The 144,179-nt window shown below is 42.5% G+C and overlaps 1 protein-coding gene across 4 annotated transcripts; it reads left to right on the top strand.

Moving 5' to 3' along the window:
- The first annotated feature begins 27,480 nt into the window (after positions 1–27,480).
- nlgn4xa (neuroligin 4 X-linked a) lies at positions 27,481–112,776 on the top strand. 4 transcript variants are annotated; one of them, XM_041966023.1, is made up of 7 exons: positions 27,589–27,931; positions 31,839–31,841; positions 42,388–42,450; positions 52,666–52,818; positions 99,826–100,011; positions 102,291–103,080; positions 111,882–112,776. In XM_041966023.1, exons 1-7 carry the CDS (start codon positions 27,742–27,744, stop codon positions 112,774–112,776), a joined length of 2,280 nt encoding a protein of 759 aa, XP_041821957.1. In that variant the 5' UTR covers positions 27,589–27,741. The 4 variants fall into 4 exon arrangements, with proteins under 4 accessions (XP_041821955.1, XP_041821954.1, XP_041821956.1 ...); XM_041966021.1 differs by lacking the exon at positions 31,839–31,841 and having other exon boundaries at positions 27,481–27,931; positions 42,388–42,441; XM_041966020.1 differs by lacking the exon at positions 31,839–31,841 and having other exon boundaries at positions 27,481–27,931.
- Positions 112,777–144,179: the final 31,403 nt, after the last annotated feature.

Raw genomic sequence — 144,179 nt, 5'->3', positions numbered from 1 at the left:
ATCAACACGGAGACTACTGGATGTCAATGCTAAGAAGCGCTGAAGAGGCCTTGTCCTCATCTTCTCGCTGCTCCTGAAGAATCCCATCGTCATGCCTCAGCGGCCCTTTTACTGCCTTTATGTATCTGTTTGCTACCCTGAGGCGACAGGAATTGTCTGCGCTTAAACACAGAGGAAGAGAGGAATCCTCGCCGTCTCAGATCCCCCCCCCCCCTGCCATTTCTGGCTCCCTGCATGCGGTTACTGCCACTGTTTATCTAAATCATCAGAGGCGAGCTTGTCCTCTGTGAAGTATTAAGCACCACACTTCTTGCCCTCATCTCGCGGTGCTGCTGTAAGTCTGCGGGTCTGACAGTCTCTTCATTCTGCAAGGCGGCACACGCGGCGACACACTCCATCCATCCACGCTCACTCGATCCGCGGGTGGATTTACACCGGGCAGAGGTCTGATGGAGCTGCATGCACCGACGACTGGCTGGAAAATGCATGCAGGCCTACCCATGCCTTAGATGCTCTACCAAGTCTAAATAATCCTGATGATGTCATTGTGATGTCATCAGGGTTATGTCAGTGAAAATAACAGAGTGGAAGGCATCAGGCATTTCAAGGTCTAAGGATAAGATGTTTGATTGCATTGCAGTAAATGCAGGATCCAGTGTTTGATTTTTGCCACACATTTAGTTACAGAAAAATAAAAAAACTATTTAAATTTTTGCATTCACGACAGTAGCATCAAACATGTCTTTAGTTTAGTAAAATAGCAAACTGAGTCAACTTCAGAAAATACACAAATTTAGGAGATTACCATTGTGATTTCAGGTTCAGGTCTCAAGCACCACACTACCTGAGTTTTAGCAGTGCTCTTAGCAAAATTTGCAAATTTCTCCTTGGAGATAAATAAAGTATCTATCTATCTATCTTTAGCAGACACATGCAAACAAGGACCAGTGTTATTCCAGTAATATGAAATCTTTGGCTTCTGTGCATTATGTAGAAGTAGTACCTCTCTTTATAATGGGTCGCTTGGTTTGAATTTGGATAAGAGAGGCAACCTGGTGACTCTTGACATGACTAAAAAGACACATACACAACAAATGAAGTCTTTCTAGAGGATTAGAGACCAAATGCAATTCATGCTAAATGCAAGGCTGCGATCAATATTTCAAAACAACAGAATTTGAGCATTAAAGTGAACACTCCTTTCTATCAGTTCATCATTTCACAGTTTTTCTCAGTCGCTTTGGTGCATTTCTCAGATCAGAAGGAAAAGTCTCATAACTATTAATTCAACCTCCACAACATTTAGTCAGTTGTGCAGATCATAGTACCAATTTCTCCTCCCTTTGAAGCAATTGCAAATGTTTCTGGACATGTCATGTTTGGACATGGACATTATCATTTGTTCATGTCATGTCAGTCAAAATGAACTGATGGATGCTGAATAGTCATTCCCAATAAAACTAATAGCCTTCTTTTTATTGCTTGAGTCATGACATACAAAATTGTTGAACAAGTTATCAAATTCTGTCAAGCAAATTATACCTTTATCAGTTTTTCCTGGAAATGTCTCCTAAATTAACAATTATGTGGCCAGACAGACAGGAACGTCTGGTTGTGCCAGAATTATTTACCTTTGTTCAGTTACAATATGTTCTGTTATATTGTTCACATTGTGCACAGCTCTACCAAAGGCTGTTTCTTATGGTTGTTCTAAATAAGTGACTGCAGTGTATTTTACATATACACATATACAGTAAAAATGTGAAACGCACGTGCTCAGCGTCTTGTGCTCACTTTACTGTTGTTTTCAAATGGTTGTACATGTAGTTTATAGTGCCGTCTTGAGCATTTTCAGGTAGTGTCACCGAGTTCTGACCCCTTTTGGCATTGAAAAACACTGAGAGAATAAACTGTCATAATAAAAACATGACAAAGCCATTTGACTATCTTGTTCATACATGATGGTGTCAAGACTTCTCATTTTGATGACACTGGCAGTCTCATCTACATAAATACTTGCTTTTGAGGGATGGACTGTCCATTTTTAGCAAGTGATGTGCTTTTGCAGGTTATCCATGAGGTTTTGCAGTTTGCACTAATTGTTCTGAGAAATGCACTAACTGTTGTGAAAATTTTAAGAGAGATGTGAGAAAAGCACCAAAGCCATTGAGAAAAACTGGAATAACAAGACTTTCTCGTAGGTACTGAAAGGATTCTGATTGTGATAAGTAGACTATTAATTTTGATTGTTTGATTGTTTGATTCTTACACTGAATTTAAATGAAAATGAGATTTTACATTGCATTTTATCATATTATTATACAGCTTTTGACAGATTTGCGACACGTCTTCCAAAACCTCCACTGTGGCTGTACTCTGAGTGATGAAATCGTCGGCGACCGTCCCATCGCGCAGCATGCATGCTAATGCATGCTGGTGGTGAAAGGTCATATGTGTCATATTCAGAGTTCCACTGCCACAGGTTGCAGGTGGATTTGCTATCCCGCTTGAACATTTGATTTGCCTTCACCCAGGCACCATGACATCCCCTCATCAGTCATGAAAGTCACCCAGTCATTCTGGGCCAAGCTGCTGACAGAAGCTGATATACACTTCAGAGGCGTGGAGGATACCCCCGACTGCTGAGGGTTATGATGTTGGGAGAGGGAATAAATGATGACGATATCAAAGGGAGGACTGCCTTCTGTGCAGCTCTCAGCCTGCCTCGTCCTCCGGCTCTGACTCCACTGTTCCGTCCTGCTGTAGGCCTGTTCTCGCTGACGTGGTGATGAGAAGCATGTTGATTTGAAACGAGCTTGACCTTGATATCACAGGGAATCCTATTGAAACTTTAAAAGACTGAGCATCAATTTCCAGTCTTTTAATCGCGATCTAAATTTAGATGTAGACTGTTGAAGGGAGAGGATATCATCTGTGGATTATCAGTATGCTTGTCATTGCTTTCTTGAGATCAAATAAAGCTTGCATCTGAAATGCATACACAGGCCCTACATCTGTCAGTTTACATTTACACTAATAAAAAGCAGAAGTCGTGAAAGTCGTTTTGAAAGATGAAGAATATCTGGTGAAAATGTTACATTTATAACATTCGATGTTGAGCCTTGTGATGCGAAATAGATGTCAATTTGTGGTGCTTTATAACTAGCAATATACGTGTGGATGATGCACCTGTATGTTAGAAAGGCGCCTTGTCGTCCTGCAAATAACGGCTGTCGTGTTGCAGAATCAAAGGAGGAAGTAGCCTAACAGTGTTACAGGGCCCCAAAAGCTCAGAGGGAGGAGGTCAGGGCGGATGGTCGACCACATAAAGAATCCGACTTTGACGGACCAACAAGTCCTCCGAGCTAAACAGTAAAATATGCTGTTTCTCATTGCCTTCTGAAGTGATGTATATAGCTATAGAAGGATTTTCTGATCTGCAATTATTATAATTACGGATTGGTTAGACTTAGGTGCAAACCCCCCACAAGTGCACAATATCTGTGATTAGCTGATTAGTGTTGAGAGAACTTTTTTTTTTACAGCATTGCATGTGAGAATCAACAGGAAAGTCTCTCTCTCTCTTTTCACAGACACAAACTTGCAGATTCAGACACATGTGATAACAATGAGAATAATAAGAATAACTATTATTATTATTATGCAACTGTTAAGAAAACACAAGAGTTAAAATCATGATGGGTGATTGTCGGGCCCCTATTGGATTGAGTCAGTCCTGACATGACAGCTTCTGTTGTGACATGACACAGAGCTCCATGCTGTATATTAACCACAACTAGAACATCATCTCAGAGTAAAGCATCCCTCACGTTTCTGTGCCCTGTGCCAGTGTTCTACAGACCCCAGGATCCCAGTTTGGAGAGCAGCCGGTGCCATGCTCCATGCTCCATGCTCCACGCCAGAGCTGCCACAACACAGCGGCTGGTTAAGGGTGATGGAGAGAATGCGGCAATCCATTGGCTGCAGGCTTAGTAAATTTCAGTCGTTGTAGTCCAATGGCAAGCTAGAGAGAGAGAGAGAGAGAGGCAGAGAGAGAGAGAGAGAGAGAGAGAGAGAGAGAGAGAGACAGAGAGAGAGACCTGGATTCTCTATCACTAATCTTGTCCTCGCAATACACTTGCTCTGTGAGAGCAATTAGATTCAGCACCGTTTCCAGTGCCTCTGCAATGACTCATTGAAACATCTTGTGTGCTGATAAAGCCGCATCTCTATTCTCACCCACCTCTCTCTCTCTCCCTCTCTCTCTCTCTCTCTCTCTCTCTCTCTCTCTCTATCACACACACACACACAAACACACACACGCACGCACGCACAGAGGACGCATAGGGCTGCCTTCAGTACATTGCGCGTCTTACTTTGGATTTGCAGAGCAGCGGGCTGGACGCGGACTTTTCTATTGCGTTTTTCCAATGTGGTGTGGATTTCGCCTGAAGTCGGGACTTACGTAAAAGACTCAGACTCGGCGGAGGTGCGGGCTGAGGTAAGTGTGCCGCCGGCTCGACGTGATGCTCAGCTTCCCAGCTTCTCCTCCAGCGGGGAAACATACTATATGTGTAGATAGCTGCTGAATTTGCGTGCGTTTTCAGGCACTGGCTCCCCTCTCCCTCCCCCCCTCCTCCTCTGACGGCTTGTCCGGACGCGCATCAGTCTCACAGAGGAGCATAATCCACAGGGAATTCATCCAGAGACGTTTACTGTTAACCTCAACTGGAGCACGGTCATTTTTTACAATCAGAACTTCCTTGAAAAATAAAAAAAAATTAGGAAACAAGCACAACATGGAGGATTTTTTTTTTATCTAAAAACCCCACAGCAGCAGCGCCTCATTCTTGCGCACTTTCATCCGACTCCAGTTGAGGTTTTGTTCGCTTGTAAATGTTATTTAAAGGTCTGCAACAGCACAGCCCGCAGTGAATGTGCTAAAGACAAGCGGCCAGATCCCACACCACGCTGTTTATTATTTGCGTAAATCAGTGTTGAGCGTTATTCCTGCGCAGCCAGTGATGGTGCTTCGACCAAAACTCAGTGCCAGAGCAACAGCTCGGTCAACTTTGATGCGACGGGACGACAAGAGAGGAGGCTGTGGTCTAACAGCACGAAGCGCTTTTCCTCAGGACGCCAAAAAAAAAAAGCGTTTTAAATCCATTTCACACCTGCGTTTCCCACAACTCTTTTGTGTCTGAGCGAGGCGCAGCAGAGACGGGCATCTTCCAGCAGCCCCCTCTGCGCGCATCTCTATCCAAGCAGCCACAAGATGGTGGTGTGGATATCTGGATGTGGATTTTTAGGGAAAAGGGGGAGAAAAAAAAGTAGGGGGTGGAGGGTTGAGTGGGGTTTGTGCCTAACATGCCTTCTTCACAGCTACTCCGCTGCTAATGCTGTGATTTTCAGCTCGTGTTCACACCGGGTGGCGTCCAGACTGGCTCTGCACGGGAGGTGCACGGGCTGCAGCTGGTGGAACACGGGATGACCTTGTGCGTGTTGTCATGCACATACCTGCCCCCAAGGCGCGGTGGGGGTGTTCAGAGTGGGCTGCAGGTCCTAAACAGGAGAGGGCTCATGAGGACACAGAGGCATCAAGTCTTCCAGCAGAAAACACAAGATCTGTCCATGTCTTTATACTGATGAGGGGGTTGTGGATGGGTGGGTGTTAAAAGGTGGAGGTGCAACCTCTTTTGCATTCCAAACCTCCTCTGCACCGCTAATGTATGAGGGGTATTAACCGATAATAAATTCATGTCTAAAGGGAGATATATTGCTGAAAAGTTTAATGTCTTCCTCCAGTGCGGCTAAGCCTCAACTCATCCTGGAATAAAGCAAAGGCTGCCTTCCTTCGCCATCTTTAGTGCGGGGGGTGGGGGGGGGGGGCTGTATTGTATAAAATTCACTCTAGTGTGACAACATTTGAAGATTATTGGAATGATTGTTGTTTGACAGTGATTGAGGCATGCAGAAATAGTAGGAAATGTTCAATTTGGCCGGGGAGGCTTGGGGCTTGGCCCAGGCAAACCAGTGTGGAATAAAGCAGGTCTAAAGGAGAAAAGAAAGCTTGTAGTGGAACAGGTGCGTAGGCAGGAGGAGTTGTTAAGAGGGGCAAAAGCAGTTGGTCAAGCCAAACAGGGACAATGGTTGAATTGGGAAGGTGTTGAGAAGAGGAAACTTAGTTGGAGGGACCTATGGAATATGGAGGAAGGCCGTATTAAATTTCTGATAGGGGCGACATACGATGTGTTGCCAACCCCGCAGAACCTAAGTCTCTGGGTACAGGGCGATCAATCGTGCCCACTCTGCTCAGGTACAGCAAGTTTAAAGCACATTTTGTCAGGTTGTAGAATTAGCTTATCACAAGGCCGGTATACATGGCGGCATAATCAGGTGCTGAGAAGCTTAGCCGCAGGCATTGAGGAGAGAAGGAAGCAGGTGAATTCTGGAAGTTCTAGAAAGGAGAGGTTAGATGTGCAGTTTGTTCGAGAGGGGGAGAAAAATAAGGCTGCTAAGTCAGGGAGAAAGCAGGGAGGTGGCTGCCTGGTAGGGGCTGATGATTGGCAAATGCAGGTCGACTTGGGAGGACAGCTAGTTGTGCCCCAGGAAATAGTTTATAGTAATCTGAGGCCAGACATTGTCTTATGGTCCATGAGTAAAAAGACTGTGTATTTTATTGAGTTAACAGTCCCTTGGGAAAATTCAGTGGAGGCAGCTTATGAAAGGAAGAAGACTAAGTATGCAGATTTAAAGATAGAATCTGAGCAGAGGGGATGGAAGACCAGGGTCTGTCCGGTTGAAGTGGGGTGTAGAGGTTTTGTTGCAGGGTCAGCTGTTTCACTGTTGAGGGAGCTGGGAGTGCATGGGCAAAATTTAAGAAAGACAGTGAGGGAGATGTCAGATGAGGCTGCTAGGTCTAGTCAGTGGATATGGATCAGGAGAAATAATAGTAGTTGGGGGGTGAAATAGGGACAGTGGGGGGGCAGGCAGAGGACATGCATGCCTAACCCGGCAAGAGAAGAGGTTAAAGTCTGAACAAGACACCTCTCCTCTGCTCTGCTTTCCCCGCCCCATCTTCTCGCTCTGCCAATAGGAAGAGAACCAGGAAGTTTAGATAAGGTGGGGGGTGTGGCCAGCTAGAGTCTCTCTTTGGGACCATGCGGCCTGTTCAGGTGAGTTTGCGTGGTAAGACACAGAGTTGGCTTGTTTTTTGATCTTTTTGGTTGTTTTCCTGTTTTGTCTGTTTCTTGAAGGAAATGTTAGGGTTTGTTTTCCTGCTCTGTTTGCTTTTTGAAGGAAATGGTAGGGTTTGCTGCTTCTTGAAGGAAATGTTAGAAGAGGCTGTTAAATCTAGTCTGTGGTTTAGGCCTCCTCCTTCAGCACCTTCTAAATTTTCCACCCCCTACCCGAACAAGGGTCTGTATCCAATCCCTACTTTCATCTTTTGACTCTACCTCTTTATTTTCTATCCCCTACCCGAACCAGGGTTTGTATTCCCACCCCGCTTTTTTCTTGGTGCAGTTGGTGAGAGGCAGGGGTAGATGATGGTAGTGTGGCAATCGGCAGTTACATGTGGCATCTAGGCCTGTGGTAGCATTGTAGCAGCTAACAATAGCTAAAGCGGTCATAGTATGATAGTATCTTAGCAGTTAGTATTGGTAGCTAGCAATTAACATTAACAGTATAGGTGAATCTAGCGTTATTGTCTTCTTCTGTTCCTCTTAGCAGGTAGCGGTTAGCACATAACATTAGCTAAATGGTAGCATCGGAACTGTATTGTCTTCTTCTGTTCTTCCTAGCGGTTAGCAGTAGCATTAGCAATAGTTAAATGGTAGCATCGGTACTGGCCACTACCTGGAGCATCTCTGGGTCAGTTGAACGTGGCGGTGCTGTTTGGATTGTGTAGGAGCAGTGTGAACTGGCACTAGGGGGGGTGACTCTGGGACGCCGGAGTTCACTGCCTAACCTCCTGGAGGTGTAGTGGGACTAAGTAGGCGAAACACTGTTGAAGGGAGGTTTCCACCTGATGACCCCCAGAGACGTGTTAGGAATCACTGCTCTTTGGCAGGTATAGAGGCAGATTAGAGCTCCAAGGTTCTTCACTGAGAATGAATCCTCTTTTTGAGCACAAGTATCTTGTGTTTAAATTAACTCACAACTAGCTTGGCTAGTGACTGTTGTGAATAGAGCAGCTGACAACATGGGAAAGACCATGTGACTGCTTGGAAAGACAGCTGACAGGAGGGAAAAGACCCCACAGGTGCTGGTATGGGCTAGCAACCCATGGCAGCAGTGGCAAGCCTTAACCTTGCTACAACCAGACTTAGCTACAACCAATATAAGGAAAATACCCCAAGAGTCAGCGAGAGCAGGGGTGGAAGATGACTCACAGGTGGATTGCATGGTAACGAACAGGATAACGGATATGACTATGCCTTGGATACATGACTCAGTGAGGGATGGGGGCACGGACCCATCTCTTAGGGCCAGAGGTAGCAGTACTCAGGTGACAGGGAAGGCAACTAAGGAGAGCAAAAGTTGTGCAGCAGAGGATAAGAAGCTTCAAGTTTGCCCATGTGGCTGGCAGAAAATAACATCAATCCGAGGCCTTAGAACTCATCAGGGAAGGAGGAAGTGTTTAGCGGTGGAAGGGCAGAGTGGCCGCATCGACCAGTATTTCTTGAGAAGTCAGTCGAATCAGTCGGATGAAGTCCAGCGACAGGTAGAAAACCACAGTTCGCAGGATATCAGTAACACTTTCCCTGGAGAGGAGGAGGTACGGAGAGGGGATGCAGTTGGTGTTGAGGGCAACAGGCCAGCCAAGGAGAGAAGCATGGAGCAGAAAGCTAGAGTTAAGTGGCCGAGGGCTAATGATAGCAAAGAGTGGGAGGCAGTTGATAGAGATTTATCAGTCATATTAAGCAGGCTTAGAGGAGATGTAGTGGAGAAATTGGATAAAATTGGAGATGTGATCTACTCCTATGGTCGAGAGAGATTTGGGGTGCTTGTCAAAAGGAAAGGCGAGAGGGTGCAGGTCGGCAAGTCTAGGCGGCAAAGAGAAATAGAGAAGTTAGTAAAGGAAAGGAGGCAGTTAAGAAAGCAGTGGAGGAAGGCGACAGAAGAAGAAAGGGAGGGAATTAAGGTGTTGCAGGAGGAACTGAGAAGCAGGTTAGCAGTACTCAGAAGGGCAGAACACCTTAGGGAGAAGAGAAAGAAGAAGGAACGTGCAAGGTCAGCATTTTTTAGGAACCCCTTTAATTTTGTGAAAGGCTTGTTTAATCAAGAAAAAGGAGGGCAACTTAAGGCAACGAAATCAGAGATTGAACAGTATTTGAAGTCGACGTATTCAGATTCAAAGGAGAATAGGAACATAGGTCTTCCACCTGACATGCCACCATTAGGGGAAGTGGAGCAGGAGATGGATGTGAGCCCACCTAGGTGGAGAGAAGTGGTGGAGGTGGTTAGGCGTGCAAAGGCTTCTTCGGCCCCAGGGCCTAATGGAGTCCCCTACCGTGTCTATAAGAGTGCACCTGGCATCTTAAGGACACTATGGAGATACCTGAGAATAGTTTGGGAGAAACAAAGTATTCCAAGAGCATGGCGCAGGGCAGGAGGTGTCTTCATCCCTAAGGAGAAGGAGTCATCGGACCTTAGCCAGTTTCGGATGATTTCTCTCCTAAATGTTGAGGGAAAGATTTTCTTTAGTATCGTAGCACAGAGGCTGGCTAAATACTTAGAAAGGAATGGTATGATAGATACGACAGTGCAAAAAGCAGGGATACCAGGATTTGCGGGATGCTTAGAGCATACTAGCATGATTTGGCATCAGATTCAGACAGCTAAGAGGGAGAAAAGAGACTTGAATGTTGTATTTTTAGATCTGGCTAATGCGTTTGGGTCAGTGCCACATAACCTTATTTGGAGTTCCTTTGACTACTTTAAAGTGCCGGAGATAGTTGTTAACTTGGTGAAAGCATATTTCCAAGACATCAGACTGTGTGCAAGTATCGCAGAGCTCACAACAGGCTGGCAAAGATTGGAGGTTGGTATTATGGCAGGATGTACAGTGTCCCCGCTAGCTTTCACAATGGCTATGGAGGTAATTATTAGGGCTTCCAAGTGGGTCGTAGGTGGAGAGAGACGGCAGAATGGAATGCGTCTTCCACCAATTAGGGCTTATATGGATGATATGACACTGCTAACTTCAACAGTGCCATGTACAAGGAGGTTGTTAGATAAAGTCAATCAGAATCTCAAGTGGGCTAGTATGAAGATTAAGCCTAGTAAGTCAAGGAGTATTTCAATATACAGAGGGAAAGTAAGTGATAGAAAGTTTGCTATAGATGGTGAGGAAATCCCAACAATTAGGGAGAAAGCAGTTAAGAGTCTAGGACGGTGGTACAATGTGGACCTGAATGATGTTGAACAGGTTGTGCAATTTAGAAAGGATGTTGCAGAAGGGCTGGAGAGAATAGATAAATCAGGGCTCCCAGGAAAACTGAGGTTGTGGTGCTTGCAGTTTGGCTTGTATCCTAGGTTAATGTGGCCAATGTCAGTATATGAAGTCCCATTATCTGTAGCAGAGAGAATGGAAAGGCTAGTTAGCTCTTATATTAGAAAATGGTTGGGTGCTCCCAGGTGCTTAAGCAATGTAGCTTTGTATGGGAAAGGAATGCTTCAGCTGCCAGTATCCAGTCTAACAGAGGAGTTTAAATGCACTAAGGTTAGGACAGAACTTTTATTATCTGGGAGTAAGGACATGTTAGTTAGCAATGTGGTTCCGAATCCTTCTGGGGGGAGGAAATGGAACCCAAGGGCAGCAGTGCAGGAGGCAGAGGCAGCTCTTAGGCATGCAGAAATAGTAGGAAATGTTCAATTTGGCCGGGGAGGCTTGGGGCTTGGCCCAGGCAAACCAGTGTGGAATAAAGCAGGTCTAAAGGAGAAAAGAAAGCTTGTAGTGGAACAGGTGCGTAGGCAGGAGGAGTTGTTAAGAGGGGCAAAAGCAGTTGGTCAAGCCAAACAGGGACAATGGTTGAATTGGGAAGGTGTTGAGAAGAGGAAACTTAGTTGGAGGGACCTATGGAATATGGAGGAAGGCCGTATTAAATTTCTGATAGGGGCGACATACGATGTGTTGCCAACCCCGCAGAACCTAAGTCTCTGGGTACAGGGCGATCAATCGTGCCCACTCTGCTCAGGTACAGCAAGTTTAAAGCACATTTTGTCAGGTTGTAGAATTAGCTTATCACAAGGCCGGTATACATGGCGGCATAATCAGGTGCTGAGAAGCTTAGCCGCAGGCATTGAGGAGAGAAGGAAGCAGGTGAATTCTGGAAGTTCTAGAAAGGAGAGGTTAGATGTGCAGTTTGTTCGAGAGGGGGAGAAAAATAAGGCTGCTAAGTCAGGGAGAAAGCAGGGAGGTGGCTGCCTGGTAGGGGCTGATGATTGGCAAATGCAGGTCGACTTGGGAGGACAGCTAGTTGTGCCCCAGGAAATAGTTTATAGTAATCTGAGGCCAGACATTGTCTTATGGTCCATGAGTAAAAAGACTGTGTATTTTATTGAGTTAACAGTCCCTTGGGAAAATTCAGTGGAGGCAGCTTATGAAAGGAAGAAGACTAAGTATGCAGATTTAAAGATAGAATCTGAGCAGAGGGGATGGAAGACCAGGGTCTGTCCGGTTGAAGTGGGGTGTAGAGGTTTTGTTGCAGGGTCAGCTGTTTCACTGTTGAGGGAGCTGGGAGTGCATGGGCAAAATTTAAGAAAGACAGTGAGGGAGATGTCAGATGAGGCTGCTAGGTCTAGTCAGTGGATATGGATCAGGAGAAATAATAGTAGTTGGGGGGTGAAATAGGGACAGTGGGGGGGCAGGCAGAGGACATGCATGCCTAACCCGGCAAGAGAAGAGGTTAAAGTCTGAACAAGACACCTCTCCTCTGCTCTGCTTTCCCCGCCCCATCTTCTCGCTCTGCCAATAGGAAGAGAACCAGGAAGTTTAGATAAGGTGGGGGGTGTGGCCAGCTAGAGTCTCTCTTTGGGACCATGCGGCCTGTTCAGGTGAGTTTGCGTGGTAAGACACAGAGTTGGCTTGTTTTTTGATCTTTTTGGTTGTTTTCCTGTTTTGTCTGTTTCTTGAAGGAAATGTTAGGGTTTGTTTTCCTGCTCTGTTTGCTTTTTGAAGGAAATGGTAGGGTTTGCTGCTTCTTGAAGGAAATGTTAGAAGAGGCTGTTAAATCTAGTCTGTGGTTTAGGCCTCCTCCTTCAGCACCTTCTAAATTTTCCACCCCCTACCCGAACAAGGGTCTGTATCCAATCCCTACTTTCATCTTTTGACTCTACCTCTTTATTTTCTATCCCCTACCCGAACCAGGGTTTGTATTCCCACCCCGCTTTTTTCTTGGTGCAGTTGGTGAGAGGCAGGGGTAGATGATGGTAGTGTGGCAATCGGCAGTTACATGTGGCATCTAGGCCTGTGGTAGCATTGTAGCAGCTAACAATAGCTAAAGCGGTCATAGTATGATAGTATCTTAGCAGTTAGTATTGGTAGCTAGCAATTAACATTAACAGTATAGGTGAATCTAGCGTTATTGTCTTCTTCTGTTCCTCTTAGCAGGTAGCGGTTAGCACATAACATTAGCTAAATGGTAGCATCGGAACTGTATTGTCTTCTTCTGTTCTTCCTAGCGGTTAGCAGTAGCATTAGCAATAGTTAAATGGTAGCATCGGTACTGGCCACTACCTGGAGCATCTCTGGGTCAGTTGAACGTGGCGGTGCTGTTTGGATTGTGTAGGAGCAGTGTGAACTGGCACTAGGGGGGGTGACTCTGGGACGCCGGAGTTCACTGCCTAACCTCCTGGAGGTGTAGTGGGACTAAGTAGGCGAAACACTGTTGAAGGGAGGTTTCCACCTGATGACCCCCAGAGACGTGTTAGGAATCACTGCTCTTTGGCAGGTATAGAGGCAGATTAGAGCTCCAAGGTTCTTCACTGAGAATGAATCCTCTTTTTGAGCACAAGTATCTTGTGTTTAAATTAACTCACAACTAGCTTGGCTAGTGACTGTTGTGAATAGAGCAGCTGACAACATGGGAAAGACCATGTGACTGCTTGGAAAGACAGCTGACAGGAGGGAAAAGACCCCACAGGTGCTGGTATGGGCTAGCAACCCATGGCAGCAGTGGCAAGCCTTAACCTTGCTACAACCAGACTTAGCTACAACCAATATAAGGAAAATACCCCAAGAGTCAGCGAGAGCAGGGGTGGAAGATGACTCACAGGTGGATTGCATGGTAACGAACAGGATAACGGATATGACTATGCCTTGGATACATGACTCAGTGAGGGATGGGGGCACGGACCCATCTCTTAGGGCCAGAGGTAGCAGTACTCAGGTGACAGGGAAGGCAACTAAGGAGAGCAAAAGTTGTGCAGCAGAGGATAAGAAGCTTCAAGTTTGCCCATGTGGCTGGCAGAAAATAACATCAATCCGAGGCCTTAGAACTCATCAGGGAAGGAGGAAGTGTTTAGCGGTGGAAGGGCAGAGTGGCCGCATCGACCAGTATTTCTTGAGAAGTCAGTCGAATCAGTCGGATGAAGTCCAGCGACAGGTAGAAAACCACAGTTCGCAGGATATCAGTAACACTTTCCCTGGAGAGGAGGAGGTACGGAGAGGGGATGCAGTTGGTGTTGAGGGCAACAGGCCAGCCAAGGAGAGAAGCATGGAGCAGAAAGCTAGAGTTAAGTGGCCGAGGGCTAATGATAGCAAAGAGTGGGAGGCAGTTGATAGAGATTTATCAGTCATATTAAGCAGGCTTAGAGGAGATGTAGTGGAGAAATTGGATAAAATTGGAGATGTGATCTACTCCTATGGTCGAGAGAGATTTGGGGTGCTTGTCAAAAGGAAAGGCGAGAGGGTGCAGGTCGGCAAGTCTAGGCGGCAAAGAGAAATAGAGAAGTTAGTAAAGGAAAGGAGGCAGTTAAGAAAGCAGTGGAGGAAGGCGACAGAAGAAGAAAGGGAGGGAATTAAGGTGTTGCAGGAGGAACTGAGAAGCAGGTTAGCAGTACTCAGAAGGGCAGAACACCTTAGGGAGAAGAGAAAGAAGAAGGAACGTGCAAGGTCAGCATTTTTTAGGAACCCCTTTAATTTTGTGAAAGGCTTGTTTAATCAAGAAAAAGGAGGGCAACTTAAGGCAACGAAATCAGAGATTGAACAGTATTTGAAGTCGACGTATTCAGATTCAAAGGAGAATAGGAACATAGGTCTTCCACCTGACATGCCACCATTAGGGGAAGTGGAGCAGGAGATGGATGTGAGCCCACCTAGGTGGAGAGAAGTGGTGGAGGTGGTTAGGCGTGCAAAGGCTTCTTCGGCCCCAGGGCCTAATGGAGTCCCCTACCGTGTCTATAAGAGTGCACCTGGCATCTTAAGGACACTATGGAGATACCTGAGAATAGTTTGGGAGAAACAAAGTATTCCAAGAGCATGGCGCAGGGCAGGAGGTGTCTTCATCCCTAAGGAGAAGGAGTCATCGGACCTTAGCCAGTTTCGGATGATTTCTCTCCTAAATGTTGAGGGAAAGATTTTCTTTAGTATCGTAGCACAGAGGCTGGCTAAATACTTAGAAAGGAATGGTATGATAGATACGACAGTGCAAAAAGCAGGGATACCAGGATTTGCGGGATGCTTAGAGCATACTAGCATGATTTGGCATCAGATTCAGACAGCTAAGAGGGAGAAAAGAGACTTGAATGTTGTATTTTTAGATCTGGCTAATGCGTTTGGGTCAGTGCCACATAACCTTATTTGGAGTTCCTTTGACTACTTTAAAGTGCCGGAGATAGTTGTTAACTTGGTGAAAGCATATTTCCAAGACATCAGACTGTGTGCAAGTATCGCAGAGCTCACAACAGGCTGGCAAAGATTGGAGGTTGGTATTATGGCAGGATGTACAGTGTCCCCGCTAGCTTTCACAATGGCTATGGAGGTAATTATTAGGGCTTCCAAGTGGGTCGTAGGTGGAGAGAGACGGCAGAATGGAATGCGTCTTCCACCAATTAGGGCTTATATGGATGATATGACACTGCTAACTTCAACAGTGCCATGTACAAGGAGGTTGTTAGATAAAGTCAATCAGAATCTCAAGTGGGCTAGTATGAAGATTAAGCCTAGTAAGTCAAGGAGTATTTCAATATACAGAGGGAAAGTAAGTGATAGAAAGTTTGCTATAGATGGTGAGGAAATCCCAACAATTAGGGAGAAAGCAGTTAAGAGTCTAGGACGGTGGTACAATGTGGACCTGAATGATGTTGAACAGGTTGTGCAATTTAGAAAGGATGTTGCAGAAGGGCTGGAGAGAATAGATAAATCAGGGCTCCCAGGAAAACTGAGGTTGTGGTGCTTGCAGTTTGGCTTGTATCCTAGGTTAATGTGGCCAATGTCAGTATATGAAGTCCCATTATCTGTAGCAGAGAGAATGGAAAGGCTAGTTAGCTCTTATATTAGAAAATGGTTGGGTGCTCCCAGGTGCTTAAGCAATGTAGCTTTGTATGGGAAAGGAATGCTTCAGCTGCCAGTATCCAGTCTAACAGAGGAGTTTAAATGCACTAAGGTTAGGACAGAACTTTTATTATCTGGGAGTAAGGACATGTTAGTTAGCAATGTGGTTCCGAATCCTTCTGGGGGGAGGAAATGGAACCCAAGGGCAGCAGTGCAGGAGGCAGAGGCAGCTCTTAGGCATGCAGAAATAGTAGGAAATGTTCAATTTGGCCGGGGAGGCTTGGGGCTTGGCCCAGGCAAACCAGTGTGGAATAAAGCAGGTCTAAAGGAGAAAAGAAAGCTTGTAGTGGAACAGGTGCGTAGGCAGGAGGAGTTGTTAAGAGGGGCAAAAGCAGTTGGTCAAGCCAAACAGGGACAATGGTTGAATTGGGAAGGTGTTGAGAAGAGGAAACTTAGTTGGAGGGACCTATGGAATATGGAGGAAGGCCGTATTAAATTTCTGATAGGGGCGACATACGATGTGTTGCCAACCCCGCAGAACCTAAGTCTCTGGGTACAGGGCGATCAATCGTGCCCACTCTGCTCAGGTACAGCAAGTTTAAAGCACATTTTGTCAGGTTGTAGAATTAGCTTATCACAAGGCCGGTATACATGGCGGCATAATCAGGTGCTGAGAAGCTTAGCCGCAGGCATTGAGGAGAGAAGGAAGCAGGTGAATTCTGGAAGTTCTAGAAAGGAGAGGTTAGATGTGCAGTTTGTTCGAGAGGGGGAGAAAAATAAGGCTGCTAAGTCAGGGAGAAAGCAGGGAGGTGGCTGCCTGGTAGGGGCTGATGATTGGCAAATGCAGGTCGACTTGGGAGGACAGCTAGTTGTGCCCCAGGAAATAGTTTATAGTAATCTGAGGCCAGACATTGTCTTATGGTCCATGAGTAAAAAGACTGTGTATTTTATTGAGTTAACAGTCCCTTGGGAAAATTCAGTGGAGGCAGCTTATGAAAGGAAGAAGACTAAGTATGCAGATTTAAAGATAGAATCTGAGCAGAGGGGATGGAAGACCAGGGTCTGTCCGGTTGAAGTGGGGTGTAGAGGTTTTGTTGCAGGGTCAGCTGTTTCACTGTTGAGGGAGCTGGGAGTGCATGGGCAAAATTTAAGAAAGACAGTGAGGGAGATGTCAGATGAGGCTGCTAGGTCTAGTCAGTGGATATGGATCAGGAGAAATAATAGTAGTTGGGGGGTGAAATAGGGACAGTGGGGGGGCAGGCAGAGGACATGCATGCCTAACCCGGCAAGAGAAGAGGTTAAAGTCTGAACAAGACACCTCTCCTCTGCTCTGCTTTCCCCGCCCCATCTTCTCGCTCTGCCAATAGGAAGAGAACCAGGAAGTTTAGATAAGGTGGGGGGTGTGGCCAGCTAGAGTCTCTCTTTGGGACCATGCGGCCTGTTCAGGTGAGTTTGCGTGGTAAGACACAGAGTTGGCTTGTTTTTTGATCTTTTTGGTTGTTTTCCTGTTTTGTCTGTTTCTTGAAGGAAATGTTAGGGTTTGTTTTCCTGCTCTGTTTGCTTTTTGAAGGAAATGGTAGGGTTTGCTGCTTCTTGAAGGAAATGTTAGAAGAGGCTGTTAAATCTAGTCTGTGGTTTAGGCCTCCTCCTTCAGCACCTTCTAAATTTTCCACCCCCTACCCGAACAAGGGTCTGTATCCAATCCCTACTTTCATCTTTTGACTCTACCTCTTTATTTTCTATCCCCTACCCGAACCAGGGTTTGTATTCCCACCCCGCTTTTTTCTTGGTGCAGTTGGTGAGAGGCAGGGGTAGATGATGGTAGTGTGGCAATCGGCAGTTACATGTGGCATCTAGGCCTGTGGTAGCATTGTAGCAGCTAACAATAGCTAAAGCGGTCATAGTATGATAGTATCTTAGCAGTTAGTATTGGTAGCTAGCAATTAACATTAACAGTATAGGTGAATCTAGCGTTATTGTCTTCTTCTGTTCCTCTTAGCAGGTAGCGGTTAGCACATAACATTAGCTAAATGGTAGCATCGGAACTGTATTGTCTTCTTCTGTTCTTCCTAGCGGTTAGCAGTAGCATTAGCAATAGTTAAATGGTAGCATCGGTACTGGCCACTACCTGGAGCATCTCTGGGTCAGTTGAACGTGGCGGTGCTGTTTGGATTGTGTAGGAGCAGTGTGAACTGGCACTAGGGGGGGTGACTCTGGGACGCCGGAGTTCACTGCCTAACCTCCTGGAGGTGTAGTGGGACTAAGTAGGCGAAACACTGTTGAAGGGAGGTTTCCACCTGATGACCCCCAGAGACGTGTTAGGAATCACTGCTCTTTGGCAGGTATAGAGGCAGATTAGAGCTCCAAGGTTCTTCACTGAGAATGAATCCTCTTTTTGAGCACAAGTATCTTGTGTTTAAATTAACTAAAGAGAGATGGACATATCTAACTTTTTGGAATCTGCAAGTTGTTGTTGTAAAAAAAAAAATGTTCATGTACCACGGTTATGTATCCAATCAAACAGACACAATAATCATTTTCCTCTCATGGCTCGTGATTGATTTTTGTCCAATCTCAACAAACTACACAGACACAGTCATGTCATTTTCAATGAAAGTCAAATATTTACACACACGTCGCTCCGTAATCCACTCCAACTGCATGTCCCAAATCATTTCAAGGATGCCTGGAAACATGTCGTCGGACAAATGCCGGAAATTGGTTTTAGTCTTTTGTGTGAGAATAATCTTTGGTGAGTGCAGGTGCCTTTAAAGCATTCACTCAGTCTTGCTTTGAGTCATTTTTGATTTCGTGTTGAATTCAAGGGAACACTGACCCCGGCCTCGCCTCCTGTCCGTTTTAGAATGCACAAAGGGAAGTTATTTGTGGAGAAATGCTAAACTGAAGCTGAAATGTTACAGTTTCCATGCATCACAATCAGAAACATCTATCCATTTTTGTGTGACTTCCGCCTGCTTCCGTAATGGCGCCATTTCCGCTGCATCAACATATTCATCCGGCAGGTCAGAGATGACGTGCAGATGCTGAGTAAGCAGCTGTTTGCTGATCCACCCAAACCATATGCACTCAAACACGAGAGTGGCGGGTTGAGAGCAGGAGCTGTGTCTGATATTGATACATTTTGTTGAGTACAAGGGGACCCACTGGTGGAGGGATTATTGCACAGTAAGATGTCCTGTTGTGTATCAATCCCACTCATTACTCCACCAATCTCTCGCATATGAAATGTTTGCTGCCTAACCTAAGACTGAGAAAATGTCGGTGAAATTAATCTGACAGATCTGTTAACTAATCTTTAACCATTTGTGCTGCATTTGGAAGAGTGAGGGGTGTTTGCCGTGCGTCATGTAATGAGTTACGTGTGAATGGCATGAGCAGCATGAGCATCCACTGCAGGCCGGTGTCTGTTTGATTGGCTTGTGGTCAAACCAGAGAAACTAAAGCCACGATTCCGCTGAGCAGTGCAGTTCAGTTGAGTTCATTACACATTAATGTTTCCATCCTCAAAAGTTAGAGATGGTACCAACAGGACCAATCCATTCCATCAACTCTTGTTGAGGTATCGAGCACGCTGATCTGGTACTTAAAGGTGGAGGCGCTGCAGTCTGTTGATTGGCCAGAGAGAACTTGCCTCCAGCCTTTTCTTAAACAAAGCTTGTCTGCTTGTTGTAATGAACAAGCAGACACTGAGAAGAAAGAAAAAAGCAAGTTGGCAATCGGGCAATAAATGTACATTATAGATTAAGGATGAGTCAGTAGATAAATGCTAAGCGTGTGTTCGGCATGGGCTCCAAGGGTATTGTACCGAGAGCCTTTGGTGGAACGCAACTTATAGGTTGCACTCATTGTTTCCAGGTTGGAAAAATAACCAAGAGCCACCAGAGCGTGTCGGTGGGATTAAGAATCAGGAGGTCATCTTCCTGTGCCAGAGCCAGAAAAATAGCGACAGAAAAATGGGCAGGAAAAACTGTGTACACATTTCTGGACACATTGTAAGTCGACTTAAAGGGATAACTCTTAAATCAACATATTTCCTCAATTTCCTTCACACCCACACACAACATACTGGAAGTTGCCAGGGTTGTGGACTGTCTGTTGGAAATCCCAATGTTGAAACGGTGTGTGTGTGTGTGTGTGTGTGTGTGTGAGTGTGTGTGTGTGTGTCTGGGGGGGGGGGGGGGGGGGGGGGGGGCCAGATACTGCTCAGCGGTCTGACAAGCACGTCGAAGAGTGATGATGCCATCAATCGCTCACCACTTTTGGATTTGTCAGAGGAAAATGTGAGAACGTTCTATAAGCTTCCAACTCACGTAAAAATCTTATTAGAATATTTTAATTAAATCACTCAGCTAGTGTATGTCCTCATTCGTTTTTCCAGGAAGAATCCATTATTCTCTTTCTTTTGTATTCTGTTGCTTTCCAGACATATACAACATGCATCTTAAACAGCCTAGCAGCAGGTCTTACTCTAATGCCTAAAACAGGAGTGCATTTAAACTCATTCAGCCAAGGCTGAACCCATTTAGTGTCAGGATACAGTATATTCTGAAGATCCCAAAAGATCTGCTGATACAAAGTTTTGTGGTGCTGACAGTAATTTGCAGTAAGTTTTATGAATCTGACCCCCATCGTGGTCCATATTGTGCTTCAGAAAACACACATACAGTGCACACAAGTGCAAAAACATATCCACACAGATACATCATCATATATATGCATATGTAGCTACTTATTGCCTCCAAAGGTTCAAAGTGTGGTGATATTTTATTGTCAGGAGGACAGAATCATTTTTTAATGACTGAATACAAATGACAGCAATCACCTTCATTGATATTCATAATACTTATCTCCTGTAATCATTTCGAATGAGAACAATGTTCGCAATCTCCAGTGCAGCCTCTGCCAAGGAGAGCCACAGAGCGTGCTTGGTATTCAGCCCGAGCCATCTGAAGGACAGTTTACCATTAAATGCCACATTATTACAAATACTGTACATTGTGTTTGCACTGTGCAATGTGTCACGAAAAACATTTACAGGCACGTAACCTCAGTGAACAACGAGGAGCCGTTTCACCTCTGAAATCTGTTGCTGCATTCACCGTTTTTTCTGTTTGACGATTTCTGTGCTGCCATGCGAGGCGGCTGCAGATCCTCTTCATGTGATATTTCGTTTCATCACATATAACTGCACGTGTGGGCCAGCGATGAACAGCCTGTGGCACTCAAACACAAACAATGTCCTCAAGGCAATACATCTCCTGTTGCTAAGATTTCTAGAAAGAGGAAAGATATAGTTTAATTTCAACACATTCAAAGGTAAAGGGAGTACAAAATGTCCAATTGAGTTATCATGATAGAGTTAACATAAATGAAGCTGTTTAGTATATGTCTTTGTAAACATTCTTATGTCAGTGCATCAAGGAGAAGCTGTGGGGTAAATATGATTATCATATCTATCATTTTCTATTCTCAGTTTCCTGTATGAGTGACTCACTCATAATGACGCTGGATCGAGACATTGTTAATTTGAGTTGACTGTAGTTTCATGATGGTTGAATACCAGGGCATGCTGGGAATTTGGGAGCGTTAATCCGCCTTTCCACCAAGCAGTCTGGTCCACACTGATCCAGAACTTAAAGGTGGAGCTAGAAACACTGCAGCCCGTTGACTGGTCAGAGAGAATCAGAGCAACCGGAGTCGTCATTTTGTCTGCGCTCTGCTGCAGGATTGTCCTGTTTCTTTCTTTCTTTTTTTTTTTGCAGTCTATTGTCTTGCTGCCTGCAGCCTTTTCTCAAACGAAGCTTGTCTTCTTGTTGTAAAAAACAATCACACACTGAGAAGAAAGAACACGAAACATTCATTGTGTTCTCATTGTTGTAAAAGTAGCTTCGCTCGCGAGCTGAATGTGTGTGCTAAGGGAGCGTGTGGTTGAGTAAGTGGCAGAAAAGTGAGAGTGACTGCAAATGGAGGACAGGAAAAGGTTAGCAGTAAGCTATCAATCGGCAGTAAATGTACAGTATAGGTTACAGTGTGACAGTTAGATGCTGCAAGAAATGTCACATATTCTGCTTCCCAGCTGCTGGAAAAGTGAAGGGGCTTGACCCCAAAGCCCCACTAACACTGGTTACTTTTAAGAGTGCTGTCCGCAGAGGACATGCGAAACAGACTCTGGGTTTAGGTCCTTGTAGGTATGGATTAGGTACAGGTTTCAAGGGTACTGTACTTAAACCGTTTGGTGGAAATGTGATTGGGCCAGTTTTAATTCTACTGTTAAAGGACAAGTATGGTTTTAATCAATTTTTTTATTGTCAAAAAATCCCCAAAGAACACTGAAACCAGTAATGACTTCTCCACGCTGTCTCTGGCTTCTAGGTCAAACCCCATCCTGTAAGAATTTTATAGGCTGGTTCCAGTATATTTAAATTAGATTTACTATTTTTGTGCAGATTAAATAGATATTCAAGGATTCAGTGTGTTGCTGCAGAATGCATTTACAACATTTGTAAAATATTAATAGAATCAAACTACACGTCTTCCATACAGACTCAGAAGTTCATTCAGTTAAACTTAGATACATCATAAGTTATTATCACTCTTTCCTCACACTTTTGTTTTCCAACAAAAAAGTTTTAATACAGAAGAATTTGTGTTGTCATGTGATTTTTGTTTAATCTTCCACCACTTTTGCATTTCAACATTTCAAAAATGTCATCTTTTTTATCTGGGTAGTACTTAAATGTAATTCATGCTTCCATCTAGGGCTGGGCGATAAAACATCTCAGTACAAGACCCTGAAATTTATTTTAATATCAATGACAAACTTCTAACACTTTTGAAATGATATGGCTATATCTACCAGCCAATCACACAGCAGAAATACAGGCTGCTGCCTGTCTGTCTCTTGTCTGTGTTGCTGCCTGGTTGTGTGTGGACGAACTCAACCCTGTCCTCTTGCAGAGTGGACAGCAGCTCTGTGTCAGAGTGGAGTCAACTGCGAAACATACTTTAGGAAACATTTTACTGGAGTCAATGACGACAGTGGTCTTTGCTCAATATCCGTGGGATCAATGAAAGGAAGACAGTATGATCAACACCTCAAACATGCAGAGCACAAACTTGCTGCTCCCTCTTCATCCACACCTGGTTAAGTTCATGATGTGTTCACACCAAACATGAAGCTAATTTTCACCCTGTGTTACTTTTCGTTTACAAGCACACAAATAAAGATGGCTTACAGATGGGGAGGGGGAGGAGGAGAGAGGAGCGCAGCGTATCATGGAAAAGCAGTCTGAGCCTATAGCAGCATAGTTAGAGGCTGATCCAAGGCAAGCCTGAGCCAACCCTGACAGTAAGCTTTAACAAAATGTTTCAAGCTTACTCTTAGACATAGAGAGGGTGTCTGGCCTGGAGACTGGAAAAATGGTTCCACAGGAGAGGAGCTTGATAGCTGAAGTCTCTGGCTTCCATTCTACCTTTAGACTTAGGAACCAGGGTACTATGAGCTCTTTAAGATGTGGTGGTGCCTGACCATTTAGGGATTTGTGGGTAAGGAGATTTTAAATTGTATTGTGAATTTTATGGGGAGTCAGTGCAGAAAGGCTGATGGGGAGGAATATGATCTCTCTTCCTAGTTTTTGTCATGCCACAGCATTCTAGATCAGCTGGAGAGCCTTTGGCAACTTGTTGAGGCAGCCTGATAGTAAGGAGTTGCAGTGATCCAGCCTGGAAGGAACACACGTGTGGACTACTTCAACTGCATTGTTGTGAGACAGGATGTGTCTGATTTTTGCAATGTTACATGACAAAAACACAGTCCTTCAAATTTGCTTTATTTGGGTTAGACAACTCTCAGATTCTTTATGGTGGTGCTGGAGGCCTGGCCAGTGCCACCCAGAGGAGCTATATCATTAGATAATGAGTTTCTAAGGTGTTTATTACATGTTGTGATAAATAAAGATATTGATCAATATGGAAACAAATATTGTGATCATATTTTTTGTCATATTGCCCAGCTCTACTTCCATTACATCCTGATTTGACTACTGCAACTGCACTTGACAGAAATTGCTGAACTGTCAACAGAACAGATAAAAAAAAAAACTAAATAAAATAAACCAGCAAGGCGCTCTATTAAACCATGTTTGCTTGAGTTTCTACAACCCAGCAACCTTTATTCACAATAACACCAGGGAATCAGGAAATGCATTTACTGTATAATGTGAGAAAGGTATTTTGGGCTCTGTTGGAGTGACAACACATGATCATGTTACAGATATATATAATATAGTCTTGATAAGGTTATTGTTAACACAGGGTTATTCCTGCCTATCTAACAAAAGGAAGGCTGCCTTTGTATTACTGGCCGGCACCTTTGTTGAAAAATCAGACAAAAATGCGGAGGTTTCTTTTTTTAGCCTCTGTAATTTCCTAAAACAGCTGGTCACTGTAGTTTTTAACAAATGTTACTCAAACAGGAGGAAATAGTGCATTTGTTGGTGACTATTTTCAGGAGTGGATTAATCCACATTTGGTGCTCTAGTGAGTATTTGGGGCAGCAGGACAGCGTATGTGTGTATGTGTGTGTTCGTGGAAACGGGGGAGCATGTCGCCCAGTGCAACAGTGTGGCTCACTCATGGGTTTTTCATAGTCTCTGGACTATAATGGAACAGGGGAATAAGATATATCAGTGTTTGGATATGCACACAGTAGAATACCTTCATTGGGTCAAATGGGATTTGCTGAGAATCAGAGAAAACACACCTGTTGAATGCACTTTGCTTGTCATGAAACAAATGCAAGTTTTTAATTATGTCAAACCTGATTTGTTTACATCCATGTTTGCTTCTTTGTGTGTGTTTTCTTGCCAGAGTTACTTCCTGTCACTTTTTACAACGGACGATGGTGTTTGGCTGAATGCTGAAATGTCTTGTCGATCGTTTCTTTTTGATAGTGCAGCAAGTCTGATAAATCACTTCAACAGTTTACAACCTGGATGTCTTAGAATATGAATCTATGTTGACAAATCGGTGGAATGGCATGAAACCATCAGCCCAAATATTACAGCTTGCTTTTAGATTATATGAATCCCTGTGTGTGAGATAGTAAAAACATTGTTGCTATATTTTGTAGTGTGCTCAGCTTTTATGATGGCTGGAGAGTCAAAATGTTTTATGATATATTACATTATCATCACACCTACTGTGATGGCTTCATTCCTCCCACATACTAATACATAATAAAGCTTTATCGGCTTGTTTCTGTGATGTACACTCAGTATGCGCCTGTATGTTGCCACTGTAGTACATGACACTGTGTGAGGGTGGATTTTCAGCAGCATCTGTAAAGTCATTTTCTTGTCTGAGCTGATGTGTTCCCAGGCAGACAGGCGTACATGACAGATCCTTACAGCTGTACTCAATCCTTTCTGTACTGTTTCATAGATCCGTGTTGGAAGGCTGTTTAGTTAAAAGAAAAAATCATGCCATGTACTTAGACTCTGTTGGCAGAATTCAACTCATGTATTCATGCAGCCTTTTAATTTATATTTGATATCAGAAAGGCGTCAGTACTGGTCAGCATGAGGTTTAATAATTGATTTGGCATGACTTTGAGTGGCACACACTCTTATTTGAGTGAGAGGATAATTAATTAATATTTATCAGAAGTGAGATTTTCTTCAACCGAATGAAGTATTATATTAAATAATACATTTTAAAAAGGTGTCATGACCTGAGGGCATTGAAACAAGGCGAGGGCGCGGGAAATTGAATTAAGTGGCATCTTATTTTGACACAAATATCCTCAAGAAGCATCCAAGCCCATGGAGCAGATTTCTTTTTCCTCCTGGAACTCGCTCGCCTGAAAATGAGCCGCCACCGCAATTATTGTCGAAAGACCACAGCGGCAACCACCCCGCCCAACAAGTTTTTAAATTATGAGCATTATGTGCATGCTAATAGGTTCATAATGACAATGCTAACATGTTTAACAGGTATAATGTTTAGCATATTCCCCTGTTTAGTTTAGCATGTAAGCATGCTAATATATGCAAATTAGCATGAAACACAGAGTACAGCTGAGGCTGATGAGAATGTCATTCATTTGGAGGTGTTGCATCATAAAACCTAAAGCATTTGACAAATTCTCATCTTGATCTGATGATGGCGCTAGATGAAAAGTTAAGAAAAGTGATTACAGTTAATCATGTGGGGACAGTGCTGGCGCTAGGACTCATAACCAAGCATGAGGCTTATAGCACAGGGGGCATTAAATTACCACCAAGTGGTATCGCAGTCATGCATCGTGGAATCGAGGCCAATCAATGGCATTCTCCCCCTGAGTAACAACAAAGGCAGACATCACTTGAGAGTAAATGCAAGGACAGGGAAGTTTTAAAGGGCTCACACTCCCTGAAAGAGAGGGAGTGTGAGAATATGGGCAATGTGTTGATGTGAAGCCAAAATGGTACTCTACAATAGCCTCCAATAATAGTGACAAACAGATGTGTGCTGCTGTGTTTAGGCTTCTATCTCCTCCTTTATGAATTGTGTAGTTGCTGTGGCTTTGACATTATCGAAGGTAGGCATCTGAATGTTAGTGAAGGTCAGAGGTCCGGAACTATTGGCGATTCTAAAATAACATTTAATCAATTAATTAACGTCACAGTGAGACAGTTGGTCTGCATTTATTTCAAACTCAGACATATTCTAATGTTGCACTAGTTGTAAAAATTATGTACTATTTATTACTACTACTATTCACTATTTTTAAGCAAATAAGGTTACCTTTATCCTTTCCATCTATGATGTCAAATCTGAAATGCTTACACATATCAGATGGTTTGGTGTCAAGGTTATTCTTTCAGCATGGCTCCCTAGCATCCTTCATTTTGCACTCATGGAGAGAAAAACAATATTTGTGTCTCTGTGGTGACTGTATAGATGTTCTGTGCTACCAGGCTGATGATGTGTGTCAAACATCTACATCTTAGAATTTGTAGATTCTTTGCAGCATCCAGATTTACAGCGGTCTTCTGTCAAGGCTACAACTTGTGTTCTGTCAAAATCAGCTTCATTGGACAAGTATATAAACAACTACTAGGAATCTGACTTTTTTCATACAGCAGTCGTCCAACATAAGCTCGTTGCTTTTGCTGAGCTTCAGGTGACTGTTGTTGCACCATGTGATGTGTGGTCCTCTGTACTCATCTGTAAAAGTAGTCTCTTAGTGAAGACAAGTTTTGTCACTGGAAATTATTCATGGGAATCATACATGTCAATATAGTGATAATTCAATTTCGGCAAAAAGTACAATACAATAATAGCTTTAAATTAATTCAAAGTCTTCACTTCATATATTAGTGCAACTCAACGTCTGAACCAAATTTACACATTAAATCTGAACCTAAATGTTGATGAAAAGTGGTGGACTGACACAATTATCATCAACATTACCTTCCCTGGAACCACTGTTTTCGTCACTTAGTATAATCCAGGATTTTTAAATTGGATGATTTTTTTTTTGGTTTTTTTGGTTGGACTGAACCCTTTGGCCTCACCAGATCACTGCTGATGTGAAAAGTACCATCACTGTCTGCGGCTAAATCTGGTGTTAAACTGCTATGTTAATACGTATTGATACTACAGTGGATGAACTTGTTTTGTTTTTCTTTTTGCTTTCAGGATACCCCATCAAGCTGGAGCTCAGGTAACCAAGAAGCATCCGAGGCTCTCTCTTGTTCCGGACAGGGGAGTCGTTCAGCAGCCGCCGATCTCCATGCAGGCTCTCGGAATGGGGAGCTCTGAAAAAGCTGCTTTTTTTGACCGGGGCTCCTTTGCTCTGCTCACAGCCTGAGGAGCAGCGGGAAGTGTCTTGGTGGAGGGGCGGGGGGGGGTTACAAAGGATCCGAGGGTGGACCATAACCAAGACCTGCCAGGCTCAGGCTCAGTACAGCAGGAGCATGTCAGCGCCTGGAGGCCCTTCATGGATGTGTCGCTCCACGGCCAGGCCCAACTTTTTGCTGTGGATATGGCTGGCGTCCACCTGTGTGATCGCTGTTCAGGCCCAACAACACCCTGTGGTCACCACCAATTATGGAAAATTGCGGGGAGTGAAGGTTACATTACCCAATGAGATCCTGGGACCGGTGGAGCAGTATTTGGGGATCCCGTATGCGTTGGCCCCAACGGGGGAGCGGAGGTTCCAGCCGCCGGAGCCACCCATGTCCTGGCCTGGCATCAGGAATGCTACTCAGTTTGCTCCAGTTTGTCCTCAGTTCTTAGAGGACCGCTTTTTACTCAATGATATGCTCCCTGTGTGGTTCACCGCCAACTTGGATACAGTGGTAACCTATGTGCAGGAGCAGAGCGAGGACTGCCTTTACCTGAACATCTACGTCCCCACAGAGGATGGTAGGTCAACTGACTGTGTTGCTTGTCTTCTGTCTGTCTTCCTGCTCTTCCTGTATGCCTTTGTGTTGTTCCCAACTGTATTTCACTCATGCTTGTCCAGGTCTACCTTGAACTTCAAGGTAGTATTTCACTGAGTCTTACAGTCATGCTCTACTCACAAGAAATGATAGATTGCTTGCATCTTAAAATAAGTATCATTGCTTGGGGATAAAAATAACTGATTGTTGTTAGGGTGTCCACGAACAATCGCCCACACACTTGTGTACCTTTAATATCATCATCATTTGAAGGTTAAGTAAATCCAACTTGTTACATTTGCCCTTCTTCACAAGACAGGCCTGCCCCCATGTTCACAGTGGCAATTAGTGATAATTTGATCAGCTCCTGCATTTATATCTAATCTTAAGACCCTGTCTTGTAAATTTTCCGGTAAAAGCCAGCAATGAGTAGCTGGCATGAACAGTTAAAGGCTGGTCGTTAATAGAGGCAGAGTGATGTTTCAAATTAAAAGCCTAGCAGGAACAGGATGGGTTATGCCCTTTGGGAAGGCTTGTATTGCGAAACAGCATGACAGGAAGTGAACGGATCATTAAATAATTTAATTAGCAGCAACTTAACCAATACAAGCAATCAATATCAGGAAATAACAAGCAATAATTAGGAAGCAAGCAGTTAATCTGTTAACTAAAAAATCATGTTCAATCTTTATCAAGAAAATCAATCACAGAGAATTAGAAGTAATCAATTTTCAGTTGAATAATTAATTGTATGGTTTTGGTTTACATTTTGTTCTTAGGTTGGGTTACGTCTGTTTGTTCATCTCAGTCTCGTTAACGTGATATCTCAGGAATATCTTGAGGGAATTTCTTCAAATCTGAAGCGAACATCCTCTTGGACTGGAGGATGAACTGTTCAGATTGTGGTGGTCAAAGATCATGGTCACTGTGACCAAATGTCTGTTCCACTCTTGTGAACGTGATATCTCAGGAATACCTGGAGGGAATTTCAATTGTACTCTAGGATGAGCTGATTAGAATTTAGTGGTGAAAGGTCACTGTGACCACACAAACACATTTTTGGCCACAGCTCAAGAATTCATGGACTAATTATGAAAAAAATTAACGCAAATGTCTAATAGGATAAAGTTATGAAGGAATAACAGTTTCTATCAAAAAGGTCAAAGTTCAATTGGTGACACTGAGGTTGAAACTGTGCTGATTGTAGAGATCTTTTGTGGTGCCAGGTTGAAGATGTGTGTGAAGCACCCATGTTTGAGAATTTGCAGCTTCTTTGCAGCAGCATCGATATCTGAAGCACCGTCTGCTGTCATAGGCCGAATATGTGAACACAGGACAGGAATTTCACTCTGTTTTTTCCCCCCTAATAGACTTACACGTTAGACATACAGCAGAGCAAGAACCACACATCTTAACAAAGTCAAGTTAATTCTATTTATATATCCCTCTATGACAAATCCAAAATTTGGTCTGAACAAATATGATTATAATATGTTCTGCCTTGTCCTGACAAAATGCTGTTTTCCATCTACGTATATAAAGAACTTGTTACTCAGGGCTCAGCCTGCCAGCTCAGCTCTCAATCAACACATATTACAACACACCTCTTTAGTGGCTGAGAGAAAAGGGGACATTGCATTTCCCCAAGGAGCTTTTGTTCTTCTTTTTAATATAAGAATAAAAAATTAACATTAACAATATGATTAAAAGTCACAGATTGAACTCCTTTATTCTCAAATGTAAAAAGCTTTGACAGGATGATCGTATGCATTCTTCTTTCACTGCATTTGTGTTTTCTTTTTTCAGTGAATAATATGCCATGACCTTTGATTTTAGATTTTGCCAGCAGTCTAATCAGTGAACGATGGCTGGTCCGAAAGAGAGGAAAAACAGCCTCTTGTCAAAGTGCTGAGAGCTCCGTCAGTCCATGCTGCTTTGGACTACGACTGATAAAAGTGCCGTTGAGCAAGAGTGATGCAAGATTAGAATAAAAAGAAGCACAGGATTAAGGCTGCTCTCGGGTTGAGGGTTCATCCATAATGTTTTCCTCACTCCTCTGTTTGAGTGAGTGCCTGTGATTTGCAGCAGCCGTCGTGAGGACTCAATGCGTGCCCTATAAAAAGTGTGTTGGACATAACCTGGAGTGGCCGGGGGTGAGGAGGAGCAGAGCTGTTTTAGGAAGCAGCAGGACTGCGCAGACGGCCTCTGTAAGGATAGTGAAGCACATTGTCCGCCTGAGATCTTTGACGGCTCCACGCTAAATTTAGCCTGAGCTCTTGATTACATGGCAGGTTAAAAAGTGCATAATCTTGCGTCAGTTGGCGCCTTGTCTCAAATAATTCAGTATTCCACCCCAAAAAAGTTGTTGTACTCCAGTATGGACCGAGCACAATAAATCAGTGGAGTAGTCCCATAGGTGGAACATAATTTGTTAATGTGCCTGCTTGGTAGCCAATGACGTCCAAGGTGTGATGGCTCTTTACCCGTCTTGCACAGATGTGTGGCTGAGGTGATGACTAGACACAAAGCTCTTTGATTTATGCAAACCATTTCATGATACAATCAGGCACAATCAACACCAATAACAAACAAGCAATTATAAAAACCGACGCGACTCGCAGATGAAGCCTAATAGCAATCCAATCCCAGATAACACTCAGACAAAAAACGTCTTGTTGCATTGGCAAGGGTCCAAATTATTCAGTCCAGTAAAATATTTAGTCCAAAACACGATAATAATCCACAGAAAGCTGTTCTATCATTTTAAATCACCTGTCAGGCATACTAATCTTCCACATTTTCTCCATTATAACTCCAATCAGCTTGTATACATAGGCTCTATTTTCGTTTTAAATGGCCACTAGACTCTGACCTTTCTGTCACCTCACTTGACTGGTTAGGATCCTCCATGTCCTCTCCGCAGTCAACAAGAGTCCATGTTGAAAGGCAGCGCAAACATCAAGCCAACTGCAGCCCAATGTGTGGATGAAGGGCTCATCGTATAGAAATCCTGAAAATAAGGATGTGCTGTTTAAGTGGGCAATTTAGAGCCAATTCAAGTAACTCAGTCCAAAAGGGTCTGATATGTATATTAATAGCCTAATTTTAAAAATATATAATCTAAATATGAGTACACAAATGCTAAATATAACACAGGTGGCCTAAATATAGATATTTTTCTGGGTAAGTATTATAAATGGCCCATCTACCGTTAGGAAAACATATGTCAAATATTGATGTGATATTTTGTGGCAACTATTGCTTAAATCAATTAAAATTTTCACAGTGTTACAGTGTTTTAAAGGACACCAAAATCACCAAGTCCTCCAAATTGTTCAGGAACAGCTTTCAATTTACTTTGTGTATGACCTGAACAGACATTTTAGGCTAATTGCACAGGAATGGTAAAGAACAGGTCTGATCCACCGTGGACATACGAACACATTCTGTGGAGGAATTGCACAAGCAGAGACGGTCACAGTGAGCCGTTCAGTGCAGAGCTGCAGGCGACGGACTCTCAGTTGTCTTAAAAGAGGAGGTGTTTATGTTGATGTGAGTGAGTAATTCCATCACCTCAATGTTTTCTGTCTTGCTTTTATAATCCACGCTCCTCATTTGTTTGCTCCAGCTGTTATTTTAGACTCATTAACCAAAAACCAGCTTTGATTTGAGAATTTACGGTAGTTCTGATTGTTGCTGCAGAGTCTCTCTGAGTGCTTGTTTAAGTGAATGAATCTAATTATTGGCGTGGCGTGGTGGAGACTGAAAGCGCTCTACATTTGTGGCATTATTTGTTCTTCATTGGATAGCAGTGCTTCAGGTGTTGGCACACACAATGTTTTGCCACCTCATTTATCCACAATAGTTCCTTGCATTTAAGGTTGTTGCAGTTGGTGAGCTGTTGGTTTCTTCATCAAGACACTGTACAACTCTTCTAACTACCAGACATTTAGAGTTAATTAGATGTTCTGATGGTCTGTAAAACCTTATAAAGAAGGGGGACATGTTCAAAATTTCCCAGAGCTCCAAAAGACAAATTCAGATTCCTTGATTTGTTCAACCACAATATTCAGATTTCTACTATACAATTTATGCAAAGAAAAGCAGAAAATCATCACATTTGAGAGGCTGGAAACATGAAGGCTGAGAAAAACCACAAAAACCATAATCTAAATTCTACAGAGCAATTTTTTTGGTCGGCTAATTGATTAATCATAAGCTATGTGTAGGATATTGTTTCAGTTGCACAGCCCAAAGCTGTTGGAATGTTGGATTTTGGTGCATTTATGAATGATACAGTAATATTTGCCCATTGTAATCTTTGATTTATTGTTGTTGAGATGTGAATTCTTCACACAGTGTGTCAAAAACACCAGCAAAAACATACCACTGTTCAGCACGGCCACTATGACTTGATCCATTTATCCAACAGGGTCTTGAAAGGTTTTCATCAGACCAGGCATTGTGAAACATGATGCACTACATTAGTCCAGGCAGCACTATGTCTCTAAGCTATTTTTAATGGATTTTTGAAAGCGGCGGGATGCTGTGTGTGTGTTCGGAGGTGAGGGTGAACCTGTTGGAAACGACTTCAGACTGCATGTTGAAAATCGCCCAACCTGGCGTTATGAAGTTTTCACTCGAAAAATGTGACGCTTGCTCAATAACCTCAGCTTGGTAAATGGACCAAGCAGCATTTTTGTAGATGTAGATAACGTGCTGCATTCAGTTTTCATGCCACACTATTTCCCATTATTGCAAATAGAGAAACAAAAGGGTGAAGAGCGAGGGAGAAAAGAATCGTAATAATGTGTCTCTCCGCTCTGCTCTGCAGGGAGTAACATGTCTATCCCAGTTAGAGCTCCCCTCGCTGCCCATCATCTTTATACCCCCTGAGTTGGTCTTTTCAGAAATCCGGTGTAATGTCAAAATATCCTGCCAGCCGGGGATCAGGGAGGGATTTATAGTTTTACTGCACCTCAAGTGGGTTGACAGATTAAGCGACGCCTGTTCTTTGTCATCTGATTTGAAGTTGAAAGAGCAAAATCCACTACGGCCCGCACTGAGCATGCTCAGACGCCTGCATTGTCAGAGCCCTTTAGACTTCCTGCCGAATCCATCGGCCGGGCAGACAAGGTGCCGGCTTGTCTACGGCTGAAACCCCGAAGAGCTCTTTTCATTTGTGTGCATAAAGAGAGAAAGAGGCGATGAGGATGTGGACGAAGTGTGGAAGCAGAGAGGGGCTAGTTTGGAGTGCGAGTGTGAGTGTTAAGGCAGTAAAGCTGGCTTTATCGGCCTCTGCAGTAGCTGCAGACTGGCTGGGGAGGTGGCATGCAGCTGTATGAGTGAAGATGTTTCCTCGGGGCGGTTTTCTTAGAGGGGTAAGACAATACCATGGCCGCATCATCTCCATTCTTTAACTGTTGTGTTTCTTCTGTTTAACTGCTCAACACTCAGCTGAAAAGTGAAAGTGGTATTAAAGCTTCATACGCCCTTCCACTGCAGCAACCATGATTTTCCTCCCAGCTCACAAACCTATAGACATTTTTCAACAGTCTTTCCAGCACTTTGCGGGGCGAGAATGAAGTGAGGCAAACCAAGGTGAACAGAGGGGGAGAATGGCTGGAAGACTGCATTTTCCGAGTCACCGCAGTTCACTTTTATTTACTTGCATCTCCGTGCCAAACACATCAAGTGATTATGTAATTTTATAGGGTGTAAAGTCAGCACTTCCACCTACAGCCCAAATCTGTGCTGCACTCAGTCACAACCTGCCCACAGTGTTGTGGGAAATACAAGCAACTAACATCAACATTCACATCACAATTTCTTACTATAAAAATTCTTATCATCTACACACAAAAGCAATATGTATTTTTGTCTCCTTTCTGCTAGTTTCACACAATTACGTTAGGTGCTATGAACACTTGGATAATTTAAAACCACAGCATGGGTATGAAAGATTTTAAACGTCGATGTTATATCTTTTTCCTTTTTATACACACATTTACTGTGTTATATGTTAAAATAACATTATTAACATTATAAGGCGTTTTGTCTTTAATTACTGACTGATTTATTTGTCACTGTGATACAAGCTTTCCATTAAAAACAAACCACAGCACAGAAGTTGCAAAGTTGCTGATGTGAGCTGATGGCAGTGACGACACACAGCCTCTCTATTAGCTAATGAGGGCTAACTAGCACGTCTTAGCTGTCGACATTCTCCGCACGTTGTGCCAAGATGGTCTCACTAAGTGTCTGTTTGTACAGCTTCCTGCCCGTCCCTCCAGCTGGCTACCCGACAGGAAACCGTTTTTTGCACCACTTCATGAAAACTAATGACAGAGCTTGAATTCAGCATTAGCTGATGTGTACAGCTGTCCTCAGGATTTGATTTCAACGTGGCATTTAAAAAAATCAGTGTCAGAATGAAAACCAACTCATTCAATTATACTGGACTTAAGCAAAAAATGCACATTAATACAATGTAAAGTTATTATTATTATGGTTAAGATTAGCATTACCTCTGCAAAAGTGAGTTAAAAAACTTTATATGTACCTTAATTAATCACTGATGCACTAATATACCACCTGCTGAGCAAAGTGGCCCAAATCAAACACACTCATGACTAACAGGTGCATGCTTGGTCTTCAATAAAATACTAAATGCTAGCCTGCTCATGGTGGATCCCCCAGCGGTGACCTCGTGTTCACTGAGGCGCTTCAGTGATGTGTGTATCTGCTGTTTTTACTAATCCCTGATTTGACTGGAGAGTGGCCACTGAGCTCAGACTCTCTGAGTTAGAGGTACAGGAAGGTGAAGAAAGATGAGGAGATGGGTTATGTTTCTGCCAGGAACTAAAGCTTTGTGTCCTCACACAGAACCCAGAATAAATTCCGACAGACAAACTGAAAACTCAGTTTAAGTGCACTCTTACAGTTTCTCTCTAAATGGTGTCTTCTCTGCACAGCTGCCATTAGAGAAGCTATTATGTCAGTTGATAAAAAAGCATCCAGGTTACTTCCAGTTATTACTAGTTACATAGAACACCCCTAATTGGTTTTGTTATATAATGTATTAAAGTATTTGCCTGTAGTAGCTTTAAATAGGGTTTTTTTGCCCTGAGTTTTGCCTTTCAGGAGCACAGCTCAACAGAAAGATGATGTAATCATATGACGTAATTGTGATCTTCTCCACAAAATCTACTTGACAATTGAACATCGGTCTAAGATAAAGTAGTACACTTACAGATTTCCTGTGGTTCTTGTGTGAATGTAATCATTTGCATACACAGCCTTTAATTGGGTTTGTTGGATCAATGTGATCCGGGTCAAGTTCATTATTTTTCATTTGCACAGCTGAAATCCTCAGGCCCCCTTAAACAATACTAAAAAAAAAAAATAAAGAAAATAAAGAAACACAATATAAAGAAAACGAGATTCTAAAAAGAATTGTTGTGGAAGTGTTTGTGCAGCATTATAAGGCTGGAGGGCAACAGAACTTTTTAGCCCCCCAAAATTCTCTAAATTCACTTTGTTATCATAAACACTGAATATGACAAACATGTAATCATAAATAATTAAAACTATTAATTTGCAAACATATTCACAAGTTAAAAATACATATATTAAAATCATGGCCAGGCAGGTAGGCTCACCCCCCCAATTCCCTCCTTTGCAAAATCAAATTTGATGGTGCTGCCTGGCTGGCTATGCAAATCACTGTCTGCTGAGTGCTCCCCTCTCAGTGAAGCTAGCCTCCTAAATTTAACAAAGTGGACATAAGGAAATGGCTCAAAACCCCATCTGCACCACTCACACCAGAATCAGGATGAAAACTTTCAAACAAATCAGTTCTTCAGCTAACACACAGCAGCAGCTCCACATCTGGCCTGAAGCCTCCACCACCACCAAGTACTCTACCTGAGGATCTCAGTTGTAAAAAGTCAAATCTGATGATATGGGACAGCATTTATAATGGGGAAAAAAACACTCATATATTAACTGGTATCATGGGAAAGAGTGGCTGGAGCACTTGGTTTCCTGTGTAGGAAATTTCATTCATGCAACAATTAAAATTCCGCTTTTCCTATAAAAGGATGTGGCAACTGAAAGCATGCGATTGGATCTAACAAAGGCTTTCATAAACATGCGACTTCTAAAGTGCATCTGATGTGTGAGGCCAGCTGGAGGGAGATTAACACAGAATAACGGGTGGAAATGGATACTACATGTGGGTATTTTGGCAGTTCTTTGAATTATATAATATGATATACATTACACTAAAAATGCACAGACCGCATATATTCACTTTAACTATGACATAGTATGTATTGCATTGTGTGTATTCAACACTGGCTCATTGAACTTTCCCCTCTCCACTCTCAAGCCCCACCCCTACACACCTGTGGTTGGCCAAAAATAATGTTACCAAGGCTAGTCTATCTCTTGGTGGTCTTGATGTGGGAGCGCAGTTGCGGGAGGGCTAATTCCATACAGAATAACAGACCTTCATTATGAATCCTCACAACTGATCCTGTCTTTGTCTGGCTGAAAAACATATGGTCAAGTGCTCAAACGTCCTTTTGTGAGCGTCATGTTCAGATTCAAGATTTATTCATAAAAATTAAATTACATCCACTCTGAGTCCTTTCAAGAAAGAGAAAGCATGCTGTCACCTTTTGAAAAAATGGCTCCTTCGTGAGGCCCCCCCATCCGAGTTGTTATTTTTAAATGCAACATTTTTACTGATACCAGAGCGAAGTGCCTCTGAGAGGAGCCGCCGTTCCCTCTTGCTCACATTTTTTTGCATGGGGGCTCACGTCAGTCAGTCACACACGGAGAGAGGTGGAAGGAAAAATGACTTGAGGCTGGGTCACGACATGGCAGAGAGATGGAGAAGTGGTATCCTTGTGGTAAACTCTCAGTTCGCTCAATGCTGCATCAAAGGTGACAGATAAAACAACAGATGTGACATTTGGAGTCTGTAATCTTGTGGCATGCAGCGCTTGGTCGCCATCAGGATGTCTTCAAGTTAGACCTGCTAAAATAAAAGATGTCACATGACACTGAATGATACAGACCAACATGGAAAATAATTTGGACTCGCTGTCACACACTTCTTACAATTCTTTTTTCCTTTTGCGTGGCTTTTTTGTTCATGTACAACTCAGAAACTGTTCGATGTATACATTTTCTCGTCAGTTTTTCTCTAACACTGCATGTATTACTGTGAGTGGGTTCCCCCATGCTGTTCATGCATTGATATGAACTTATTTTTGACGATTTGGTTTCCATTTTACTTGAAATTTCTGTTTATCAGTGTGGTAGCTGTCAGTAGAAGACACATTCGTGTTCTTGTGCACAGGGATGGAAGGAGCGCTAGAACATTATATTCAGGGAAAAGTATTGTTACTGTAAAGAAACTTTACTTAAGAAAAATTTGTTGTGTAAAACGTACTGAGATAAAAGTTAAAGTAAGTAGGTCAGTTAAAATGTACTCTGAGTAAATACTACATTTTCAAAGGGGAAAGAAGACATGATGATATATGATACTGCAGTTAAATTAACAGACTACAAAAATAGTTTGCATTAAATGTGTCATGTGACTGAGCTCTTATGTCTAACGCAACACCCCCAATACTGCTTATACCATATATAACATCCATGTATCGATTAATGCATAATTTCATGTTTTTATCTTATAAGACTTTATCTAGCAGGCCTGTCAGCAGTAATCACACTCAGTTGTTACTGTACTTCTAATTTAGCTTTCTTACCTTGACAGATTAGTCTACATATTTAATGAGATACTAGAAAGACATGACTAAAAAACCCTAAAACCCCTATCAATACAATTTGTATGTCACATGGTGTGCAATTCTTTCTATATGCAATGACTTTTGGTATTTGATATTATACTTTGAGTTATTAGGTTTTAAAAAAGATCCCCATAGACATACAGTAGACATTGTGTAAAACCGAGCGCCTCTAAATAGTAAAAACACTGATCACTCAATGTATTCATAACTTTGCACCTATGTACAGTACAGACTGCATTCAGATTTCAAAATTGTCAGTATTGCACATTGATCAACTGTACTCATGTTGACTGCCTGGTGTTTGATTCACTGCCTTTGCATCTGAAGTACCCCAGCAGTCAATACAATAAGGGCAAGTTTTCATAGAAATTACAACACAGGTAATTGTAAAATCATCCAAAAATCATGAAAATCAGCATCCATGCTTGTAACAATCACATGTATTTTACTTCTCTGGGTATAAAATGCAGCATGGTTTATATACTAAAACCACTGCAAAATATGAATTTCATAAAACTGAGCTTATGTTTTATTTTTATGTAGGTATTCTGATTCATTGAGGCTTGCATGTATCATGTGTGTATATTTGTCACAGCCTGAGCAGATGTGGATGTTCACGCTCAGCCGGGTTACACTGACATGGCACTAGCCCATGTTTATGCAGCTTACTCTCTCAGCAGGCATCTTTATTGGGCAAACACGCCAACATCCCGGCTCCGCTGCCGCGTTATTTGCCTGTTGAGACCTATTCTCCACCATTTGCTGATCAGGGAATGCTACAGCACACATCATGGAGGTTGAAACACAATAAGACAAGTGGATGATACATTCTGAAGAGCTCAAGGACTATTGGGCAGCATGGATAATGAACCCCATTTTTTTTTCAAAAACTCATTTCTATCATGTCTGCTTCATTTCATTGAAGCAGCACTTAGAGCAATAAGCCCATATTACATCTCCTGTTTTAAAGATGCAGCCTTTGGCATTGTTTAAATGCCCGACGGTATCATCAACATCATGAAATTTTCTCTGAGCTCACTGCTGATGCTTTCTAATTCACCACATTTCACAGAGATTACTGAGCTACGATGGAGCTTTGGATTTGTTTGTGTTATAATACAATCAGAATGTGTCTCTAAACGAATGGTTCAACATTTTAAAATACCCTTTCCATGAGTGAGGAGAAGATTGATATCAGTATCATGTGCATCTGTTAAAGATGCTCAAGTCAAGACATAGTTAGCCTAGTTATTCCAAAATAATCAGCACCTCTAAGGATCACTGATTGCCAAATTGCCAAACCTCCCAGTTTTCATCACAGTTTCCTCCCAGGAACACAATTCTCTTTTATTTCCACAGATTTATGACAAACTTTCACACCTGTTTTTTCCCCTTTTTTGTTATCACAACCTGTTTCCTTCTCGTCACTCTCTGTCTTCTTCTGCCTGAGGCACTCTCTAAGCAGTTCATCCCAGCAGGCCATCTTCTTGATGTATTCATGGAGGATCCTTGTTTCATCCTGGATTGCGGCTTTGACACTCACTAATCCTCACCCATCCTCTCTTCGTTGCTCGTAGATTCTCAGGGTGCTGGACTGAATGTCTTGACATTAGTGGCATCTATCTCCTTCTGTGGCCCGCTTGCTATTCCAGGTGGATATCTGATGACTGGTAGGGCATACATGATGATGGCTTTGGGCTTATTCCTGCCATTGAGCTGGTTTCTCAGCACCTGTCTTACCCTCTCGAGGTATTTGACTGTGGCTGACTTCCTTTGCTTCCTCATCGTGGCTTCAATTGGCATGTGGGACAACCAGGTACTTGGAGCTCTTCTGCAATCCTTCTTTCAACTACATACTTATCTACACCGTCCCGGTTAGGTGGATCAGTGAGCCATGTGTAGAAGGTGGCTGATCATCACGCCACTTCCGAATCTGTATCCATAACCACTCTTTGCGGTGATCTGGCTAAGGGGCTTCAGGCCAATGCAGCCCTATCTCACCTATGCGGGGACAGTGCATCACTTTGGAATATGCTGCAATTGATGGTGCGATGGTCTTGGAGTTGGCTTCCAGTGTTGTTTTCCACAGCCATAATGAGTTCTCCATGGAGGTCATCAGTGCACTGTTAGCCTTGTATAGTGCCAAACACTCTAGAATCCATGTGTGGGGCATTGAGTTCTAGGCCCTCTTGTAGTCAACCCAGGCAGTGCTGAAGTTGGCCTGCCAAGTCTTGGGTGAATGCTTGATCAGTTGGTAGCTGGTGCTTTGATCCTCTAGTGTTATTGTGAATGGTCTTCTGAGCTTTGTGCCTACTCAACTTAGTTGCTATAAAACCTGAGAGGAGCTTCCATGTTGTGGAGAGGCAGGTTATCAGTCGGTAGCCTCAAGGTGTTGTACCCTTGAGTGGATCCCGCATGATCAACATTGTTCAGCCACTCTGGGTGAATGCCTGCTGTTAGCAGCTCGCTCATATTTTTTTACTAGTGTTTTTAGCTTCTTCAGCCACAAGGAGTAGATCCTTGCGCTGTCAAGCTCTTTGAAACTCGTAGTTATCTGCCTTTGTGACATTGACTGGTTCATGTTCTGGAAGGTTGCTGTGGTCTGCTCTTATGCCCACCAGCCACTTGGCATTAGTATTGTCTGAAGCCTCTTTCTCCCATATGCCCTTCCAGTATTGCTCAGTCTCAGCTCTGGGTGGGTCTGTCCTCGTGCTGTTACTCACTTGCTACTGGGAGTACACCCAGGATGAGTCTTTCGAGAACAGGCCATTATTCTCTTGGGCTCTGCTTCTCTGGTGTAACTCTTCAGGCTATCAGCCAGAGCTGTGAATCTTTGTTTGGCAGTCTCTGAGCCCTCTTGTGTACTCCTGTTCCATTCAGGACCAGTCTGTCATTACACTTTCTTGACCTTGCTTTCCATCTTTCTTTCTTGGTCTGACACCCAAGTATCTGCAGGACTACTGTTGCAGTGGCATATGTGAGTTTACTGGCTTCCATGATGGTAGTTGTGGGGATAGTGATTTGGTCTGTGTTGACATTTGCAAGTAAATTGCGGGAGTTGCATCCAGGAATTGTGGCCGGGGCACAATTTTCAACCTCAGCTCAGTGCTTGCAGATTTGGTATAAATGGGGTATCATCTAGTTCTGTTGGAGCCTCCCAGTCTTGAGCTGTGATGGTAGTCTCCTTCCACTGATGTTAGAGCACAAACATTTGTGATTAGCCGCAGCAATTGTCACCATTTCTTTTTTTAACATGATGAAACAAAATGAATGAAAAAATGATGTTATTAATCTTGTCTTGGCCCATCCTGCAGTACCGACTTTGGGAATAAATGGTCTTTTGTGATGCAGAGAAAGTAAATTGCTTTAAACAAAGAAGCTCAATTTCTTATTTGTTTTATGTATTTTTTTTGACACATTTCTGACTTTCTGCTGAAGCATATGGCATAAAACCACAACTTGTTGTTTTTACACCACAAAAAAAAAACTAAAAATAGACAGATTAAACAAACCAGACATATATTGTAATGCGGTAAGTACCCTCCACACCAAGAATTATAACTATAACAACAACCATACATATATAATTTTAAAAATTGTTGTAACTCAAGTGGATGGCAGAATCCACACCACAACTGGCGGTGTCTGTGGCGGACAACAATTTACACGGTGTCCTATTCAACATAACAGATGATAATGTAGAGAGACTCATCATGGATGTTCAAAAAAATAGTTATCGTTCTGGGTGTGGGCGGCCCTTTAATCAGTGAGCTTCAGAGGTGCTCGTTGGCAGATTTTGTTATCTTCAGACGGAGCTGGACTAAGCTATGATGCTGGTGGTCAATCTAACTGACCTTGGCGAGAAAGCAAATAAGCATTTTTTCAAAAATGTCGAACATATCTTTTAAGTGAAAGAAAATTGTGGTTTTGGGAATTTGGATGGAGTGACCCTTTAAATGTTTTTTTTTTTTTTTCTGTGAAATATATGTACAAGGTATATTTCATATAATGTACATATTAGATATATTCATATATTTTGAATTACTTTGGCAGGGAGTTGGCCAATGACTGGAAGATGCGGTTTTAATCATGCCTAATATTTTTGACCTTTATATTTAAAGGAATGATTCAGCGGTCTGTGAAAAACGATATCTTTCCGAGAATGAGATGATATAAATATAATGTTTGTGTGCTAAATAGGGAGCTGTCACGACTATGTCAAATATGATTTTACTGTCTTTCAACTCATGAAACATTGTTTGGTGATCATCACAGAAGAAGCGCTCTATGCCTGACTGATACGCCTGCTTTGACGCTGCACACAGACTGTACAGTTAATGAGGGTATGTATCGCACCAGTATGGCAGATTCGCTTCAGCTGATTGGAACTGTTTGGTCACAAATTGCTGTTTTGGCCCTGCCGGGCTGCTGTTGTGCTCCTGTTTATTCAAAGACTCTTCATCAGCCTGTTCAGCTCACTATGGGCTTTTTTTCCCACCCAACATTTTTCATGCATTTTTAATTTTTTTTTTCTTTTTTGGCCTAAATTTTTTCTTTTTTCTCTTTTTTTCTTTTTAAATGTCTCCCCTTATTCTACTTTTCTCCTCAACACTAGGGGCCAACTCAAACAAGGCGCAAGGCGCAGATTTCAACAGTAATGATGGTGGCGGTGATGAAGGTATTTTCTATCTTTTCCCCCTTTTTGACCAACAAATAAAAGCTTGACACTTGTGCATGACGCCAAAGCTGCAGACCTCTTTTTTAATCAGTTTCTTTTGACCCCCTTCCTCCCCCTTTCTTTTTTTCCATCCCTTTAAGTGCATCTGAGTGCACTCCTCTCAGCTCTTCATTTTTGTATCAACCTCTTTCCTCTTTGGAGTCATGTGAATCAGAGGACCTAGTCTGAGGTGAGATGGCACCTCTAAACAGGAAGGAGGTCCCAGTAATCCTTTTGTCACCTGTCGGTGCCAACTCAGATGTGATCTGAATCTGGCTCTGCATGTTACTTTGCCTCCTCTGATGAATTAAATTTTTAAACAATCATGTCCCCCTCTTCTCTTTTTTTTTTCTTGTCCCATTGCTCGGTGAAGCATGAGCACTAACCCGTGTTGTTTTGACAGTGCAAATTTGTTCATCAGTGGCTTGGAGAAAATCTCTGCCACGTTTTTTTCTTTCTTTCTTCTATTAACACCTCGTTCCTATGCATGACAATAACCAAATGGTGCCATATTTTTTCACTGTGTTGGGTCGTCTGTGGGGACTGACTGGAGGCGAAAAAGCCATAGGAGATATTTCCGTTAAAGGGCGCCATTTGTCTTCTGCAGCAGAGACGTGGAAGTGCCAGAAAAAGCAGTGACATTTCTGAATCACATTATTATGGCCAGTTGTTCAGTTTTTACGGATGTTGCTCCAGAGAGTGATATTTGACATAATCCTCACCATTCATTCTTCTACGCGAGTAAGCATTAGTCAGGCAACTCTGTGTGCTGTGTGTGCCGACCAGGAACCAGTCTCTAAAACTCATGTCTTTAACGTATTGTGCACACACAAGACCAATGTATGACGATGGCAGCATCAGTACACCTGATACACAGCAGCTGTAAACAAATCAAACCAAAATATATTAATTCATTGCCTCTCAACTAAGTTTTCCTCAAGATGGACATGTTTACTGTATGTAATGTATGGAATTTATTATTAGTATTGTTATGAACATGATAATCACAATAAATAAGTAATACACTATTAAAAATCAACATTAGCATTAGCGCAGGTGTTTTTTTGGCAAAATTTCAGGACTCATCTGTAATCATGAAGCCTTTACATGTTGTTTGTGGTGCTCTTTTATTTGTCAAATAGTTGCATCTGGTGTGTTTTCCCTGGTGTATGCTGCATGTCCCCATTTGGCTGCATTTCTGTCCTTACTGCATATGCACTTATGGGAGGGCAAGGGTGAAATCTTCAGTCACACATTGGAGGGGGCCTTTAAATAAATAAATTAAATTAGAAATTCCTAAAAAAATAGTTTACATTTATTCAGGTGAAGGTAATTAACATCCATTAGCATATTGAAATGAAGCACTAATGGTCAACAATGCTGAGTCTGCATGTGTACTATCTCCTTTATGTGTCCACATACATTCACACCTGGCACAAAGAACGTAGGCTTATTTCAAGATGATGTATGATGAGCTTAAGTATTTATCTTCATTTTTAGCATTAATATTTTTAACCAATAGCTACATGTTGGATGTACAGTAAAACAGAACATACACCCAGGCAGCAATAAACACCATGCGCCGAAGGTGGTGCGCACAAGCTTCAGTGCTGCCAGCCATGAGCATGATCATTTTGATCATCATCACACTTTGGTAACCTGGTCAGTTCACAGCTGTCCAGTTAAGTGACTAATCAACTACAGACCTAATTTTCAAAAGACTACTACACATGTGTTCATCAACAAGAGCAGCAATAATCTGGTTTATATTTGACATGTGCACAGGTGACGCTCTGTTTTAATTCAGTTCAATTCAATCCATTTATATACGGCCGAATCACAACCAAAGGGATGTTATGACACTTTCCATATGCAGGAGGTCTAGACCATACAGAGACCCGACAATTCCCCCATGAGGAAGCACATGGCGACGGCGGAAAAACTTCTTTTAACAGGCAGAAAGCTCAAATAGAGCAAGACTCTGTGTGGGCGGCCATCTGCCTCGACCGAGGGAGAGAGACAGAGAGTGATATGAGCAGCATATATTTTTTAGGCTTTTTTTAGCCTTTATTCGACAGAACAGTTATAGAAAGACGGGGAAGGGGGGGTGGGGGGGTGGGGGTGGACTCAGCCTCTGTACATGAGCTGTATGTAGCAGACCCTGTTAGTGATGAACTGGTGCAAAACAGTGATGGGGCAAATTTCCATATTACCAGAGGTCATTACCCCCTCTCAGTCTTGATTACAAGCTTGAAGTAATGACGGAAGATATGATAAAGTGATACAAGATCAGTGTTGGATGTTGATTTGGTGAATTTATCAAAGTTCAACCAGTTTGCAAAAAGAAGCAATAATAAACATGATATAACAGCAATCAGAGAGTGAACAGAGTTGTGGTTTTGTGTTCATTAGGCTTGAACTTTACATTCCATGAAGGATTCGTTCATAAATCAAATATGCATATCGCTGAATTTACCTCAGTATTCTACTGAGCTGTATCAATTGCATTCAGCATGCACACATGGATCTGGCTATGCTGTACAGTTCAGTGAGTAAAAGACATTTTTGTTCTCTGGTGAAGTAAATGTTTTGCTTTATAATTATGCAGCATTGGAATATCACTTTTCTGAGACTGATGAGCTCAGATACATCCTCAACTGCTGTGTCACCTGCACGTTGCTCGTATAATGAGCTGCTGTAATGGTAGATCGGATGCTAATCACATGCAAATTGAACCAGTACATATGTAAATTTAGCCCTTGATGTTTTTTTTTTTTTTTTTTATGCCAGCTCCATATTGAAAATTGATGCCAATAAAGGATCAGTCCAGGGTTATTGTATGTGACATTTTTTTTTAACAGATCCCATAAAAATACCCAAACCAACAATGTGTTAATCCAACTCTCGATACTGTCTGACTTCCCTTCCTTGTCTGTGCCCATTGATTCCTACTAAATCTTTAAAAACACCTCAGAAATATATAGTTTAGTTTTTATAAAGGGCTCAGTAATTTCCTGAAACAGGTGGTCCCTGTAGTTTTTAACAATCGCTACTCAAAAAAGGAGGAAATAGTGTATTTCATGGGGAATATTTGAATCCATATTTGGTACTCTTGTAAGTATTTCTGGCAGGAGGACATTGTTTTTAATAGTTTTTGGACAATAGTGCTCTATGGCAGGTCCATACAAACCTATGTAAGGACCAGTGTTGGTCAGGCTGCTTGGAAAGCTGAGTGAGCTGAGCTACCAGTTACTCTACATTAAATGAAGCTTCACTACACTGAAGCTACGCCCAGAGAAATTCAGCAAGGTAGCTACAGCATTATGGCAACAGTAACTTTTTTTCTTTAAATTGAACCTTTCGAAGTCGGTGCTATCTCAGTGATCAATAAAACCGCCAGTCAAACAGAAAGATGTTAAGTTGAATTGCTAAGTAAACAATATACCGCCTCTCCAAAACCAATATGGCAACGAAAACAAAGAAAGAAAGAAAAAAAAAACATGTGCTCCACATAATAACAAAAAGCAGGTGTAGAGAGTGTGTGTGTGCCTGCATGGGTACGCTCAGTGTCGACTTGGGCACATTTGCAGGACTAACTGTTGGCTCAGAATTTAATAAAAATGTAATAAAATAAAAATCCACTCTGTCCTCACCCTCTGCCATATTTCCCTTAAGTGAACTCAACCTCTCATGTCTGCATTCCCCTGCAGCAGAGGCATTGTAGACATCCAACCAGAGATTGGTTCATATGGAAGTGCTTCTGTCAGCCACACACACACACACACACACACACACAGTCGTGTGTGGCGTTGTGGTGATTTACTGATCCTTAGCAGTTTTATTTTAGGCTGCAGCAGAAAGCGCCGCTGTGCCTGAGCTTTAGGAATGCTATTTGATTTACAAAACACTACAGAGAGATATAGCTAAAGTAGTAACATTGCTACATTTAATGCAGCTGCTGCTCAACACTGGTAATGGCTCGGTATGACCAGGTTTGGGCAGGAAAGCACAACTAAGAGATCAGGCAGTCATGGGACAGAAATCCAAAAGGCAGGCAGGGGTCCAAAGAGGCCGAGATGAGGCAGGCAGAGATGAAAGGTGGGACGCTAAGTGGCAGGAACATTAGCTGGTCTGATGGAGAATAAATGACAATAAGCTGTTATATGCAGTACTGCAAGGGTACTGGGGATGAGGGAATAGGTGCGCAGATGGGCAGGGGAGATCAGGTGATGGTGAATGACGAGAGCACGGGGGTCACTGAAATGACAGGCGGGTGTACGGCAAAGGCAGAGAGCAGGTAGTAAATGTGACACAATATTTTTAGCAACTTGATTCAGGAGAACAAGCTGAAGACACAGCGTATTTTTAATTCATAAGGTCGTTATGTAGGATGTTAAAGCAAACAGTTTGCTATTTCAACATCCAGCAGTCATTTGGAGCTGTATTTGTGTCGCTCTCTTTCAGCTCTGGTTTGGTCTCCACCAGTTTCATAGAAAAATAGCTGTATTTTATATGCTCTTCTGTGTTCACCAGCTAGTCAATAACTGTGTCTGTCTGCTGTGAGGCAGGTAGTTTACAGTGGATTTATCAGCTTTTTAACTGAAAACAGCTGCCTGCTGTTGCAGCAGGAAGCCACGGTGATAAGAGCGCTGAGACTGAACAAGACCAAAACATGAGAAACAATTTAGCGCAGCTTTGCTGTTTTGCTTTATGACCTGAATTACTTTGTGACAGAAAACAAGAAGAGGGTGTAATTCTTTCCTCCTGTCCATATTATGTCATTTTCTTGGGGAAGCTGTAATTTATCTCGTCTCACGCTGCCTGGGGTTTTCTGAAGGCTTGAATTTCCTCTGGGGTTACAGGCCTGTTTGGGAATTCCAATATATGCTGGATTTGCAACCATCACGTGTTGCGTTGTTTACCTCAAATTACAAAGACAAGCTCTTTTGGAAACGATGCTGTGTTGTTAACACACAGCTGGGGTGGGAATGGAGGATATCCACCTTCGAATTTAAAGAGAAAACCAGTGGCTGTTCCTACTCAGACATTACTGGCTCAGTTTCAAGATAGAAACAAAAGAATGTTCCACGTGCCAAGCTCTTGATGATCTTAATTTCTGCTGTGCCACATTGAAAATGCAGGACAAAGACAAGCACTTGCATGCTTGGAAAAGAATTTCTAGACGACAAAAAGCGCCTTCAGGCGCTGTCTTGCCTCGGCCGTGTTTTCAGGAGGATCGATGCACTCTCGCTGCTTGAACATCTGCAGTGGCAATGAATTACTCCTGTGGATCCCCTGTGGTTCTACCTATACCTCACCGGCTGCTGCAGAGAAGCCTCACAGCACTGCAGACAGCCCATCTCAGGCACCATGTGCTGCACCCTCCCACATGATTTCCTCTGGAAGTTTACTCTTTACTGTGAAATGAGCTTTTGTCAGAGGTGCTTGCCTTGAGAGAACGACTTGAATCAAATGTGCCCTCAATTCTAATTATTCAATTATGTCCCCAGAACAAGAAGTGTTCAGGGCATTACTAGAATTGCTTTTTGAGATTTTACTGTAATTACTTTCCTCCTTTGAAAAGAGACAATGTGGAAAGAACATTATGGCAAGTTCAAATCACAGGAGCTTCATTTATATAGTAGTCAGTTATAGAAAAATGAAATACATGGCAATATATGAAACATACATATATATGTATAATACACTGTATCTCTGTGTCTTTCTCCCACCAATATTAAAAACATGCAAGTCACATATGTATCCACACAACACCATTGAAGCTGAATTCTAATTGGCTGGCAGGTGTTGATTAATTTCTAGTGAGAGAGAGGACTTCTTTGATCATGAAGCCTAATGTTACTCTCCAATGTTCATGGCTATGACCATTATATAGATATATGTTATCATGGCCATTCAAATTAATACAAAAAAACATGACAAAACATGATGCCATTAAATAGACTGACCTTCTGTCTACATTCCCAACTGTGACTGACTCCCAGCATCCCTGGAGAGAGCGTTGTGTTTCCACACTGTACGCAGCAGAATGCAGTGCTGCACTTGAGCGTATTTCTGATTTAAGAACAGTTAGTGAATTGTCTCTACATACAGTATGTATATAACCCAGCAAACAAAAATTAAAACTTAAACCTAAAACCTCGCCTAGCCTCACAAAACATGCTTCTTCCTGTTTAGGTAGATGTTGCCAAGTAGTGCAAGCATGCTACAGCAGGAACACAAAAATATAAAAAAAATATTTTATATTGTACATAGCAATACTATGTAATGTAGCACTATTTGTTTATAATAATTACATGGTACAAATGTATTGAGCATGTATTTCTTAATGTCACATATAGGCATTTGTTTGACCCAGTATATTATCCAACATGTGCAGTATTTGAAATATATGTATGCCTATAAAAGTAAAATATTCCTGCTACATGTTAGCGCTTACAAATTTTTATATTTGCAAAAAGCTGATATTGAATCAAAGTATATGTTGGTTTACTGAGGAAAAAGATATGTAGTCCGTTCTTAGTTTCCATGTTTAAGGTCGCATTCTAGATGGTCACATTTTCTTTTTTTTTTTTTGGTACTTGGTACTTTTACAAGAAAAGATAAGATAAGATAAGATAAGATGCAACTCTATTAATCCCCTGCTGGGGACATTTGGGTGTCACAGCAGGCAAGAGTAATAGTTTACTGTAGTTGTTTAGCTGTCCGTGCTGTTTTTTGGCATGTCAGTAGAACTGTGTTGAGTAGGTTGCTACCTGCAGAGAGCATGCTGGGACAGACAGTAGTGATGGCAGTGACAGTGGGTGGAGGCAGTGATGGGGGACACACTTTACTTTGCTTCCATTAACTGCCGTTTGTATTTGTCCCACTAACAGTTGAAAATGCTGAAAGCAATGGAAAATTCAGCGGACCCCCTCAAACAAGCTCCCCGCTACTCTAAACACCATCCCCTGCTGCCCCCATCCCCATCACCCATACAAATATGAGTAATGTGTGCAGCCAGTGGAGGAATATTACCCCCCCACCCCCCCCGGTCCAGGTGGCAGTGATGAATGTCTGGGATGAACTTGCTGCACAGTCACCCTGGAAGGACTGCAGGCCCATGAGAGACACACAGATAGCACACAGAGAGCGAGCAGAGCACTCGAAGCAGTTTCATTTCTTTAGTTTTAAGTGCACTCCACGCTGACAGGATTGGGACGTGGCGCCCCGAGACCACCCTCTCCTTCTCCAGCCATAAAACGTGGCCCTAAATCTGTGGGGCCTATCTCTGCTGGATCAAAGTGCCGCGAGTGGACCCCCCTCCCTCCCGACTTCTGACGCCGCCGCTGCATGACACTAAACGACATGGGTAGTAACAGTCAATTTGCCTGTTTGTTTGATGGAGAGCCACCCGAATAGTTTTGTCTTAGCCCACAGAGGCCTGCAGCAACCATCAGATGCATATCAGTTAGAGACTATGACAACTTAATGGCAGCGCTCTTGTTTTATGTGCATCTGCCACTTCAAGGTTGTTTCCACCGCCCACACTGTTCCACCGGGCCCCTCATAATGTGGAGCTGAATGACAAACAGGAACTTATTGACACCATCCTGCTGTCCTGCCTCTGTAATTAGCAGGCCTGTATTTAACCAGAGTAAATCTGTCCAGGTCAGCCCAGGATGTCCACCCCATCTCCTCCTCAGGCACACTGCTTAGAACCCACATCACCCCCACCCCCACCGCCTGCTTGCCTTCAGGTGAGGAGTTGTGAAAGAGATGCAGGCACATTAGCAAAGCCCAGGCACCCAGTCAGAGCGCGGTGAAGATTAATAACCTATCGCTGCGGGTTGCTTTCTACTCGTTTGCCTCACTGTTTTCTTTAGCAGAGGGGGAGAATAATACACTCCTCCTGCCCTGTGCCTGCCTGCCTGGCTGTGTCGCCCTCTGCCAAGACTACTGAGGTGCAACATATGCAGTGCAGCCAGCATTTCAGTTTCACAGCATTGTGTATCTCAGCCCAGCCTATGGCACCTGGAAGAGAAACCAATAATTGGTGCGGGCACTGGGCATTCTCTTTAAACCAATTACGTAGCATTAACTGCAGCCCTTTAGCTACCAAAATTAGTCTCAGGCTCTGTTTAGAATTGCAGTGGTGATTTCAAATAAAATTCATGTCAATAAGCATACACTATATGGGAAGGCATGTGTTTCATTGATGATAGCATAATAGCGATAGAGACAAAGGGCAAAATGGAAACTATTGGTGAATGAAAACAGTATAGTGACATTACTTTGTTATTGTACTGATGCATTTAGTGGTTAGTCTGCGTTCAGAGAAACTAAACAGGATCAGAAAGCAAGCATCTTGCTAATTATTAGACAACATAAAATCAGCTATAAACTTTGTCTCTAATACAAGCCTGTTTCAAATAAAGGCCCGTTCTCCGCATTTGAGTTGAACTAGGCCAGTATCATGGCTTTAAATATCTCACAATAGCAGCGTACAAGCTGGCCAGCTCCCCTCTCAGTAAGATATTTTTCCTCAGCAGATGCTCTCATCCCAAATGACATTTGAGACTTCCGAGCAGCCTGGTTGGCAGGGCCAGGGATAATGGGTTTGTTCAGCTGTTGGTTCTGGGCAGTGTGGGAGATCTGAGATGCTTGGGCCATGTGAGGACAGCGAGGATGCTTCTTTTTTAACTTGGGTTAAAAGGGGTGAAGCGGAAAAATATGTCAGAAAACACTACTTCTGAGACAAACTGCCTGTTTTTAAGTGTCAGTGGAGTGTACCCTGAGGACTTTATGATAAAATCAGCTGGAGGCTCTTGATGATGAGATGCTGCTGACTGATTTATTGTGAACCCTACTTGCTGGGTGGATTTACTTTATATCTTCTCCTTCCATCTTCTTTCGTGCAAAAGGCCCACTCTTAATTTATAATCACCACCTACACATGTACTCATCACCCCGCTTAATCACAACTGGAGAGCCTCATAAACAAGGTATTCATTTGGCCTAATTGCAGAGTCTCCTGCATATTACACAAAGAATGAATGCAGCAGGCAGGAGAGGAGACAGATGTAGAGATTGCAGGGTTAAAGCCATGGAAATGCAACCATGGAGTGTACTGGAGAGTGTCAAACCGTATCTCTAGCACCATCTATCCTTCTTAGTCGCTGTACTGTAAAAATGATCAGCGTTTAAAAATGGTCAAACTTATTTCCTTGCTGTTTAGAGACTCATTAGTGTTTGCTTGTTGATTACAGCTTCAGAAACTGATGTTGTCCATGTTTCCAGCATGTCCATGATTCACTCCAGTGTTACAGTTCCCTATATCGAAAACTTTCTTTTAATTTCATCTTTTAATGAAATTCACTTCGTACAATTTTAACATAAATGTAAAGTATTTCAAATTGTTCTGATGGATTTTTTTCTTTGCCGAGAAATGTGAAAATCCACATGCCCAACTCAGTAATTATCATCCATGGTGGATTTTACCCTTAAATGCATGGGTGTCTGGCCAAACATTTCACAGAACCGTATAGTGTGTGGACCAATATTAGGTTAGCACAGCGATTTGTATTGATGCATATGACATCAAGATACGTCAATATAGGGGTGTCAAAGTTACGTTTGAGGTCATTAGAGTCTTCATTACATAGTTTGTCTTCATAGCGCATTGTATTTTATATATTGACATATTGACATGATGCCATGACATATTGTACATTGTTATGTGCCCTCATACAGTAAATTAACATGAAAAAACTTATTCATCTTTGTGTCTGCATTTATTCATGGTGTCAATGACACAACAGTGCCACCATTAAGGCAAACAGGTAAACACATCACCAGCTATTAAATGCACACCGTTAAAAATGAAACAAAAACAGCACACGTTATCGACAGGAAGAAAAAAGCTGCTTTCCACCACTGACCTCAGATTTGTAAAAATTGGTTGAGCACATTGGTTGAGCACTTCTTGATGCCTGCAAACAATTCAGCAATTCAGTTATGACATTGGATTTAGTGTAAATAGGGCATCAAAATAATCTATAATCTATAGGATTCAGCTCCATAAAGCATGTGGTTTTCTATAAAATGCTGACTACTTACTCGATGAAAAAGCAACATTTTGATATCTTTTTTTTATTTCAACCTCCCTCTTTGCAGATATCCATGATGAGAATGGGTTAAAGCCGGTCATGGTTTACATCCACGGAGGCTCCTACATGGAGGGAACTGGCAACATGATTGACGGCAGCATCCTGGCCAGCTACGGGAATGTCATTGTCATCACAATCAACTACCGGCTCGGAGTTCTGGGTGAGTCTACCAATCCAGGCCTTTAATTCGTTTTGAGAAGGCTGATTGAGTTTGGACGTGAGTTATTGATTTCGGGATTGATTTAATGGCTAATTGGGTTCCATTGTTTCACCAACTGGCTGGTGTTTGTGTGAGGCAAATCTATGGTGGACAGTATTTATGTTACTATTTAGGTATACATGCAGGGAGGTGGACAGTGGAAACCTTCTGAAGCTCTTCTTGATTAGATTGTTCAGCCTTTGGTGCTTTTAATTAAACTGGAAATCACTCATGGTCTGTATGTTTTGATAGATTTCTGATGCCATTTGTATAAAGCAAATAAATGCTGAAGCAAATCAAGCAGGTTGCACTTGCACACACACACTGCAGAGATGTTTGCTTCACCGTTCCCGCTCTTGATTGTGTGCATGGTTTGTGGGGTTTTCTGCCTCCGGCTATTATGAGTTTTGTCTTGCCAGTGCCAATCAGCCGCTAATGGCAGTGTAGGTGGTAGTTTACAGTTTTCTGCATTCTTTATTTCGAATGGTTGTGCTCAGATGCAGCCTTGAATGACACCCACAGCACGAGATAAGTGGATGAAAACTAAACAACCACTCTGACATCTGTGTCCTTTTCAATTACATTAATCATTCCGCAGCATCGAACATCCAGCTGCCTCAAAAAAATTCCATGCTGGGAAAATTGATCTGTTGCACCACCTGCACCACACTGCTGTACATCTGATTTTGTTTTAGTCTGTAAGATGAAGACTGGCTCACATAAGGATTGTTTATCTTGCCTTTGACATAAAGGTTTGGGTTCTGAACGTCTGCTGCCCAAGAAAATGTTTGAGCCTGAGAGGAGGCTGATAATATCTTTTATTTTGAGGGAAAGAGTTGCAGCCACTCTATATTTAAATCCTTCAGGAGGGAGCTCACTGAGCACCGGCCCCTCTTCTGTTCAAGTTGAACAACTGCTTGCTGTGGAAATGGACAAAGATGCAGATCTGACACCGTCTGAAAAGTAAAAGAAATGAGAGTCTCCAACTTGAAATGCGCTTGAAATGGTGGATCGAAGAAACTAAAACATGCTTGAGAGCTGCACTCTGTCTTCTGCAAGATGGGAGGCTATTTGGGAGGAAATAGCCGTTTGATAAGAATGTCAGCTCAACATACTGCTCAGGGGTTAAATTAAAACATGATCATCACAGGAGTTTGGCATGAGCTGGGAGATGGTGGAGTGTTCTCACGTTCTCATCTGGTAGCAAAAAACAGTGATGTGTGATTTAGATTGATTTGTCAGGCCTTTCCTTTCTCACATATCCTCAACCAGGCCACCGCTTGCTCCTATGAATGAAAACAGACTTCCTGTCTACACACTAGCAGCACAGATTTTACACCTGATTCTTAAATAATAAATAGTTGCCCTTGGTACAGCCTTTTCGAAGCCAAGGTTTTTGATCACCAATCATAAAAATGCCTATTGCTAGAAATAAATCATGAAACTTTTACGAGTCCTCCAAACAATGAAAAAAATATAATTTGTCCATGCCCTCTAGAATGACACAAACAAGTGTTTTTGTGTCAGATGCCACTGTTGACTAGATGACACCATTTGTCTGTGCCTTCCAAAACATTACAAATCACTGCTGAAAAAACGGTCTATCATCTGTATATTATATTGCTATAGGTAAGTTTAGGGACAGGGTCATGATTTGGGTTAAAATGACTGCTCTGATAAAGTCAGGGCACTTTTTGTCATCATAATTCAATTGTTTAAACTTAGGGAAATATAAATAAATATATGTTTATAAAAATGTATACTAAAACGATACTTAACTACGGAATACTTGTTATAAAATAAATAATTTGGATAAAACAGAGAAGGCTAAACAGGAGCCGCAGAGCCAGAGCATGCTCTGCGCACGTGAACGTCGTCCTCTTAAAATTCTTCCCCTCCGCAAGTCCGCATCTGACCTGCTGGTATCCCCGAAATGGAGCAGCAAGAAGTGAAGGATAAACTAAAGATAGGGGAATGGAAAAGGCAAACATGCACCGGCAAGAGTGAGGTGTGGAAAAGCTTCAAATTGATTGTAGAAAATGCTACAGAAACTTGCGCTGATAAAACTTGCGTCTCTGTCTATTATCCATCCGTCATTGTTCTTCTTTGTCTCTCTGCCTCTCTCTCTCTTAAAGTGCCGCGCTAAATTCTTAAGGACGTGCTGCTGCTGTGGTTTATGGCCCAATTTTCAACCCGTCAAAATGATCGACGGCCTTAAATTTTTCCCGTCAACTCTTAAAAAAATCCGTCAATGATGGAAAATTGTCGGTTAATGTAACCTCTGCAGACACAGAAATATAAAAGATGTAAATGTTTATACAGTCTTGTTTAACTTAGATTTCGTTACCAAAGACAGGCTTTAATTTGTTATCATAAATCACCCCTCCTCCTCCCGAGTCCTCACAAATAAAATATGAAATTTCGGGTTTGCTTCGGGCTCGGGCCTGCAAATCACGTTAATTGGTCGGGCTCGGGCTGGGTCAGGCTTTAATACTTGAGGGCCTGGGTCGGGTCGGGCTGGATTTTTTGGGCCCGATCTTACCTCTTGCCAAAACGCGTGCTAAAGTGCCCCCTGTGAGCCAAAATGCGCATTAAAGTGCCCTCTTGGACGCCAAAATGCAAGTTAAAATGCCCTCTTAGACGCCGAAACGCGTGCTAAGGTGCCCTCTTCAGTGGCGAGGACATGCTATATGTGCCCGTTTTTTCCTTTTCGCCCCTGCCCTTCAAAAAGTCTGTGCACGCCACTGGAGTCATGGTTAAAAGAAACCATCACTGACTGTCTGTGGGAAATGGGAAACAAACAGTTTCTGTGAATCCATCCAGTCCGTCTTCTCTGGACTTTGTGGTTCTACAACGTCACCAGACTTCCTCCTTTGCGTAACTCCTCTGTCCACAAAGGAGGTTTGTCACTTGAATATAGATGTTTTCACTAAGATATCAATATTGCAATATCAATAACATATACCATAATAGAATACACAGTATTATCCACATCACCCACCCCTAGTAATAGTGATGATGATAGTGCACTTGGGAAGTCATGGGTGGTGGTGATGGTGATGGTGCCATACATATCCTGCACTATATATGCTGTTGCTTTTAGCAGAATCACAGAAAACAATAATTATGTATGACAAAAAGGGGATAACATACTGTTTAAGATAAAAAATAATGAAAAGATAAAGATAAAAATATTAAAGCCAACTACGCATACAGTAATGTAGTCAATCCAAAATGGCTTCCACAAATCTGTTTAGATAGACACTGACACAAACATAACATTTAAAGCAATGAAGTTGTGCATGTGTTCACCCATGCAGTGCTTGCCAGAATATACTTCTATAATTGTAGAATAATTAGTGGAAACACAGTGCATGACGTCTCTCAGATTGAAGTTTGTTACGTTTGCTGGTGTATACAGTTCAAATCTTTGCTGCTGTTTTCAGACTCTTTGTAAGGAAAATGGAGTCTTTTGCTTTCATGGTTTCTATGCTGTTTGCATGTGGCTCATTGTCTGCGAAGCCAGACTACATCCTTATGCTCATGCTGCCGCCGCCGCTGCTCTGCTCTGCTTACCATTTGTTATGAGGCCGAGCTGTCTGCACCAGTCACTATATTTAGTTGCCTGAGAGCCAGGGGGAAAAGGTGTTCTGGAAAAGTGTGCACTGCAGAGAGGAAGAAGAGCGATGGAGACAGAGGGAGAGAGAGAGAGAGAATGCAGATGAGGATACGCATGGAGACAATAGAGAAAGGTGAGTAGAGAACAGCAAGAGGGAAACAGAAAGAAAACCAGAGCCGCAATGGAGAAATGGTTGCAGGTTTTGATGTAAAATCACAAAGTGTATGTTGCTCAGGCAGAAGAAGTGGTCCATCTCCACTAATTGGCACACGGTAGATTCACCCCATGTGCTCGTACTTAATTACTGTGTCATTGCGGTCACTGGATAGAAGTCATCTGTCCACGGAAAAGTGACAAAAGTGGCTGACATGAAGCACTGTCAGTGCAAACACAGCTGGACTCATTGCTGTTTGGTGTCTTTTTAGTCCTTTTGCTATCATTAAGCATAATATCAGTGTTGTGCTAAAAGTGGTTTGACCTAGAGGTGTGTGTCTCTTGATGGTGTTTATAAATTTAGTGGATAAAATAATTGCGGTTTATTACAACTTGGGCTCTTCTTCTTAACCAAATGGAGCTGAATATGTCATTTCTTAATATATTTTGGCTATTATTTATTGAACAATTGCACAGCTTACTAAGTGCTATTAACTCTGTCACAAGTACTGCTTGACAATAAAAACCTCCCACTGGTTCCCTGGTGGAAAGCTTTTAATGTGAAGCATCAGCTGCAGAAAAAGTGTTTGCATTAGGAGCTTCAATATGACGAGGCTGTCTCAGGTACGAAAGCGGAGGTCAACGCAGTTAGCCCCTGCTATGAGGCAGTAATGGAAATGCATGTCATCACAGCATGGCAATGTGAAATGCAATTAAATCTGGCTCATTAGCGAGCAGAAAAAACACTGCACTGCCACAACGATGTCTGATGAGGCAAGAAATGTAAGCGTGTGCACACTTGGAAATCTCGTTCTAGAGAGTTTGCGCCACTACAGCACACATGGTAGGTCAAAGTTGAAGCAGGAAATGCTCTCACTCACTGATATATTCCTAAAAGCCTCCATTCATCCTGCAATTACGCTGTTGCGTCCACTGTCTGATAGCAACCACTTCGGCTTAGCTTGCCCTTACATTTTAATCTGAGGATGCCTCAGGAGCACGCTTAGATTCTTAGGTGAAAGAGCGAGAAAGGTCTGCTAAACGTAGCGGACCACAGCAGCCCCCTCGCCTCTCAAGATTTCTGGGCGCTGTGGGTCAAATGATTCAAACAGATACCTCCAGCTGCCTTGCTGGGGAAGGTGCTAATGTGCGAGTGAGCGTGAGAACGACGCGAGGCTGGGCCGAAGCAGGCGTCTCGCGCTGAGGGATGACGAGCTCCGCAGGCCGAGCAGCTTTCAGTCGGGTCTATGCCAGCGGGCTGATAGAAGAGAAGTGTGAGTGGAGCGAGAAGTCATCGCTCCTCACCACTTTAACCTCACACACCCTGCTGGACAGTCAGTGGCTGTATCGCTTACACCGTCTCTCAGCTCACTTCCCTTGGGTGATTCAAAGGTGCAGTTTTACTACTGTATCCAGTGCATGTATAGAGGCATACAGTGACAGGAAAGCCAGCTAAAGTTGGCTTCTCCTCCTGTTTAATTGCAGAAAAGCGTCTACTCAGGTGCCCTGGTAGCTCACCAGGTATAGCGAATACCATGTATCAAAGCTGTCACTATCAAAAAGAAAGCAGAGATGCCTAAGAATCATCTTAGAATAATAATCTAAACTCAAAAAAGTGCCTCATGATGGCCAGAGGTGTAGTCTTCTTTTAATTTACTGTGACATCACCACAATGGTGATGACTAAAAAAATGATGGTCTGAAGCAGTGAAGGTCATATTTTAATGTCGCGCTTGACAAACTGTTTCGTTCAAAGCAGAAACTCAGAAAAACAAGGCAACAAAATACATGCTCGCAGAAGGAAGATTGGCTCGTCCGGTTCAAATTGCCGCATGACTCAGCAGACTGTAAAGAATCAGTTTGGCACCAGACAGGGTTGTTATTTATTGCACCAACTCGAAGATGGATGCTGGAGTCACTGGCATCAGGATGGGCTGGTTGCATTAAAATGGAAATTCTACGATGGTCTCATGTTGGTGGTTATTATTGAGCAATAATAAGAATAAGAATAAGAAGAAATATAATGATGATAAGAATAATAATAATAGTAATCATCTCTTAGTATTACATTCAAATACAACAAATGTGCAACAGCAGTTACATTTGACATGACAGTGTAAAAGGGGTAAAAGAGAAGTGTCACCTGAATCTAAGCTGGCTTCATAGAGAGATTCAGCTCTTTGTTTAGCTTTGTGGTTGACAGCTTTACTGTTTTGGTTCACTCTAGCCTCATTTTCAGCTCTGTTTTCAGCAAAAAAGCTCCCGAAATCCCCTCCACTCTACCTGTTCAGCACCAATCAGTCGACAGACGCAGTTAGAGGCTCACTGGTGAATGCAGTGAAACATTTAGCAACGAAAGAGCCAGATATTTCCCTCAGGAGCTGGTGGAAACCAAAATGAGGACTAAAAGAGAGTTGTTGTTGAACTACATTGTTTCTAAAACTCAAAAGAATGATAATGTTGCTCGATAATGGCTGGATCCTTTCAAGTTAACTGTATTTACTGAAAAGGTAGTAATGTCCAAGTGTTGTGGTCACAAGTTGTTTCTGCTGCCCCAAGTGGCCAAAGACATCAGTTGATGTAACCAAAACAAAAATCTGTCACCAGGGCAATCCCAATCAAGTCTTTATATGCAAATCTTTAATTTTACAGGTCTGTTATTTTCAAATAATTTTTCCAGGATATTTGCTACAAAGGACAAAGGAGTTATATAAAATAATTCTTTCAAATTAAATTGTTACATTTGTGACATTGTATGCTTATGTGAAGACAAATTACACATTTTTCATGTTCGGTGAACATCTCTGTTGTGCTCTGACGAGAGGACTTTCTGGGTTATCCTTGCAATTATTGGAATTAATTAATTGGAAGTGAACCAATTGATTCTCTATAATTAGTACCAAATTACACAGTTATTTCCAGAAAACTTCTTGTAAATTACACAATAAAGTGTCACAAGTTGCAAGTGTTCCAGGTCTCTGAACAAACATCTGTGCTGGTGGTGATTTTTACATTGCTGAGACTAAATGTTTTCAATGCAGAGGCTGAATGCATTTGAAGATTCAAAGTGTGCGAGGCCTGCATGTCAGCGCGACTATTCTTCATTCATACTGAGGTTCAACTGGTTCAAACCTGGAAGTTGGAACAGTTTTTGATTTCAAGTCTCAATTTAAACCAACTGAAGTCTCAAGTTTTGTGACCTCGATTTGACCCAGATCTTTAGGTCTGCTGTGCTTAGACAACTGCATCTAACGTTACCCACCATTTGGGTCAAACAAATAACGAAAGATATACATTTCTCCATTCTTCACTTGTGCCAAATAACTGCAAGTCCTTCATCCTTTTTGGCCTCTCGAGCACCGGTACCATAACAGCACAACAAGTGGTGACTTGCTTGACCGGGTTTTCACAAATGATGCCTTACTGGACCACAGTTATCCATACAAGGCTCCTTATGTGGTGGCTAATAGCTTATTGAAGAGCTGGGTCTCTGGGATTGACAGCACCGTGTTAAGAACATATATAGACTAACTTATCAGTTAACGTGAACGCATCAGACAAATCTGTACAGAGGTGTAATGATACTAACCAATCGTGAACTCTGGATTGAATCTATTTAGGAACTTTTCGGCAGGGCAAGGTGGGGCTGAGTGGATCAATGCACTGTGCGCATCTCTGCAATGAAGTAAGATATTAGTCAGGAAATCAACCATGTGATTGTCCCTGTTGATTTTGTGGCAGACCTATCTGTTGCTGTGTTTCCACTACACAGTACAGCCCTACTCACCTTAACACACCGTTTATTGGTTTTCACTGTCAAAAATTGTAGATAGATTTTTTTTTGTATCATTTGTGTCAAGGTTCGAGGTGAGCTGAGATGATATTAAATGGTGAAGTGCAGACCACTGATTGGTCAGATCGTCACTTGTAGGACACAGACATCCTGCACGACTGCACATTATTCACTCAACCAGCATTTAAAACAATTGTAGCCCATAAAAGAACCCAATGGCAGGTTGATGAAGCGCATACATTGCTCTCTGTGGTCGTTGTTCCAGAGTGTTTGTGTCGCACTGAGGATAATTTCATGGCGGTTTCACCTGGTGTCACTATGATGGCCTGCTAAAGAATCCCGCCTTCATTGAGGGGACACCAGCTGCAGTGGAAAACGAAACCAGTACCTGGTACCAACAGCGTGCAGGGTTGAGCTGATGCAGTGGTAACACTTGTCAGTCAGGGTCTGCCTCTGCCTTAACAATTCAGGTTGGGGGGCCCAAGGTCTCATCATAGTTGTGATTGTGTCTCTTTTATGTTGGCTCTGGTGCATCCTGCTGGTGCCACTTGGATTTGGCACTGACACAGAGGAGTCCTTGACGAGCCAAGGTGCTCTCTCCAGATGGTTATGGTGGATAGCAAGCAAGGTAGCAACATCATACCACGTCATCAACAGGGCCATGGTCTAGGTTCTAGTCTTTTCAGCAAGATGGCCCACCGCACCACAGTTCCAGGGGGTCATCAGTGAGCACAGATTTTGGTTCCAGACGTGGGGCGCTGGAGGAGCCAGGATGAGGCCTCTTGGATAACACGAGGTGCCATCTGGCTTCAGGAAGATGTCACATGAGCCAGAGTGATGGTGAGCTTCATTACGTCGCACTGGGATCTGTCAGAGGCACATGGCATTCTCTGTTTTCCCTCCCTCTGAACCCCCACGGTCCGTTGTCACCAGATGTGAGACGACTAGTAATGGCTGCCTGATGGAGACATGTTGCTGCTTTGCTCTCAACTCAAACCAGTGAAAAAAAAAAACCCTCCAACCACTCAACTTGGCTTACTCTTTGTTTGTTAATTTGATGCAACATAATTTTAATAATTAAATAATTGGCCTTGAAAGTATTCAACCTTCAAAAGATTTGTGGATCTAGCTTAAATAGCACTCTGGTATTTTTTAAGCTGCTGATTTTTTTTTAATGTTCACCATGTTTCTTTTTATTTCCATTTTCAGACTTGAACATTGCTAAATGTCTGTGACTTCCACACAGCTTTATTCAAGTTAGGGTATAAAAACCTATGAAGCTACATTTAGACATGCTATAATAACTAATATCTGACATATGTGGTGTCTTTAGCAAACAGTTGCTTACATCTACATCCAGCAGGCACAGAGCAACATGATCATTCATTTGGAGCTGTGTTTGTGTCCACCCGATGAAGTCCAACATTGAGCCTTGCCTCCAACACAGCAAATAAACTGCATTCATTACGTTCGTTACGTTCACACCGAGCGAGAGAGAGAGCTGGAGACTGAGAGGGAGACGCCATCGCTAACCGCTAAGCCGGATAGCCAGCCGAACAGACAAGGGTGTAAACAACAGTGGGATTAGCGAGGAAGTCGCTAGAAGAGGCAGAGCTATGAGTGCTTCAGCAGAACTAATGCAAGTCTAAAGGTCGAGCGGGTAATTAGCCACTGTAATGTAGAATAAAGCCACTTTAATTCAAACTGCTAGAGCAGCAGAAGTACACCACTGCTTATACAGCATCCTGACATACATATGGCACATACTGTATCTGCTGCATTAAGATTGGACTTGAAAAATCTGAACCTTGCAAGTGAAGATTCTCATTCATCCAGGTCATGGTGCTCCAAGCACTTAGACTGAACCTTTTAATGATTTGAAATGAATGGCTGCCTGGAATCAATCTGAGAACTGATTTCCGTACATCACATTCAGCCTTCGGCGCCCATCGGACTGTCGTGAAAGATACGACATCCTGCTCCGGCACTGACACTGACGAGTTGAATAAAAAGTTACTTCCCTGCGTTATTACTTCATGGCGCAGTAAACAGCTTGCTTAGCGTGAGCCGCTGACCCTGAGAAGCAAATGTCTCACATATAAGACATTCAGTGATGAATGTCTGCGAGAGCGGCTGTCAGGCTGCTGCTCACCGATCAGCGGGAATAGCTTGAACCCTCCCTAACCTCAGGAATTATTAAAGAAAAAAAAGAAAAACATCTCGAAGAAAATTAATTAATTCTCAGCACTCTCGTCAGACTGGTTTCTAGCAGGCAGCTGTTTTCATCAAACAAGATACACTACCTGCTCAGCACTAAACAACAGGCACCAAGCAGGAGTAGAGCAACTGCAAACCTATTTGTATTAGTAGCTTTTTATTACATATTAATATCATTTTATTTGCGCACTTTTATTCATATTATTTTCCTTTATTTCATTCTGCGTCATCTATTCTAGTGTGTTAGCGGCCTCTCTAGTAGCCAGAGGGCAAGCACTCAGCCTCCTCTTCCTCCTCCTTTATGAATCCTCCTTCACAGCAAGGACAGCCGTGGCTGGAAGGAGGCCATTACCACTCCAAGCCCCCCCGCCCCGGCAGTGGAGTGACGACAGCATGTGAGGAGCGAGGGGAATATGCCGTCGCCGTCTCGCAGCGTTCGTCAGTGGCAGATATATACGCTGAGGTCGTGAGTCAGAGGATGAGGTGATGCCTTCCGACATAACACAGAAAGGTAGAGCTGCAGCTGCCGCTCAGACCCAGCTGAAAGGAAGAAACAAGCTCCCTCCAAAACAGGCTTTTCGTGACAGTCGGCACACATGACGAGGGCGAGGGGGGGGGGGGGCCGAGTCATCTGCTGCTTTGGCAAAAACAGTCATTAACATGACAAATGGTGCTCTGTGTGTGCCACTGCCGTGGTCCTGACTAATCAGTGGTGTCCATTAGCTTTCATTACATCAGCCCTTCTCCTCTGCCTACATGTGACAACAGTTTTCACATCAATTCAGGGTGGAGTTGGAGACATAGTTCAACATTTTGGGAGAAATAAGCCTATTTGCTTTGTTTCTCACAGTGGGGAGAGAAGCTCGGTGTCATGTCTGTGTGGTGAGCATGGCACTGGAATCAGGGTATGGATATTTTGCATTAAAAAGGATGCACAGAACTCTGACATATGGATGTTTTATCTTCTTCTTTTGTCTTTACATGATTTAAAATGGGGTATGGTGGTATTGCACAGAGGCACAGGGTCACAACAGGCTGGAGCCGATCCCAGGTGGCATTGGGAGGCCCTGGACAGTTCATCACACAGCCGACACACAGAAACAACCATGCAAACTAATATTTACACTTACGGGCAATTTTAGTGTCAGAGAACACAGAGGAAACCAACGTAGACATGGTTAAAGGCATCCGATGGGTTCAAACCTGGAACCTCTCTGTGAGTGCGACAATGCCGCTGAGACTGAACATGTATAAACTTGAACTCTTGTCGCTCTTTTACCATAGAGTTATGACTTTTAAACCAAATAATCACCTGGACAGCAAAAGGTTTTACTAAAATGACAGTTAGTTTGATGGTGAGCAGTTACCAGTCAGTGAGTTCTGGACTGACTGATTATGGTTCACTTGGTTTGGTTGCAGTTGGAATGTAGAGAGTGTTTTCTCACGAAGGTAAACTTGCCAAAGGGTACAGAAAATAGCCAAAACTGGAGACCCCAGAACAAATTTCTGCCCATCGAATTAATTAAAAGGCACAAGATTGTCAAGGTTGTCAGGTTGTGGTCCGTCATGCCTGTGCAGGAAGCAAAACCAAAGCCCACCAATCATATCTTGCACTTGGACTGCGCAGAAGCACCGCGTGGATTGAAGAAATAAGAAATATTTCCAACATGTTACTGCCGAAAAGTGAGTTTTTGAACTTCGGACAGAGTCAGGCTGCATGTTTCCATTGTGACTGAAGCTCCACACTAAATACACAGATGTGACATTGATGTCAGCTCTGTACTGTTGTACTGTATGCTATACTGTATATTTTTCGACCATGAAATAGTCCAAATAAAACATGTATTTTATTGTCCATATCTGACTCATCTTCAAATTTTTTCCTTTTTCCTTTAAAGAAACTGGACCATCCTTTCTAAAGGCGATAGTTTCTTATGCATACATAATGTACATATATATTGTTGATTGTTGTCTTTTACTCATTTATTCCCTGGAGTGGGATCAATAAAATTTTATCTTTTCCTATTTCATTTTATCTCAGAAAAAAAGCTAATTTCCCTAAATGTTGAGCTGCTGCTTTAAATGGCACTTCTGTGAAGCCACTGACCCTCATTTCATTCAAGGAGATTGTGGCTCTTTCTCTCTTCGGAGCAATCTCTCGCTTCACCCCGTTACCTTTCGTAACTTGTTGGAAAGTTTTTCCTTATATAACCCTTCTGTGTTTGCTAACCAATCCTGCCTCTTAAAGGTCAGTGTTGTCATTGCCCTTTGCTCAGCCTTCACTTTGATTCCAAAGAAAAACCAGAGTACATTGATATTCATGTTGAAATCGTGTATTCTCTCGCAACTCTGCTCTCTTTAAAAACTGGGAGGGAGAGAAAATGTTAGTTCACAACAAAATGTCACTTGGAGGAGTCATTTTTGGCTGAGAAAACATTACAATATCAACCATTTATTAGCTTTGGGAGCTGCTCTCCGTACAGACTGCCATCTACAGAATGCAACAGATGCACTGGGGGGATTTGAGAGGCTTGAAAAGTGCCCAGATGGTTTTTCCCTGGGAGGCAACCTGCACATGCACACGGCTGTGCCACGGATAATAACGGCTGATAAAATGGCTGATAAAATGGCCGAAAGTAGAATGAGGTTTAAAATGGGGTTTTTTGGGCAGCGGCAGAGTAAATCTCCATGATCCGAGGCAGTGTTGTTTTCAATCTCCCTGGCCGGCCCTCCAATGGCAGATGATGACTGCAGCACAAGCAACAACCATTCCACCCCCCGCCGTCCTCCCTGTTTTCTCAGAGAACGTGTTAGATGAGTGTGATATACTTTCCTTTGACTAAATGCAGTTATAAGCAAAGGACAGTCAAGATAATTGCTCCCTGCAAATGAATTTTCAGCAATTACAGTTGGTGAGATGGCGGGCTCATTTTGCCTGAGCTGAAAAGCAGCGCAGCAGGTCTGAAGGATAATGAAAGGGAGCAGCAATAGCTCATCCAAATGGATGCTTTGACAAAACAAAAACCCAAAAAAAATACCCCCAACACACTGAAATCAGTGATGGCTGAGTGGAGCAAAATGATAGCAAAGATGGTAGCTTTTAATCTCTGATAGGAGTGTGTCAGAGGGTTGATTTGTTATTGCGGAGCTCACAGAGCTGGTGTCCTCATTGGCTTAGCAGTTGCAGTCACTCGTCAAACATTTGCATGGGCCGTTTCCCCCGCGGCCTCCCGGGAGCGCATGAGTCACTTGCCGCGACCCCCAGCATATTTCAGCCCAATCATCGTCCTCAAATGGAAAATATTAAATTCATTCAAATGTCCATATGCAATTTCCTCAAAATAGCATGCTGTGTGTTTGTAAATATAATGGGCCACCTATTTTGGTTGTAGTGTTGCCAGCACACGGTGGTTAAGTGCCCTCTATTGCTGTAAGTATTTCAAATTTGCTGCTTTTGTTGGCTTCTGTATGAAATAAGCCTACGACAACATTGTCACTTAAGTGGCAACACAATTTATGACAACTCTGACCAAAAATAGATCTGCCAAATCAGAACCATGAATGAATTTAAGTCAAAATACAGATAACATGTATGCAACAATTATTTAATAATAATTAATTATATGTTCCTGCTATTTCCTATCCATACACGACCAGTAAGGCATAGTTTGAGAAGGCAACTAAAATCTTTGGTTAATGTCACTGAATGTGGTTTAAACTAGACAAGGAGTCCATGGCAGCACTTTTAGCGAAATGCTAACATCAGTGTGTTGATGTTTAGCAGATACACGTAATGTTTGCCATGTTTACAATCTTAGCTGTAGGTAGCATGCTAAAGTTACACAGCATGCTAATTAGCACATTCGTTTTAGTGCACAGCCTCAAATGGCTGTGTCAAATGGCTTTACGGAGTGACAGAAGCTGGCATTACAGCGTTAACGGCCCCGGAAGTACATTATTAAAGATCGTGAAAGATTTCTTAAGTTTCAAGTCTCCTGGTCAGGTCTGCCGTCAGTGGATTTTTCTGCTAGCATAACACGGCTTGTTTTTAGCAAAGGAACTTGCTAACATCAGCCACCACCAATAGGGAAGAAACCATGGATAACTAACCCTAACTCTCTGTCGCTTTAAGCTACTGCACCGAAGACAGTCAATATTTACCTCTATCTCGACTCCTTTCAGTGGCCATAGCTGTCTCTCTCTCCCCAGCGACAACCACCTCCAAACTGTGCCTTCACTGACCTCCAGATGTGATAACTATCTCCACCTGAGAATATCCTGTACCAGATTAGGGATGAAGAGCATAACGTTGGGCTCTACCCTGGGGCCTGTTCTGTTAACTCTCTATATTGATAACATTGCTTCTCCTGTAAATGAGTGTAATATACATCTATATGCCGACGATGCTATCTTGTACTGTATTGCAAATAATGTACACTCTGCTGTTAAGTCCCTTCAGCACTGCTTTGTTCACTTATAAGGTAGACTTAATGATCATATTTTTTTTCTTGATGCACCAAATTCATATTTTTCACCAAAGCTAAACATGTCAATTATGATAATCTCATCATGGCAAATGTAGCACCCCACCGCTCTACAGTATTCTAAGAGGCTTTAAGCATCCTGATGGGGTGACTTTGGGTTAGTTTTTGTATTAACTACCAAGGTTTATCATTCTAACTAACTGGAACCAAACATGAAAGTTTTTGCAATAACACAAATTATCTACCCTTAAACCGAACACAATGAAATACAGTCCCAAAATAACACAAATTCAAAAAAAAAATATATAAAAAAAACAGCAATCTAAATAACCCGAAAATTAAAAAATTGCATAACAAAATTAATTTCATTTGTCAAAATGTACTTATAAAAAACTGTGACTGTCTTGTAAAGCTTAATTGCCCCCACAGTTGCAGGCCTGTGTGATGCGGTGCGGCCGATAAAACTCCTCTCCTCTCGCACACAAAAGGTGAAGTAGACGAAACTCACAGCACAGCAGTTTCTTTTTGTCATGTTTAGTCTATAAGACCAGTTTGTTCAAGCAATGCTTTTGCAGTGGTTACTCAAGGATGTTCATTTATATAAAGTTCATAAGATTACAATAAATAAAATAAATCTCTTAAAAGTACAAGATCAGTAAGCAGTATCGGAAAGAGAACTACTACTGTTAAAACCTTAACAATACCCATCCCTTATTGTTACCATAGCGTGAATTAAACCCAATTCCAGGACGCTTGCCCAACCTTAACTAAGAACTTATTCCTTATACCTAAACTATGATATTTCCCTACATATCATAACACAGATTGGTTTTTCTATAATTGATTTGTAACTGTTTTGGAAGTTCCAGACAATTGTTGTCTTCCTGCTGATAGGGGTGTCCGATCAGAAAAATGCTTGGGCATGGACGAACATGTACTTTTTTGTCATTTACTTCGGAGGACTTGTTGGAATTACTCTGGGGTCACATTCTACTGAAGGCCCCCAAATTTCCTCAATCAGCTTGGCCTTAAAGTATATTTTACAGCTTCATATGATAAAATGCTTCACGATAAAAGCTCATCAGTAACTTGTATCACTGTATTTAATGTTTATGCATAATCCACATATAACAGCTAATATATCACGCTGGCATTTCATTTTCAAAAGACATCCATCTGCACAGCTTTAGATGTCAGTGAGTCCAGGCCCTGGAATCTGAATGACAACTGAGGTAAAAGCCATAATATGAAACACTAAACTGTGTTGAAGAGAGCGCAACAGCTTCGTTCCAGTTGACTCAAAAGGTGTCTGTGAATACACAGCTGTCGTTGTGATGTTTAAACTCACACTTGCTCTCTGTTACCTTCCTTCAGCTCCTGCAGACAGTTAATACATCAAAGACAGCACTTCGTTACACTTGCAAAAAGTCAAAAGCTGCCATCAGAGGATATTACGGAAGTTCTCTTATCTGCAGGCTGTCATACCCTGCATTAAGGAGGGAGAGTATGGAAATGAGAGAAACAGGAGGAAAAGAGACAAGGAGGGACGTCCCTTCTCATGGCTTAGGGATTATATGATCAGTGAACTGTGCATGTTCTGATACAATGGCATAGTGGACCCCTCCCCCAAAAATAGCTGTAGTGACATCCAGTTTCTTGGCTACTGGTGGTTGTCTTCCTGTCTACCTGCTCAATTGTTGATGTCAAAGTGAGTCAGTTCTGCTCTACATTGTTGCAGTTTGATAGCTGAAAATGTTTCAGAGATCCAAATCATAAACAACAAAAGGTCAGGTTTTGGTGTCAGAATCAAAGAGCCATGGCTTTTTCTGAGGCTGTTGTTCTGCACTAACATTCAGCTGTCACACAGAGAGGAATCCGCTATAGGGGAAGGGATAGCAATTTCTCCACCAGCCGCAGCCTTAATGACCATAATGCTCTGCAGTCACATGTCATTATACATCACGTCAGACAAAACAAAACTTCCCGTGAAGTGAGTTCATTTTTCTCCCTGAACCTCCTGACGGCTTTACCCCTCGCAGCCCCCGTGATGCCCAGCAGTGTGAATAATTTGCAGTGGGAGCCAGCGATGCCTATTTATACCACCTCTATTGGCAGGCTTTCCATCCCTGTCTCCATGACACTGTTCTATCAGATAGTGATATTTGGCTGCACGAGTGGCAGCCTGTTGCAGCAGCTCTCGCTCACCATTGAGATTTGTCCTTAGTTTCTTGAACTTAATGTGTTGTTTTAATACTTTAGACATGCAATTACTCTTTTTAGCTAAACTTAACTGCTCTTTCTACTGGTTTTGGTATTTTTTACAATCATGTGCGGGGATCCGAGGCACTGCCATGGCCTCATTGTTGATACCAGGGACCAGGTCATAGTGCTCCATGACACGGGAGTGACCCAATGGTCCCTGTAAGCTGAGGAGGAAGACACAGGGAAGCCATGCCAGACTTGTGATGTCATCCACTCAGCTGCAGCCAGGCTGCAGATGCAACACCCACATGCACGCCTTCATATTTCTGGTGACTTTAATCATGCCTCCACTCTGCCCACATTCACTCAATATGTTACATGTCACACCACTGACAATAAAATACTGGATTTATTTTATGGCAACACCAAGGAGCCATAAAACTCATCACCTCTCCCTCCCCCTGGGAAGATCTGATTACAATCCGGTGCACAATGACAGTCTCACACACATTACAATGGACTGTATCAACATCTGAGTGGAGAATGTCATACTCGCCAGGACCGTGCAGTGTTTTTGCACTCCTGTGCATAAAGGCTGTCCTCAAGGAATGAATGAGGGAATAAAGGGAGACACGGGACAAAGAGGAGCTGAAAAATTTGTTGAGGAAGTATCAGGGAGGGGAAAAAAACGCCACAGGAGGAAGATGGAGGATCAGTTGGAGCAGAACAACATCAGTGGAGTCTGGAGGGGCCATGAAACAAACCCTGGCTACAAGGAACCCAACTCGCAGCCTGCGGGGGAACGAAAAGCAGCTGAATGACCTCAAATGTTTCTTCAACAGATTTAATCAGATTTGATCACCCCACCCACAGCCTCCAGCACACACATACACCCCAATCTCTACAGTTGGCACCCGCTACGATTCGTCTACCAACCTAACAATGGGTGAACAGCCTCAACTGTCCTTCTGAGGGGGGTCCAAAATGGTTTTCTGCAAACACAAAGGCCCCTCAGGGAACAGTCCTGGCTACCTTCCTCTTCACCCTCTACACTACAGACTTCATGGACAAATCAGCAACAAGTATAATAGTGTAAAACAGCATAATTTGGTGAGTGATCTCATGTTGCAAATGGAATAATAACAAGTTTTAGGATATAAACAAATAATCCACACTCACATTGGGCGAATATTGGAAGTGAATGAGGAGCAAATTTCTCTTGCTGTGCTTTTAGAGAGAAATTGAATTTGAACCATGTTGCTTGATTGACAGGTCTCCCAGCCTATCATAATGAGCAGTGGGGGTTAGAATTAGTCTGGACAAGTAGGTCTATCTGAATGTTACAGACCACGCCTACTACATGATACACCAGCTTCCAGCTGTTGGTTAGGATGAGGGTCAGGGGGTGTGTCATGTATTACCCTTCCCTTGCTGCAAGAGCCACCATGAGGATTTCGGCATTTAGGATGTAACCTGCCCCGTCACCCAGCATGCACCTGTTGGTCACGCAGCATCTTGGGTGTGTTTGATTTGAGTAACTTAGCAAGCTTGCCAGGTGGTGCATATGTCCGGCTGCAGGGAAGGTTAGGTTGATTACAGTACTTTAATCTTGTGGCCATCCACAATGATATGAATTGATTTGAAGAAACATAATGGCCGATGCACAGACATGTGAATCATGGAGCTCACTTACTCCCCATTAATAACAAGCCACTTGTTAGAAAAAAATCTGTTTCAATTGCATTATTTGAGCTTTGTCAAATAATTGATTTTGAATCTGGAGCATTCCTAGTTGGTAGAGACCAAAAACAGAGCTAAAGAGAGTGAACATTAAAACAACTCTATAGGAATAATAATATCGCTACATAACTGCTTAATGTGTGAATAGGTAAGATTTAAAGATGATTGTATTGAAATAATTTCTTTCTGTCATGCTTCTAGGCACGCCCCCTCCTCTCTTTGTGAATTTGTTAGACTTTATTTCCATTTTTAATGTGTAATGCTCCACATAAGATTAGATACATCACCAGCGGATTCACTCTTTGAGGCCACAGACACCAGCCACCAAGACTGAATTGGAAAAACTGTGGTGAATGTATTCATAAGTAACTCATTAAGTGACCCAGGGGCACACCCACGGATGCCTCATGGGCCACATTCCAGCTCTATCTATCTGGAAGCCCAGGCAAACAGCTAGATTCACACCAGATATGAACTGAGAGTGAAGAGGTAAACTTTTTGCTCTTGTGAGACTTAGCCCAGGAGTTCTCCAGCATCAACCACAGAGCAGCAGACCACCAGAACGCATCAGGCCTCATCAGGCAGTGCTCCACCAAAGAGGAGCGGGTTCATTTGCATGATTTCTGTGGGGCAGAACATTCCCCCGATGCAAAGCTGATTAAAGAGCGATGTCGCTCAACAACTTGAGGGCAGAGACGGAGAGGAGTGCGATGGCCGACCACCGAGCGGGCCAACGCTGCTTTGATGTTCTGGAGACACAAGTGCGGAGGCGGCGGCTGGTGCTTCTATCCCTAATTAACCCATCTGAATCCTCATGAATATGCATGAATATGAGCTCCTCCACTCACATTACCCAAGTTCTTAAGTCTGTGACAGCCACATTTTTTTTTCTACCTTCACCATGACCTTTACGTGACCTTTATGCATCAGCACAGATTGTAATTTGTTCTATATATAGACAACTATTTGCCAGTCAGACACCAAATCATTCATTTTAACTGCAGTTCAGCTACTGCTGATGGCATACTCATAATTAAAAAAGTTACAAATGTGACTGTCCTTACATGAATTCTGGATGACTGCCTGCGCATTACCTGAATATCCAACATCTGTATTAGAGTCAGGAAGAATGAAATCCATCATACAAAGCAGCCGCATGGGATGACTTTAGTTAAAGCATCAGTTATGAATGGAGTTGAGTTTCAGAAACGAAAGTTTAATTTCATTCAGGCTAATTGTTCTATCTACTATCTGTGATTGAGTAGTGACTTATTGGTGCTTAATAAAAGAGATGGCATTACTCTGCTATTAGCATCCCTGCACTGGCCACCTGTTAATACAAGTGCCATATATGGGAGATAAAGCAATGTAGTTTCTTTTGGACTATGCTCTCTGTTTGTACAGTATATATATAGACATATTTAGCGAAACAATATTCATGATCCACCTTTGCTCTTTCTGTTTCACAGTATATTGCAGAATTGCATCAATCATCAGGAAAAATATCTTGACTTTGTATTTGCAGTTGATGTTAGAGGTCTCATTTATGTCGCTACATGTATCTATGTTCATGTTGATTGCTGTGTGAACTCAGTGATTTGAAAAACATTTATTAAATGATTTGTCCAATATTTTGTTTCCCATACACATACAATGGGAGCGATTTGGGCTTCAGTGTCTTGCTCAAGGACGCAGCACATGGACGTGGGAGCCAGGAAACAAAGCACCAACACTGCGACTAGTAGCCAACCCACTCTACCAGCTGAGCTGTAGCCACCCAGTGAGCTGATTCATAGGATTTAAAACAAAAGGACGGCATGGGAGTTATGAGCGTTCAGTATGTTCCTTCATCAAAACCTTAACAGTAAGTTAGCGATACATTTTGTTATCTTAAAAATAGCCTCTAACCTGATGTCCCATAATACCTGAATTCACCCCATATGACTGAGATGAGTGATGTCATGTTCTCTCCTAGCACCCAGAGGAGATCACCTGTCACGCTGCTGAACTTCACTGCAGTCATGTGTGATAATTACAAAAGCAGCCTGTAGAACTGAGTGAAAATGCTTTTCAGTCATCTCAGCCATAAAGGGCAACTTGTAATATTAGAGAAAAGCTGTGCAGTCTTCCCCATAACAGTAATTATTACTATGACAAAGCAAAGATTAGAAGTAACACCAGTGTGCTGCAGCAATTATTTCTATTTAGTTTTACAGGTTTCAATAATAGAGCATTGATTTCACACTTTGGTTTTTGGAGTATGGAGTTTGGAGCGAGGCTCTATCAAGCCATTTATGTTCCTGTCAGCCTCCCGCTAGGAACTGCTGCCTGAAGGATCCACAGTACTCTTGACAAAGAGGATTAGCAGCTGCTTTGACATGCTTGTATGTTTGCTTCGTATCGATTGCTCATGTAATTTTTCTCGGCTTTGCGACCCACTTCTGTCGACCTGGGATGACGGTTGAGGTGATGGAACGCGGCCTGAAAAAAAGCCAAGTCGGGGCGCAGACAGCAACAGTCTGTCATCAGTGGCCTCAGGAGTCAATGTGATATGTAATCACAGGTATTGATTGTTTATTATATAGAATTTCCCCTCTCACCCGCCACATGAACCTGCCCTAGCTTGAACACTTTGATGCAGTTTCATTTGGGTGTTCCAAAACTGTTCAGCCGGTGTTAAAACAGCTCTGTGGCTCGACGTGGGCAATAAACGCAGGCTAATGCTTGGTTGAACAGAATGTCTTCTAGTGCTCCGTTCCCCCTTGTTTTGCGGTCGAGGTCAGTTTTCTCATCTCCCTTGATTGATTTTCTGAAGTCAGAATGAACATCAGGACAACTGAAGCATTTTATGGCCAAGTTTGACACTAGATACTAGCTGGAAAAACACCAGCTGTGCTGAGGTTTTATCTGAAAATTCAGCTGACGTGGCTATTTCCATTCCCCCCTGATCTCTGTTGATCTTCAGACAGCCTTTATTTTCTTATTCTACAGAAAACCTTCCTGCCTCCCATGTCTCTCCTTGTCTCTGTCTCTCTGGCTGTTCTGAGACCTGTCTGCTCTCCTTTTTATGGTCACTTTCATCAGCTGGCCAATCACTTTGCCTGACAGTATTCTACAGCGGTCTGACCAAGAATGGTAAGGTTGCAATATGGAGGCATTCCCGTATGGAAGATCGTTGCGGCCAAAAAAACAAAAAAACAAAACATTAATGCTGGAGGTATTTAAGCCTTTTAGTATGAAAAGGTGAACTGCAGGAAAGATGAAAGTGCTCAGTATTATCTCATACTTATACAACTACAAAACTAGCATTTTTACTGAAACTGTTTCGTACCTTTTTACAAGCAAAACTAGATTTTTTAACAACACAGCCCATTCTAGCATGTAATCAGTGATTTTAGGTGGTGTATCTCAGTGAATCATAAATTCAATGATATAAATTCATGGAATTCGCCAAGTTGCAAACAAATATTCCAACCGTGTTTTTGAAATAAGAGCTAATGTCATTGTTTGGGATTTGGGGGAGGGGGTGAGTCAGGGGGACTGCAGGTTGGACTCAGGATAACTATGACCATCATAACTACCAGGGAAGAGGCAGGACCTGTTATGTTGTCCAGCTTTCTGAGGCATTTTAATGTCGAGGACTTCATTTCTAACATGTTTTATAATCAGTGTAGGCGTTCATGGTTAGACACACAACTGGTGCACGCACAAAACGTGAAGTTAGCAATTGGACTAAACACTTTTTAAAGCTTTGTGATTGTGTTTCTGTTCAAAAATTCCACACGTGATGAACGATAAAGACTGAGGGCTATGATGAAAACATGCAGCTTAAACTCCCTAAGCACACCATTGGCACTGCATATGGCCCAAACCTAACAACACATGGGACCTCAGGATGCAAATCCAAGTCTCTGTTGTTGGTCTGTGGCTTGTTGGCAAACAAAGTTCTTTGTGAGAATTTATGAGATATTAAGTCATTTTTTATGAAAGCTAGTTATAACATTCAAATACATATTAATGAGATGTTGTAGTGATTATCAGCTATTACACTATTGTAACTTGTGTTGATATTAAACACTATTCTTTTAAAATGTGTAATGTTCCACCTATTTCTTTATCCTGGACACTGACTGGGTAATAACACTATGTCCCTTAGTATTTGTGGATTGAAAAAGAGAGTTTTCATTTTAAATCGTCTTTGAAAAATAGTCTGGCAAAACAAAACGTACCCACTTTTTCATGCATCTTTTATGAGGCGCTGTGTGCAATCGCTACAAAACGCCCCGGTTCGAATTCACAAAGTTAAAAGTTAAGCCATCACTTCTTTAATGTCACCATCAATAACAATGATAAGAAAACTATTCTACAATATTTGGCAGTTATGTAATGTAATTACACCACGATCATAGATCTTTGAAAATGTTTTGTCTTTTCTGTTTCTGCTGTAATGTAGTTTTAATGAGTTGAACAAAGAAGCAGCTTCATCACAGAGGGATTGAAATCCGGGCTTGGGAGGTTTTTTCTTTTCTTTGCAGATAGAAAATCACCACATTTGCAAAACTATTACAGTTCTTCCTAAACAGAAAAAAAATGATACAGATAGGAAACTAAGAGACTAAAACAGACAAAGTGGAAAATTTTAAATTACAGTTGAATTAGTAGGAATTAAGACAACTAATTCAATATTAAAACACAATCAGAAAAGCATCTGATTCAAAGTACACAAACAATCTAGTGTCTTATGAGTTCTTCCCTGGGTTGTGTTGTGTGTCGTGCCGTTAGCAGAGATGTAGGCATTGTCAGCTGGCTGGTTCATGTGCATCTGGCAGCTCTGTGGAGGTTGACCTGTTAGACCCTGATGGATTTCATAGCCCAGCCTTTGGAGGACAGATGGTATGTGGTGAGGTGACAGTAGTGGGTTGCAGTGTGTGTGTGTGTGTGTGTGTGTGTGTGTGTGTGTGTGTGTAAGGGCTGCTGATGAACAAGGGGATTTAATGCCTTGTGACCCAGATCTAGCCTGAACAGTGATGTGTGTTCAGTGCTGTTGTAGGGTTTCACTGTGAGTGTGTGTGAGTGTGTGTGTGTGTGTTTACAGCCCCACATGCTGCAGTGCAGTATGTATACACACTGTATTATCAGATTTAACAGCAAAAACACTCCTGGCTTTTCAGCAGTATAGAAAGGCTGCAAGACAACAAATAATAGCACTGACTACAGGGACATGATGACAGTGTGTGTTCAATCACTATCACCCAGCTGTCCCCGACCTGGATGAGCTGTCACTCCAATGGAGATCCCCCATTTCCCTTCCATCCGCCCCTACAGCCCACCGTCACTTGCGTCCATCCCGCCTGTCCTCCCCCGCACTCCTTGCTACAGTCGGTGGATTTGCCGCACGCGGGCCTGATACCTGTGACAGCTGTCGCACATCATACACCCCCGCAATATGTGCGCCATCGCCGGCAGAAGAGTCAGAGGAGGGTCAGAGCAGAAAGCTTGTTCGGCCTCGCTGCCGGCGCCTCAAATTCCCCCCGATTTCCTTCTTTGTCGGCTGTTTCCTCAAATGACAAGTGCAAAGTGCTGAGATCACTGCAAATCTGTCCACATCTGAGGAGTACTGTTGCACAAGAAACACTCTGATCCTTAGAAGTTAACTATCACAAGTAAAAGCCTTGCAGTCAAATCTTCCTCTTTTTTTTGTTGTTTTTGGCTTTTTGCCTTTATTTGAACTGCAGCTGGGCCACTGCAGTGAAGACACAGCCTTGATACATGTGGCAGCTCTACCAGGTGAGCTACTGCGGCCCCCCCCCCCCCCCCCCCCCGCAGTCAAAACTTCACTTGAGAATGAGAAGTTAAAATGGTTAGTAAAAAAAGAGTTTGGGTCCACTGTGAAAAGGGGGCAAAGGGAATAGGACAGGAATAATAAAAAGAGAGGTTTGAAAGAAAGAAAGTAAATGAGGAAGGAGAGATGGAGGGAAGGAAGGAAGCAGCACAGGAAGAGGGAGGGATAAAATCAGGAAAGAAGGGGAGTAAAAAGGCAAAAAAAGGAGGAGTTATCAAAGGAAGGAAGAATGACATCAAGAGAAAAAAATGAAGATGGGAGAAACAAGACGGAAAGAAAAGGAGTGACAGAATAAACCAAAAATCAATAAGGGAAGAACGAAGGAAATACAGAGAGGCAATAATGACGTTCTATTATGATATTGTATCTTCAGGAAGGACAGACGGTAGAAGGAAACAAGAGACCAAAAGGGCAAACAGCATATGAAAAGGAAGAAGGAAGGAAAGATTGAAAGTACAAAGCAAGGACAGAAGAAAAGACTGAAAGATAGCAAGTAAGAAAATGATGAAGAGCGGATGGATGGAAGGAAGCGGCAAACTGGGTGCAAAAAGAAAGGGACAGAGGAAGAAGAATAGAAGGAGATCGGGTAAATAGATTGAAGTTATAAGGGAAGGACAGAAGGAAAAGAAGGAAATGAGGCGATCAAAGTATAGGAAGAAAAGAGATGATGGATATTCAGAAGCAAGAAATAGAGTAAAACAATCTTATCTCATGTTGAATGTAAAGTGTGCTTAGTGAAAGAAAGAAAAGTACCTCTTCTTCTGTTTTCTGTGCAGCTTTGACTTTGATTTGGATTCTTAGATTTGCTATTTATTCATTTGCACCCTCGTCAAAAAGGCCTCATGTATCGTTCTAGAAATAATCAAATCTTCTCGTCCTTGCATGTGTATCCTGAAGGTCGGCTTTTATCCACCGGTATGACTAAGTGACTCCTTCACCCTGTTAAAAAGCCTGTTTCCTGAGGGGGGGAGTGCTCAGAAACATCTCCATGTTCCATTTTGGAAACGTATTCCTCTCCGCGTGCCCTCATTCCGTCCTCTGCCGAATGCAGATCTGCCATGGCTGGCTAGGTTTCGGGAGCGATTTGGAAAAGGAAGAGGGGGCTGACGTCCCCGCTCAACTCTGCTGCATGACGGGCGTGTGTGTGTGCAGAGGAAAGATGGAATATTTTGGAGGGGAAGACGCCCTGTAGGCCTGTTTTTTTTTCCTGTTCCAGATCGACACGTGGGTGCCCGTTTGATTTGTCCTCGCTGGCTGTTTAGCGGAAGCTTTGTCGGATATTCTGCATCAGGCCTGTCACTCTCCCAACAGCCTGCATGTGTGTGTGTGTGTGTGTGTATTCGTGCCATCACGTGGACGCCCGCGATGATGAGGCTTTAATGATGTGGGTGTCGAAGCTGCAGTAGCCCTGCCCCGGGCCTGCCGTCACCGATGGAGGTTAAGGAGAAGGGGAGGGAAAGGAAGTGGCCCTGACTCGGACTGACACATGGTCGGAGTTTGACAAGTCTGCTGACATTTATGAAGCGACAAACACTCGCTCACAGTCACTGAGTCACATGCCTCAGGATCTTGCCATCGCACTCCACGCTGGAATGTGACAAATTGAGTTTGCAGTTTGTGTTTCAAGGTGATTCGTCTGGGTTTTATGCTTGTTTGCATACATATATATCTACATATATATGCACAAATATAACAAACAAAAATAAATGAATGTGGCACCGTCATAGGATGCAACCGTTGACAGATGTCAAATTTCTGCTCTACTTGTTGTGCCCCGGTCAACTGCAAGTGCTGTTATTGTGAAGTGGAAGCAACAGCAGCTCAGCTGCAGAGTGGTAGACTCGCAGAGTGAAGCCATAAACGCCGCAGCGCCAAGCAAATCAAGATTGTCTATTGTTGGTTGCATCGGGCACCACGAGCTTCCGACGCCAGCGACATCGGCACAGTGTGTCAGGAGCTTCGCGGAATGGGTTTCCTTGGCTGAGCAGCTGCAATCAGGCCTCGCATCAGTATCGCCTGGAGTGCTGTAACGCGTGCCACCAGTCACAACAGACAATCTATGTAAGCTTTGTGTTCTTTATGTTAATGGTTTATGCCAGCAACATATATTTTACTTTTAGTTTGAAAAACAAACAAATAAACAAAAGAGTTCAAACCAGCCGGATCCTCAGTTTCAAGATTTATTAGATTGCACTACCATAATTAAGGCAGCATCTGTAAATTATCATACATTTAGACCATGGCACTTTTTATTCGTCGATTCTGATCAAAATCAGTGTTTATTTCTTGACAGACAACTGCCATTGGCTACAGGGGAATCCCAAGCTCAATAACGAATTGGCAGCTGATTTAAGTGGCAACTTGACGTATGGCTGGAGAATGACATGTCCCCAGCAAAAGGCCGGGAAAAGTAAAGAACAATGCTGGACCGACAGGAGAAGCGATATTTAGACACAAGAGACTTGAGGACACAGAGATGGACCAGATTGAAGTGGATAGCACAGCATGAGCGATCGACCTGCTAAAAGTCTTCTTAGTGGAGACAAATCTGGAGACAGATGTTTTAATGTATGACGCTGAACGCAGAAATCAGCTGCTGCGGGACTTTTATCCATCAGTACAAAATAATAGAAACCAAACTCTGTCTCCAGCTACGTCTCTCTCAGGTCTGGGATGTCCCGTCAGTTCTCCACATTTGACATGATTTCTCTGAATAATTGTAAAGAAATAAGTTTTCCTGCCTGCCGGCCTGCGCACAGTGAGAGGCGGTTGCTAGGCAACGTACATGTTTACTTTCAGAGTAGGCTCATTTTAAATCAATAAAATATGTTTAATCACTATTTTATGTGACATTGTTAAATGCTTTAGTAGTAAGCCCTGTTCTTGGAGTGTTTGTTTTCGACCTGACGTTTCCTCAGAGCTCTAACCGGCTTTACTTTATCATTGTGAAGCTATTTTAGCTCTGGGTAGGTGGAGATAGCGTCACCTGACAGTCTTTATTTTCCAGATGATTTCCATGGATATGCATCTTCTGCTCTCCCAGCATGATTAGCTTTTTTTAAAGCATAGAATCTACACCACATACCTTGCTCATGAAGAAATCTGTAATTTTACACTTTCTTCCCAGGCTTTTCTCCTTTTTTATGTGCTCCCTCTCAGCTCTGTGCTCCGTGTTTTTTTTTTTTTTTATTTGTTGTAGCATTTTAACACTAGCGTGACACTCCAGGCCAATCAGCTTGCCAGCCGCTCCCGAAGGCCAGTTCGGGTCACAGGATATGAAGACATTTTAGCCATTTGGGTGCTTCCAACTTTGTGGCAACAGTTCGGCGAAGGCCCTGTGCCCCTCTGCACAAAGCTCCCAGTCTAGTTAGATGAGTTAAGTACAGAGGAACTCAACTGGCCGGCACAGATCCATAAACTCAACCCCATTGGTCACCTTTGGGAGGAATTACAATGTTGACTACAAGCCAGGCCTTCTCGTTCAACATCAGTGCCTGACCTCACAAATGCTCTTTTGGCTGAATGACCACGAATTCCCACAGGCAGACTCTGAAATCTCGTGGAAGGCCTTCCCAGAAGAGTGGGAACTCCATATTAAAGCCCATGATTTTACAACAGGGTATCCAACAAGCTCACATATGCTTATAGTGGTCAAGTGTCCACTGACTTTTACATAAAAAATGATCTGGAATACATAATATCACAATCATGAGATGCCAGAACACAGTTACAAGTCATAATGTTTCAAAATGTCTCAAAAGCGACGCGTTTCCAACCACCACATGTATTTTCATCACACTAATCATTAGTGGTACATTCCATGATTTTGTTGTAGCCTTCAACAGTTGCCCCTTTAGTTGGGTAACGTAATTGAATATTTACATTTGGAATAAAAACATACATATTTTCACTAACAGGCATTGCTTTAGGCCATTTTCTTTTTTTTTTTCACTTGTCAGGCCTGATTTAGCCATTCTTCAGTCCAAAGGGATGACACGAGATGAATATCAGAACACCGGCTGCTTATAAAGAGCAGCTAATGAGACATCTCAAGTCAGGCAAAGTCCCACGCTGTATTTACTCACCATACAATACCTCGCGTGCTGCAACGGCGTCTTTCCCCCCGCTTGAATCGCCTGCAGTGTGCGCGGCTGCGTTCGCAGTCCTGCAAGACGTGCAATTGTCTCCCCGTGGACGTCAAATAGATTCTAATTAGCTCGGCAGAATTTAATGAACACACACTGGGGTAGCGCCCCGGCTGAATGGATGTGTAACCAATCGTACTTTTCCACAGTCGAGAGCAACGCAATATCTCTCTGGCACATTTTCACCCCCCCTTTTTTTCCGTTCTGTCGATCGCTTTCACCCTAGCCCTGGAAGCAATCTGCTGAGAGCATCGAGGAGTGAGCAGAAACCTTGTTTATTCCCTGTTCCTCCTGTCCAGCTACATTTCTATTTCCCCTTTAATGCTATTATCCACTTATGCACCATTTCCCCTTAGACTATCTCTTCTTCCCCCATCACCTGGCTGCCCCACCCAACTACACACCTGTCCCCATTTCCCTTTTATGTGCCTAAGTTTATGTTATGAAAGACCACTAAATTGCAGCAGATCTGCCTCAGTAATCTGCATTTGGGGTCCCCTGCTACCTTAAACCCACCACCCATGGCAGTTTTTTTCAATAATGTGTCTGTAAATGTTTGGTTTCTCTTATGTTTTTCTTTCTTGCTATTGATTTTCACATTGATTTACCGCAATCAAACCCATTTTCAGCTCTTGAAGTTAATCAAATGTCACACCGTAGTGCACATAGAAACAATTTCACCACCCGCGCTGCCGCATGTCCTCGGTGACCCGATTGTAATCACATATAGATGCATCAAAGCCACATCTAGACGCTCCTGAAAGATAGTTAAGCTCTCCTCTGGAGATGCTCAGATATTTGGTCACATCGAAAACAAAAAGGCTCGCTGCTGTGCTCCACGGATGTGGATTATATTTACAACTGCGATTAAAATGCAGCTGTGGTACACATCAAGAAATCAGACTTCTCTTTGCCTGTGTTTGAAGGAACACGTTGACATTTTGGGAAATACACTTGTTTGCAGTCTTACTCGGAGTCGGATGAAGAGATCGATACCAATTCCATCTCTGAGAGTCCAGTGAAGAGGTCTATATCCATGATGTGTTAGCCTAGCTCACCTTAGCATAAAGACAGGTGGAAACAGGTGGGAGCTGATTTCGCATCTTCAAAAATGAAACAATTTTAATTCCAACAATTCCACTGAAGTTGTACGTTGTTTATTTATAGAATGTCACAAAGCATCTTCATTTGCACATTTCCTGCAGCATGCCTCTGAGGCAAATTTACATGCCAGATGCATTAGCACTAAACCTGAGTATGATTTTGAGGTATTTGTTCTTGAGTGTTTCCATCTTTAGAGTTGTGGGAAAAATGAACCCAGCCACACACATGATCCCCCAACTCGTTTTGACCAGGGTGCCCCTCCATTTAAATGGTTTATTCTTTAAATGTAGCACATAAAGGTCATCTTAGTTAGGAGTAACTACTTCATTGTTGACTTCAGCGTGAGCTTCAATACTGTAAATTCATAATGGGGTTGTGGGTGTTAAACTGGCAGGGACTGTCTAATGGAAATTGAATTGGATTATGGGTAATGTAGGAATGAGTTTTTTGCAGGTTGATCCATGCTAGGGCCTAAAATAAATGATGTCTTTACAACTGTTGACCATTCTTCATAAAGCTTTCTCTCACAAGTCCAGGCACTTTATGGGTGTACAACATTAAATCACTGGAGTACATCTTTAAAAAGAAAATAAGATTATGATTTCAGGTCTTAAAAGTAGATTTTAACATGCACTGACACACGATAAATGCAAGACACTGCCTTTGGGATCAGACAAATTTATATTCTATTGTGCTTTTATGGTGGATTTTTACCAAACTAACATGTAATTATTGTATTTACCACAAAGTTATGTGGCCTCAGTGGTTCCTGAGGCCCAGGAGCCCCTGGGGATCTAGGGCCCCCTGATGGATCTGCTATCTGGGGCCCTGCAGCTGGTAATCCAGCCTTGTTCATATTATGTTATGTTAGCCAGAGAGGTGTCACATGAAGTGAGATTAATGGGTTAGTGAGGTACCAGAGTTTTCAATGCCACGAACATGGGTCTCTTTTAACGTGGCTAGATCGTCATGGTAACTTATGCTGCACACCAAACCTGCTTTTTTGCCACAAGTACCTACATGCATTTGGTTGGTGGTGCAGGATTGCTTCAGGTAACATTAATACTGAAAATGTAACATTTTTATTTACATTTTATCATCCATGCACTAAAAGAACGAATGAAGCCACAGCATCTAGAGACCGCTTTAGATTATGTTTTTTATGCTTGGTCCTTATTTGCTGCCACACTGCTGGTATTGCAGCTAATAGAACACCGATTAGAAAATAGATTTTGTTGGTATTTTCTTCAGCCTGGTAAAAAAAACCCTGGGTAGGCAAAGAAAGTTGATACCCGCTGCTGTGATAGCTGGGGTGTCAGGCTCTGTCGAGGCAGCTCATGCAAAGAAAGCCTGGCTATGTTACACTTCCTTTGTAGTGTACCCCCCTGCTTGCACAGACAACCTATACAGATATTTTCCCGCTGAGAACGAGCTGTGTAGTTCTCAGTCACTTTGAGATTTTATGTAAGATTTATACGTACAAAACACTGCATCTACCACTGGATGTGAGTGGTGATCAGCTAAATCTAATCTGGATTTGAGATAGCTGTTAGTACCTGATATAAAGGCAGCCCTTACACCCAGACTGCAATATCGTCACACAGCCAATGCACAGACACAGAGCACACACATAGATTTATGCGTCTGTGCCCAAAGCTGGCTCGTCCTAGATCAGCTAATGAACTCGCTGTTGTTTCCTTTGATGCTGTGAAAAAGACATCTTTCATTGTCAAAGTAAACAACGAGGGTAAGACTTGTGCCTCGTTGTTGGGAGAGAAGTCGCACATCATCAAAGATCTTCTCGCTAAAAATAAGAAAAGCCCCGACAACAAACTTACATTGTTTGCCTGCCTCAAAAACATCCCCAATAATTAAGGTGGGCAACATCCGTGTGTGGCTGGCACTGCGTGTATCACTTACAGAGAGTCAATGCAGGACTATGACTGCTACTTATTGCACAGGGAGCTCGGGTAACACATATTCACCATTAACTAGTTGCTAAATAGCATGAATCTTAGCAGCATATTGGCTCCCTATGAGTCATTATTCTGCATGACCATCTAGAACCACTATCCATGCGAAGCTTGGCAGCAGCATTTTCAACCACCTGTTAGTGGCTCAGGGAGTTGCAGTAATCAAGACGAGAGGAAAGAAACACATGTATAACTATCTCCATCTTGGTACGATGATATAAAAAGCATACCAGCACAGAACACTCACTGCATGAACAGATCATTTGAGAATCTGAGAAGAGCTGTTTCTCTTGAGTGCTTTTTACAGAGACCAGACTGAAACTTGTTGAAAGTGTTGTGCTCTTTTAAGGCAGCAGTGAGCTGCCAAGCAACCACTTTTTCTAAGGCCTTAGCAATAAAGGGTCATTTAGAAATAGGCCTGTATTCTAGGGCAAAGATCCAGATTTGTTTGGCTTTTTTAGAAGTGGTTGAGCAAAAGGTGGGACATGAATAGATGTCAGCAAGGTATTGATTACCAAGAGCATACACGGACCGACAGAAACAATGACATTTATTTGTAAAAATGTCAAGGGGGCTGGATGAGGTTTTCATTGAATTGACCCGGTTTTGGAGAAAAACTCAAAGACATTTGTTGCACTCATCACTGGAATAAACAGGGACAGCAGGTGGTGCAGCAGGAACTGGATTTTGTGGTTACACTGAATCTTTGATTCAAGTCTAGAAATAAAATACTTTCAATACAAAACAATACTGTCATTCATCCATAGGGAGAAATTAATCAGCCTTTAAACTTTATCCAGGATTGAAAGGCTCATTAAATGATTGTACTTGAGAATCAAGATCACTATCTGACATCATAACAGGGCTGCAGAGATACTGCAGGATGTGAGCGTTCACCACGTGATGACAAGGTAGAATATTCAAATTAAAAGACGAGTCAAGTAGAAAACAATTATGATCTGAAATGAAAAGAAAACAGAATCAACAATCAAGCTAAGAATAAAAACGAGGTCCAAAGTTTGCCCTCTGATGTGTTCAGGGCCTGTTACATGTTGAGTGGGATTAAAAGACTCAGTGGTACAACTCTAGATATCTTGAGAAGAGTCAATAAAAAAAGAAAAATCACTGAGTTCACTGAACAAAGGAGCTCTTCGGCCTGGACAGTAAATTAAAATACTGTAAAAGGGATTAGTACGTCCAACTTTAATCATTTGCGATTCAAAAAAAGAGAAATACCCAGCGCTCACCATCTGACAAGAGGAACAGCCTGTAAAAAGAGGTCACCCCGGCCTGAAATCCTAGGTAAGATAAAAAGATAAGAGTGTAATCTTTCAGATGACCAGGATGTGGATGTTCACATTAGTACAGTCAGTGCGAGGGAGCGTTCCAGATTATGTACAAATAAACTCTCAGTTAAAGTGTGTGAGCCTCGGAGAACCCTCCGTCTAACAGTGTCTAAACTGCAAATACATTTTTTCACAGGTGGTAATGAGGATAGGAAAAACATGACACCGGTGTCATCCTCTAAAATTCCCCTCCAATGTGTCTCGTCTGTGGAGACAGGACGTAGCCTAGCCAACCACAGCTAATCTGCAGCTTAACTGAAAAAAAAAAGAGAAGTTGTGGAGGAACGTCTGCGTTTGTCTTTTCCAGTCATTATCATAATGCCACTCTTGGTGTGACTCATTGCACTGCTGTCGCCAAAAATCTGCCACGTGATGCGACCCTCGAACGCACCGGCGCGGGCTGACGCGCTCTGACAGCTGTGGCGTGTTTTGCTTCACCGCCGCGCTGTCAGTCAGGCGAGGTTGCGTTTAACACCAGGCATGCCCCGCGTGGGCTTTGATGCTTCAGCCCAATTACAGGCATCAGTGGCTGACTTCGAAAGTCTTCTTCTTCACCTTCCCTCGTCCCCGTGATTATGATCGCGCCCGGAGCTGGTCCGACCCGGAGACGGCTTCATATCTGACAAACGGGAGGTTTGAACGTGGCTGCGGCTGAGCTGAGCTGACCTTGCTGAGCTTATCCCAAACCATTCCCTTCCCATCATTCCCTTTGATAATTAACATTTAATCTGGGAGCCGCGGGAGAGATTATCTTCTGGACAGAGAACACAATTAAGTACTATTACTGTCATGTTGTCAGCGCGCCCTGCCTCTCTCTATAGGATAGGATTATTAAAGACCTCTGCTTTTTCTTTTCCGCTGTATTAGAATTATAGATGACGTGAACAGATACAGATTATATTCTGGTTTTGCTTTATTTTTATGATTACAGTCATGAGACACTAGAAAAGCAGAGGCTTTGGCAGCTCCATTCACAATTAATTTGCCACTGACTGAGTGTGGACTCGCAGGATGTTCGTTTTGTTTTCGTACTCCACGCTAATCTCAATCATCCGGATCTTGCGGCTAATTTCATAATGCTAGTGGAAATGACTCTCAGGACAGGCTGTTTACACTTCATGTGTCTCGGTCGGATTGGATTGAATTACGGACGCAACCAAGAAGCGTCAGAGATGGATGGAGTGTTGAAAAGATGTTTAGGGATCCTTGTCTTAAAATGCATAAAAGAGGAACTATGTCAGTAAGCAGCCATGTGGAAGTAGCCTGTGTGTGTCGGCTCTGTCCAGTGTAATAATGACGTGACGCTGAAATTAGTTTGCACGCGATTTCCTGGTTTCACGGTGCTCATTTTTGTGATTACAAGCGCGAGGCTGATCAGTGCAACCGCTGAGTGATCTGTGTGGGTGAGAGAGCGGCATTGTTTGACCGGACTGGAATTCAATCCATCGGTTTGGTTTGATTAGTATCAGATAGCTCTGCCGTCCGATCACAGTGCATGATGTGGCGAAGAGTAGATTGGAAGATTTGCATTGCCGCAAATGGACACAAATAGCAGGCGGATGCACTGATTCAACTTTTCCCCTCCTGATGCTGATTAAGATAATTCAATTAGGGCTATTTGCTGATACTGATCCTCAATCCAACACCCAGATTCAAAATCTTTATTGCTCACTGTGTGAAACCCATTCGGATCACTTCTATGTAACATGAAGCCAAGAAGTGCTGTGGCACTAAAGACCGGCCCCATTAGCACTGTGAATACACTTACATCACACACACCCATATGTCTCTGTTGGCCAGATCACAAATCTGCGCATCTGCATCCTCCTGGCGGACCTGGGCTGCATACAAATCAGGTCTGGCTCTACCTTTGTCCGGAGGGTGATGGTAAAGCTGACTGGTGACTGACGTGGATGACTAGAAAAGGTTTTGCACCAAAACCACCTGTGAGGAGTGTTGGATTGCAAACCACAGTTTATGATATCCGACCCATGCAAAACATACAAAATGGCTAAGTGTAAATGGAAAGTGATTTGAGATGTGGCTAAGGGGCAGGTATATATCAGTAATACACCAATTTAGCATTTTTTGTCCTTCTAGCAGTCAATACTGATTTCCAATCCCACAGCAGGGTTCTGCTTGGGTTATTAAGGTCAGCATCAGCACGATACCATTGGTGCATTCCTAAGACACGCCTGTCGCAGTGTAAAGAAAAGTGGATTAAATTACATTTTTATATGAGAGTTGAAATGACTTGAAAGAGTAAATGAACTTCATGCAGAGAAAGTGCTGATCAAACATTTCTTTCACTGACCACAACTGCTGTATTTTATGTTGTAAAAAAAACAAATCATGACATCAAGAACGCAACAAAGCCCACATCTCGGCCTTGAAACTGTGAGTTCAAAAGAGGAGGTAAAATCAGACATCTCTCCATTTCCAGCTTGAGAGATGTAATGAAATTAAACACACGCACTGAGTCATGCTGCGAACATTTCGTGCTCAAAGCTCGAGCGCTTGGCATTCTGCCGGGGCGCCGTCCGTCCGCCGAGCCGCGGTGCCATTTCGCTCCCTGTCGTTTTTGTCGCTCGCGCTTCTCTGTCGTCATCTGACGCCGCTACTTTTTAACATTGAACCGTGCACAATAACACGCTGTGGCATTTAGATAACGCTCTGATGGTATTTTCAGGACGGAGGGAAAAAATGCTTTTTAAATTTCAGCTCAGATGTTTTGGGCAGATTGCGCCGGTGGCTGTGCTTGCATTTGGCTCTGCAAACACATTCCTGTTGTCAGGTGAAAATCTCTTGTGTCTCCAAAATGCCAACATTTTATCGACTTGTTCAGTTTGACCACATGGATTTTGGACTTTTTCCAGCAGGGTTCGCAGGTTTGGAGCTCTGTCTGTACACTGATGCTGTCAATGTTTCGTTTGGCTGTTAGTATAAAACACACAATTGATGCTTTACCATTTTGTACTAAACACAATGGATTTCTGCCTCACTGCCAGTCTGTTTGGTACTTTTTCCCCATCCGTTGCACCAAAAGATGCAAGTATTGCACATTTGCCCACTGTGAGCAGCCCCTCCATTTACACTGTGTGGCACATTGTCAGAACATGTCCATCTATACCACACTCAAAAATATGAGACTCAATAACAAATACTCCAAAAGCATAATAAAAGTAAAGTTTAGGATTTTTTTCTTACACTATACAAAGAGTGAAGAAACGGATGATGATGTCATGTCAGTAAATCCTGCTTGGCTCCTGTTGTTCCAGTCCTGTCATCCATCAATTACTTTTATGTAGTACTAATTCGTTTTCCCAATTACGTGAGAGTACAAAGCATAATTCTGCCAGAATTACGTGCTGTATGTTCACAGACGTTGTTTTTTAAATTAAGCTCTACATTCATACACCCTGTTGTAGTTGTCAGCTGGTGGTCAGGATGCATAGAGCGCAAGCCTCTGACACCTGAGTCCTGTGCGTGGTCAGGTGTCGACTACCACAGAAGAAACCACACACATGCATATTGACTGTAAAGTTGACAGAACATAGACTAAACCAGGAAGTTTGTTTTTGTTGTGGTGTGCTTTTATTTTGGTGAACCCTACTGACCACTCTCTTTTACACGTGAGGGTGCAGCCACAGGACTCCAGCAGCTGTTAATTACCTTGTTGAGGCTGAGTGGAGCAATCAGAGAAGAGAGAGAGAGAGGGGGGGGGGGGTTGCCACATCTATCACAACTATCATGCATTTTCTTTCACCTGTATTGTGCATTGTGTGTAGATGTAATGCTAAATGAAAAGAGATGTTTTACAGGCAGTGAAGGGGGGGGTGTCTTGCTGCTTTCACTGGGTGATGGTGTGGGTGGAGACTGCAGGGAAGGTCAGGTGAGAAATCAGTGGAAGCTGGGCTGCTGCAATCTGTGCACCTGTGAGGGTTCTTTATTAACAAGGAGCTGCTGCTGTTCACGAGGGACAAGTGGGGATTTTGTGTACTCTGTGCTTGGACTGAGAAACTGAGAGCTCCTGAAAAAATCTGTCTGATGCTTCTCAAATTACACACCACGCTGGGTTACTTCCTGTTTGTGGAGGTTTGTGGTGTCGCTCATTGGACCTCCTGCGTCAGTGCTGTTCAAACCTTGTGGCTGTGACCACTGTGCTTTGTCATAAATGACCTACATTACGCTCCTAGCCCCTGTCAAGGCAGCATTATACAAATAGGAGCTGGGGGGGGGGGGATTAATGCCTTCCCATCAGAGGAGAGGGAGCACTGCTGATGACGAAGGGTTTCCTCTGCGCTTAGTGAGAGATCGCAGGATCACTGACAGCACAGCAAAACCCTTATCTGAAAAAATAAAAACAAAAAGAACGGTTCTCTAAAATATAACAGCTGTTGCAATAGCTTTTCAAATCTTTTTGCTCATAAATGCACCAGGCTAAATAATCATTTGTGACCTTCGCATATTATTAAAATACAACGTGTCACCATAGTGAGTCAATATTACTGGATATCAGCATGAACACTTCTCTGACTTTACAGCACTTCCCATTAGTCTAATGCACGAATGTAGGATCGATGATGTCACAAAAATGGCAGCCTCCATGTCTCTCTGATTAAATCTTTAATAATTAAATCTTTATTTGGTCTCATTGTTTTCGGCAAGTTTTTACCAATGTTTTTAGTGACTTACATTTTGCTACACGCATCACGTCCATCTATGCACCGACAGTTTGTGATCACCCTTATACCGCTGTTTTTGACCTGAGCCCTCCCTGCCAGCAGCAGTTTCTCGCCCTACCTGGCTGTTAACTTACGGTCTTGCGCGTTTAGCTTCTGTAGCGGCCTCCTTTTTCCTTTCTGTTCCCCCGCCACCTCGTCTATTTACCACGACCCCACACGCCTCTCTTTCTTGGTTGTGTCAGCTGTGCCGGGCATTGCTGATGGGATTGCCGAGCTGGAACAGAGGATCTCCTCGCTCTGCCGGATCCAGGAAGCTGAGACGCGCGTGGGCGCCGTCATCTCAGCACAAACCAGCACAACCTGTGCCTGTGAGCCGGATGCCCCCTCCTCTAGTCATTGCCCCTGACAAACCCTAGGTCAAGCTCGGGGCTAGACCTAAACTTAGCTCGACATCCCGAGTCCTGGTCCCTGGTCAGGGGTACTTTACACCAGTGTCACGAGGGACTCACGTCCCCCTCTCTGTCGACTTTTCCATCCATTCCGTCATCATTGTATGAAAAGTAAATGGAGAAAAACACATTGTTCAGATAATTTCATCCAGAAATCGAACAACCAAGATTTTATTCTGTCAGAGGTGCTTGCACACATATTTTCTGATAAGACTATAAAGGGAGTTCATCTTCTGACACCTTGGCAGCTAAATTAAGCCATTAATTAATTGTACTGTCTGATAAATAAGAGCAGGGATAAATAACCAATGCATAATGACGACTTGCTGATTTCATTTGCATATTTGTGGTGCTCACCTCCAGGGGCGGTTCTAGTGGCACATTCTAGCCTAATTGATCAAACTTGATCTGTTTTTTTCACATTAAAAGTTGCATTTTTCTGAACATTTCAATCAGTCATCAACGTGAAACTGAAGAGAAAAGTGAATGTATAAAGCGCTGCATGCATAAAAGGTGTTTTTATTGATTTTGGAGCAGTATGTGTGACACAAATCACAAGAAACCCCTGTTCTATGTGCATTGGTGTACATACCACCTAATATTAACAGTGACTTATTTCAATGTCCACCCCCTTCCAACCCCACTCCCTTGTCTGACCTATAAACTCATCCACATTGATGCATTTCTCCAACACACTTTCACTTTTCTCTGTATTATTGTATTTTTGCCTTCTATTTTTTTTTATTTTTCAATCATGCATACTTGGATTTAGGCAGATTCTAACCAATCCACTTCAACTGTAAAGCACTTTGGATCAACTCCTGTTGTTTTAAGTGTGGTATATAAACAAACTGGCATGACTTCACTATATAAACATCATGAAATATGTCCCAATATGTGTTGGATGTTTCTGATTAGGAAGAAAAAACACCTGGTAGCATTAGCATGATCACATGTTGTATAACCATCACTGGTTGAATGACTGGTAATCCTTTGCACAGTGCAGAATTGTGACAGCACTGACTGTTTAGCCATATCAAGCAAACAAAACTGGAGAAAATTTGAAAACATTATAGACAACACAAAGATGTGCATCAATTTGTAGTATTCTATATCACCAGATAGACCACTTTGGACCTCACCTTCCACTTCTGTGTCAGCTTATCTTCCCATGCTCCTTATTTCTGATGTTGCTGTCAGCTGGGACTGCCACATCTATCACAACTACTCTCTTCTTTTCTCTGGTTAGCCAGCAGCTGCTTGTCAGTCTGGAGCTTGATTTGTTGATGTCAGCCACTTCATCTATCTGCTTATGATGTATCCCATGGAGGGGCTTGGTCTCCCATTAAATATTCTCATCCTGCTCATCACCCTCTGTCTTCTGCTGCCTGAGGCGCTCTCTCTCAGTTCATCCCAAGGAACCATATTCCTGATAGATTAATGGATTCTCCTTGTTTTATCCTGGCCTGTGGCTTTGACACTGACTAATCCCTGCCCAATCTGTTTTTGTTGCTTGTAGAGTTTCAGGGTGCTGGACTTTGGGTGGAACCATCTGTGCATTGTGCAGAGTTTTTGTGTCTTGTGGCCTCCTGTGGCCTGCTTAAAATTGCTATCAGATGACTGGAAGGGCGTACATGTTCCTACCATTGAGCTGGCTTCTTAGCATCTGTCTTACCCTGCTGAGTACTTGGCTGTGGCTGACCTCCTTACATCCTCATCATGGCTGCTACTGGCCTGTGGGACACCTGCTATCCTGCCTTCTGGTTACTTCACCCCTTCAGTCCTCATCACCATCACTCTCTTTGCCAACAAGCAGCCACACTTATCCAGTCCTGATGCCCTCGCTGTAGATCGTGGTGAGGTGAATCGGTAAATCAATGTCTCGTTCACACCTGGCATCCAGCTTGATGGCATCTATGTACAGGAGGAGGCTGATGGTCAGCCCACTTCTGGATCTGAATTCATAGCCACTCCGTGCAATGATCTGGCTGAGGGGGTTCAGGGCTCTGCAGAATAGCAGTGGGGACAGTATGGTACATGCCAAACTTCATGGAGACCTATGTGATGGACTTATTTTCTACATTGAGTTCTTGATTAAGGTTATCAATGCAGGGTAGGGTTGTAAATGCCAAGCAGTATAGCATCCACATGTGGGGCATTGAGGCATAGCATGTCACTGCTCTATTGACCAGTAGCTGGTGCTTTGAACATCTGGTGCTGTTTCCAATGCCCTTCTGGGCTTTTACTCATGTATTGACTCGTGTGTCTACTCAAGTTAGCTGCTATGACGCCTGAGAGGAGCTTCCATGCTGTTGAGTGGCAGATTATCGGCTGGTAGTTTGAAGGCGTGAATTTGACGTTGTCCTTCACGATCACGATTGATTTGCCACGTGTTAGCCACTCTGGGGTTGGTGCCTGTTGTTGGCAGCTCACTCTTTTGTGCTACCATAGAGAGCTGTTATCTTCTCCAGCCTGTAGGAGTGGATCATGTCCTGGTGCTGCCCAGCTGTTAATGCCTTTATGATGTTGCCTGGTTCTTGTTCTGGAAGGCTGCTGTTGTCTGCTCTTAGATCAGGCATGTCCAAACTATTCCATAAAGGGCCATGTGGCTGCAGGTTTTCGTTCCAACCAAGGAGGAGCACACCAGGCCAACCAATCAACATCAAGGGATCCCTTAGTTATCAGCTGAAAAGGTAGATCAGCTGATTAAATGACTCCAGCCTGGTGCGCTCCTCCTTGGTTGGAACGAAAACCTGCAGCCACACGGCCCTTTATGGAATAGTTTGGACATGGCTGTCTTAGATCTAGCAGCCACTTGGCATTGGTGTTGCCTCTTTCTTCCATTATGCCCTTCCAGTATTGTTCAGTCTCAGTTCTGGGTGGGTCTGTCCCTTGCAGCTGGGAGTACACCCAAGATGGATCTTTGGAGAAACGGCCACATAAATTACACTTAGTTTCAGTTATATTTTGTTGTGTAATTGTGTTTGGAACCAGTTATTGTGTAGAATTTATAGCAAGCAGTTGCTGATTTCTGGAAGAATTAAAATCTTGTCCACATTTACCAAATTTCATGCTTGCCTGTAATTTACAGCAACCATGTTTTTTTTGTATGGTTAGTTGACCTGCTGTGCACTGACTCTAAGATTCCCTTAGTATGAATAGTATCGAACTGAATCCTTTTCAGAAGCTTTCCAAAGAGCCAAACATTTGTCCCTTCTTGTGAAATCACTGGGAAAGTGTGGGACCCTTCAAATGAAGTGTGTAATCTTTTCAGTTGGTGCCCAAAAGTCATCATTCCTCACTGCTTCCCAAGGAGAACCCGAGTACTCCCATTATATTACACTAAACAAGCACTTATCTGTGGCTGCCAAGTGAAACTGAAAATTGACACCATTTGTTTGAATTTTGTGTTAGAAATACAGTTGAAAGGAGAGACAGCAGTTTCTTCATAAAATTTACCCTGCAGAGTAAATGTGTACCATTAGAGTGTTTTTCCTTTCCAGTATTGACAGCTCTCCTCTGGCTCTTAATTCACTAGTGACTCTCTGATAGACACAGCAGGAGCAAAATGTCGACTGGATTTCCAGGCAGCCTAACTTTAAGCAATATTTCATTCTTTTCCCTCCTTACATTAAGAACACGTCAGTCTTTTTAAATCATGAACTTGTCATTGGAATGAATGGCCAATGCCAGCATGAGCCACACTGAAATATGATTGCACAAAGTATTTTCGCAATCTTATTCAATCTTGTTTCTACATGAAGAGAAACAGATAAAATAATACGTGTGGAGATCTTCCCACAGTTCTTTTATTCTGTCAGAGGAAATTCCACTTTCAAGTAAATTTACCTAATAATACTAAAATACAAAGAAAAATAATGGTGCACGGTTCTGGGGTCCCGTACAGGCTTGAGCTCCTCTGTGGCCATTATATAGGTCACACTAAAAGAAGACCAGAGGGACGGGGTATCAGTGAACTGCTATCCAGCCAGGCAAGGGAATGACTCCACTTTCAGAGTTATAATAATGACACAATAATGGTAATAAACTTTATTTGTGCAGCACCCTTCATAGAAGAAATACATCTCAAAATGCTTTACAACAGAAATTGCATGCACCAAGTGCTTCACATAAAAAAGACATACATTGAACATAAAAACAGGGATAGAAAATGAATGTAAAATAAAATGGAGAATAACACCCACTTGATGATAATTGTAAAAATTAGATAGATAATGGATTGAAAGATAAGCTTTTAGCTTTCTTTTAAAAATGAATCTCTGATATCTATAGGTAGTGTGTTCCAGAGCTTTAGGGTGTAATTGGCAAAGGCTGCATCCCTGATTTACCAACGTGCTCTCTGAAGGCTCTCAGGGTTTTTTTGTGAGAGGCCAGTAAATAGTGCATTACAGTAATCGAGTCGGTTTGAAATGAAGGCATGAAACAGTTTTTCAGCATCTTTTGGATTTATAAACATTAGCTTCAGGTGTTTCTAAGGTGGAAAAATGAAGTTTTCATCACCTTGCTGATGTGGGACTTGAAGCTTTGATCTGAATCTAGGAAAACAGCAAGATTTTTAACCTCAGATTTAATCCAAGGAGTTATTTTCCCCAGAATTTATTGCCAAAAGACAGTTAGGAATGGAGTCTATAGCTGCAGCATCATTTGGTTCAGCACAGATGTACAGTTGTGTGTCATCTGCTATGAAAAAGGACATAGTGGCAGCATATATAGTGACAATAGTAATGGGCCAAGGTAGCTCCCTTGTGCAACCCTAAAAGAGACCGATGCAAAATGTTTTCCCTTTGATGTATGTCTTAAACCTGGGACACACAATCAGTGTAAAGGCCCTGAGTTTGGATACCACAGGTGGTGTATAGAGGCAGGAGAAGCATAGTAGATATACATACAACCACAAAGCCCCAAGTCACCCAGGCACAAACGAAAAAAATGACCTCTCCACTTTCTTATTGCACATATTCCTTGAAGGTGTGGTTCATCAATCACAGTTAGATGATGATGTCTGCTGTTTTAAGATGTATCAGATTATTTTGTTTTATCAAGTTACGTTATGTTGTGTTTTTCATCACCTTTTGTCTGCTTGCAAGTACCTTGAGCTGAAGCTGAGAAATACTATGGGCTGTATGTCATCATGTTGTCATCTGATGCTTTTCTTTTCTGAGTGGTCTAATATAGGTATGCTTATACTGAGTTTAGCTCAATGCTACTTCAGCTTATTGGCTAGGGTCATTGTGCATCTAGACACCATGAGGAAGGCCAGTGTGTAGAATATTTATTTTTAGCAGTTATGCTGGATAGGACAGAGAGCCGGTGGATGGTGTTGAGCCAATAGACCCAGTTATGATTTGCATGGTTATGTTAACTTGGGCATCCGCATTGTATGTATGGGATGACCTGGACCAGACAGGGACGTGGTAACAGGTTGTTTCTGGACTTCACCTTTGCTGCCATTCCTTTCAGATGTTTGGCTCGGCTTGGTTTAAAGCATCAGATCCATGCACTTTTATTCTGTCCATGGTGAACTCCTAACCTCTGGTTAGTTAGCAGTTTTGGTTGTTGCTCTTGCCCAGGTAGGGAGTGCTGTTCCTTATTTAAGATTGCTCTCAAAGCCATTTTAATGTAGGTGGTTAGGGCCAGTACTGGTTCCCCTGTGCTGCCGAAGGAACGTGGAGTACCTTACCAGGTTTTGGTATGGCATGGATTGAGTTTTTTTGTTCAATCGTGGTGTAGAATTTGGTCAGCCATATTAGAACTTGGGGGGGCAGTAGTCCTTGATCTATCAAGCTAAGTGGAATGTTCTTTGTTTGTGGGCATGTATGAATGCAAGGTCAATTCAAAACGCCCAGTCCGAAGTGCCTTATCATCACTGTCTGCTACTGGGTATCCCTAAAATAGATGGCAGGGTGAGGTAGAGTGGGTAGGATTGGTGATCCCATTTAGCACTAGGGGGCTTGTATACAATAGCAATGTGGAAACAGCCAATGATAATGGTTTCAAAGTAATTGGTTGTTGTCAAGTGGTTTGCTTTGGCATGGTTAGTTCGCCAGGCCGGCCAGAGTACTGACCAAGGGTGAGATGTGACGTTGATCCATCGCCCTCCAGCTTCACGGACTGACTTGATGAGGAGACGTTAGCTTCACAGACTGACAGGACAAGTTAGTTGATGCCCCCAAATCCTAGAAGACCAGATTCAGAAGTAATTTATGTTGAGGTCGTAATCTTAAAGCAGCAATATTATGTGTTTGAAAATTTTACCAGGAGACCTGTTGTCTGTCTTTTACACTCAATAGCTACTGAGCTACCTGTTACAGCAAAAGTTGACTTAATTTCTCAGGATCGTATTTGAAGAATTAGACTTCCCACTACTAGTATGTATGTATGTGAGCCATGATTATGTTTGACCATCTTAGAAAAGTAATGTTAGAAAATGCAGGTGTGTAAATTGTCATTATAGCTGTTGAAATCAGTGGTTGCACACTTACACTTTCACTCTCCATGGCATCGTTCATTACATCTCAATTTTTACATAAATGTTTCTTATCATTTTACATTTAGAGGTTTTTAGAGGCACCTTTGATTTCTGAGAAGCCTATGTTTATCAGCCATTGTCCATAATATATCTCTAGGCAGTAGGCTTAGTTATGTATGCAGTCTATTTTTGGAACATGGTGCTTTGACTAATCTTCACACATATTGAGGAGCTCCTGGTAGGCATGCTTCGCTCCTCCTCCTCTTCTCCTTCGTGGCGAGGGATGACAGGGGATAGAAACGAGGGGTAGCAGGAGAGAAATGAGAGAGGCCGAGAGGGGAGGAACAGACGGGTGAAGTGGAGAGGGCAGAGCAGTGGCGAGGCCTGTGGCCATCCTACAGGGTGTATGAGGCTGCCAGAGGCCTTGTAATCCTCCCCCACCCCTGCTCTCCTTCGCTCTCCATCATCCCCTCCACCTCACCATGACAAAACGGATCTGCTCTCTATCAAACAGCCACAGGCTACCTCTCCTATTTTTCCTCCTTTCTTACCCAGCGGTCCTCATCTCATTTGTCATTTACACTGCCTCGGTCTTGGTCAGCTTGCAGCGACAGGCCGCCGCTGCCAGGCTTGGCCACCGAGCCCACGGGCCTGGCAAGGACGAGCCACCAGTTCCCCCAGCGACAGCATTTAGAAAGCCACTTAATGGGTTTAGGCACATTTTCTAATTTGTAAATAAGTTTCGGATGTGGATCTCCCTGCCAGACGGGTTTGTCTGGCACTTGACTGGAAGGGATCTCTACTGGCTGACCATTTCTGGAGATGTCATGAGTGAAATCAATTTCAAAGGCTTTTTCATACTTGACTATTTGTGCATTGGCTCTCAACACAGTGCAATTCAATGCGGAATGGTTTACAAATAGGCGGATGTGCTAACTAATTATTATTATTGTGCTGGGTTTTATTGGAGACTGATTCAGAGGACTCTCAATGCAGAAAATAAGATAGTTATGAAAGATTTTTGGCAAGATGATTAAAATCTACCAGCACATACACCTCATTTGCAGGTTTCCTGTCTCTGAGGAGCCTAACATTGTGTCTACACAGGTGGTGTAGCATGAGCAGCACATTAGCAGAGCAGCGGCGTCACTGCTTCATCTGTGTCGACACAGGATGCGTTCAGGTGCAGTATTAAAGCGTAGGTCGTCCACAGTTTGGCAGCGTTTCGACTCCAATACACAATGACCGGAGTCGCTTGTGTAATACTGAAGAAAATAGACGTGAAGCATAAAAATAAACTTTGGAATGCATTTAGCAAAGCGGTACATGGAGGCCTATCTGTTAGGTCAGCTGTGTGTGAGGTGGACGACTGAAATGAATCTTGTGTAGACACGTCTTGCAGGCGTGTTTGCATTGAGCAGGTAATTTTCATACTCACTGCAGTTTGGGCAGTTATTTTCTTATGTTGCCATTATTCCAGCACATGGCAAAAAAAAAAAAAAATGTTATGCCCTTATGCAAATATCAGATTCTGCATGTCTCTATAGTACGAACATTACAACATTAATCATACATAAACTGCATAATGGTTTCAAATGTGATGAGATACTCCAACAATGCTTGATCACTTATCCCCACTATTTGCCAGAGGAACTCCTTCTTCTTTGTTTTTGTGATAAACAATTTAATTGACTATTTAATTTAATTTTACTTTAGTCATTATCTTATTGGCAGGAATTTACAGGTGCCAGTTTATTCTGGTGTCTTGGTGCTCCCTATTCAGAATCCAGTTTCAGTCTGTACAACAGCCTAGATAAAGAGGTATTAGAAAGTACAGCTTGTGAATGATTTAAAAAGGATAAAGTTGTGTTATTTATATTTTTCCCACTGTCAATAAATCCCATGAAAAGAAACCGGCAATGTGTTGACCCTTACCTTACCCTGTCTGCGGATCTCAGCTTTAAGCCCATTGGCACCTTCTGAAGACATTAGTCTTTCAATACAGCTCAAACATGCATAGCTTCATTTCAAAACAGCTGGTTACTGTAGTTTTTATCAGGTGGATTAATCCACATTTTGTGCCATATAGTTAGAATTTGTGGCATTAGGACGGTGTATGTGAGACTGAGACAAAATGAACTACAGTGTGTGTGAGTTCATGGCATTGAAGGAACATGTCACCCAGTGCTACAGTGTGTCTCACTAATGCGCTTTTAAGGTTTTGGACAACAATAGAGCTCTTTGGTACAGAGGAATAAGATCTGTCAGGCCTTGGATACATATGCTATACGTGTTAACATAGCACATGGTGTGCATCTTTTCAAGCAGGCTTTAGCTATTTTCAATTCAGCAATACTTCTAGCAAAAGCTTTTCAGTGGTCAAACTTCAATCAAAAAGCTCAGTAAAAAATGTTGTTTAAAGTCCAAACTCTCATATAATAATGTATTTTACACTGAGAGTCCAACCTGCTGTTTTCATGAAATACTGAAGATTAAACAGATGGATTCTGATGAGAGTCATCAGTTCAACTCACTCAAACAGTGAAGGACACAATTTGGGGCAATTTTAGGCCTCGAGGCAACAAATGAGTGAACTCTGCACTTCACTTCAAAGATAGAAACAACGCTAATATTTTGAACTCTCAGTCTAGATTGAATCAGTGGTAAAAACCTTTCTGAAGTAAAGTTTTGATCTGTTTTCTCTCCTGTTTGTTTTCATCAATCCAGGGTTTCTAAGCACAGGAGACCAGGCAGCCAAGGGCAACTACGGCTTGCTGGATCAAATTCAGGCTCTCAGGTGGATCAAAGAAAACATCCAGGCCTTCAAAGGAGACCCGAAGAGAGTGACCATTTTTGGCTCTGGCGCTGGAGCATCGTGCGTCAGCCTGCTCACCCTCTCGCATTACTCAGAAGGTATGTTTGCATGCTCACAGGCACACGGCACACGCAAAAGGGCCTTTTCGTCGTTTTGTCATTTCTGCATCTGCTCATCATGCTCTGATACCACGCGGGCTTCACGTCACGATGCATCATCGTCACAGTGAGCTCAGTGCGTTGGTTTTGTTTCACATAAGGCAGGTGTGAACAGCAATTTAAACTCTGGTAACAGTAATTATTTCTTCTGAGTTATTAAGTGATTGCAAACGTAAGTCTGGACTTAATCACATATTCAGGCTACGATCAAAAAAATCATGGCCAGGAGGTTTTCATGCTTAGCAGACCAGCAGGGACTAAGAAAGGAAAAGATTTTCTTTCTTTTTTTAAGGAATAACAATACAAAACCACTTATTAGAAGAGAGAAGAAAGATAAAGGAAAGTGACAAGAATGGCAAAGCTAATTCTGGGTAGATTTTGAGACATTTGGGGTAATTATTGACCTCTCTTGTTTAGCTCAAGCACTGGGTGAAAATGTCCTCATGAACACTTCAATCCAGTTGGTCTTGGAAATTATATCATGGATTAAACCTCCTGAACTTCCTTGTAGTTCCACCAGGAAGATATTTCTACTAATGCACAAGAAGTATATTTTGGGCAAATTGCCATGAAATTAATTTGCATATTGATGCTACCCAAGAAGCAACCCTTTCAGGAAAAAAAAAAAAAAACATGATATAATCTAATAGGTAGATTTGCATTATATTTGCTGAGCACAGTCATTTATCGAGGAATAAATCCCTTTCATTTTAATGACCCCATGATATTTCCTCTGGCCCCATCTTCAGGAACTTCACATTTTGAGCCCAATAACCGGTATGGCTCTAAAACTAGCTGAACCATCATTATCATGTTTCTACTGACATGCAGTGTTTGGGTACAGGACATGAAAAAGTCCTGAATTTGTCTTAAATACAGCGAAACCACAAGCAAACAGGGACCAGAAACACAAAAAGGAAACATCATCTTAGTGGCAAGAAGAATGTCCTGAATCAGCTCCGTGGCATCAATTATTTAAACAGCCTTTTTTGTAGCTTTTCATCAGATCACTCATCATATTTGATCACCACATGCAGAGACAACAGTCCGAGTGTGCGTTCATTCACGTGCGTATTCTGCCTCAGTCTAAAAGCATCAGAGGGGAAGGGATGAACAGGATTATCATACTGTACTATTTACATGTATTATTAATGGACATTTTAAACAGGAGAGCCAGGATGTCTTTCTTTTTCTTGGCTCTCTTGAGCTCCTGGTTTTCACAAATGAATAGTTGTGTGAAACTCAAACATACACAACAGGCTTTGTGAAAAATTCACCTTCCCGCAAAGTCAACCTTTTCATCTTGCTGGCAGAAGTGGGTTTACCGTACAGGCAGTCAAAATGAGGGACACTTTGGATTTTCCTACATTGTCTTGTGTTGCAGTTATAAGGCCCATTTCATTTTTCTTCATCTTGTACTTGGGGAATAGAAATTTTACATTTAGATAAAAGTCCTCGTGTCCTGATGGGCAGAACAAATCATGGCTGAGAGAGCTGACAAACGCTGACCTGCCCGGCACTCCTGGCGATGTATAGTACATCACCAAGAAAGGTAATGCTCCTTTAAATCGGAGCCCTGTTGTTGTACAGCCGCAAGACAGCAAACATACCAAGGTCATAAAAAATGCACAGTCACGCTGCTGGTATACTTTTGAAGTCAAAATCTGACGTGAGGTTCAACTGATCCTCCCTACCCGACTTACAGCAGCAGCTTGTGCAGGCTAACCAGGCCTTGTGGGAAATGTCTGCTGTGTGCTCAGGACTTATGCTGCATAAAACTACCATTGATAACATGCTACATGAATACATTATTGCACCTTCTGCCTTTTCCTTAGCCAATTGCCATTAAATGTGTAAAGCTGTATTGTTACCATGATGTCACAGGCAGGTGGTCAAACTCACAAACATCTCAGACAGGGACAATGGCAGTACTGACAACACTTTGCAGGCTCGATTGCTAATTAGATAGTCAGCTGTGGCACATTAAATAGCTTAAAAACTTTGCTGTTCCAGCAGACAAGCACTGTCTGTCGACGGCTTGTAAGCTACAGCACAATTTTGTTTGCATTGTCCCTCTGTTTCCCTGTCAGGGCCTAACTGTCAATCAAACGCAGACATAGGAATGTACTTTCATTTCTGATATTCCCACAAAGACCTTGCTGCCAGCATTTTATTGTGTGTGTATGTTCGTGTCTCGCTAATACCGGCTCCAATCTCAGATCTGTTCCAGAAAGCCATCATCCAGAGTGGCACAGCGCTGTCCAGCTGGGCGGTCAACTACCAGCCGGCCAAGTACACCCGTGCCCTGGCCGAGAAGGTGGGCTGCAACATGCTGGACACCATCGACTTGGTCGAGTGCCTGCAGAACAAGAACTACAAAGAGCTGATCGAGCAGTACATCACACCTGCGAAATACCACATCGCCTTCGGGCCCGTGATCGATGGCGACGTCATCCCGGACGACCCCCAGATTCTCATGGAGCAAGGGGAGTTCCTCAACTATGACATCATGCTGGGGGTGAACCAGGGCGAGGGATTTAAGTTCGTGGACGGCATCGTGGACAGCGAGGACGGGGTGTCTGCCAATGATTTTGACTTTGCTGTGTCCGACTTTGTGGACCATCTCTACGGCTATCCGGAGGGCAAAGACACTCTACGCGAGACCATCAAATTCATGTACACGGACTGGGCGGACAAGGAGAACCCAGAGACACGGCGCAAGACCCTGGTGGCCCTCTTCACTGACCACCAGTGGGTGGCGCCAGCTGTGGCCACGGCTGATCTCCATGCCCAGTACGGCTCCCCGACCTATTTCTACGCTTTCTATCACCACTGTCAGAGTGACATGAAGCCGAGCTGGGCCGACTCGGCCCACGGCGATGAAGTGCCGTACGTGTTTGGGATCCCCATGATTGGCCCCACGGATCTCTTCAACTGCAACTTCTCCAAGAATGACGTGATGCTGAGTGCTGTCGTCATGACCTACTGGACTAACTTTGCGAAAACAGGGTGAGTGCTCCCTTCCTTTGTGCTTTCCTTTTTTTTTGCATGTTATTTCATCGTCCGTATGAGAATCTATTTTGACAGCACATGAGCATCCATAACCCTTTCAATCACTTTTGCATAATCTGGTGACTGTTGTCCATACATGTAAGGTTCAAGGCAGAATTTATCCATCCATTAAATCATGGAAATTACAGTGCTCTCATCCTAATCAACCAATGCTGACGACAGAACTTTGAGGTAATAAATTCAATTCATGGCAATTTACATCCTCTTGAAATATTTTCTGGCTATGCTGTCAGTTTTATTATGGGTAAAAGAGACAGAATACCCGTTAATATGACAGGTTGTCCATGTTTACAGTCCAAACAGGATCTGCTAATGCACCATAAGATTATGATGTGTAGATCAGAATATATAACTATATAATGGAGATTGGCAAAATGTTAATATTTTACTATAAATATAGTTAAAAGGACAGTTGCAAAGCCTGCCTGATTTTAATATTTAAGAAATACATTTAATACAATGTGATTTGACCTCCTGCCTTGATAGTATATGCATTAAGAGGTGCAGCTTCCCTGTACCAATATGGTGGCCGTTCTCTAGGAATTGTTGATGTTGGTATTGGATTTATGGACTCTACAAAGCCAGGGGACATGATTTTTGAGTTTGTAATAGACTAAGTAGAGATGTGATGCTGGACTGGGACAGCCTCCAGGACTGGAGGAGGCCAGTCTGACGCCAGTGAACACAGCACCGAGGTGATTTACCTCAGCTGCGACCGGGACCCTGACTTCTGGGATGACGAAGACGTGGCGGGTTCAGGCGGGTAGAGGGCAAGAGACAGGAGGTGGGAAGTGGGAGAGGAGCAAGAGGTTTCTCCAACCTAATTCTTGTCTCAATTGTGGTCTGATAAACAGTAAATTGAGAACAAATTGTATGTTGCGCTCACACGCAATAGCATTTTGAGTCGTCAGTGTCTGCATGGCCACGATATATATATATATTTTTCTTTCTATGGCCACTCCATCATTCTGTACTGCGCATAATAAGTAATTGATACTCCAAAGATGGATTTGGGGTGGAGTATCAACACAAAGTTTTGTTATGATTAGAGCTAATGATTAACTTATGAGGCAACGAGATCAAGCAGAGGTTAATAAAACAAGTCAAATCCTCCCCTGGTGCCGTGGCGGTGCTGGATTTGATGAGGGGATTTGCTCGCTGTTTATATTTGGATCACATTTTTTTGCTTCGCACACCTTGAGATTAGGCATCAAGGTATTTGCAGCCCAGTCATACTGAAAATTCACTTTAAGGTGAATAAATAAAGTCTTGATCAGCTTCATAGTTCACTCCCCTGCTCTCTGCTTGGCCTCCGTCCAGCTGATGCCTGATCAGCAGGGGATCGGCTGCCTTATGCACATTCTCAGAGGGCTTTTTTCCTCCCGGCTTCTTTTTTCACTGCGCTTCCAATAAAGCGAATTCATCACTGGGAGTGTGGCCGTTTCTCAACGAGTCCCCCGCCCCTTGCAAAGGCTCCCGCTGTGAATCACGGCAGATTGATGTTTTGAAACTTTTCCTGATGTCAGAGCAAAACAATGTGGCAGCCTGGACGTACACACAATATGATCACACGCCGCTGTGATTATGTATGTGCTGGGTATGGCGACCCTTCTGTCTTTTGAGCATGCGGTGGCATGATTTGCAGATAGAGACACAGGTCGGTTTCAAGGACCCATATATTGATAATAGATGGAAATCTCGCTTAAAACTGTTTAATTAAATCAACATTTGTGTATGAATATCAGATGATGAAAATACGCCATACTCACATGGTAGCTGATTAATTGGTGGGAGTTCAAAAGGGATTGTGCTAAACACATCAAGGCCTTAGAAATACCTTGAATCATCAGACCAAGGGGTAAAAATGAACTGCTGGGCGCCTATTAACACCCTGGTCCTCCAGCCTGATTGGCTGAGAGGGAGAGTTCAATGATTAGCGGTAATTAGCTCATATGTCTTTGAAATTTTAATTGTAATTTAGCAATTTTCAAGTTTGCTTTGACTAAATAAACACTGCATCACACGGTGGCACTGTGGTCCAGTCGCTCTCCGAAGGCAAGGCAACTTACTTCTAAGCACCGCAAACATCATGACTTTATTTGAAGAATTTGAGTTATTAAGTCAAAGAGGCAGTTACCCACATTTACCAACCGGTGTGACATCCAGAGGGTCATTCTGGGCTTAGAGTCGACACATTTCTTACAGGCAGCCTGTGTTACAAACTCCGGTCATGGAGTTGGGAAAGGACTGCTGCTTCGATTTTGACCAATCTTTTGGACATTTGTGTCTTGTGATTCCCCCCAACTATATGGAAGTGAAAAAACATTGCAGTCAAAAACCACTTATCATGTAAAAATAATGAATATTTCCCTTTTTTTGTACTATTCTGAGATTCATATGTTTTTATATTGAATGCATTTAGGTTTTTGGATTGCTGGTCAGACAAAATAAGCAATTTGAGGGCGTTGCTGTAGGGTCTAGGAACTTGTGATGGCCATTAGCCATTGTATCTGTGATTTTCAATTACTGACTTCCCCTCCTCTGCTAATGTACTCAATAGAGCCGTCAGTGCAGGCTAAGCTCTGACCTGACTGCTGCCAGCTGGGCACAGAGCGACAAAATCCTTGTCTGCACAGACAGTGTGCCCTATGTAGCCATGTATGCAAAATAAATTGATTAAAAAGTTTAGTTTTTCACACATAGAATTTATTAGGCCATGGCAGTTTCACTGCTGCCTTGTTTCCTGTTTTGCATCAGGATTGGGAGGGCTTAAAACCCGATGCCCTCTCCATAGATTGTGCCAGTGTCAGGAAATGGAAAAACATGAATTGATTAGGGCAAGCACGACTGAAAATAACAGTCAGAGGATTGGAAACCTATCTATATATATTTACAGCTCCCCATAAAAGCTTCTGTTTCACAAACATTCAGAGCCGCTCTGGTGTCAGACACGACTACATAAAACTGAGCACATTAGAGTTCATCAGAGGACGAGGAAGCATCTGTTCCACCGCTCTGGCAACTGTGAATTTTCAGTTTTCATACACCTGTCAGACGGAGAAGAGTACAGATTTAGCATCTCAACTCATGGCAAGAGTCACTGTTGTCATCACTAGATTGGATGCTTGATGGAAACTTAAGCAAGCGGGGCATGCATTTTGCAGCTAAACGAGCACGGAAGGCATTGTCTTTTATTTATTTAGCGAGCGAATTCCGTGGCAGAGGAGGTGCCATATTGTTCCAGCATATGTCAGCACTAAGATGACAGGCCCACCACATGCTAGCAGGGCCTTATGTGTGGTTCCATATGTAGCCACCAGTTGGAGGGCAGACCTTTCATTATGGCAGAATAAACCATTTTAATGAGAGAACCGCATTCGGCACAGACACAGGTGGAACTATTTATATTTAGAGTGCTACATACCTGCTACAGACATCTGGAGTCCATATTAACAGTAATGTTATGGATTTAAGTATTTATGGTGTATATTACCTCATGTATTTGTATAATAACTATAATTATTAAGCTGCAACACTCACAGTTAGAGCACTGTTGTGTTTGGTATTCTTCTACCAGGAAATCTGCCGTCTCATGCAGGAACATTTTTGCACATAGGTTCAGTCCTGTTTCGCTCAATTGACACCAGACTCACAACACTGCATCCTGAGACTGTCCTCCAGATTTTTGGATTACTGCAAAATCTGGTTTCGTAAATAAATCTCCAATGTTGTGGTTTTGTTGTCCCATCATTTTGATGTCATGGAACGCTGGTGACTGCCTCGGTCACAATGTGAAGCCATCTCTGTTGTCGTGATCAGGACTCGCCCTTGGTGTCTAAAGTTAGAGCCCTGGGTGATGCTGAGACACATTTTTATTTCTAATTTAAGAAGTTTGAAATAATTATGGTCTGGGCTGTTCTTCTGACGTACGCTCATTTATTTGTCATCTGTCTCCTGCTCTTCTTCGTGTTCCTCATTTTGCTCTTCCTACTCTTCTTCCATATCCTCCCCTTCTTCCTCTTGCTGCACACTTCTGTATAGGTTAATTTAGCTTAGCTATTAGCTTTCACACACAGTTTGTCCTTAGGGGCTTCTGTAGCCCGGTAGTTTTACTTTTGTGTGTTATATATTATGTTGCTCTTTCTTCATCTTGGTTTTTATTTTGATTTGAGTGTTAGCATCTCTGATCATTTGAACCCGATAAATTAAAGTGCATACCGTCAATGTGTGTGATGCAAATCTTATGTTGCCTTTACCTGTGCTTTAGGGCGTGTGTACTTTTACAAACAGAAATGTTGTCACATGGGAATCTTACTTAATAGACCACATTTTCTCCAGGTAGCTTAATGAGTGAAATGCTTAGTGAAGGAGCGTCTCACCTACTCAGGCACTGTGCTGTGTCAATTAGAGAAACATGACTTCAAGGTTTAATTATAATTTTGGTTCTGCTGATGGACCCTCTTGTATTGCTCATTTGTCTTTCTCCTCTCCCTTTTTACATCTTCCTCCTCCTTCCTCGTCTTCCTCCTCCAAATGCTTAGCCCCAACTCACTGCTATGCAGCAGCTATACCTTCTATTTTTGTGTGTGTGTGTGTGTGTGTGTGTGTGTGTGTGTGTGCAATCTACCCATTTGAAAAATGTGTCTTTTCTCTTTTCTACTCTAGTTGAAGCTTTGAAAGTAATAACGAACCATTCTTGTGCTGTAATGGTTTATTTCTGCACCTACAATTACAACAAAGCACAGGGTTACTGTATCTACGTTAATGCAACATGAAGTGAAAGAGCTGACTCATGCGTTTCTTCAAATATGGATTCCCACATTGCTTTAATGAGTTAAAGTAGGTTCTTGTCTGCTATAAGCGAGACACGTTAACTTACGAAAGAAGAAATAACACTTCTCTCTTCTTGTAAAACACAATGCTGCTCAGCTCGATACACTCAAGGGTTTTGCAGCTGCAAATGCAGGGTTGGGGAACCTTTTTTCCTATCAAGGGCCATTTCAATTTCCATAAAAGGGCCAGACAGAATTATTGAGTGTATACCACACTTACCTTCAGTGCAGTGGCTGGAACTGCTTTTCTTCAGAGATGCTTCTGATGTCAGGTGGGAATGACGATGATGCTGCTGGCAGCTGGTTTTCCAGGTTTGGATCAAACAGTCTTGAGTGGAACCTTTGAGTGGAGGCTTTTTGAAAACTTTGAAAAGAACTGCTCATAGTAGTAGGTTGGTCCAAACAGAGATGCAGACCAATTTTACTTTGTCCGCAGTGGCAACAAGGCACTCCGTAAATGGACTGTATTTATATAGCAGGCCACCTGCACCTGACATTACTTGGTCTGGAATTCCCAGTGCCTGAGTGCAGCTAACATTGGCAACCTTTACATAAATGTTGAGTAATTGACATCACTGAATCAGTTCAGTATCTCTGACTTCATAACCCCCCACAAGAAAATGCAAAACTCAGTACGGCAGGGAGTGAGGATGATGACTCTCCCTCCCAGTCATGGTAGATTCAGGGCCTACAGGTGGGTGTATGTGGGGCTTCTGGGAGGCTTTATGAACAGCAGCATAGCATCCGGTTAGCACTGTGACAGTAGCCGTGGCAGCAAAAGAGTAACCAGAGCTGAAGTACACCATCAAGAGGGGTTTTGGATAAATGTTGCAATGAGATGAGTCATTTATTTAAATAAAGGATGATACTGGATGCATTTTAGTCTCCAAATGAAATACAGGCCAAATCAGCTATAGATGGCAAACCAGCAGGATTCTTTGTCAAAGACTACTTTAGTAAGTGTGTAAAAATTGTGCTCTGAAAGAAACACAAATTATGTGTTTCTAGGATATGCAGCACAACAAAGAGCACCATTAACAATCAGAAGGCTGTCAAAGCATCCATCAATCCAGCCATTTGGCCATTTTCAGAAACAGGTCACATTTTTATTAATAGGTTTATGTATTATTATTTAGCCCAGAAACCCTTTCAAGAACTCTGTTCAGCCACAGGAAACAGGGCCTAAGTTTGGTTTGTTAGTGTCACTGTTGTTCTTTAATCCACTCTAAGAAGAGCATTTTTAAAAAGATGGGTCTGGAATTGTTTTACAGACGGCGTCTGGGACTCCATGTGTCCATATGTCGAACTGTCCGTGGGCATTGGGCTGTGTGTGTGTGTGTGTGTGTGTGTGAATGGAATGAATATAAAATGCAGCCATTTATCTATTTTAGCAAAAAAGAGGTAGGTCTCTAGCACAATCATAAAAGCAAACAAAACAAAAATTGAGCAATTTTGCAACACACAGGCAATTTGAAATGGTCAAAATTTAGAAAAATGTGTGTGGAGGTGTGTTACTGTGGTTGCAGATTCACTTCCCTTCCTGCCCTCCTTTTTTTTTTCGCCCAATCAGTGCAACAGTCTTCCAAAAACTGTGATGACTTTGTTTCCAACCAGAAACAAAAGGAATTTGGAGGAATTTTGAACAACTATGTTTCAGTACTGAGAGAGTCTTTTATCAGAGTTAGCTTACATACAACAGGCGCTAAATCAAATGCTACTTCAACAATAAGTGATCAGTCATGATATATGCTGTATCGTTGGACTGCGTTGTTATGGCGACGGCTTGGATGCAAGTTAAGTTCCTGCCGACTGTATGTTTGTGAACATTTGGAACAGTTTAAAATGCAATAGTCAGACTATTGTTATTTTAAATTCAAGTCTAACTATAAAAAAGAGGCTGTTTCACATACATTTTCATTTTGGTAGTAATTATTTCTTATGTGTCCTCAAACCTGAAAAAGAGAATGCAATTCTTATGTTTAAATGTTCTTGTACATCGCGTGCACACAAATATAAAATGTAATTTCAATGTGATTAGTTACATATTGGCAGCCCTGGACTTCCATACAGCTCACATGTAGGTTACATTATGCTGTGTCTCACTCCATACCACATACTAATTGTCCAGACTATGTATACAAATCTTTATTATGGACAGCTCTTGCAGTTAGCGTACGAGAAATCAATGTAGGCCTACTTAACTGCTTTATCCACAGCGGAAATTGTACAATAGTCACACCAGCAATCAAACTGCAACTTTGGAATGTCATTGCCAGCTGAACATCACAAAACACAACATTTTTTGTTTTTTTGCTCTTTATTTTCAGGAGTGTTCTGCTGTTGCCACCACCTCATTTAGTTTAAATTATTTCATGCATGCACCTCCATTTCCTGTGGGGATTGCATTGTGGGGCTGCATGCTGACTTCTTTGAATATACTTTACAGTGTGGTGTGAACACACTACAGACTCCACTTAGGAACAGGATTAGGTTTAATTTGTAGTATGGATTTTGGGACACAACCATACAATACATTACCAACATCAGCACAAATACACCTACACTTTGCACTCACTACATCACAATCACTTGGAATACACTCCGGTCCAAAGTGACTTACTATAAGTACATTCAAGGGTGTTGAAGTGCACATACTTTGCATATCCACGCTCCCATGCATAGAGTGTCACACTCCTATACACACACATCCGGACACATGCACATGCATACACAAATCTATTGATGACCACCGGGACCCTGTTCAGTCAGACACATGTGCAAACACACCCTCACCGAACTAAACAGTAAATTCATCAAATTCAGCGCCCTATATTGCTGTTCTCATCGATTTATCCGAAGTAGGTTGTAAAACAATCCATGCACACAAGCCAGCAATGTCACACTTAAAAATCTGCTGACTGGTGGTATGGAGGCTGTGCAGCTGCTGAGCCACGCAGACACATTTGTACGGCAAAATTGACGTGTAAAAGGCCAATCGAGTGGCCCGTCTGTGCTGTCACTGATTACTTGCGTGTATTTCCAGCTCTTATGTACACATGTGCAGATATCCTCGTATTCACAGATTTGTCTGTGCATTCACAAATCTATGTATGCATGTACAGATTTGTGCACACAACTATGAATTTCCAATCTCTCAATTTGCAAATTTGAATGCAGATTTTGATCACACACACAAGAACTGAGATGCAGTCACACAGTTCTCCACTCACAGTTGTAAATAGCTTTGCTATAATAATGGCCTCATGATGTTTAGATACACCCACCCACACACAATGACACAAACAGACACATTCACACACAGATGCACAAAGTGTTGGCTCCAAGGTTGTCTAGACTTCACTCCCCCTCACCTCGCCAAAGTTAATGAAATCACTCCCACAAAGTCGCCAGAGAGGCAGCTCTTTTCCAAACTACAAAAAAATATATATAAATAAATAAAGCAATAACACCCCGAGTGAAATTGAACATTAAGAATATGTGACAACAGACCTGGAAGTGTTTCATTGGTGTATGAAGGACACAGATTTTTTTCTTTCAGCTTGTGCATTCAAATCCGGAGTAACCCAGAAACACATTAGCTTTGAACAGAGGGAGAGGAGAAAAGAAAAAGTCTTTGACTTTCTGAAGTAATGACTCATCTGTGCTACCATGCTGCTTTAAACTGATTTGAAGGAAATTTACTGAGCGTTTTAAATGTGATCAGTAGGTTGTGTTATTTTATGTCCGATCAATGCATGCTTACTGTCATAATGGATTTGGAAAGAGGTGCCATATATTAGTTATTCAGCCCTACATTCAAGGCTGTGTACAGGTGCCTAAAAACTGTTTGGTGATTTGATTACATCTCTTTTTTTCATTTACATCTCTTCTGTCTCCCTCTTTCAGGGATCCAAACCAACCAGTTCCACAGGACACAAAGTTCATCCACACAAAACCCAACCGGTTTGAGGAGGTAGCCTGGACCAAGTACAACCCTAAAGACCAGCTCTACCTTCATATTGGCCTCAAACCTCGAGTGCGAGACCACTACCGTGCTACCAAGGTTGCTTTCTGGTTAGAACTGGTTCCACACCTCCACAACATAAATGAATTTTTTCAATACGTGTCCACCACCACTAAGATACCTCCGCAGGACACCACCCCGTACCCTTACACCAAACGGTTCCCCGGCAAAAACAACTGGCCATCCACTACCCGTCACCCAGGGGTCCCACCCGCCAACACCAAACAGACCACGGACCAGCGCAAGAGTGGCGACCTGACCGACGAGTCAACTGTGGTGATCGAGACCAAGAGGGACTACTCCACCGAGCTCAGCGTGACCATCGCGGTTGGAGCGTCCCTGCTCTTTCTCAACATCCTCGCTTTCGCTGCCCTCTACTACAAGAAGGACAAGCGGAGGCATGAGTCAAACCGGCGTGTCCCCACCCCTCAACGCAACTCTGCTCCAACGAACACGCCCTCCACGGCCAACGACGTGGCCCACCTGCAGAGCGAGGAGCTGATGTCCCTGCAGATGAAGCAGCAGCAGCTTGAGCACGAGCACCACCACGAGTGCGAGTCGCTGCAGACCCACGACACGCTGCGCCTCACGTGCCCGCCCGACTACACCCTCACCCTGCGCCGGTCGCCAGACGACATACCCCTGATGACGCCCAGCACCATCACCATGATCCCCAACTCACTGGCCGGCATGCAGCCTCTGCACAACTTCAATACTTTCGGTGGCAGCCAGAACAGTACCAACTTACCCCACGGCCACTCCACCACACGCGTATAGCTCCACTTGGACGGGACGGCGCCAGATTCCCTCTGGACCAGCCACCAACCTCGCAAAGAAAATATGAAAAGATAAAAGCGTGCGAAGGACAGACTCAGCAGATATTATTTTGCTACCATGCCTTCTTGAAAAGTATATACAGTATAAATTGAAAATATTCAAAGTGAATGTTACTCTATTTGGAGCTAAGCTTCATGGAAGGTTTCGAGGGTTTTACCAAAAGACAAGGCAACCAGGGGATGACTGTTAATATTCTTACAACACAAATGAACAGTTTCAGTGTGACAAAGAAGCCTTTGCAGAGGCTTTTGTGCCATAAAAACACAATCGGACGACGGTGGCAGCAGTCGCTGAAAAGCGACAATTGAACGTCTGGAACATCATCTTTTCATGATCTTTCATGCATCGGACCTCTGACTTGGGCACAGAATTCTACACCTCAGCCTGAAATGTATTTATGAAAACTTTGTTTAAAAAAAAAAAGAAAAGAAAAGAAAGAAAAAAGGTATATAGTTGTGCGTGGAAAATTAAAAAAAAAAAAAAGAAAAATTATATTAAAGGAGCTCCTCCTGTTGTTTTTAATTTGGCTGAGATCTTTTGGGTTTTATCAGCTTGTGCTTTCTGTTTAGGTGCGTGTAAATATATCCGAACATTCTTCATTCTTTTTTCTGATTGCAACCTGTGTTTCATTGTTTTGTTTTTTTTGTTTGTTTTTTTCACAGAACAACCAAAATGCGAACACAATCCCATCCTCGGAGATTTGCACACTGTGCGTCTGCAGGCCATCACATATAGTACTGTCTCGTGCGTTGCTTTGTTTCCACCGTTAGACATTGCATGGTCCAGGAAGAGCTTTACTCTCCATTTTCAGACATCGCTCCTGTCTGAGAATGAGGACTTACTTGATCCCATCACCTGCTATCATCCTGTTATGCTTCCAATAGTTTTCTTTGTGGGCTTTTTCTGTCTTGCAGTCTCAGCACTGCCTGAGCGTACAATGTGACCAGCAATGTATTATTTAGAAATAAAAAAGGCAGTGGATTTTTTTTGTATCAATATTAGTTGGATATGTTTGTAAGAAATATATGTTAGATATTTCAAATTGTCATATGCTAGCAATATGTAAAGTATTGTGCCAGGCTTGTGATATTTTGGGTTACAAAAGCAAGTGAATGAGTGTAAATATTAAAGATATTAATTATTATAAAATTACAACAAAAGTAACCATTAACTCTCTTTCCATTTTGCATCCTATTACAAAAAAAATGATAAAAAAAAGGAAGTACATCCAGAAGATTTTAAGCTACATTTGTAAATTCTATAAAAGATATATTCTTGCCATTTGGTCCCTAAACCAGTCAAGAGAACAAGGGTTTTAATGTAGAGTTTTAAAATCCTTAGTTTGTCTTATATTTGTTTGCGGTTTTGCCTTAAGTGATAATAGAGATATTTCTGGCTGGACACCTGTATAAACTTTTTCTGCAACATTTTTAATAAAATATCACAGTATTTTCTAAAAAAAAAAGAGAAAAAAGAAACACGGAAGGTGTAATTGGGTTTGATTGGACGGTTGTGTGTGATATGTGTGCATGATGTCAGAGTTTGGCTTGTGACTTGTGCTTTGTGAATTTCCCTGCTCTCAGTTTGAACAAAGATTCATTCGTTTCCCAGTTATTTCCAGTCGCGTCTGTGTTGACGCTTTTTCGATCACTGTTAAATGACTGTCAATGAACTCAGCGCATTCCTGCACACAGTAAAGGTAGCCAGAATCTCCCTTTCTTGGTAGGATTTTTTTTAAAAAGGAACAAAAACCAGCAAGAAAATGCTTCCCAAACTATCCAGACTACTGAGAGCAGAGAAGTAGAGCTTAATACTTAAGGATCAGCGTGAACAAATAGACTCCGCTGCACTAAATGACACAAAGAACGTTAAAAGGAACAGATTGGCATGTGAGCTAAATTAAGGGTCAAAAATGATTTCAAAGCCTTGTTGAAAGCACCTTTTGTAAAGCTGCAAAAAAAAGTTCTCTATGAAAGCCTAAATAGAGCGGCTGTCACAGAGACAGACAGTCATATGCACGCACTCAGCAATGAATATTAAATTATTATAACTTTCCTCAATACATTTAAACTGAACAATGCGTTTCTAAGTACACCATCATACATATTGTCAGCAACTGTATCTGGTTTTATGTGTGTTGCTTGTGCTGTCCGGAGGTGGGAAGGAAGGAGATCTCTTCAGATTATGATGGACATGATAATGATATTAATATATACATATCTTTGAATTGAGAAAAGGTGACTCTGTTGTCCGTGTACACCACTGCAGCACAGGTAATGTAAGCCCTCCTCAGTGTTTTCAAGAAGGTAGACTGACTCTTGTTGCAGTGATGCAGCTGTATGGTTCTCACTGAGCTCGACTCGATCGATACCAGCAATCGAGGACTTGGAACTTTTGAAACATTGAGTTGCATCTGCAAACAGTTTGGACTCTGCCAGCTAAGCTAAATTCTTTGACTCGGTTTCGGCCTTTGTGAATTGCCGTTGTGCTCCGTAAGGGAAAACAAGACGCGCCTCTGAGCTGAATAGCAAAGAGTGCTGCAGCCGTGGTTACAAGGCCTCCCCTGACACCCGCATCTCTGCTCTAAGCATCCTGCTTTCAGTAAAACTGCCTTGAAATCACCTTCCCCATCACCACCACCGCCTTACCTCCCTTCTCGCTATTCAATCTATTGATCCCCTTTGCAACAAGCCAAGCAAATTATCTTTTGACTTAAAACTGAAGTGACAGGGGGAAAATTGAAATCTTTAATAGTAATCTGCAGTTACTGAGGCACAGTGGATGTCTCCATACAATCTCCCGTGACATTTGCAAAGCTCCCCCCGTACATACAGGCTGACGTGCAGGATTCTTTTTGAGACGGGGGAAACTTTCTTTCATTAGCAAAATAGTTTCATCCATAATATATGATCCAGCAAAAAAGCTGTGCACATGCTGAGATGAAAATTTATTTCGAGACTTGTGTGCAAACAAAGCAGTGCGGATTCAATGTGCAGGAGCCCTTTTAATTGGCGTGTTGTTTATGCGTCGGGTAATGGGGTGAAGGTGGAGGTGGGTTGTGGGGAGAAGTGATGCGGGGAGAATGATGGTAGGGGGTTGGGGTGCTGAATGTGAATACTGGAGACTCAACTGGAAGTTAATTAAGCTGGCAACGGTGCTCCATCACTCAGCTGCGGTCCCAGAACTGTCATTCAAGTGCACCGCTCTCCAGGCGGCCATTACTGAGGCATATTGATCGCCACGGTGACAAGGTAGTGCTCCAAATAGGAGTGGGCAGGGATGACGGTTTCGCGTGCGTGTGTGTGTGGTTTGGGGTATGGGAACGATGGGGATAGGTGTTTCAAGGTGCCATTAGCGCCACACAAAGCCCCGCTGTGAGCAGCTGCAGCAGGATCCTCTGCCGCCTCCCCCAGACGTGAATTAAAATGCGGGTAAATACCTCAGCAGCGAAGCCAGTTGATTGCATTTCGCTCCCTGGGTAGCTGGAGCCTTAATAGATGAATATGAAATCTTCCGAGTCAATAGACTATATCTGCCGGGGCTGCCCAACGTGAGGCTGCGGGCCAAAGTCATAGTACCATTTTACATCTAAACACTACAACAGGTGTTAACTTTCAGCCTGTGGCCCACCATTAAATTTCAGCTCAGCCTCTCCAAGGGAAAAAGTTCAGCCATACCCGGTATATGCAATTAAATGGTGAGGAACGGCAGGTAGCAGTAATGGTCTCCAGAAATCCCCCTCAAGAGGGAGGCACCTGACCTGAGGATTTTCTACACCGCTTGTTGTCTATGTAAATGAGTGACTCAGAGGTGGTGGCAGCAAAGGATCATGGGAATCATGCCAGCTGAATTTCTAAATCCCCTGCCACAACATACACCCTCGCAAATATGTCTAAAAATGGCTGCCTTGTACTAATGAATCAAAGATCTGTGTGTGTGTGTTGAAATACCTTATCGTTTTCCCAGGGCTGGATTAACATGGTAGGGGGTCCTGAAGTAAAGTTGAGGTCTGGACCCCCACTGATCCCTCAATTTCTCCCACTCTCGTGGCATTGTGTTTATATATATCCTGTACGCTTTGAATGCCCAAAGTAGATTTTGACACAAGGTTTCTCAACAACACAGGCCCTCAAGATTAGATAACAATTTAAAAGTCATTTTTTAAAGGATCATACCAGAATTTTTTCCCACTTTTAAGCATGAGTTAAGATAAGATAAGACTTTATTTATCCCACGCTGGGGAAAATCACTTGTTGCAGCAGCAGAGGAGGAAAAAAAAGACCAAGTGGAGCAAACAGATGATAAAAAAGATGTGAAGCATTAAAAATGACAGATATTCCTCGAGTAGAAAAAGCCCTCCAAACTGTTTTTTCATAGTTAAATTAGTGTGCAAACAAATTCGTTGGAAAAATAGCTTGCTTTGATTTGCTGCACTCAAACTGGACTTCGACCCCGTCTACTGTATGGACCCCGATGATGCTGGATGGGATAATGCTGTAGGCTGGGTGCATCAGGGGGGAAGCAGCTGGTCTGCTCTAATGTCTTCATTTATCTTCACCAGACCTGTCAACCCTCCCGCTTTTCCCGGGATTCTCCCGTATTTCACCCTTCTCTCCCGCTGCCCTCCTGTGCAAATGCTTTTCCCGCAAATGTCCTGGATTTTTAGGTCTTCCAAAAAAAAAAAAAAAACACGCCACCAAGAAACGGAGCGACGGCCCCGGAGACACGCACGTTGAAGGTGACAACAGCAGAAGAGGGTAAAGGAGAATCAAGGGTGTGCCAACAAGCAAAAGCTCTGGTATAATGCAAGATTTACAATCCCTGGGCTCAGTGCTGGCAAAGTCTTTACAACGAGCAGGTTGTTGACAAAGTCTTGTCAACCAGCTGAGTGAGCTTTAACCGAAGCCTTCAGAGGGTCTGCATTCACTGGCTTGGAACTGGAGTGGGCCCCTGGGTGCCGCTCAGTGTCTTCCCACTGCTCCTAATACTGAATTTCCCTACTTGGATCAATAAAGGATGACTTAAACTTAACACATTAGCAAATCACTAACACAACAGTGTAAAAGGTAAGCCATGTTATTGGAATGCTGACCAGATTGAGCTGCTTCAAACATAATGAGGAAATGTTACTTGGACACGTCTGCAAAATGTTCACTTCAACATTTTGCAGACGTGTCCAAGTAACATTTCCATCAATTTCCTACAGCGTCAGTGCTGATAAAGCAGGATTAGCATATTTGTGGCTACTGTTACCCAAGTACAAGACAGTTGTAAGGAAGCAACACAAGGATGGCACATGCAATATGGTGAAGGTAAACACAAATTCTGCAGTAAAAGCACCAGATTTCAGAATGACTTTCATGTTCTGTTTGTCCTGATGCTGTTTAAAGTTTGACAGGACTTTTTATTGAATTGATTCGACACGCCGAGGTGAGGTCTCCCATCACAGATTGTTCGGTCTGATTTCACAGACTGAGCAGTTACATAATGTCTTCTGCAGTGCTGCAGAGGTTTGTCAAGTCTGTGTGTGTGTGTGCTAAACTCAAGGAATGGAGTTGAAAAGGTGCATCTGTTTACCAGATGGGGAGCTAATCATGCTACGAGTAGGATTACAATAAAAGTAAGATCCACTGATTTTGTAGTTCGACCCATCCTAGATATAAAAGTCAGAATATTTGACACTGTGTGGCAGTGGGTGCGATATCCCTGCAGCACCTCTTCGAGGGAAGCTTTTGCTAGACTTTAATGCAACTGTCTGCACCAAAAGCCAAAAAGAGCAAATATAGCACTAAATGTTATGTAAAGAAAGCTGACTGCCAATGGCTTACATATAAGCACAATGTTAAATATAGCTGTAGCCATGCAGTTTGTGTATATAGTGGTCAGGTTAGAAGAGTCTAATTAAGCCTCTTTGTTGCATGAAGACAAATGCAGGAAAGTAAAGCATCTCTTCGCCTGGTTGAGCCTGACGTGGGAGCGCTGTTGCTCCTGCGACGCGGAGGTTGTTTTGCCGGTGGGACTGTGAAGCGGATAGTTCACCGTGCAGGCGAGGCTGTCAGGGCCGTTTGGTGATGCGTCAAACTGCCGGTGTGATGATTGACAGCTGGAAAATCAATGTAAAATGTGTTGATCTTCTGTGTAGCTGTTGCGTCCACTGTTTTCTCCCTCTTGTGAGGCGTTTATTTATTTCCGCTATAATGCACCGAGCAGGCTACCTAAACCAGTCTTTAGCCACCCACAGAGAAGCTTTAATTAACAGGTAAACTGCATCTATAGCATGTCTGACTTATATTTATATTTAAGTCAAAGACTGGGTCTGTTTGTATGCAACTGACCCCTGGTATGCAGAGTGCACATACAATAGGCTACAAAGCTTTAACGTATGGCATCATCATAATTATGACTGTTACACTAAGAATTACCTCCGATCACAATCCAGACTGTGCGGGAGACGGTTATTCGAAAAGAACATGCTTCAGAGCACTGATGGACTTATAAATGGGTGGATATTTTACAAAGCACCCACATAAATAATGTTTGAGCACGTCGGCCGATCGCAGCCTTCTGCTGTGTCATGCGTGTCTCTGTCATAACGTATAAACGTTTGAATGCACGTTAATTTCTCAAACACTTAGTTGTCCAGTAAAACGTGAATAATGTTCATTCAGATACAACAGCTGGCCTATACGCTATGAGCTATTACCCATGAGGCTATTTGTGTGCTATTTATGGGCTATAAACTATTAATGTAAAACTGCTGCACAGATGACCTGGCTGAACTTCTGTCACCACTGTTTTTTTGTTTTTTTTCCGAGTAATATCACACTTGCACTTCAGATGGCTCATGTTTTGGAGCTTTTTACTCACCTACTGTATCGATGTAGTTTCATCCCTGTCTAGGGAGCCTCCTGCTATTCGTGTGTGACGACATGTGGCGTCCACAATAAACCTTCAAATTCCTGCTAAATTAAGTACACATGATTCACGTGGCCAAAAACATGCATTTGCTGGATTGAAACCAAATATTGCTGAGCAACGTATTTAGGAAATGGAAAATAATAATGAAAATAAAAATAACGATAAAGCTGAACAGGGCCGTTTTCGGAAATATCTCTCCGCTTTGATTGGAAATTTTTACAGCGCTGTAACATCATGTTGTGAACATTATAGTCTTGTTTAGGCTGATGTGCATCTTTACTGCCTGTACATTGCCGTTCATGAAATGCCAGCTGGGAACCGGTAAAGATTATTACCATACGCGCACTGCTCCAGGTCTATATATAGCATGGTTTCAGCTTGTGTAGGAAAACAGAGGAGGGACTGCATCCACCTCTGATGGAAACCATAGCATGTAGGACATGGAGGTCAGTGCCAGATGATATTTTGCCCTGCCACTCCGTCGCCAGATGAAACAGCGCAGATGATTTATGGTGGCCGGCTGGATGGCGGCCCCAGCAGACGCAGCCAAAATTGGGTTACTCACACAAAATGTAAAGGGTCTGTCTCAGACTAACAAATTTAATCATGGCTTCACTTCCCTGCAGGTTGTTTTAATACTGCTGGATTACAGAGGTCTCTCATCTCTCCCTGCCTCTTCACGCCAGACACAGAAGTAGTCCTGTCAATGTGGCTGCAGCACAAACACGCAGGATCCTCCGAGGAGGGTTGGAGTTGTTGTTTTTTGGCCAGATTGGAGCATATATCAAGTTTTAATGCATAATTTATGCATTATATGTAAGAGAAAAGGTTGTATCACTACCAAAGTTATTTAATGACAAGCCACAACACTAATTATCTGGTATTTGTTCATCAAATTCATCAAAAAATTACATTATGAATGATCAGGTTGATTTGAAAATGAAGTAAAATAGCTCGTGATGAAAAAAAATTCATGTGTTAAATAGAGATTAATTTGGTACCTTGCCGTAACAAGGCAGCCTCTGGTGAGTGTGCCACTTCTAACTAATGCCCTTATTATTATATGTGATTAATAGATTCGCAATAATTCAATTAATCAAGTCGGCATTTGTAAATGTTTAATAAGTTGTTCATGAATTGGTCTTGATTCAGATACTCCACAGCACTTTTCCTCAAGGTCAGCGGTCAGACAGTGGTGCACATTTGGGAGGCTGTGCCTGTACGAGTTCCCATTTAAAAATTCTTATTTTGTTGTGGTTGTTGAATATCGCTTTTAATTGTCACTGTAAGGGATTTTTACCGTGGGCGCTATCAGCTGACCGTTTTGTCTCGTCCCAACACATGAGACAGGTGGCTGTAATGAGAAGCTCGAGCCTGTATGGGGACGTGTCAGCAGGTTAAACACGCTGTTAAGCACATCTCTTATCTTGAATCACAACCAGGCAGACACAGGTGGTGATACATTATCACATGCATTCAGTTATATGGATTGTACAATACTGGGTGATGCTGTGAATATAAGTTATGCAGCAAAATCTCATGCTTTGCCTGCGACTTGAAGTAAAGTGTACATGTCAGTGTCCTGCGTGACAGTTTATTACAGCAGGAGAGTATTCACACAGCACAGGCAGCGCAGTTTCCTTTTATTATCCCATAGGAAACTCATATATCGGCTGTGCCTTGGTTGCAGCCCTCTGCGGCTCTGCTGCCTCTCCTCTCGTCTGGGAACTTCGATATTTGCCTTATTCACACCCCGGTGCAGCAGGAGGCTGCTCTTTTGACTGCAAATCAGCATCAGCAGCTATTATCTACAGATAATAGAAGATATCTTTATGTTGCAGTACATGTTGTGTTTATCATGTTGTCTTGAATATAGCATTTAACTGTTCACACACCAGCAGGGCTTTCGCAGCACTTTGAAATCCTGTATTAACAAATACATACGGTGTACATGGTTTATATGTGACCAAAATGCTGGCGATTATAAATATCTGAAAGATTTTAAAACAGTTTGATGGTTCACACTGTTATTGGAGATTTTAATGAACATGGGGTCTCAAGGGTTTATGAATGCCTGAATAACTAAATAGGTAACTCCTAGCTAGGTCACACGTTTGCAGTATTAAAATTTGGGCATGTCAGCCATAGTTGTAGGACAAAGAAACAAGCTCCTGAAAATGTCAAGAGGTAAACATGCTCTAGATAAAACTATAAACTATAAAACGAAACTGTCACGATAATTAACGAACATGTCTTTGAGGCTGCATCAATTACATTTTCTTGCCACTTGGGGGCAGCAGATTAAGCTGAAAACACGACATCTGACACATCACCTTATAAAGTTGATGTGGTTAGCAAACAGTTGCTGATTCACACATTCAGCAGACACAGAGCGACATTATCAGCCATTTGGAATTGGGTTCATGACCACCTGATGAATATAAGTGCAATATTCACTCTCCTTTTAATTAATCCTCATGGGTTTGTCACTTTCTAATAACCTATCTGCAGTTATAAATGTTAATGATATTACATTGTGTCCCAGCTGGATGTCACTTGGCTGCCTTTCTTAGCCTGCAGGCTAGAGCTCCTCATACCATAGCCACAGTTAATTTAGTACATGTAAGCATTCAAAGAGTTTAGTTAATTAGCTTCAATTTCAGTTTCAATATTTATTTATTTCCCCCTTCTGAATCATTAACATCAATATAATATAAATTTCCCTGGTTTGCATATGCAGGTTAATGTTATGCATTAAAAGAAACAAACACGACATACAAACTACAGACAAAACAAGATTAAAGCACATATAAGAAGATATCTACACTATTAAGAGCATGAATTAACAGCGTGTATTCGTATTTTCTCTCATTTTTATTACCTCCAAATCAAGACTCGTAGGTTAAGATGTGATGAATCAACCCAGCTTTACAGCTGAAAGTTCTTATATATTAGATTATTATATGTTATATACATATAGAAGGTGCTTTTAAAAAATACTAGGCATATGATCGTGATGATCTATCACTGTAAATCACCAGTTAGCTTCAGCCAATCAGATTAACTAACCATACGATGTAGCAGGGCTCCCAAGTTGGGAGTGAAAACATCTTTTCCATCAAGCAAAGCCTTCATTTGTTGTATAGCATTTCAATCAAAAGGATTAGGATTGAAGTTGCATGCATTCCTTTCTTCAGCCTCACTTCCACCAAATCTATCTGCCTCCATCATCTTAATTCTAATCATTGACTTTTGAGTAGAGAGATAAGGCAGAACACTGGGGAAACTGATTTAAATGACTGGTTTTAGGCTCCATTAATGATGCTTCAGCACAGCTTTTATGTTTCTGTCACTTTTCGTAGCGCTCTAAAGAATGTGACAGAGGAAAGCCTTGTCGCACAAGAAATCATGCTGGTGGTAATTTTTCTCCTATTTGATCCCACAAGTCGACTTCTGCTTGAATCCAAGTTCATTGTCTATCTGCAACTTTAATGCTACAAAAAAAGGAGCAGTGAAAAGCTGAAGAACATTGAAATGTTGACTTCTACTCAGGGCAAGCTGCTCCAAAAAATCAACATATGCCGGTTGACCATTTTACAAGCAAGAGTGGTTTCGGTATGACCTGAATAAAGGTTGCAAGGTTGCTATTCAACCTTTATTTTAACATGGAAATACATAGAGGTAGAGACATAAATTACAAAACAGCCGAATAAGGGACAAAAAAAAACAAACAAAAAAAACAGACAAATGTCAAATGACAAGAACTGTTGGAATTAAAATAAGATGATGATAAAAAATTGAAATATTTTAAAATGCCCTCATGAGGGAAGTTTGAGATCGCTCTGCATGCTATGCTAGGGATGACAATGAGAAAAACTGGATCTCCATGTTCAGTAAAAGCAGCCAGCACCTGCAATGTAATCCAATCCTTTGAGCGTGTTCGATAAGGGCCCACATTAAGAGTCTATCACGTCTTACAGAGAGAGGGAGAGAGCTCACAGTGATGAATATTATAATTATCACCAGCAATAAATCTCAGTGCAGAGTGATAACGAGCATCCAAGGCCTACAGAGCCGCAGCTGAATCATGCATGTAGAAAATGTCACCATAACCCAAGACTGATGGGGGAAGTTGATTCAATAAGTGCCTTTCTACAATGCAGAGGAAAACAAACTTTATTCCTACAGGAGACATTTTTTTTTCCCTAAATAAGCTCACAAGTTTAATCACATGATATAAAATATACATTCTCCTTCAGATTCCAAGATATTACATTAATATTTATACCATTCTGAATAGAGAAAATTATTAGAGTAAATTAGCAAAGCAGCGTTGAAGGGACTTAGCATTACCCGCAGTACACTACAAAATAGTATCGTCAGCATAAAGATGTGTATTACACCAATTTATAGCAGAATCAATATAAATCAACATAAATATATAGAGCAAACAGAACAGGCCTCAGGGTTGATTGATAGCTTTAGATTTAACATTTCCAAAAGCCACACACTGATAAATGTCCGTGTGGCAACTCTGAAACCATTTTTAAGCAATTTAATCAAATCTGAAATAATTGTGATGACTTTTTAAAAGCAAAGCTATTGATCATGGTGATTTACAAATAGGCCTGTGGTTGTTCCACTGCCTTTTTGTTAAGGAGTTGCATAAGCAGTCGTCCAGACCAATTTGTGCCGATCAGCAGTTTTGAGGACACACCCCCCCATATGACACACACACACACACACCAAAACAAAATAATGACACGCAAGGAAAAGGTTAGACCATCCAAGAGTGTCTATGGCTGGCCTGCTAACCCCCAAAATGTACACCATTTGTCAGACTGCCCATCCTTACAGTCAAGGTCTGACTTCTTTTCATCTATCACGTCATTTGCACGCCAATCATGTGTTTATTTCCACGGCCATCTATTCCTGGCAGTCAATCTATTTGTCTGGATGGGCGTACTGGAGGTGCTGGATTTTCCGGATCAAATTATGTTATACTCTGACAAGAGTTTTCAGTCTGACCAATTTTGCGGAATCCCAATTCTGCACAGTACCTGTGGAAACCAAGACTTGACCGAGCACCCAAAAATGTAACAAAGTAGTGTTCACATCAAAAGCAAACACAATCTAGGGTCTGGTTTTGACGACAAGTAAAGCTCTAGCGAAGGCGCGTCTCAAAAACACACACATGCAGGGTCAGTTTCAAAGGACAATGAACTAGCATGGCTGAGTTGCTAGTTTTGCTGACTCTGGCCAGGAGGGTCCGTTGCAACCGCATCCTCTCCCTACCAGTCAGAAAAGCTCTGCTGTTTAATCCTTCTGCCCCTGCCTCCTTACCTCTATTACAATCAGATGTTAAAGCTTTGGATCGAAGCCGCTCCACCATGCAACCTGGTTGATGTCCAGAGCCTTTCCTGTTTCCGGCAAACTCTTCTGTCAAGGGAGACCTGAGGGGAAGATAAAATAAATGGTTATTTCCTTGTTTTGGCATAATGGGAGATTGTACTGACCCTCGAGTGTACTTCGGACAGTGTCGGGATTATCTGGCTTTGAAGAACTTCTCGCCACCCTTCGTAATGTCCTTAATGGCACAGCTCCCGACTGGTGGGATGTCGGGTGGTTGGAAACATACACCTGGAGGGACTTGGAACATAATTATAGATGATTAAATGGACAAACTGGAAGAATGGATCAGGTCAGGGGTGCAAGAGGGGAGACAAGCATCTGGGACTTTGCTTACATGTACAGAAAACTCTGCCACTGGTTCAAACTAGGTATCTCAGAAGAAAAACTCATTCAACTCATGCTAAAGAACATTGCATTTAAAGAACATCACCTTTGGCAAGCCAGCTGAGGAGCAGTGGGGTCAAAATAGCGGATGCCCTAGTGGAGATCTGCAAACACTTGAGAAAGAACAGAGTTAAGCAATTACAGCAAGAGCATTCCAGAAATACCCCCTGCTGCCAATATGTCTCAGAGTATTGTGACATGTACCACCACCCCGTAAGCATCTCCCAATCGTGTAGCAGCAAAACCTGTTCAACCTTTGTGTGGGTGGTCATAACGATCCCAGTCATGACACAATTGTCCAAAAACATTTTTCAAATAAGCAAAAGAAACACAAGCATTACCTACACCTTCATCTGGGCCATCCTCCAGCAGAAATCCTACAATGCACACAGTGTTTCATCAGCAGGTTGGGAAGAGAGATTTCTCTTTTTCTGCTTCCAGACCTCTTTCTCGCCAACTGGTTGTGCATATAAGGCTCAGTGCATGGCAGGGCTATGGGCTCATTCTACAAACCTCTGAGTTAGGAGCAGTGACAAACCACAAAGGACAAGTGCAAGAACTTAAACCTCTGGGATGGGAAACCCCTGTATTTGGCTGATCAAGGCCATTGGTAGTGCTTTCACACAAAAGCTCTGGCTGTCCATATCAGGGGCCTGCTGTCTCATCTGGACTAGAGGGGGACAAGAACTTAAACCTCTTGGATGGGAAACCCCTGCATCTTAACCGCTAGCATCCACGACAAGTTAAAACGAAAAGGTTACAAATATACAGTGTGTTATGCAGCTGACTACAACTGATGCAGCAAGCTTCAAAAAGTACAGATCGAGTTTATTTGTACCAACTTATTTACTTACTTGACCAATAAAGATAAAATCACCCAGTACAATATCAGAATTTTTATTAGGAGCTAAAAGTTCAACTATTTTGTGCTATACTCACTTTCAGAGCCAAACACCCAAAGCATTTTGACTGCATTGACAGCAGTGCAAGTAAAACAAGCTCTTGTATGATTGGCCAGACCTCCTCTTGAATTTCTGTCCATTCTAGAAAGGTTGTAATCATCCAAGGCTACCTCAGAATCACTCACAGCATATCTTCACCAACTTTCAAATAATGCTACAATATCAGGATCTGTTTGTGTTGCCAAGATTTTCATGCAGAATAATGCTCCCAATGTTTAAGTGACCATTCCTATTGTGAAAATCAAAAGGATTAAAGCTAGGGCGTGGAGGAGGCTCTAACTTTGAGAATCAGTGGGGTCAGACTTGAAAACGTGAGGAAATGTCATTGTATATATTGTTTATTGCCTCATCATTTTTTGTATTTATTGTTTATGTAGCATTTTCATGCTTAATGTTTGCTTAATTTTTGTCCTCATTGATCTATATGTCCTCCCTATGCATGTACATTCAGTGCAATGTTTAAACTGGAGTTAAATTCCTTGTATGCGCACATACTTGACCTAGTTGGTACAGTCAGAAGTTCTGAAAAAAAAAAAATGAACAAACAGGTGGAGCTGGCAGGTAAAAATGGTGAAGGTCAGTGGCAGTGAAGCATTCTACTCAGCAACTGGTGCAGGTCCAGGTGTGCTGCAGGACTGATTTGTCATGCGCCTATGACAGTGGAGACAGCATGGAAAATGTTTGCAGCTTGGGTATGGGAGCCCGGTGGACTGGAGTGAATGCCATTTCTTTTGAAAACTGATTCACACTCTCATAAAAGATTAAAATTGTCAATTAAAATTGCATTTTGTGAGGAGCATTCTGACTGGAGCCATCTGTGAAGACTGAACAGCCTGCTAAAATGTTCTACACCATGATAGAAAGAGGCTTTGGACCAGATATTAAAACTGAAGCTGCTGAAGGACTTTTTTTTTTTTTTTTTTTTTTTTTGCAGTCCTTGAACAATTAAAAAAAGGCTTAAAAACACACTAGAGTGCTTACATCTGCTCATGTAACCATGGAACGAGCTCGACCAACACAAAACTTTCAAAGAATACAGAATAATTAACTATCTCAGTGCTGGATGCATACCCAAGAGTGCATCACCTTTAACGAAATGTATTTCGCTGCAAACCATTTTGCCCTTTCTTCCACAGCTTGACAGTGCTCAGTTACTCACTGCTAAAGGCAAAGAGCTTTTTGCAAACGTTCACTTTCTATGAGAAGCAGTGAGTCTTGCAAGGAGTGTGACGGGACAGCAGACAGCAAGAGACAAGTAGGAGGTGCATGGTAAATAAATAAAGTGTAGTCTGAAAGAGGCACCCAGTCACACCTTAGATCCATCAGGGTATTATTTTACAACATAGATGCAGCTCTTGCATCAAGCTGTGTCATTGTAGGCCAAATTAGCACAGACAGTTGATTCATTAAAGTGTATAAGGGTTGACAGTTTACTAGATCTGTCCACAGGTGGCCCGAGTTCTGCATGTTCCTGCACAGAAGGGCCAATCACACACACCTGTTTTTACTCTCACTGATTTGGCAGATCATCTGCACCAGCGCCACGAAGACAACCAACAAAATCTCAAGCATTTAAAATATTAAGAGCGACTGAGTTCAACAGACCATTAAGTTGTGGAACACAAATACAGCCACACATTTGAAATGGTAGGCTGAAATTAATCCTTTTTTTTTTTTTTTTTTTAAAGCACAGCAAGTAGCATAGCAATTAAGTGAATAGTCATGTATAATTTGAAGAACTCTTTATAAAACCTTGATTAATTGCAGCTAAGAGACCAATTAAAAAGTTAGCAGCAGCATCTCAAAAATTTGTATTATAAAATTGTCACAGTTGTGTATGCAGGGGTGCAGGGAAACAAGGAGCTGGACCCAAATGCAGGACACCAGGCACACAAAAACTGAACTAAGCACAAACTGGCATGGCACAAGGAACACAATCAACCAAACACATGGATTAAATACACAAGAGGCTAATTCAATTATGAAACACTGGTGACACAGAAAATAAGCTGGAGGCCGGCGACTCTGAGGCTGGCAGGATGGCCAAAGGAGCCAGGAACCAGCACAGGAACTGAGGACCGCTGCAGCACAGGAACCGAGCTGAGGCTGAGAAGCTGGGAAGCCGAAAGGTACAACGTCAGCAGGAGCCATGCTCCCTTCTGAAGGGCTTCAGAGAAGGTGGCTCCAGGGCGGGATGGCAGTGAACTGGCTGGTTTCGTGCTCGCTGACTGGTCAACTGGCTGGAAGCTAGCAAAGTGGAGGCTGTCTGGCTCTCCAACAAGGTGAATCAGAAGAGGAGCTGGACAAAAGGGACCCTCAACCCCATCAGGAGCCTGACGTTCTTGTGGGTCCCATCTTGATTGCCAGCTGGGTGCTCCACAAAAGGAGACTCCTGGGAATCGGCAGAAATGGAATCAGACAGGAAATTAGCCAATTCAGGAACAGAAACTAGCTTGAGCCTAGCAGGTCGACAGCTTGCCAACTCTGGAGCTGGAGCTTGCAGAAGGTTATCCAGCCAGAGATAGTCCGGTTGGTTGCTTCCATTCCACAAGACGCACAAGCAACCAAAGATGACCTGACAACTGAAAGAGGGAAGACAGATGGACTAAATATAAAGAAAGACACAGAAAACATCTGGGAAAACATACATCAGGAAGTAAACAAAATGTGACACAGGAGGAGAGTACTTTCAAAATGAAACAGGAAACAGATTAAACATATGCCATAACATAACAAAAATACCTCGATTCCATTCAAATCACATCAAGACAAAACTCTATGAAGAATGAGATGCACTACAGTAACTGATATACTTTTTAAGTTCCTATTCTGAATGCACAAAAGCATGGACATCATCTAACAATACATGTCTGACTACATTAAACCAATAAAATCTTAAAACATGGTTTTCATGTGAAGTTTTGCATCCATAGTTTAATTTCCACGTGGTTGTAGTAGACACCTCTGTCCACATTGACACACCTGAATAACATGAAAGCTGCTAAATCTGTTCTTCACCCTCTTTTCAGCTGATGCCATCACTTTGCAAAAGCTCTGTTTACCTAATACACACTGAAACAACAAGCTGGCATTTTATTATTCACACACTCTGGAGGCTGTTTTGGAAAAGTTTTGAGGGAAGAAAAACGTTGTTGCTGGGACAGAGGGCTGAAACGGAGAGGAAACGGCGCATTTATAATTCATGTGGACGTATTCTGTGTAGCAGCACCAGCACGCTTTGCAGACTGGGAGTTCGCTGATTGACAGCTCGGATCATGTGATCATTGCTACACAGTGGCACGACGTGTGTCCTAATCAACTCCTCGACAGTCAAAGAAACACTGCCCACTCATGCAAAGGGAATGTAAAAATACGCACATGTTTTTACATTTGTCATCTCCACGAGCGATCGGAGGGGTCACACAAAAAAGGAAATAACAGCCAGCAGTCAGGTCTGCACGCTGTGATTTAGCATCAAGCATGAAGAGATGAAGTGTCAGTGATCTAACTCAATCTAAGACAAGTTCTGCTCGGATCAGTGTTGGGTATCATTACTTTTAAAGTACGTGGTACATTGCAAGATTACTGTCATTAAAAAGTACTTACAGTGTGTGATACACACAATATCCCATTTACGGCTCTTTCTGATCCATTATGTTTGATTACAAGTTAAAAAATCAAGAGGATACCTCGGATAGCCTCAACTGCAATAAAAAAAACAACTTGTGAAGTTGTGCTTGGCTTGCAGGTGCTTTCTCAAATTTGAAGCAGAGCTTTTTGCAGCTTCCAGACAGACCACAGATCACCCAGCCACAAGTTTTATCCCACTGTGCTGTTCTTGTCCCTTTCACCGGCCAATTCAGAATAAATGAAAATACCTGAAAATACTTAAAAGCTCTCCTCTGCCATCTCGTTAGCTGAGCTACACATGCACACTGACGCAGCTACTATTTTCCATGAGTATGCAGCTATTACCACAAATTAGTAAATAAACAGAAAAAGTGCGAATGCATTGGGATCTTCTTCTAGTCCATCTTTATGAACCGCAAAGTTTTTACAGTTTGCTGTAACAACATTGCTGCCTTTCTGCATAACAAAAGTCATTAAAAAGTGAATAAAATGAATCATCCATGTTGAATATGATTACAGGACTCACATTGTCACATATTTAACCTTCTGCACATTCATGTTCAATATAGCAAATTCAGTTCTGAGCTTTAAACCCTGCCTTCAAACCATCTATGCTGATTGGGCACTTCCTGTATTTCGGTACATCTTACCTCACCATAACCCTTCTCATGTGGGCAGGTGTAGTTCACCATTAAAAAAATAAATAAAATAGTAAATATGTTCTTCTGGTTTGGCCCTTAATGCAACATGAGCAGTGTATATATATATATATATGGAAACACAAACAAATGAAAAATGCAAAAATGTGTGCAAAGTAAGAACAGTAGCAACAAAAAGCAGATGCAGATGCTAGAGTGTGTATGTTTGCTTGTGTGTGTGTGTGTGTGTGTGTGTGTGTGTGTGTGTGTGTGTGTGCAGATTGTTCTTTGGGTTCAGTAAACACGTGAACACAAAATTATTCTCCGTTGTTTGATGTACATGCATGTTTTTCTCAAGGTATGGTCAGGGTGACTCACTCACACTCAATTCCTTCCTTCAAGTCTCACATCACAACAGATCCCTGTATATGTAAATGCACAGTACCACATGTGGAGACATGCAGGCTGAATTAAATTACACGAACAGGAGGAAAACCTCTTTCCTGTACTACCTTTCTACCCCGAGCTCGCAGATGTTTAAAGCTGTTTTTAAGGACGTTTTCTTTTCTGTCTCCTCCCCATAGCTTCATTAAATGTAACAGCACTTCAGCACTTCAGCACTCATCCTCCTAGAGTGCCCTTGTGGCTGTTTTTACATTAGACCAACCAAGAGGAGGATGAAATAGAGAGCTGTTGAATGTGAATATGAAATTTGAACCAAAAATCCTTCATATCCTTTATATCCAAGCATTAGAAACAGTGGAAATGTCACTCCAGCCACGGGACTGAATCTGTTCAGGATAGCATTAAACAGGCTTACATATGGGAAGGCTTGTTACAAAGAGACTTTATTGATTGCTTTATGGGCTTTCAAAGCTGTGTGAAATCTTTCATACAGCTCTGTGGGCCTTGTGGCCTCATCATCTGATGCCAGTGATGTGGATGTCACCGTGCTGTGATTTCCATCACTTCTAGGTCACAGTTTATTAATCTGAACACTCACGACTCATCTGTTGCTCGCAAACGGCAATGCCATCGTTCCCCACATGAGGAATTTACCGCCGCTTGATGAAATGGATAAGGCAAATCCTCTTTCACTGTCGTAGGTGTGGAGCTAAGACCTGCTCACGCTAGCATTTTAAAACGTCGGAATACAAAAAAAATAAAAGAAGTTCATTTCAATTGGTTTTTCATTATCAGCGCGCCCCTGATGCCAAAGTAATCCCCCTAAATCTTTTGCATCAGGTTCAACTCAGTTGAACTTTGACATATAAATATGTGTTTTGACCAAGTGCAAAGTGGGTAGAGCTAGGTTTCAGAAGTGAGTCAGTACAAAAGATTGACTTCTGTTTAACTGACTGTGTACATAAAAACCTAAGGAGGGAAGTTGAGTATGACTTCTGAGCTGTTTTTTAGCAGTGTTATGTAGAGACTAAGAGAGGGCAATCCTCCTCAAAACGGTCCAGAAACATATCGTGCTGCAGCTTTTTGTAAATTATTTTTATGCAATAGCCAACATAAGTCACTCTGGTGGGAGAGGGAGAGCAATCAAATGCAAAAGACAGCTGAAAGACCGAACAGCATCGTATTGTTCAGGAGCTGCGTGACAGATGAATGCAAAAAGCCTGCAGGAAGACAAACAACAAGTGGGGGCGACTCACTCATGTAAAATATATCTATATATACTATCCTACATACAGTATTATGAATAGAATAAAAAATTCAGGAGCTATAGCTCAATTAATTTATAATTTCAAGCCCTGTAATATGTGGTAGTTCAGTAACTTGGCAGTGTGCTTACTTTAACCATAGCAACAGCAACAGAGGCTCAGTGGTAGGGTAATATTTAAAGCCACCTACCATATCATACTGACACAGAAACAAAGTTGAAATAATGTTAACATAAACCTATGAATTTAGTGCTTAGGGTTTTGGTATGGATTTCAGTCATGGATTTAGCAGTGACCTTCATAGGACATTCGCCTCTGTTCCTCAAGGAAAAGGAAGCAGAGGAGTAACTGTATTGTTATGTGTCGAAATGCAAAAAGTCCTCTTAGCAAGGGTAGCACCAGCACTATTTTGGCCATATCCGCTGTTGCATGAAATGTCACAAGCCAGATGCTCTTTTTCCTGTCTACACATCAACACTGTCAACAGACTCTCTGAAAAGTCTCCACCCTGGAAGGATTTCCCCAAAACTCTGCTTTCAGTGAGCTGAAACTGCGTTTGTGTGTGGAAAAAAGGCCCAAAAAGCATAGAAAAAGCTACAGTTTGAAATGTTAACATGGCTGATTCCTGCATACAGGCCAGCACATCAGTACAATACCTGCAACGAGGGATGCTGTCTGCCAGACCTGCCCACCACAGAAACATACCATAAGGACGGCAGAGGACACCCTGATATATAAGCATAATGAATAATGAAGAGGTGATATGAAAAAGCATTTAGGAGGATCAAGGTTTGTTTAACTTAACTCTAACTGAGTTTTACTCATAATCGTATACTACATAATAATCTAAGCAAGACAAGACGCTTTTGTTTGACAGTCCATACTTATTACTGCGTTGACAGGTCACAAAATAAATTGTATAATATTCCCGAAACATTAGAGAGTATCAAACAGATAATCCTCAATTTTGACAAAGATTTTAAAGCATATAAAGAGGGGATGAATCATGCACAGCTTCAAATCATATATAGTCTTAATTATTTCTGGACTAAAATAAAATAAAGCTTGCATTGGACTGAAGGAACTTGTTTCAAATTTATAAACTAAGAACTGGTATGGTTCAAAGCAGCAGCCATTCCCAGCAAAACAGCGTGTTATTTTGTACACACTGCTCAGAGAGATGGTGAAACCACACCCTCAACTGTCCAACATCTACAGCATCATTACTGCAAATTTTATAAACATTGTTTTTTTTACAAGATCAGTAGCCTAATTCCTTCAGTTGTTGACATGGTAACTCCCTGGTGGTCTAGTGGCTAGGATTCGGCGCTCTCATCGCAGTGGCCCAGGTTTGATTCCGGTCACGCAATTTAACTGTACCAGATTTCCCCAGCTGGGGATTAATAAAGTTGATCTCATCTTATCTTAAATTGCAGGATAAATGCTATTCCAAACAGGTTGCTGCCTCATTATGGTGTCACTGATGTGACAGAACTAATGTGGCTCAGGACTGTGAAGTCAGGTTTCCATCAATAGTAAGAAATCCAAACCAGCAGTGGAAAAGTCATTGAGGGTAGTGTCGAAATGTCTCCCTGTTCCTCCCCTTCAGCCACATTTCTATTTTCCCAGGTCCTTCAGTGCTCCTCTTATCCACCAGATGACATCAGAGTTTCCCTCCTTTCCCCGCACCCCCACCCAAACACACACCTGTCCTCACTCCTCATCTGCTCTGCAGTTGCCTGCCTGGACTTCTCAGCCCACTTCCTCACCTGCAGCTTATTTCATCATCAGCCACTCACTATATGTTCTGGTCTACTTCCTTTGTTCCTTGCCAGAATGTTAAGTCAGTTACCCTGAACTTGTTTTTGTCTTTATTAGTATTATTTTTATCTGTTTACCTGATACCCGAATCTGGAACCTCCTTTGGACCAACATTAGCTACCATTTTTATGTTTAAATGGCATGACTGTGTTTCATTGACCAGAGGAAGCATGACAATGAAAAAAGAATTGTTCCAAGGACTGACCCCTGAGGGATACCACACAGCAGGGAAGCTGAAGAGGACATGTGATTTTTGATATGGACATTAAAGTATCTATTTGTCAAATAGCAATGAACAGAATGGAACAATCGATGGTCTCAAAGGATGAGCATGGAGTATTCACCTTTGTCTGCATGATTACTCTCAGTAAAGCAGTTTCAGTTCAGTTTTATGCTTGACCCTCAGCCAAACTGAGGAGTTGGTCAGTGACAGTCTGTTCAAAGATTTTGGATAATAAGGGTAGCTTGAAGATTTTTCTGTAATTCTCTAAATGGGCTCGGTTTAGAGAGGATTTTTTTTTTTTTTTTTTAAGAAGTGGCTGAAAATTGGCTATTTTAAAATACTCAGGGACAGACCCAGATGTGAGAGAGTGGTTGAATATAGAGAGGAAGCTGGAACCTAAGCCAGGAAAGATTGATTTTAGAACTTTGTCGGAAGTCTATCACACGGACTATCTGCAGGGAGATAGGAGCAAATTCACTGTGAACACTGAATGGCGTGGATGGTAAAACAGACTGTGTGCAAATTTGGACCTCAGACCATCGATCTTGCCTTCAAAAAAAAAAAAAAAAATTAGCATAGTCAACAGAAGATGTGGCAGGAATAACAGGAAGAGAGGGATTTGCCAGCTGGTTAACAGCATTAAACATGAACCTTGGGTTGTATTTCTTGCTTTTAATTAAACCAGAGAAGTAGGCAGCATGTGCATCTTTAATAGTCTAGTTCAGATGAAGCAATAACTCCTTTATGTGGAGGTGATGAACTTCAGGTTTAGTTTGTGGCAAAAGATGAGAAAGAAGTTTGGTGTCTCTTGAAAAATTGTGTGAGCTTAAGGTTTGGTTATTGAGAGCTAACGAGAGCTAGCACCAGCATGTTCCCATCTGTCTAGTCTATTAGCGGTCAGCTCAAGCTACTGTAGCTCACCTCCGAGCCCTGCAAGCAGTCACTACATCACAAAGCACAGACGACCATCAAGATTTTACCTGATTAATGAATAGGCTGTGCATGCACAGTCCTCTCAAGCACACTTGAGAGGACTATCTTCAGCATGTGTCTGAGTTTCTTTTAGCTCGTGAAAGTGAGAAGAATCCTCCCCAGGGGTCTGTCTAAGAGAAAGAAGAAACAATGAACGTCACTTCAACCTTCAGCCCCTGTTCTAAATGTGTCCTCCGAGACTTGTGTCCATTGTTATCACTGACCAGAGGCCAGGATAGAGAAGAGCACAGCATCTGAGTCTCTCAAGTAAAAAAATCTAATTTCCCCTGACTTATCCAAACCCTTTTGGCTGAAAGAGAATTCACAGCAGACTGACACTGGTGTGAGAGAGTGGTATATTTAAAGTGCTAGTTCCAAAACAAGTGAACGAACAAAGCAATCCCAAATGTATTTCTAATTTATGTATGATAATGACTGATAAATTAATTACTGGGACTTAAAAGGGACATATTCTAATAACAAACTGAGTTTTATGTTTATAATTTGGGGCTGGAGTTCCTGCTAAATGATCACAAACTTTCATTACTGGGATCTGGGGATGCTGGGACAATGCAAGACACAAAGTCAACATGGCGACCACACAAGCAGCAGCCACAGACAGGTTTGACATACGGTGTGCAGATTCATTGTGTTTAGACCACTTGTAACAACTATGGTGAATATTAAAGTTATAGCCCAGACTCCGTCATGGGTCAACCAGATCAGAGAGCGGCAGCAGTGGCTGGAGCTGACCAGCAGGGCTGAAGATAGAGAGGTAGGCCATTATGCCATGCATTTAAAGCCCTTGTTTTCGTTGCTCATGCTAGTTTTTGAGTCTGTTTGGTGACACTGCATCACTCTGTTTCTCAACTACCGTCTTTTCTTTTCAGTTTCTGCCTGCAGTCACGGAAAAATGGCACAAAATGGGAATTTCCGAGTAAAAAGAAGCAACTTAGGAGGATATCCAGTTGATTCATCTAACTCACAGTTTAACCTGTGACTGTGGATTTTGTCCCTTACTCGCCATTCACACCTGTCCAATCACTGTCAAGTGGGCAGGATTGTCACATTTTTGGTTTTGGGAGATTAGATTACTGCTTCTAACTATCAACCACTAACAGGCAAGCAGATGTCAGTCAAATCAGTATTTCAGGATTGCGAACCTATCTGACAACATTAACATAAGTACACTTGGTTGATTATGTCATCAGCTTTACTCACATTCAGAATGATTGATCATAGAGAGGCGTAGAGGAGACAGAAAGTTGGCTTTTTAACTCTACTGCCACACAGCCCCTTGGACCCCTGTGGTTTCCTGTCAGAGCCCTCTCACTCGACAGTGTGAGCTCATTGAAAGGAAAAAAGAGGCTGCTTTTTTTTTTTAACAGTGCAGTGGTCTGAGCACAACTTCAGTGTGGTTGCAAGTGTGAAGACATCCTCAGCGCTGAGAGCTGCATGCAAGTGCCACAGATATGTATACTGTAACTGTGAACAGACAGACCTGGATTCTGCTGCCTGCTGACAGAAAAGTCCAGCACACTGTCCCCCTCCCTGACCAACTGATTTGGTTATTGAGAGCTAACGAGAGCTACCACCAGCATGTTCCCATCTGTCTCGTCTATTAGCGGTTAGCGCAAGCTACTGTAGCTCTTCTCCGAGCCCTGCAAGCAGTCACTACATCACAAAGCACAGACGACCATCAAGATTTTATCTGATTAACGAATAGGCCTGGATTCTGCTGCCTGCTGACAGAGAAGTCCAGCACACTGTCCCCCTCCCTGACCAACTGACCCACAGTTGGGCCCTTTAAACCACTTGTCATTCAGCCACCCATATAAGTGGGTGGGATGTATTTAGGTTATATTTTCCAATATTTTCCAATACTTCAGGTGATTGGTGAGGGCTATGAAATCTAATTTTGACATGTCTTTGGCGTCTCTCTCTGACATCATGAAACCCTCTGCAGAAACAGAAAAGCAGAGCTGCATTAATTAAACATTCTCTGCTCTGATTTTTTTTCTTCTTTTTTCTCATATTACGCAACATGGAGCCAAAACAGAGAGCAAATCTGAAAATGAGACTGAAGCTGTGAGCCTGAATTATTTTGGGATCTTAAATAATTGAGAGAACCCCAACATGAAACTAGTTTATTCGAGTTTATTATTTGGAGTGACTGAACCACGAGCCTTGACGCAGCCACAACAGGAGCAGCCTCACTCGATTCATTTGGAATGACAGATGTGGCTTCATATAGGTTTTACTTTTCACACTAATCACACATCAGCCACATCCGAATCATATGCATTAATGTTTTTAATAGTGTTATTACTAAAGGAAGCATTAAACAATACAGTGGCTTTAACCAGGCTGGTTCTTGTGATAGATTCAAACCTATCAAAATCAATAAGTGTCAGGTCACTATTTCAAAGTTATGGGTACAAAACATTAATATTTCTTTTTTCCATTTTACTCAGTAAAAGGGATTCTGTATTCTCAAAGTAAGTAAGGATTTGTACAGTACCTATTTGTCAAATAAGCAATTATAAAAAAAAAAATCAGCTATAATTTAACTAATACATTGAAGTAGTCCTCTTAGTACTGCATAGCAACCCCACATTCCCAAATATCCATCCTGCTCTGTGATGTTTTCAAAGTCAACACAGCTAGTTCACAGTTTCAGGATTTGGGTTTTAGCTCCTACACTGCAGCTTAATGGCTTCGCTTGATGCGTGTTACTGAAAACACCTCACCGACTTCACCGGCATCAGAAACTTGGCGGAGAAAACACAAGCAGCCAATCACAGCTCTTGTGGTCCCCACATGGAGTCGAGCCAACACATGTAGCTGTAGGTCGAGCTTAACTCCTCAAAGGCAGAGGGATAAATCCACGGAGGGGTGACCTGATGGCATGTACACCTCTGTGACACCTGAGCACTCTGCATCTGCTGAGGAAGGCAGTGAGATGTGAAGATCAGAAACACCAAGTAAGTTCACACTGTGATGAGATGAGATGCTACTACTTCACGTTTAAAATTCTGGTTGAATTGGAAATGAAGGGTAGTGCCGGTCAACAGCAGAGCTTGCCTGCATGGCTTTTGACTAATGACTGAACTGTGTCTGAATGTGAAGGCCCACATAAATTAACACCAGCTACTCAGAGCAACAGTCATTTCAGCACCACAGACAGCAACCGTCTTCACCAGGCTGAGCCGCGTCAGAAATACCACCAAACACTGGTCTGTTCATAGATAAAATCTAGAAATAACAGTTTTATACTTTTAAAAAACACATCAGCAAGGATTGAGAGTTTTAGTACTTCTTCATCTACTGGCTTTTTTATTCTCATAGCTGAAAGCATGATATAGTTGATTTAAATGGCATCATGTTAACGAAGTGTTAATGTGAAAAACATTACACCCTGGTCAAGTTGAGAATTTAGCCTGTTTTTGCTAAATGAACTCATGAACTTTGCTTCAATATAACAAGAGAGCACAAAATATAGTTCTGGCACAGAAGCGCAGGGACTGACGACAGTATTGGAAGAGTTTGAGCAAAACCCACTTTGAAGGTTGTCAGTTCTGGGTAATAACTTATCTCCTCCAAATTAAGCTTTAAGCTGCTTTCATACTTAAGCTGTCAGGCTCGGTGTGTCTGCTGTTGTTGGCTGGTGTTAAACCGATCAACTGAACTCAGCTGAGGGCCGATCGATCAGACTTTCACACCTGTAGTTCAGTTCATTTGGTCCGGACCAAAAATCACCCCTAAAACAACCTCAGCACTTGATTGTCAGTGACCCCCAAAACAACATATATCCCCACCGGCATGTACCGGCTTCTAGTGAGGGCAGGCTAAAAAAAAATACTTGCACATTGTTGCATTTCAGTTCTGGTCGGGTTCCTGTTCACTTTGACTTTTTACTAACTAACCAGGAGGAGTGAAAAAGAAATTATACATACTGAGAGGCAACTGGGCAATTGGACAAATATTCCAGTTGCCATCCTGCATCATCATTGCCAAATGATTTACACAAATATACATGGTTTATCCAGATCAATTATAAGATCACTTTCATGGTCAGCAGATGGAAATATTTAAAACGTAGCTTTTGAAACAGTATAAATAGTCTAGAAAGGTTTACAATATTGGCGTTTTTGGAGGACTTGGGCGGTGATTAGATAACAATTAAACAGCAATAGAAAGAGACAGTGAGACATAGTTACACTGAGTGATAGCATGGTTTTAGTTTGTGTGTACTTGAGAGAGGAGGGTACTGTGTCTTTGCTGTATTTGTTTATGTGGAGAGGTGAGGGTCAGTAGGTCAACAGAGGTAGAATTGGAAAGGAGTAGGAATGAGACAGGTGGATGAAGATGCAGAAAGGACGGATGCCACGAAAGTCAAAGCCAGGGTATACAGTATATAGAGACTTACAGGTGAGCAAACAGGTAGGGTCAGATACAGATAGACAGGCAGACAGGTACAGGTAAAGGAGCAGACTCAGGATCAGCCTCTTGTTCCGTTGGCTCAAAAGCTGAAGTACAAAGAACATTTCAGCCATGATGAGCTGGCACGGAGTGAGTGGAATAGAGCTGGTTAAAATCTGCAGGGCTGACGAGGGGACATTCACATAAACTTGCATGTCAGTCAATAGTCCTTGGCAACCAACTACATTCAACAGAACATTTTATTCTATAACATGTCCAGGGAAATGGTAGATAAGTTTTACCTTGAGTGGACAGACTCAGGGAGAGAAAAAGCAGGCCCTGAAAAGCATACAAGTGTTCAAAACAGCTATTACATTCTTCCACCAACTATTTTTACAGGAAGTCTCTTTTATTGGCACACTGCATCAGGCAAGACCAAGGCTGAGACCTTGTCACGAATGAGGTATACACACCTCATCCCTGTAGATGAAGACTCATGACATAAATATATGAAATTACACCAAATAAAAACTTTGTTTGCCAACAAACAGAGATAACTGCAATTCATTTGAGGTAAATGTAGGTGCCTGAAAAACACAGTAGCCACCAGGCTAAAATAGATAGCACTCTCTCTGGCAGTTCATGTCGCCATGACAACTATGTCAGTGACAGAGAAATCTTTTACATTCATCCGGGGACAGGGTTGCTGTGAATGATCTCCAGCTACACTGTACATTCAACCAACAAATTATTGATTAATATTGTTATTCATATTGTTGCCTATTCATAACATGTGGTATGGCAGGGGGCATCGACTGCATTAGTCCAAGGCCCAGAATTTTTCTGTGTGGCTGGACTTGTGAAATGTTTCAAACAGATGTTTTTCCAGTTTTTCGTTGTCCCTGTCCCAACTTGTTTGATCTGTGTTGCATTCAGAAAAAAACATTTAGATTTACAAAAAATCAATGAAGTTGATAAAGCAAAACATTAAACATCCCACAATCGAAGCTAGCCGTGTTAGCCGCTCACGTGAAGCTGAGTTCAGCAGGCGAACCAGCAAATTAAACAGTAAAACAGCCTAAAAATGGCAAAAGTTTTCCATCATGAAACCCACCAGGTCTTCACATCCTTGGATGATGGGAATACATGAAGACTTTTGTGTTTGCAGATACAGAAATCTGCGTGAGCCAGCCAGGTAAAAGTACATTTTGTATGATATGCAACCTTTAAAGTACGGCATGACCTGCTATTAGTCAGAGTTTGATTTCCTCACGTGGGTCCTCTTCATGCAGGATGATATCAAACCACTGAGTCACCTGTCAGTCTGTTGACTTCATTCTTACCGCTCTTGGTCATTTTTTTAAAAAGACAGTGTGAACGCAAAATGGACCAGAAATCATTTTCTCCAAATGCACTGAACTACAGGTGTGGGAGCACCCTTACTCGATGTTTTACAGCACATCTGTTAAAACTAATCAAAGGTCACAGGAGATGAGTGAGTGGATAAATGAGTTTTTCAGTGTCATATCATTGATTTTATTCACATTAATGCAATAGCTCAGTTCAAGAGTAGGCGTAGAGTGATGATTAATGCTGCTGATGTGTATGGAAGGCTTTATCCACGCTGACGTCATTTCCAAAGAAAGGAAATAAAACAGCAGATTCCCTCAGCTGCTTGGTTTCACAAGGTGAGAACTCTGCAGAACGCTCTCTGCATCACGGCGCGCTGCTCCAGCTGCAGGAGCTTTATTAGTACACATTTCCCACAGCTAGCAGCGACCTTGATGCTCCGTTTACAAGGCGAACCTGCTCGGCGCTGCGCTCCAAAATGCCAGTGGGGGTGACAGAAAGAGGCAGAGCAACATGGAAGGGCCGAAACACGTGGAAAAAGATTTACAGGACACACAGCACTAAGAAGATCAGCAACTGAAATCAACACAAATAGATTATTGCGTGGGAGGGAGAAAGGAAATGTAGCAGCAGAAAACAGATGTATACACACGTTGCATGTGTGCATCCTATGTAATATCTATGTGAAAAGGAAAATGATTTATTTAGCGGTGTGTAAGCGTATGTGATTTAAAGAATTGTGATTTGTGGCTGCAGTAAGTGTGTAGGCTGGTGAATCACAACACAACAGGTGAGAATTCAGTTTAAATGTGAGTGTGAAGGCATGTTTACACACGAGTTTTATCAGCCTTATCAGTCTAATCAAGCAAGACAGGAAATCAAATACTAGAACAGTGTTGTGAATCTGGTAAATTTTCAAAATAAAACACCTTCCTGTTTCAGGCACATAATAGGGTGCTTTTATGCCTCAAGTCTATTTGCTTCCACTTTGCACATGGAAGTGGAGTGATTGTGTGTTGTGCTGCCAAAATTTGGGTGACCTACACTTAACACTGTGCCTGAACGCATCCTGGTTAGACACAGACAGACCACTGAGGCTGCTGCTGTTTGAATTATAGCGTAGCCGGGGGGGACGCAATAAAAGCTAAAATAAATAAATGACCGTTAGCATTTTGAATAAATGCATAAAATAAATGTCAAATCGAATGTCCTGTCATGTGCAGCTTCAAATGCGTGCACGCTCAGTACAGCTCACTTTACCTTTCATGGCATGTATCATGATTGATCTGGACATGTGTCAGGTGCCTTTTTTAATTCATCACAGCTCATGAGCTGCTTTCATGTCTTGATTCATATGCCTGTGCATAATTATTGTCCGTGGATTTGGTGTCAAATAGGTGACTTTGACTGGAACGTGTGAGGCACCATGTTGGGACAAGATAATGAAGATGAAGACCTCCAGGTCTGGATCCGGGGAGAGGATGTCACATCAGTCAAGTTAAAGCGCAGAAGACCAAGTGAAGTCAAGAATTAGTGGTGTTTAAGTCAAGCTGCAGGTCTTTTTTTATTTTTTAACTTCCATTGAGTCTAAAACCATCAAATTGGGACTGCTTTGTGAAGTCATGTAACCTGAATCCACCAATGAGCCTCTCCAGTAGCCAGGATTTGTTTAATCCACCTTAGAAGCAAGGAAAGTAATGTGGAGTCGTTTGGTTGGAGAAAAACTGCACCAAAAATGTCATCTCAACAAGTGACTATAGCACTGAAATGCAAAAATCGCAACAAATAACAGCAGCGCCGGGCTGGTCTCCGAATTCAGACATACATAATAAATGATCTGCAAAGAGTTTCACGAGCGCTGTATGAGGTGGTCTAAAAATAAACAGGGCGATATGCGATGGTGGAGAGGATGTGCTGCTCCGCGGGGCTGAGGTGGTGGAATAATGAATCTGCTCAAAGTTCACCCCAACAATTAAATGAAGGTGATGCGGCAGAAAGGTCAGATATCAGGGCAGCAAGGAGTCAATCGCTGAGAGAGACACGCCAGGCCTGCCATTATCACCATTTTCCAAAATCTTATTAAAGGCAACGATTGTATGTCCAGAACTCGCGTCTCTAAGCTCGCTGATCACACTGTTTTCAGTGTTTGTCTAATTCATACACTCAAATGATCTGAGAGCAAGGTGGAGGGGCAGCAGTTTCTGCTACTTCCTGAAAACGTTCTATGTGTAGGATTCCAGCTCCAGATTCCAGAGGGCTAGAAAGGTGGGCAGTGTACACCATGTGTGTTTTAAGCCCAGAGAGCTGGATATGGGATGGGCAGTCTACCAGATGTTTTTTTTTTCTTATTAAATCTGCATGCTGACTTTATTGAGTAAAGTCGTGCAGCTGCCATACCACACTGTCACACTAAGGCAGAGGATTCTTTCAATTGAGGCCCTGTAGAAGTTGACGAGCAACCGAGAGGAGAGTCTAGCCCGTTTCAGTTTCCTGAGGAAGAAGAGCCTTTGTTGTGCCTTCTTCACCAGGCGGGAGGTGTTCATGGACCAGGAGAGATCAGATGTGATGTGGAGGCCCAGGAACATGATGTTGTCCACACGCTCCACCACTTCTCCGTCCATGAGGAGGTGGGCGTGATCCGTCTTCCTGAACCTCCTGAAATCCACAATGACCTCCTTGGTCTTCCCTGTGTTCAGCACCAGGTTGTTGGCTGAACACCACTGGGTGAGCTGGTGTATCTCCTCTCTGTAGTGGGTCTCGTTGTTATTTGAGATGAGACCCACTACTGTAGTGTCATTTTGGCAAGATTCAGAATAAAATAATAATAAAAAAAAAACTCCCAAATTGAGGTTATGCAATGTTAGAGATTCCATCATTTCCACAGGTACAAAATATTTCAGCTTGAATTTGTGAAAAATGTGGATAAACTGCTGGGATGGGA

This window comes from Chelmon rostratus, chromosome 24 (genome assembly GCF_017976325.1).
Source record: "Chelmon rostratus isolate fCheRos1 chromosome 24, fCheRos1.pri, whole genome shotgun sequence".
In the NCBI taxonomy this organism is placed as follows: Eukaryota; Metazoa; Chordata; class Actinopteri; order Chaetodontiformes; family Chaetodontidae; genus Chelmon; species Chelmon rostratus.
Note: the sequence above shows the minus strand (reverse complement) of the source record. Positions and strands in the feature narration are given on the sequence as shown.

Excerpts from the sequence above, each read along its gene's own strand:
- nlgn4xa (XM_041966020.1), top strand. The coding sequence starts at position 27,481 with ATGTCAGCGCCTGGAGGCCCTTCATGGATGTGTCGCTCCACGGCCAGG. Across the intron at positions 42,451-52,665 it reads TGATGGTGGCGGTGATGAAG|ATATCCATGATGAGAATGGG; the intron begins GTATTTTCTATC and ends CCCTCTTTGCAG. Across the intron at positions 103,081-111,881 it reads ACTAACTTTGCGAAAACAGG|GGATCCAAACCAACCAGTTC; the intron begins GTGAGTGCTCCC and ends TCCCTCTTTCAG.